Source organism: Manacus vitellinus, unplaced genomic scaffold (genome assembly GCF_001715985.3).
Source record: "Manacus vitellinus isolate BGI_N305 unplaced genomic scaffold, ASM171598v3 scaffold_9_pilon, whole genome shotgun sequence".
NCBI lineage: Eukaryota > Metazoa > Chordata > Aves > Passeriformes > Pipridae > Manacus > Manacus vitellinus.
In genome coordinates, this window is record NW_021940917.1 from 8,183,651 (window position 1) to 8,327,829 (window position 144,179).

The following is a 144,179-nucleotide window of genomic DNA, read 5'->3' on the forward strand; positions in this document are numbered from 1 at the left end:
GTTTCTGAAGACAAATGAACATACACAGGAGAAGACGCACACATCAAATGTGGCAGTTCATCACTCTAATTATGTCAGTAGGACTAATGTGCTTCAGCTTGCCAGTTGTATTTAGAACTAGCAACACACACTGCTTATTCTAAAAATGTGCACATCCTTTCCCTCTGAGCTGCAGGATATTAGAGCTCAAAATGTATGAAGAACAACAGACAACAGCAACAGAGAAATGAAGAGCATCTGGATAAGGCATGATTGCAAACTTCAGTAGCATCCAACCTGTTATTCTTATGCACTGAGCAGAGAAACTGCTGTGTTAGTGGTGGAAGGTAGGGTTGTTTTCTGTTTGACCAGGTGTCATAGTTTAATCCCAGCTAGCAACAAAGAATCATGAAACCACTCGCTCACTCTCCTCTGCAACAGTAGGAAGGAGAATCAAAGGAAAAAAGTAAACCTCAGGGGTTGAGATACGAATAGTTTAAAAATTGAAACAAAACAAAGTTTAATAATACTACTAATAACACTAATAATAGAACCAGCAATAATTATAATACTATTAATTATAATAATAAGAGAAATAATAATTTTAATGAAAAGGAGAGAATAAAACCCAAGAGAAATGAGTGATGAACAATACAATTGTTCATCACCTGCTGACTGAAGCCCAGCCCAAACAGTAATTGGTCCCCTTCTGCATAACTCCCCACAGTTTATATATGGACATGATGTTCTATGGTATGGAATACCCCTTTAGCCATTTCAGGTCATCTGGCCTGCTCATGGTTCCCTCTGGCTTCGTTTGCACCTGCTTACTGGCAGAGCATGAGATACTGAAAAGTCATTGACTTGAAGTAAGCACTGCTCAGCAGCAGCCAAAAACAGCCCTGTGCTATCAATATTATTCTGATATTAAATCCAAAATGCAGCACTGTACCAGCCACTAAGAACAAAATTAACTCTTATCCTAGCTGCAAACAGGATAGTATCCATTCCAGATTCCCTATCATTTACTTCATCGCACACTTCCCAATGACCCATCATTTTTCCTGTCTTTTGATAAATATACACACAGATACAACTTCCTTAGTCTATGCATCTTCCCTATAAAAGTCCAATTAATTCGTTTAGACCATGACCTTGGGCTCAATCTGTCCACACCCATCTGGATTAGTACAGGGTTGTGTTTCCACTCTGGGGTATTTGATTCCACGTGTACAGGAGCCCCACCAACTGAAAGCAAACTGTGGCCTGCATTCTGCTGCCAAAGAGATGGAGAAAAATATGTCATGATATCAGTTGTGGTGTACCACTGGGCTGCCTTTAACTTGGCTTCATATAAGAATTCTAGCATATCCACTACGGCACTAGTCAGTGGTAGTATGACTTCATTCACAAAATCACAGAATAGGGAAGGTTGGAAGTGACCAGAGTGGATCATCTGGTCCAACCTACCCGCTCAAGCAGGGCCATCCCTGAGCAAGATGTGCCCAGAGGGTTCTTGAATATCTCCAGTGAGGAAGAACCCATTACTTCTCCGGGAGATCTGTTCCAGTATGTGGTCAACCATATAGTATGAATTCTTCCTCATATTCAGGTAGGATTTCCTTTGCATTGGTTTCTGACTGTTACCTCTCATCCTATCACTTGACACCACTGAGAAGAGCCTGGCTCCATCCTCTTGACACCCTCCCTTCAGATGCTTACAGACATTGATGAGGTCTGGTCTCAATCATCTCTTCTCAAGGCTGAAAAGGCCCAGCTCTCTCATCCTTTCCTTGTAAGAGGGATGCTCCAGTCTCTTAATCACCTTCATAGCCCTCCACTGGACCCATTCACCCACTCAAGAGCTCCATGTCTCTCTTGTTAGTGGTAGAAGGTAGCTCAGAACTAGACACAGTACTCCAGGCGAGATTTTCACCAGGGCTAAGTACTCTACTCAGGATCACCTTCCTTGGCCTGCTGGCAATGATCTTCCTATTGCTCCCTAGGATACCATTTTCCTCCTTGGCCACATGGACCCACTGCTGGCTCACAGACAGCTTGTTGTCCACCAGGACCAAGAGGTCCTTCTCCAGAGAGCTGCCTTCCAGCAGGTCAGCCCCCAGCCTGTGCTGGTGGAGGACCTGCATTTGCCTTTGTTGAACTTCAGACTCTTTGCTTCTGCCCATCTCTCCAGCCTGTCCAGGTTCTTCTAAAGGGCTGCACAGCCTTCTGGGGTATTGGCCACTCCTCCCAGCTTTGAATCATCATCAAACTTGCTGAGGGAGGCATCTGCCCCTCCATCCAGGTCATTGATGGATAAGTTAAACTGGGCCCTGTATTGAACCTTGTGGGACACCACTAGTGACAGGCCTCCAATTACACCTTGTGCCACTGATTACAGCCCTCTGGGATCTGCCATTCAGACAGTTCTCAGTCCAGCTCACTGTCCACTCATCCAGTCCTCACTTCCTGAGCTTGTCCATGAAGCTGTTGTTGGAGACAGTGTTGAAAGCTTTGCTGAAATTGAGATAGACAATATCTACTGCTCTCCCCTCATCCATCCGGGTAGTTGTTTCATTGTAGAAGGCAACTGGGTTGGTCAAGGATGATTTCCATCCACTGAATCCATGCTGGCTACTCCTGATCACCTTCTTGTCATGCATGTAGAGAGATGGCCTCCAGAATGAGGCACTTCATCACCTTTCCAGGACTGAGGTGAGGCTGACTGGCCAGTAGTTCCCTGGATCCTTCTTGCACTTTTTTAAGACCAGGGTGACATTTACTTTCTTTCAGTCCTCAAGTACCTTTCCTGATTTCCATGACCTTTCAAAGATGATGATGATTTAGCAATCTAATTATATTGTCTGCCAGCTGTCTCAGCACTCACAGATGTATCCTGTCAAGGCCCATGGATTTGTGGATGTCAAGTTTGCCTAGGTGTTCTCTAACTCAATTCTCCTTGACCAAGGGAAAGTCCCTTCCAACATTCCTTTACCCTGGTCCCCTCAACATTCCTTTACTGCAGGTCCCCTCAATCAGAGATCCCTGAGGGCTGGTATTGTCAGTGAAGACCAATGCAGAGAAGGTGCACAGTAACTCTGCCTTCTCTGCATCCTCTCTTACCAGGGTCCCCTCTTCACTTAGTAACAGGTCCACACTATTCCCAGTTTTTCTTTTGTTGTTGATGTATTTGAAGATGCTCTTCTTGTTGTCCTTCACATCCTTGGCTAGATTTAATTCCAGATGGGCCCTGGCCTTCCTTGTCTCGTTTCTACTAACTCTGTCAATCTCTCTACGTTCATTCCAAGTGGTCTGACTTTGCTTCCATCTCCTGTGTGTTTTCTACTTACACTTGAGTAATGACAGGAGTCCTTTATTCATCCACACAGGTCTCCTGCCCCTTTGCCTGATTTGCTCATCAGGTTGCCTCATTCTTCACCCTGGAGGAAGTGATCCTTGAATCCTTGGAACCCCCTTCCCTGTCTGGGCCATGATAATCTGCTGTTAGTCTCCATTCTCTGTTAGACTTTCACACTTGCCTTATGAGACTTGGAAAGAGTGATCAGGTCCAGCTATTCATTCCTTGGCTCTCCAGTTAGTGAATCACCAAATGGGAAGGAATTATGGAGTCTTGGTTGGAGTGATACTGGCACTGGTGCACCATTGTTGTAGCAATTGGTACTTGCTGTTCTTCAGCCTTCAGCAACCACAAAACTGAAGCCCTCTGATAGACTAGGCAAGGTAGACAGCTCCTTAACATTCTCCATCTCCAAGGCAGCTATACCAAAGACCCACTGTTATCCTTTCAGGTCCTTGAAATATCCTCTCCTGATAGTCTATACCAAGGATGCCTCTGGGCCAGTCATAATGAGGTGCTTTTTCCACTTGTTTCCAGTCAGGCTGACTTCAGCCTCCAGTACTGTCAGGCCTTGGGATCCATCTGTCACTCCAGAATAGCTTGATGGCATTAGGGTACACTGTGCACTGGGATCTACTAGAGGCTTGTTACCCCTGTGGAGCTGATGTGCCAGGCCATCAGATCCACACAGTCTAGTAAAAACACAGTGCTCCTCTCCTTCACCTGGCTGTGGGCAGGCCCCTCTAGTCCTGGTCGTAGGATTCTTTACTCACTTCTGGTGAAAATGAATTAGAATTCCTTTCCATAGGATCTGGAGTAAGATCAGCCCTTCAACTCTGCCTGGGGAGCTATCTGGATACACTGGAGGGTGGATAGCAACCTCACTGGAAGAACCTGCACTTGTGATTTTTTTCCCTTGCAATTCGGGTACCCATGCCTCTAGGATTGTGGTAGATTTTCCCTCCCACTTACCCATGTCCTCTCTGTACATACAAGGTACCCCATGGTGTGTACTTTCTATATCCTCTCTCTTGAGCAAAAGAAGGTTTACTGTTAATTGCTGAGATACTGGTCCACACATGGCTCATGTGCATTGGACTTTTTCTGGATCTGTAGGTAATCACATGGGTTTTGGGAGCTAATAAGTCATCTCTAGCATGGTTAATTCCCTCAGGTACTGGATACCTCTCTCCATTGTGGTCCACTTGCCTGGGTGTTGTATAACACCTTCCTTGTAGGGATGCCTTTCCTTTACATTCAACAGGAGTCACTCCAGAGAGTGTGAGGACTTGTGTCCTTTTTACAATTGCCTTGTCAATGCACCTTTCCCTAAAAAGCGATCCAGCTGCTTGACTTTCCTAGCCTCTTATTCCAGGCTACTGGCCCCCTTATGCCAGCATCAGGGCAGCCTGGCTTACCAACAACGTGCTTATACAGCTCACTCAGGGATAGGGATCAAGAGAATACCTCTTGTTCTGCCTCTTCCTTCTGTCCTTGTGATGTCCCTGTTTTGTCCTCCTTTAGTAAACAAGCTGCCTTTCCTGTCCATTTCTTCATAAGTAAAGGGGCAACTGATACAGTTCTGGGTTTGTTCTCAGATTCAGCTTCATCACCCATCACTGGGGTATGAGAAGCTCTAGTACCTGTTGCTGGGGTTTGAGTACACATTACTTGTCATGAGGGTTTGAGTAGAAGCAGTGTCTGTTGTTGGAATTTGAGCAGCCACAGTGCTTCTCCCAGGGTTTGGATTAGCCACAAATAGTTTCTTCCCCTAAACAAGATCTGAACCATATCCATGCTTCCTAGAAATAGCACCATGCTGGTTTGAAAGGTGGGTATCACCATCTCAAGTAGATTTAATAGTAATAAAATGATGGGTGAAATTCTGCATCAATAAATGCAAACTACCTTGGGTGGGAAGAAGGGAGACTCCTGATGATACACATATGCAATTATGGGCTTTAACTTAGCCATTATATCTCAGGATGAAGCTGAGAGCATTTGGGGCAGTTCTATGTTAACATAAGATTACTACTTAACAGGTGTAAAAAAGACAAATAGGACAGTAAGAAATGTTAGGGGAGAAATCAAGAACAGAGTAGGAAATAGGACTCTGCTACATATAGATCTTCTGTGCAGCTTCATCTAATTAAAAATCCTCATACAATCTAATTGCAAAAAAAAAAAAAAAAAACAAAACAGAAAAGGAGATCTGCTTTTCAGAGGGCTGTTGCAGAATTTGAAGGGGTACAGCAAAGGGGGTGTGGCTGAACAGTGTTGCTGGCTCTTGGAGGAAGATAAATAGATTAGGATTCCTTGAGCCTAGAGCATAAATGGCTGCTGGAAAAAAAGGGTACATGAATGACAACAAGAAGGATTAACAGGTAGTTAACTGATTTGATGAGCATACAATGTGGAAGACATCTTGTGAAATTTGAAAGTAATAGCTAAGAAAAGAAAATCAAGTTCTTGTCTTCCGGAACAGAATTAAGGTGCAGGCTATTAAGGTCATAGACTCTCATGACTGTAAAAACAGGAAAATACCAAAGGGAAAAAAAAGACACATTGAAACACACTTCTGATCACATGTCAATATGAACTATTTGTATGAAATTTGTATGAGTTATGTTAGCCAAACACTAGCATAACTCAAACTCTGAAGTACAGCACTACCTAGAAGGGAAAGAAAAAGAGGTTGTATTTTTTGTATCCACCTCATAACTTAGCTGAGGTTCCAGAGGGCACCTCTCTTGTTTGTGATGGGCTCCAAGAAAAGTCTCTTTTAATAAGCAAGATGTGTATTACCAGCTAAGCTGGCAATAGCAGCTGTTCCCAAGCCCCAAAGTGTTTTCGCTTCACATAGTCAGTTGCTCTTATACAATTTGTCTTGTTTCAAGCTGTTCACACAACACAGGGAATGCACCACTTCTCACTCACATTTCTCATCTTCATTGCAGATGGGTTTGCATTGCCTCTATCAGCACAAGAACATTATCAGTCGAGTTGATTCTTGCTCTGAATGTCTGTTATAGATGACTTTCCCTCCACAATTTAACTGACACTTTATTTTTGTTACCATTGCAGTTGACATGAGGGAAAAAAGAAAAAGAAAATTATAATCACAATCAGGAGAGAAGGAGCTGTAGTAACCAGAGTGACTGTGCTTTGCATTTGGTGTGAATATTCACTATTTTACAGTCCTCTCACAAATTTAGTATGATGCTGCAGCAGTTGCAAACTGAGATGTATCTGATTTATACTGTTTTCTGAATTTTATACCAGTAATAGATGCAGTCTCTTTGAAGTCCCTGCTTAGATTAAGGAATGTATTAAAGCAAATACTATTCTTTCATCTACCCTTATGAGAAAGATAACAATGGTGAAAAGATGTCTTCCTTTTATTTATCACTACTGTGGGATGGGAGGTTCCTCAACTGATGAAAGAAAGAGTCATGATGTCAGTTGGCTTACTTAGAAAAGAGAAAGACACAAAGCAGAATTTATATCAGCCTCACCTCTTGCCTTCCACTCATTTGTCACATAAAAAGAAAAACTCCTGGGAGCAGGATTTGCAAATAGCATGGAACTAGTTGGGAGAGCTGTAAATAGTCATGCTTCTTTCTTTGCTGAGTCACAAAGAGCTGGGTAATGGACTACTGCTTCTGGGATTATGTGTCACATGCAGTACAAAAGGACAGGCCACGACAACCACCTGCACCATTCAGGTGTGGAGTTACTTACAGTGCCCATTTCCATCTAACATATTATCAGGACGAGCCTGCAGATTGTAGAGCATGTTGGAGTTCTCAACTGCTCTACAGTACTGGTCTCAGTTGGGGCAGTTCACTGCATACCTTTACAGAAAGTTGTTAATGTAATTTTTAAATTCATTAAGCACAAATACATCTGAGATTTTGTGATTGCAGATAAGTTGCCTGGAGATGATTATGTCTGCATAAAGATGCTGTCAACAAAACCTTATGTTGACTTAATTTTTCTGCACACATCCGTTCTAGTCTCCCAGTCCACTGGGATACGGTCTTACAAATTTCATCCTTAATTACATTTAACACTGTGTGTTTCTGCCAAAAGGCACCAGATACCAGGTAAATCTCCAGTAACACAGATCCTCTTGAAGAAAAGTCAACCGAAGTTTCAGCCTCCAACATTCCCACAAAGCAAGAGGAGCTAGAAGGTTGCAGAGACCTTGTTCTGGGCAGGCTGCAAGCTTCAGAGTATCCAAATCTCAATAACTGCCTCTGTCCCCAGAGAAACAGCAAATTTGGAGACAATCTGGATCATCATGTGGATTTTCAAGAATTTAGGTTTTGGCCTTTAAACAGACACCATCTTAGACATAACTGAGCTGGCACAGTGCTATCATTCTTTTAAAAATGAAGAGCAGCTAATGAGTACTGAGGCTTGACCGGCTTCACAGTCAGGCTGATGGATCATTAGTCTTCTGGGTTTTGCAAAGTCTATTTCTGCAGTCTAGCTTATAGTTTAAGAGTCTAAGGACCAATAGGCCTCTGGAGGCTATTGGAAAGTGAACAAATTCACTTTGCTACCTGGAAGAAAGTATTAATCTCCCACCACTGAAGGTTGAAAGAGAGGACAGCAAGAACATGAAGAGCATAAGGAGGTAAAGATGGGGGCCAGGTAAAGGGATGGAAACTAATCTCAACAGGGTAAAACTGGTCTGAAAAACAATGGGGTTATCCTCAGCAGCAGTGTGAAAGCCCTGGTGGCTTTCATGGGGTATGCAAAAGGGAGATGCACTGGAAGGACCAACCTTTGGCAATTTGCACTTTTAGGAAGCTCTGACACCAACTGCTCAGAGTGGGAGGTTGCCCAAGACAATGGGACCTATGCTAAGAGAAAGACACCTCTAACTGACTTTGGATATCTTTTTGGCCATCTTCACTAGCACATGTTGAAGTGTGCTTCGGAGTGATTGAGTGGTGGCAAAAGAAGGTGGTAGGGCTGAGGACCATAAGAGGTAGAAAATGGCAGTAGCCAATTTGTACAAATGTTTGCTGTCTGTTTTTATTGGATACGTATTATTTCACCTAAAAGCTCCAAATCTTAGCACAAAATACAATTGCAGGCAGTTTGCAGTCAGAGAGGATTATTAGATACACCTATTTTTAGGTGGGCCTGGATTCCTGGTATCTCAGCAACTAATTTTCAGAGCTATGAAAGACTTCATTTTAATTTCTGGTGTAACTTCAGCAGTAGTAGCAAAGACCATCTGAAATCTCAATTTCAGATGCAGAAAAGTTTCTCCAAGTTACAGTATGATGTCCCAGTTCAGGTTATACATATATTGGCATACACATACAAGGAAAACTTAGGCTTGTTGGGCCCTAAATTCAACGCAGACTGTCAGTGTAGGATAAAATAGCAAGACCTGATGAATGTCTAAGCCACTATCTATCTCAGGAACATCAGAAGTGGTTCAGCCCTTATACTGAGGAAAAATGACCGAGCACTGAGGAAATACCTACCCTTGTACTCTTATCTTGACTATTTATTGTGTCCCCATATATCTCATCTCCAACTATCTTTTCTGTGTCTTTCAAAGCTCAGTATTTTTAAGTCCTCTACTTTTCGCTACCATTTGGGTTCTTGGCCAACATTTTTTGCCCATAGCAGTATATTGTTTCTTCTGATAGGAGATATGGAAATGAAAGTGACATTGCTCTGGAGGAATCAGACCACAAGAGTATTAAATGAAACAAAATCTAACCACATACACTTTAGTAAGAGAAAGCAGAACATTCCAAAGTTCAAATAGAAACAGATTACAATAACCTAATTACATTTTAAGTACTAATACACTAGAGAGTAATATACTTAATTGGAAATGTAAATTGAAAACTTATATCTTTATATATATACACATATAAAGATATGGTTAGCTATACTAAGTCTTCTCCCCATGCAGGAGAAGGGAATTTTGCCATACACTTTTTCTCCTCAGTTTCTCAAGTGATTTTGCTTAAGCCATGGAATGGAATTTCAGGGTGACTTTTTGTGGTCCATGGCACCGAACAATTGAACTCAATTCCACATTGCAATCAGGAAAACAGCATCACCGACAGAGGTGAAATGAACATGTAAGAGATTTTGAAATTATTACAATTCACATTTCCAGTCTCTCCTCGAGGCTGGGAGAGCTGGATTCAGGATAAACCCATACATATTCTTGGCAGGGGATACCTGGAATTCCTTATTAAAAATTATCCTATAGCTGTTTTTTCTTTCATGGAAAACAGCATCTGACAGCTATGACACTCAACAAGAGTGTGCCACCATTGGAGTAGAGTATGGGAATGGGAATGAAGAGATTTCTGTCTTCTCCAGACAGATATGCTCTATTAGCACAGTCAGCACAAGTGTTCTGTTGTGTTTCATTTAACCTCTCCATAAAAGAGGAAATTGCAGGCACAGCTTGCTGCATGGTCAAGCTAATCTGCTTAATATTGTAAAGCTGAGAGGGCAGAAGGCAATATCAAACAGGGGGTTATATATCATGTCAGCTAATTCAGTACTTCTCCTCCAATAAATCTGTCTTACTAAATGAATTTCTGTGCTTAAGCAATGTTGGTACCGTTTTGAAATTCTCCGGGAATATGTAATATATTTATACAGAAATCAAGTCTTAGCATTGCATTACTGCCAAAAGGAAACAAAATAAGCATTTATTGCAGAAAAATTATGTAAAAAAAAAAGAATAAATCAAAATAACAGCTGTGTGCAAACAAGGACTTTAAACAACATAAGTATCACTTCTTTCAGTGAAGTATTTGGAGCAGTGTAACCTTGAATGTAAATTTGTGCATAGTAAGAGAAGTGATTTTGACAGTGGTGTTTGTATTCTATGCTATTACCTTTTTAAAACATGAATGTCTTGCATTTACCATTTATCTGGTATAAAAGTAACTATTACAGGAGAAAAGTCGGGGTTTGATTCTCTTCACCCTCAAACAGAAAGGAAATAGAGTGCTTGAGCACAAGTGCAGTTTTTACAGGGAAGAAAAGGTGGAGGAGAAAGAAACGAGAGAAAAAAAAAAAAAAAAAAGAGAAAGAAACTCCCTGTTCTCCTTTTGACGTACTGCACCTACTGGTGCACCGTATGACCCCATCGACAGCTTGGCTCTGCAAAGAGGACGAAGATAGCTGTCCTCATTTCTGGAATGGCCCCTTCTCACACTGTGTTGCGGCATCTTTCAGCCGCCACACTGGCCTGTGGTCTCCTGATGGTCCGAGTACCACTCCCACTGCTTATGTGAAAAGCAACTAAGAAAAGCAATTCATTGCTCTGAATTCACGTTGCTGCCCTCACTCCAGGTGGAAAATTTTCAAGGGTGTGTAGTCAGGAGGATGATGTACCAGAGCCCTGACTGGCACGAGAGAGTGTTGCAGTTGCAAGGCAGCACAGAGAAGCATAAAACCTGCAGAAACCAGGCTCTGCTCAAACCTCAGCTGACCCCATTTCCCTGCCCCATCACCCAAAACTGCTCTGCAGTTTGGGCTACGCTGCTGCTCCATGAGGGAGACGAACAAAGTCAGGGTGCATTTTTCCCTCCTGCCCCACACATTCAAGCCCCAGTGTTAACACATAAGGGTTGTGCTCATATTCAACCACCTCTCCTGTGGTCAGGTGACAACAGCCCCCACAAAGTGTGCCTGAGCTGCAGCAAGAAGCAGCGCACCAATGCTGCACTCAAGCTCTGGGAAACCTCATCCCTTTGTGGCTGTTCCAACAGTGCACTGAGCTGCCAAAATCAGTTGGACTGGAAGAAAAGCTTCTCCACCACCACTACCACTACTCTTTTTCCTACCTCAATCATATTTGTGCCACAGACTTAATTTCCTTCTAGAGGGAAGGATGCTGTGGCCATGACTAATGGCCTCTTCTCACAGGCTCATTGACTGACCTCTCACATCTCAGCCAGGCTCGTTTCAGATCAGGAACCTACTGGGGAGCCCCATCCCAACACAAGAAGGACGGATGTTATTGATAAGACTGCAGGACTTCCTGGGATTTCACAATTCACACTTGGGCTGTAAGAGCTGAAACCTTGCAGCAATAAACTCAGCAAAGTATTCTCGTCACCACTGCAGAGACACGTGCAAACTGCATAGAGGATATGCACAACATGGAGTCAGGATTTCATTTATTTCTTTTTAAGCACTCTAGCATCAAATCTTCCATCAAGAAAATACTTTGGGCACACAGTGTATATTAGGATGTCCAGGGTACTAAGTCAGGTGAAACAGGTTAATCATGATTTTCATTAGTCTTTTACTGTTAGGATAAGTTAAATAATCAAATCTGTGTTTTTCTTCTTGCTTGGGAAAAAAAAATCCCAAGTAACTCAGGAGTGAAAGTTCACGTAAATCTTTTAGATGCCATACATATTTTCCTACTAAAAAGAAAATTATAAAATTACATTTTTTTTCCTTGAGAAGATAGTGCCAAGAACACAGTTATCATTAAAAACACGAGCAGCAGCAGACTGGGGATCTCCCTAGTCAGCATCATGTGTCTTCCAGGAGAGAGGAAAACTCCCTGTAAGGCAGACAGGGAGTTTGAATTATTAAAGCTGAAGGAATAATCTACTCAGACTGATCAGAGCAGGGCTCTCTTGAGAGCTGGTGGGGTTTTTCCGTTGGCAGGCAGACTATGTTGTACGTGAGCTGCATTCAAAGCAGTCACCGATGCATTTCCATACTGCTTTCTCAAGTAGAATTTCTACTGCTGCAAGAAATTTAAGAAAAAAAATCCCCATCACTCCACCACCTCACCCACACATATCCTAAACACCCCTGTAGTTAGAGATGATCAAAAATCAAATGAGAAACTAAGATTGGATTCTCTAGAAAATAAAAGGTAATTCATCACTTCACTGATTCCACAGGAAGAATTTGGGGGTCTTTTTAAAATTGTAAATAGTTGCACCTACAAGTGCATAATGCAGTAAAATGAAAATCAATGGGCACAGGGTTTCCCAGGCAACCTCTCATCAAATGTCTGTTTCTTGGTAATACTGTTCTCTGCACTATAAAACCTTGAACAGCCTCATCAGCCACAGACTGAAAGAAGGGGGGGAGGCAGAGGGAATCACCCAAACAAGAGGCTCATGAATATATGAATGCTTATATGATTTTTTTATTCCTATGAATAATTTTTGAGCTATCTGTGTGCAAATGCTGGTCATAAAGCAATGCATTTAAGCATGAAGGGAGTTTATTATCCTAAATAATAAAGAAAAAGTATTTTCAGTCTCCTACGCAAAACATATCTTATATTTAAAAAAATATTCCCTGACATCCCTGTGAAATATTTCTGGCTTCTTTCATAATTCAGCTCTGTCACTCACATTTATTATGACTTGTAACTCCTGAGGATTCAGAAGAAATGCCAATTACACTGCAGACATATATAATAATCACTTAAATTGGAATCTGCCTCAAAGAGCCAGGCATCAGGAAAAGCAATCTGATGTCCTGCCATTCTCTTCTCTACATGTCAGTTGCTTTGTTTATAAATTCTCCAAGAGAAGGGGCACAGGGAGATGCTGGGACTGTGCTCTTACCTTCCAGCTTTGCATGGTGTTATCACAGGGGACAAGAAGTCCCAGTGAAGCTGAAAGCTTATGAAAGCTTATGCTTTGGGGAAATACTTATGGGCCACAAAGGTACCTACCCGCACTGAGAAAACAATTAAAAAGCCTCCAGTTACTAAATCCAAAAGCTTTTCAGGTTACAAGAATGCTGCTAGCCATAAGCTTCCCATCCTCACTGCCAAAAAACCTGCATAAAAATTCTCCTATGAATTCCTGCAGTAGCCACATCTCGATCCCACCTTCCCCTCCAACTCAGTTCTCTGTCCCTGCCCTTTCTCTTTCATGCTCTTTTCTGTCTATTTGCCTCCATGAAAATCTGATGTTTGAGTCAGTCCTTCCAAGGTGGGAAAAAGGCATGTGCCAGTAACCTAATATCCACGCAGTTCCTAAGATCACACTCGTATTTTGGGAGCCATCTTTCACCTCCCATCCTGCTGCACCAGCTACAGTAGTTCCACAGCTACAATGACAAGGCAAACCATATTGTCTTTTGGTCCCTTCATGTTCCCTTGTGACGATTATGAAAATCTGCCCCATGTCCTGGCACACGCACACAGAAGGAAGCAAGTACTCGGTTTTGTTTTATTTCCTCCTCATATGGAAAAAAACACTGCAGTCTGTTGTTGTGGGCACACAGCTTTGTGGGTTCCTCCCGAATGTGATTTAGACTGGAGATATGAGAAAACACATGGTTGGGATCCTTCAGATCACTAGTAATTAGCACAGAAGTGAGGGAAGAAATGTATGCCAATACAATGAGAAGGTCAAAAGCTGACTCTGCACTTGAATACTAAACATACAAGCACGGTTCCATTACATTTCTCTATTTTTAATGCCATCTTGATTCCAAATTTTACTATTAAGTCACAAGATTAATGCACTGGACACAAAGGAAATGTGACACCAGCTTTGGTAACAGCAGTATCTCATAAACAGCAAGTGAAGCAGAACACACACCCCTGATAGTTTACAGTTTACTGAGATGAAGCTTTTGAGACTTCCAAAGTAAAACCCAGTAAGAGTTATTAAATATTGCAAAAGGAGATTGACTTTATTTGGTCTCCATACCAAACACTATGATGCAGCTTAGTCCAATTGTTTATTTTTGTTGGCTATAAGTACACATCAGAACACACAAACAAAGAATATTCTGCAAATACATTGAAGCAGACAACAAAAAAATCTGTTAGGTCACATCTACTAGAGGTGGGACTAGGGAGGGATTCATAGAAATTTTTCTGGAACATTTAATACACTTTGGAAGACAGTTAGGGAATCCAGACCCTGATCGCTTTTTCTTTTTTTTTTAGCAGAGCAGCACCTCTGGACAGCAGAGCATCCTGAAAGAACTGCTTCACTATTGCCTAGTCTGGGAAGGGCTGGCCACCAGCTCCCTATGGAGGTAAACACAGGATGAAAGAGAGATGGTGTACGGTCAATACGGGTTTAATCACTGCAGCATCACAGGCACAACTTCTAATTGCAAAACATCACCTTCACAGGACTAATTCAGTGTGGAAAGAAGTCTCATCAGCATCAGTCATGTGCAACTATCAGGAAGCAAAAGCCCTACAGGACTATCTCCCATGACGTGGCTATGGAGGGCCAAGACAATAGTCATTTTTCAATTTTATAACAATATACACAAAATATTTAACACTTCTCTCTGTTCCAGACCTCCAACAAAACTTATTCTACAGTAAGTAGAGACTTGGGACACTTTACTTAAAAAACCAATTTGCTCCAGTTGAACATTTTCCTCCACAATACTTGTCATGAAGGCTGTCCATAGTTCTCCTGGCTAAAAGCCCTTCACTATCACCTACCTTCACTGTTACCTACTGGCCAATGGGTAATACAGAACTTAAACTTGCAGCTAAAGGAATAAAACTAGAAGCCTTTTTCCTCAATAAATTGAGGGGAAAAAAACATGAGATGTAGCCCATGATCTTGCCAATATTTCTCTACCATTGTAAAATGCTTTATTAGCTTATTAAAAAAAACTTACAAAACACTATCTCATTACAGATAAGTAATCTTTACTCTTCTCCATGTATGTTTTCTGCATATCCATAACCCTTAAAACTCCACTATTAATTACCTTGATTAGATGTGCAAACTATAGCAGGCTATTGAGAACTTCAAGGAAGTAGCAAGTAGCTCACAGGCACAGCACTAGTTTCTCATGTGCAGAACCCTTTGCCTTTGTATCACTAGTTCAAAGCTCTGCAGTATCAAAGGCCAGAGGGGTACAACCATCTGACAGCACTAACAAAATGGCATGAAATTAAGAGTTGTATCCATCCTGGACCCAAAGAAAGTGCCCTTCTCAAAGGCAAAATCCAGCCACTGTAAACTGTTAGTACAAGGTTTCTGTTCCCAGTGAGCGAAGAGCCTATGCTACCTTCTCATTGTATTTGTGGGTTTTGACAAGATAAAGGATTTGATGCTGGTTTCACTATCCTGCTGCAGAAGGTGAGCTCTGCTGTAGGCACTGGTCTGCTTGTGCAACCAGGCATTCCAGGGGACCACCCTGCAGCCACAAGCTCCCCACGGTGGCTTCACTGGGATTGGCACTACCAGAATGGCTTCACTGCACAGACATTACTAGGGGCTTTCATGAATGAAAAGCTTCCAAACTAGAAAAAGTAAGTAAAATAACTGTTATGCTTACCCCACTGTTCCCACAGGAGGAGAAAAAGAGCTTTATGACTGATTTTTTGGCAGCAGTTTTACCCAGTGTAGCCTAAAGAGACAGCCAAAAGCAGTTACCTGCACATAAGCCTGGCATTACAGTGCTGTCTATGGCTGTTTTCAATCCTGAAGTGAATGTCCAAAATCTCCTCTCATTCAAAAATAGGATCAGTTAAATTTTGATAACATGAATGCCATTTTGAATGCATTACCAACAGAGTTAACAGGATTCGTCATTTTATTACTTTTGAATAAAACCCAAACAATATGGTTATTATTGAGACCTACCATGCTAGGATATGAGAGAAGCAGAGCTACTTTACTGAGGATACAAGCAGGAGCCTCAAAGCTTAAATTGCATAATGAAAATAAAATAAATAAAGGAAAAAATAAATAAATAAATAAATAAACAAATAAATAAAAAAGTGTGGCATAATTAAATAAATAGAAAATTAGCTTTCTGTCAAGGGTAAACAAAATTAACCTAAAACATTATCATGATTACAGATGATCTGCATCTATTTCAGATGTGGAATCTGCAGGGTTACTAAGTTGCAGCATTAAAAATCTGTAAAACTAAAATGTTATTACAGAATTCAGACAGTTGCAGAGGAAGTGCAATTTTTATATATAAAAATGAATCCTGTTATTTCAACGAAATCCTAATGTTTGATATGGAAAGCATAGCTGAAATCCTATTTTTTCAGAAAATGTATGATATTTTCCTTATGAATGAGGAGGTTTCAAATGTTTTCCAATGGACTTTATGCCAGCAGCCTGTGGACTTAAAATGTTTACTTGCAAGAGGAATGCATAAAAAGTACTCTTTCACTTTCTTATTAATATGATTTCTGGTTAAATAAAAAAATGTGCTGGATAACCACAAACTCCTTCTAAAAGCTCCTCTCACCACCAACATTAGGGACTTATCCGCTGGACCTGATAAATAATCCAGGTAAGCTAAGAGACAAGCTTCCACCTCTCATTTGATACAACTCTATACTTGGCTGTAAAATGAGAGCATGTAAATAAAAAGTAGCATAATAAACACAGGCATATTTATAGTTGACCCATAATCTCATTCCACAGTGTCCTGCCAGTTCTCCAGTTTCTTAAAGTTTCAATATTATAGTGATGGGATGCGTTTGCCTCTCTTGTAGCCCTCTTGTCTTCCAGTTATGATTAGTAATAGAATCTTGGTATTTTCCACTCTGAAAAAATCTTCCCTTTTCAGCCTGATTCGACACAGCATAAGCCAGAGAGAAAAGCCTTCAGATGGGGCAGGAAGAGCTGCAGAGCTTCTCACAGGGTGCATCTTTCCTGCTGGGAAAAAAGCAAACTAAAATGGAGTAGTTTGATTTTTGCCCAAAAGCCACCTCCATATCAGAGGGTGTCATTAGTACCCTCAGCCATGCTGGAGTAGTCAGGACATTTAAAAAGGATGAATGTAGAACTTATTGGTCAGATGAAATTTGAAGTTTCTCGCAGTGTTTTGATTGTTGCCAGTAAGTAAGCAAGAAGCTTCTCTATAAGGCCTGGTCTGCAGAAAAGAAAGTTAATGAGCCCTCACAGGACAGATACAGCTTACCCAGCAAGGCTGCTTGTGCTGACACAGCTTATTACTACTGCCACAAACGAAATAAACTGTATTGACTTGTTTGTCAAAATGAGTTGTGTTTGCACGAGGCATTTACTCTGCTGGTGTAAAAATGCTGATTATTTTATTTTTTACCCCACAACCCTCACAAACATCACTAGACTTGAAAAAACTCTTTGCATGGACCTGTCCCAATGTCTTTCCCTCTCCCTTCTCTATTGTCTGCATTTCAAAACTGACTCCATTGTTTGTGAGGTTAATGGACAGCCACATGTCTGCATCAGTCTTTGAACATTTATTATTCACTGTCCTTAATAAGGCCTTCTTAGAAAGCATTTTTTAGGTGCAGAGAAGACAGAAGTGAGTTATTTTTTGGTTTTATTTAGTGAGACCCCAGAAACTAGTTTTAGAATGCAATTGTCAGGAACCAGATCTGGGGGGAAAATTTTGGTGTACCATTTGGCACACACACAATTCCCAAAAGACATGTAGGAACTTCTAGACAGGTTGCTGTGAACTCAGGAGAATATTTCAAAATCATAAAGAGAGGATTCTTCTGAAAGTCCAAGTCCTCTGCACACCATTCCCTGTGATATAAACAACTATCCTGTTATTTAATGGAGGAGACCATCCTGGGTTTGGGAAACACTTCTGTACCTCCTTATAGATCAAGAAAGCATAAGAGAGAGAAAATACATTTATCAAAACAGAAATTTAGCATAACTACATGTCAACCTCAGCACTTTATTTAATCCCTTCCGTATATTGACTGCAAGTGTATTTTTAGATACCAGCTTTGACAATGCAGTATCAGGTGCCAACAACCTTCCCAAGGTCTTTACAGCAGTAGTGTTAACTGACTGGTGATGGAAGATGTAATTAGTCACATACAAGGTCCATTATTCAAGTTAAGGTCCATAGCAAATAATTTGTTAGATTAAAATAAATCAACCAGAAAGAGGATTTTTTTCCAAACTTGCAACTTCTGCAAAACTGTAAAGAAAAATGTACAATAATTAAAAACCAGTAATCTCTGTGTTCTCAGGCCTTTTTTGTCTTTTATTCATGATTCTGTAGTTCCCCCATTTTAAGCTTTTCTTGGCAGAACATCACCACCTAGTGATTGCATGTGCTCACAGGAGCTTCCAGAAATTACATTAGAACTTGAAAACAGAAGGCTGATGGAAAGAAAAAGAGAAAATTTAAGTGGGGAACAATACTTTTTGTTATTTACGTTGGAAACACTTCCTAAGGAAGCTGAAAAGAACTTTCTAATGAAATGCAAGAAGGTTTTTACAGACTGATTAGCTGGTCAATAATTAAGTACAAGGATCGCTTTAGGTAAGGAAAGTTAGGCTTTCAGCCTGCACTATCTCAGATCAATTTATTTCAGCAATATCAGATATAACTGGAATTAAATCAATGAGTAAAATATTACGAAAAAGAAAATTTAGACATTGTCAGAAAACTTTCCCAGTAGTGAGACTTATTCACTGGAATTAGAGTGTCTTGATTCCATGTCATATTTTAAAACTAGGCTGGTACATATCAGAATTCAATTGAATATTTACCACAACTGCAAATAGTCCAATGGATATTTTCTTTCTCAGATATTTTTTTGGCTCTGAGATACGTAAGAATCAAGATATAGATCTCATTTTTAGATAAGGTAGATAAGGTTCTCCCCAGAAAAAACCTTATTATTGCAACTATTACGGAGTGTTTCTTTCTGTGAGACCACACCACCAATCCAGTTATATCCTGTTCACCTTCAGAGTAATTTTACAAGATAGAAATACAAAATAAAGACTAATTCAGTACATATTTTCTAAATACATTAAAAAAAAAAACAAACAGATTTTTGAAGATGTGTTCAGAGACCTGTAAAATTAAATGTCATTGCTATCTTGTGCTGAATGTAAGCAGAAGATAAAAAAATAATACACATTTAAAAGCCAGACAAATTAGGTTAGTTCCAAAATAATTTCTCCAAAGTGGACATACCTGAACTTTTCAGCTTGCTCAGACACTGAACATAGCTATAACTAATACTGAATAGCCTCACAAGTCTCTGCCAAAAGCAAGGGTGCAGCCAGAAAATTAAATTACCTTTCTGTCAGTTTAACCAAGGAATAATGACCTTGACAGCAAGGCTCTTTAAGGGAAGTTCACTTCAGCATATTGGTAAAGTGCTTTGCCTCTTAAAATGCTTGCTAAAGCTTATTCTCCCCAATTTTTTTCATCATTTAGAAGTACATTGGAAGGCTCATATTTATGGCTTTCCTGCCAATAAAGTTCAGATTCTGGCCCCATTCTGGAGCTTTGTGACTATTTTTTTCCTGCAGTTGCCATGGGGAATCCTGTCAGGGGGAATTTTACCTACATCACTGTGACTAAAAATAATGGCAGTAGAAAATAACAAAAAACCCAAAGTAGGGTAAGAAATAAAGGTGCCATTTGAAGGCTTCATGAAGAAATTGGCATTGCAAAACCCAAGTACAGACCTTTTTTTGCTATAGATGTCAATAAGAATAGGGTCAAATTTAGGTTATGATACCCAGCTTTATCCTTATTTTTCCTAATTTGTTAAACATGAAATTTGTTCAAATTAATCTCTTTTTTTCCTATGGATTGCAAGATGCCCTGGGTTACACAAAAATTCTGGTGTCCACTTTTTCTTTTTTCTCCAAATATGCCTTTTTGGCATCTCAACTCATAGAGTAAAGCTGTAGTTCTCAAAAATTTCTGACCCCAAATTTATGTTGACTAAATACAAACTTACTTTGCCACACTTCTTCTTGCTCCAAAAATACTGAGTTTACTCTTAGACATAAGTATTCTGCTTACCTACAGTCAAAATAAATTCTTAAAATAAATGTAGCTATTTTCTTCTCAATTACAATACTGTAGTTGTATTAATACTTAAAAAGTTCAGCAGAAATCCCTTTATGAGAGTCCTTGACTATCTGTAAACCATAACTGAGGAGGATGGCAAAGTGACAGAGGCAAGAAATTAATGATCTGCCATAAGAGACATCCTGTAGGTCCCTTTTTGTAGGTCCCTGCAAGCCTGGTCAGGAACTGTCTGAGCAATTACTGCATCTGCAGAAGGGCAGACCTGCCTCCCATCGTGTGTGCTGCTGCCCACTGCATACCACAGGCTGAAGGGGCAGGGCGGAAAGGGACTTTTGTTCTTGTGTAATCTTTAGCCTTCGACCGGAGAAAATCTGCAAATTGACTCCAACTTACAAACCAGAGCCTTTATGGAAAATTACTAGACTCTGAAGGAAACACAGCTACTGTCTCAAACAGCATGATAAGCCTTTGGTATAAGGTAGGTTTATGAACGTCTTCTGTTCAAGGTCAGATTTAACGGTCTATGTTGTACAGGAGGTCGAGCTGTGTGATTTAAAACAGCCGATTCTGTCTTTAAAAGTTGCATAAAGTCTGGGAACATCCTGGGCAGAAAAAAACAGCAGTATCCCACAGGAAAAAGCAGAGAAAAAACAGCCCTTTGAAGAATCAGGTCTTATTTGAGCCTCAGCTGAAATCCAGAGAAAGAAGAAGGATCAAGTAAAGGCAGTAATGCAAGACTTCCTCTCCTTTGCCAACATCAGTGGTTTTTTACTAATCTTAAACATTTTATCTACCCACCTTGTTCAAGATGTGCAAAATCAGAAATTACTTAATTGCTTTTGAAGTCTTTGGATTAATATAAGAGCATACAATCCATGTCAGAGGCAGAACAAATGAAACAGAAGCTTCTGGCAAGGATAAAAAAAGCAAATATTTTATTTGCAAATAAAAAATCATGTACAAGGCTTATAACCTGTCCCCATTTCACCTGAGAGAGAGTTTGTTTTCGTCTTAGTAGCTTGTACAGTGCTGTGTTTTGGACTTAGTATGAGAATAACATTTATAACACATTGATGTTTTGGCTGCTGCTGAGCAGTTTTTACCCTGAGTGAAGAACTGTTCAGTGTCTCATGCTCTGCTAGTGAGCAGGTGCACAAGAAGCTGGGAGGGACCGTGGCCAGGACAGATGACCTGAAGTGGTCAAAGGGATATTCCACAGCATAGAACATCCAGTATATAAACTGGGGACAGATTTTACCTTTATTTGATCCTCCTCTCCATCTCATCAGGTCAGGGAGTGAGCAAGCAGCTGTGTGGTACTTGTTTGCAGATGGGGTTTGTGCTGGTTTAAAGGTGCCAGCAGGGAAATGAACTCAACTCAAAAGAGAGATTATAAATCAGAATAACAATTTAATAAAATAATACAGTAAGTACGATTATACAGACAAACAATTGGTTTTAACCCACAAAACCCAAATGTATAACCCAGCACCCTGGGGCATGAACAGAGTGGTGTTCTTTGGCCCCTCTGAGTCCAAAGTAAAAGGAGAGGGAAAAACCTGTTGGTGAGAGTGCTGTTGCAGTCTGGTCAAGAGTGGTGGTTGCAGTCCAGTCGAGAGTGGTGATTGCAGTCTGGTTGAGAGTGGTGGTCTGCAGTCTCCCTCTGGATCCCACGAGTGGTTAAAAAAGTCCCAAGACTCCAAGATTATATATCCTCCAGTTCAGGCAGGAATGCTCAGTACCTCCCTCAGGGCCGGGGGTTCCTTAATGGGCATGAGGACAAAAACACCCTTCTATCTCACAGGCCTCTTAACACCTAGTTTGTAGCCTGATGAGTCAGGCTGCTCTGGGCAGAGGGTGCAAATAGTCTCTTGACAACAGTTTCTGGGAAATGGCATGGAAGGCTATAGAACACACAGTTTTGGGTTACACCCATCCAGTGATGAACTGGGCCCAGCTGTTCTAACTAGGACAGGGTTAAATCATGATATAACTAAACAACAAAAATATGTGGAAAACACAAAATAACCCTGGCAATAAACAACCAGGACCTAATTATGTTGACTAACTGCTAGATTCCACTCCCCAGATGTATCTGGCATATGCACTGTTTTCTACACCTGGCTCAATCCTGATGAACTTTAGGTAGATATTCCCTGAGCTTTCACCAAGCTTCTCTAGGAAAATCTATTCATTTTTCCTGCCCCAATAGGCCTCTTCTCACATGACACTTCAGTTAGGCCTGGGATTGACACCAAAGGCTAGACAGCTGATTTGTCCCTCTGATTTTGGCACCTCCAGAAGCAGTGCATCAGTAAGATTCACCCCTATCTGTATTTGGTGGTAATTACTTGCAATCTAGCCAAACAGGACTCTGCAGAGTAAGAAAGAGGCCCAGCTGCAGCAGGATTCACGGACTACTGGTAAGTAAAAGGAAAGACAGAGGCATGTATTTTAACAAACACAGCAAGCAGGAAGCACTGTGAGAATCTGCACCTCTCCAGCCTGGAGCTGGAGCTTAGCACCATGCTGCACTTGTCTTCACCTGATATAAACCAAGGGGGTCCTTTTGGTGGTGCTCCAAATTCAGAGATACTATTTTGTTCTGCCTCTGCTACTCAGCACCTTCTCTCCATCAGTAAATGCAAACCAAACCCAAACTTTTATGGCCCCCTTAAGCAGTAAATATGTACATCCTGGTTGCCCCACAGGCCACTGGGAGCACTCCAGGAGACTGCAGAACAATTTGCTGCAGAGCCATCTCAGGCAAGATCAATACAAAAGCTTTTATCTATTGTTTCATTACACAATGCTTCATACAGCTTCCAGTTTGACAGCACAAAGACAATCAAAAAAAAAAAAAAAAAGCTGGAAGATAGAGAAAGGCACCAAGTATACAAAATACAGAGCTAATGCCAAGCAGAGAATACGTAGTGCAATGGGAACACTGAGAGGCTGAACACTTAGTAGAAATTTTCTCTCTCACTTCAATATGTCAGTCAGTTTCAAGTCTAGCGAGAAAAAGACTCTTTCCAGCTTCTATTCTTCCAAAGAAACAAATTTATTTCTTAGGGTCCTTACAATCAGGATTCCTCTGCCATGTTAATGAGCATGAATGACCACTTTGATCATGCAGAGAAAAAGGTTGGGTTGCGGTCAGAGGGAACATGACTAGTACCTTAGTTTTTCACAAACTACACGTTCAACACATGTTCAGTCTCCTAATTTAAAGTATATAAACAACATTTTTGTAAAAAGGATACTGATTCCTTCCTCCAGTTTGAATAATACAGCTGATGCAGCAAAACTGTAGGGAAAAGAGTTACCATCCTCAGTCACTGCTTCAGGGGAAAGATCATCCTCACCACATTCCTGCTGTCAAATCTAGATAAAAAACACAAGTTATCCAAAATAAGAAGGAGATGGAGACATATTGTAGTAACATTCATACAAATGACAGTGACAGCACAGACATTTTTTCAAAATAAATGCCAAAAAACTTTCTCTATGTAATAAGCTGCTGCTTCTCTCCCATCCCAACATAGGGAATGAAAAGGCTTCTGAAATGCTAGTTAGAAACAGCTGCATTGCCTTCCCTCCATCCAAATAGTTAGCACGTTTTTTCTTAATTACTGTTCTGCAGATGTCACTTTGTGGTTTTCCCTAACTATAGGGATCATTATTCAACTTTCCTTTTAAAAAAGAGCAGAGGACAACTTTGAAGAGTCAAATTGCCTCTGCTCTCTGAGATGACAGGGTGAGAGTTGGTGTCATTTTGAGTATTCATCAAAAGCCAAAGTGATTGTGTTATAGGTGAAGTGGCAAAATGAGTGATGGAGGTCAAGGCTTATGAGTATTCAGAAGCAGTGGAGGAAGAGGGCAAATCAGGAGTGCTCAACACAGATGTTCAGCTGTCATTTCCCTTCATCGTGTACTAGTCATTTTCTTCAACTGCAGAGAAAGGCTTGAATATTAGAAACTATCTCCTTTGTGAACACATCCACATCAGAAGTCTGGCAACAGAGAAAAGCTGAACCTTCCTGAGCTTTCACCACTGATGGGAATGTTCTAGAGCTGAAAAATAGAACTTCCAATAATTTCACAAGGTGCACAGCCATCATGTGTACTTTACAGCTCATATTAAATATAGTTGAAGTGTGAGACAAAATCATGAAGAAGTTATGAGCAGTCCTGGCAAAACGACAGCAGTAGAGAACCAACTTATCTTCATTTGTGCACAAAGTTTAGAAATATTTCTTATGATAAGTGTCAGAAAATTGGTTCAGTTGATTTCCTGGGGTTTTGTTCTAATAAATTAATCACAAATATCTTTCCCACTCTTGTTTATGCTAAAAACAATTTCAAATTTTGTATACTTAGCATTTATTGAAAAGTTGAGAGCAGAAAATTGGGAGAGGAATAGCATAAGGCACCTAACCTGACTAATTTTTTATTTTCCTACAGACATTTTGTACACACCCAATTATTTTTATTTTTTTTTTAGCCTGCTATCTTGACATTTTCTATGAAGTAAATGTGTTCTTTTTCCTTTTTTGGATCTGGTGGCTCTTTTGTTCATTTCTCATTTACACCAGATACTCCCCATTTTTTACTTCTAGCATTCTCAACAACTAACTCTCCTTTAGTAAGAGAAAGTGGCTATTTTGTCACACTTGACAGTGTTAGGTTAACAGTTGCATTCAATGAACTTAAAAGTCTTTTCCAACCTAAACAACTCCATGATTCTATAAAAAACTGACAGAAAATGTCCCCAATGAGAGAGACAGTTTTCCTACAGCTCATTTTGAAAGAAAACTGTTGCAGTGGAGCTAAGAACTGATTTTGATTTTCCATCTGTCTGCTGCCTCAACTAGAGTGTTCATTTGAGCAGAACCTGCAGGGCACAGCTTCTTAGGAAAGCCTGTTTAAGAAAGGATTGCATCTTGATTGGCAGAGACAAGTAGTAACATGCCAAGAATTTGACTGTTATCTGAATACAGGGTTCTTGTAGGTTATCTTGACCATTTATATATATAAATTAAACAGCATGCTGAACTAGGAATAAATCCATCCCAAGGGACAAAAGGAGACAAGGATGGATTTTAAACAACATTACTTGGTGCAAATGAGTATTCAGTTCTGGATTTAAGATGAAAACATATATAAATTTTTTTAACTTTTTTTTTTTATGTTTAAAGATTCCTTTCCTTTAAAATTTTTAGATATAATTTTCCTCTCCTTGTCTCTGATCCAGTGAGCCATTAATATCCCTGGTAGCCTTTTTAGTGACTACACCAAGTCCTGCAATAGCCTGTTTTAAATTTAACAAGTTTCTAATGATGCTGTGCCAGAGTTTAGGTCCAAAAGAAAACATCCAGTGGCATTGATCTGGAGTCTTTAAAGTTGTGCACTTAACTTTTTTTTGTTGTTATTTTAACATTACTGCAAACACTACCAGTACACGCTATTGCAAAGTCTCAAGCAAGAACAAGACTATTTAACTTTCTCATCTCTTCTTTGGCTGTTTATAGCAGCTACTGAAAGCAGGAATGCTCCTTTGCAATGCACACAGAACTGATCATTTCTCTTCTTGAAAACCTAATTACTAACTCTTTATAGAACTAGCACGAAAAAGACAACAGAGAAAATTATAGAATATCTCGAATTGGAAGGGACCCATAAAGTGTCATCAAGTCCAAGACCCTGCTCCTTCCTGGACTACCAAAAAGTAAACTATATGAATAAAAGCATCCTTCAAATCTGGCAGATTTGGTCCTGTGATCACTTTCTTGGGTAGCCTGTTCCAGTGACTGACCACCCTCTCAGTGAAGAACCTTTTCCTAATGTCCAATATGAACCTCCCCTGACACAGTTTCATTCCATTTCCTCATGTCCTATCACTGGTCACCAGAGACAGGAGATCAGCCTCTGCTGTCCCCCTTGAGGAAGTTGTAGACTGTGATGGGGTCATCTCTCAGCCTTTTCTTCATCAAGCTGAACAAGCCAAATGACCTCAGCTGCTCCTCTTGCCTCTGAGGTCTTTCACCATCTTAGTCACCCTCCTCTGGACATACTCCAACATTTTGATGTCCTCCTTATATTGAGGTACCCAAAATTGCACACAGGACTTGAGGTGAGGCCACATCAACACAGAGCAGAGGGACAATCCCCTCCCTCAACCAGCTGGCACCCTCCAGGACACTGTTGGCCCTCCTGGCTCCCAAGGCACTGCTGACTGATATTCCACTTGCCATTGAGCTGGATCCCCAGGTCCCTTTCCGCAGCACTGCTCTCCAGCATCTCATTCCCCAGTCTGTCTGTACATCTGGGGTTGCCCCACCCCAGGTGCAGAATCCAGTACTTGCTCTTATTGAATTTTATATGGTTGGTTACTGCCCAGCTCTCTATTCTATCCAGATCTCTGTGCAAGGCCTCTCTACCACTGAGGGAGTCCACACCTCCTCCTAGTCTAGTATCATTAGCAAACTTACTTAATGTACTTTCAATTCTTGCATCTGGATTTATAAAAATGCTCAAGTAATACTTGCTCTAAAACTGAACCCTGTGGAAATCCATTGATGATTAGCCACCAGCTTGATACCACCCCATTTACTATAAGCCCAACACATCAGCCAGTTGCTCACCCAATATATTATGGGCTTGTCTAGCTGTGTGCTGCACAGGTTATCCAGAAGGACATTCTGAGAAGTTAGTGAGAGATGCCTCTGCCTGAATTAAGGTCCAAATGAGCCCATATGCTAAAGTCTATAATACAGATTTTTATTTAACAGTGAATGTGAGATAGAGAGATAGAAAGAAATAGAAAAGGTGAAGAGAAGGGAGAGAAGGAGACAAAGAGGTCAAGCAGACCACCCATGGATCCAGCACCAGCCCATTGGTCTTTCTTCACCATGGGCTTCTTGGTGATGGGGGTCCTGGGAGTCGTTCTTCCACAGGTACCACCTTTATACAGTCCAAGTTCCAGGTATCCATGGAATGGTTGCAGATGCTGTTCCCATAATTTGGGGTGGCGTGTGTATGAGCAGTTGCTTCCTTTACAGTTTGCCACAGTGGGAATTTTTTTCCGGATGCATTAACCAGGATGTACAAATCAGATCTTGCCTCTGCCAGGTCTGGAATTAGCACCTTCCTGTTGCAAATTCCTCCTTTCCGTGCTTATCTTAAGTTCCTGCTGTGGTGTCTTATCTATGTCAAGTTCCTTCTGGTGGAGAGTGTTTGAGACAGGCAACTGTGCTCTTTAAGTCCTTACAGAAAGTATCAGAAACTTTACTGAAACCAAAAAACCTCACATCTATTGGCTTCCTTTGGTCAACTAGATGTATGACCTTGTTATAAAAGGAAAATTAAAGTTGGACCTTCCCCTCATGAACCCTGGCTGTGGCCAATGACTTGCATTGTCTCTTAAGTGTTTTTCAGTACCTCCAGGAATAACCTTCTCAAAATTTTACCAGGCACTGAGGTGAAACTTACAGGCCCGTAATTAGCAGAATCTTTCTTGTTATCCTTCTTTAAAACTGGGACAATATTTGATAGTTTCCAGTTAGCCGGGACTCCCAAGACCATTGAAAAATAATTGAAAGAGAACGCACAGTAGCTTTGTCCAGCTCTTTCAGTACTGGGGATGAATCCAATTGGGTGCCACAGATTTATGCATGTCCAGCTGGTGCAGCAAGGTTTAAACAAGCTCAGGGTTGGCTGCGAGTTTATCATCCACCCAGTCAAGGTCTTCCAACACCAGGCTCCGGAGCTCCCAGGGCCCAGCACCAGTGTTGAAAACCTCAGTGAAAAAGGCATTAAATGTTTCCATTTTGTCTACCTCCCTATTTGTGAGATGTCTGACCTTGTCAAGCAACAAACTAATGCTAACTCTGATCCTCTTTTTGCTGTTAACATCTTTAAAAACCTTATTATCATCCTTCTCAGTGCTGGCCAGTTTGAATTCTTACCAAGCTTTGATTGCAAAAATTTTCTCCCAACAGTGGTGAACAGCATCTGTATAGTACTCTCATGTTACCCAGCCTTGTTTCCAATGCCCATACACTGTCCTTTTCCACCTAAATTCTAGCAGAAAATCCCTGCTCAGCTCAGCTCAGCTGGCCTGCCTCACTTTCTTGACTTCAGACACACTGGAACTGCTGTCTCCTGCACTCTTAAGAGATGACTCTTAAGGTTACAACTGAAACAGAGTAAACCAAAATTGCTTTAGGACAACAGAAATAGCAAGAAGCAGAGATCAGTGTTACAGAGAAGCCTACTGGTATCTGCACTTCAGCTAGGCAAGGACTTATATTTTTCAAGTGCTGAGGGACCAAGAGGTAATAAATAGACTAAGCTAAAGAATAGAGAAGGTGTAACAAAAAGAAGGGTAACAGAGCTGGTCAAGTCTGAGGCACCAGGGCTGGAAGCTGGATCCTGAGCCCTGTCCTGAGCTGACCTTTTTACTTAGAAAAACTATCCTCATGTTCATCATTTCTTGCAGGTAATTAGTAATGTTTACACAAGAAAATTACTATTTAAAGCCTTTAATAAGTAACATATTATTGCTTGTCTAATAACGTCTGCTTTCCATAGAGAAGAAAAAAAATTAACAAGTATTTCTGAAGACATATCTTCTAATATCTACCTACACTCTAGCACTTCTCATCATCCTCCTTTTTGAAGAAATAAAAACTCATGGGTATGTCAGACAAAAAAGCAGCAGGTTAATAATACAAATTCCTTACCATAATTCACTACTTTTCCTGAGGAGAGGCCACTTTATTTGCAACTGCTAATAAAACTAGGTTTCATTTTAAACAGTCCTCAGGTGACTAGAGCTCATGTGCTAGTCAACTGCACCACCTAGCTTCACTCTGAAGGATCTTCAGAGCCCTATTTTTTCTGACACCATTGTCTGTATTCCTTCAAAGCAAATGCTTCTTCCTGTACCACCCCTGCTCATCTGTTGTCTCACCACAGAGAATACAAACAATTCAACAGCTCTGACATGTTCAGAGTTCAGGAAACCCCTCACCTAATGAATTTTTTTAAAAGGTAGTACTGGTGTTCACAGGAGTGTAACAGAGCTACCTTCTCCTTCCATTCTTCCACCTTATACCAACTGGTATGACCTTTCTACCCATGGATAATTCCTATAACTCTTGTGTCCACATTTACCAAAGCTGGACAGCACCTGTTGTTGGTTTGATTTGTTACTGAGTGGAGCAACATCTATTAAAACAAACCTTAGGAGAACAGGGCTCTGCCACTTACTGATGATGTGCCTGGGAAGCTAATATTTCCCCTTTTCAGCAATATTTCCTTTCTAGGAGTGTTAAAACAGAGTGCCTGTTCAATCGAAATTGTCCTGACTTTTAAATGGGAACTGGCACATTCCCATTAGGTTTCAAGTCTGACAAAAGCATGTTTTCTGCAGTTTTTAAAATTGAGTACTGGGAGACAACACAGCAAATTCTGTCTACTTCACCTAGGAAACACAGCATGGTGCGGTTTTTTAATCACTTTCTGATCTCATCCAGCTTCAATGCTCTAAATAGAAACAAAAGCAGAACTAGGCAGCTAAACCTTACCTCAACTTCAGACTAAGGAGCACTATGACTACGACTACTGTAGTCCTCTGATGTCCAAGATGGCCATGGAACTTTGCAACATATTTTCTCAGTGCCTCTGAAGACAGAAGACCAGCAAAATTCACACATGAAACCTACACCACATACATATTAACAGTTCCAGTCAACCAGGTAAACCAGAAAAATTCAACCAGGTGATCAAGAAAATAAGCTAAAGCATCAGTCCATGGGTCTCTCGGAAGCTTCACAGCCTGTTTGTGAGGTGTCCTGTGGCCCTTTTCTCTTTTCTCTTCCTCCTAGATTGGTACTTCTGCTCCACTTCCTAGGCCTGTCCTAGAATAAAAAGCAGATCCCATTTTCATAAAAAAGCTATGAATAGAGCACAGCAGTTCTCTTACAGCAATGAAATCTTACTTTGTACTTTGGTTTAGGGCATGTTGGAACTTAGCAGTGGATAAGCTGTTGAAAGTAGCAGCCATTGAAATGCTGAAATTGTCGAGTTGCAAGACAGATTTCTTCATTACTAACTGCACTTAAACTAATACAAGAAGCATGAGTATGAAAAGAGATGCTTAATCTGAAAAGACCCATCAAAACAATCAAATAAAGGAAGTTTTGTGCTCTTAACTAGACACACTATAAGCTAAAATTCACAGAAAGCTTGTCGGTGCACAGAGAGTCAGTTCCTATTTCCACACAGCTTGCTTTTAAAACAGATTATCAATATGGTTTACAAGAGCAGAAGTTATTAAATCTATTTTACATGTGTCATACAATTTCATCCACAGTTTCTGCCCAGTGTCCAGAACATCCTCATATAGTAGCAACTTTGGCAATTGTGTTTTGTTCCGTTTCTTAATCTTATTTGACTGCTGCTAGGCTTCACCAGACATTCCATATGGATAGAACAAAGTGGTATATTATTTAAGAGCCTCGAGCTACAACCTTTGCTCATATATCAACAGTACCAAATGTAATATGACCACTCACACAGGCAAACTTACAAGATCAGCTTGTGAATCTCAGAGCTATGCACTATACAACACAAGGCAAAAAATAATGATTTCACATCCCCAAGGTATGAAATTAGCATTAAAACTCCTTCTGGGTTTGACACAAATAAAATACAACCTTTCTGAATTGCCTGATTTAATTATGGGCATACTTTTTAATATCTTAAGGACTCTTAATTTTTATTCTCTACTGGGGCTATTCTCTCAGTCTACTTTCATGATTTGTCTTTAAACCCAGATTTACACTTTTGATCTAGGCAACACCCTTTCAACATCTGTCAAAAGAATCAAAACAACAAATAAAGCTTTTAATCCAGAGCAGCATCACCTACTTTCTGGCCTGTGGTACCTGTTAGAAGATGCAACAGAGACAGCTGAGAGATGGTTGAAAGCAACATAGCACGATCCACAGGAAAGGTAACAGTGCAGCTAAGTGCTAGAAGAAAGATGTAGAGCAACAGGAGACAAACTACTAATGTTTAAAATTTTGTATTATTTGAAAGTAGCTAAGTGCTTGCTTGACAGAAGTAGCTAGAATTGTTAAGCCACAAGTTGAACTTTATCTAAACTATATATGTTGAGTATGTCTAAGTCAAAGACGGATGATAGTGAAACCTGGAGCTAACAATATGAACATTAACAACAGTTAGAATAGACATGGTTATCCCCCAAATATTAGTTAAAAATTAATAGCTGGACCGGACAACCCAGAGATCATGGTCTGTGAACTGCAACAACCAGATTGTACCATGGACTACAGAACTGACCCCTACCCAAACCAACCTAAGAGGATGTGAAGGGGACCACATAGCAACCACTTGGTAACAAAACAGTGAAGCAACAAAGAGCAAAAACACCACAGACCCTAATAATGGTGTTTGTCTGGACTGTCACATGAGGGATGGGGAGTTTAGACTGTAAGTGCATAATTGCCCAGGGATTCCTTTTTATGGGGTCTCTCTTTTAAGGCACCAAGATCAAGCTACTAGGTATCATAATTGATCTGTGCCAATACATCTAACAGATGGAGATGAGAGCCTAGTGACAAAAATTTCTTTTAACAGCTAATGTCATTCAGATAGTGACTGAATACATCCAGAAAGTGGTTGCTCTGGGACAATCACTTCAGCTCCACATGAGAAAAAAAAAGGGGGAAAAATTAGTAATTGCAGAAACCAGTCTAATTCACTTTAAAGACAAAGCACCTCGGGGTAATTATGGACTGATCCAATCAGCTCAGAGAAATCTGCCAGTTATGAGCTGTGATTTCATTTTGACAGAAACTGCAAAAAATTTCACAGTAGAAATTAAACCCACAAGGACCAGAGGAAATGTCTTTACAGCTGTTGGAATGATGGAGCAAAAATTATACCAGTTCAATAGTGGCAAAAAAAATTAAAAAAGCAAATATTCGAATAAGTAGTTGTAACAAATAACCAATACAAATGTAAGATTTTTATAAAAGTAAAATATTTAACAAAAAAAAACCCTTAAAAAATACTTAACAAACTTACTTTTGTTCCTAGCAAAAGGAACCAAATTCTGTCTGTGGCAAAACAGCTTGCTGCTTTTACCTATTTTCAGAAATCTGTTCCTGAGAAGGCAGCACACCTCAGCGTTTTCTCATGAGCCACTGGCAAAGATCTTACCTGCTGCATTGAGGAACATGACAAGAATTGCCCTGAATCAATACTGCTAAGTTTTCATGTATGAAAAAAATTTGCAAACCTGTGGCTGTCCTCCATTTATGTTTCCTTTCTCCTCACTCCAGTGTTTATGGGCAATGGTCTAGCTTGCAAGAACTTCATTTACTTTAAAGCAGAGTAAATCACTCCTGGCTTACAACCTCCAAGATGGCATTTTTACTGTTGCACAGAAGAGGGTGATGGGCTATTTCTCCCATTTGTCATCATAGATAAAAGTTGTCTTTTCAGATACAGAGGGCCACCTCTGGGGCCTTCATCCTGCTTTAGTTTTCACTTCACTGAGTTTAATCACACTCAGTCATGATCAGCCAGATGAGGTGTCCCCTAAAAATCCCAGTACAGAGGTGCAGCCCTGAAGCTCTTCCACAGAGGGATGATACTGTTGGTAACATCAGACACATGGTTACCAAGATCTGTCTCTTCGGGTACCCAGGTGATACAAAGTGAAAACAGAGAATGTCAATACTCAAGGTCAGGAAACCAGAAGATGCTTCATGGCTGTAGGGAGTGGTTTTCCAAAACATTCAAAGCTGTGGTCTTACAGACACAACATGAAACCAGAGCAGAGGATTCTGCAGAAAGAACTATCGGGAAATCATTGCTCCATAGTGAAATAACTGTACAGACATTTTGCAACAATTTAACTGAAGTGATGGCTAGCCATAAAGATGTCCTTATTTCTACTAGATGAGACCTACTAATTTGTATGGATGACAATGCAGAAAATAAAGGAGTCTCCCTGAGAAAGCAAGGTCGCCATAACACTAATCATCTAATGAGAGAGATCAGAGGGAAGTTTCTTGAAGCTTTTTCTTTCAAATCATTTAAAAGCAAGCAGAATTATGTCCTTACAGATGAGCATTTAAATGCTTCAGCAGCATCAAGAAAAGTCCATTAGATCTGTTCTCCAGACACTAACTTTTGTAAGAGATGGGCCCATGTGAGGTTGGCTGCTGTGCCTGTAAGGCCAGTGCCTATTGAAATGGGCTCCAAGTGGACCAGGACCTTTTTTGATTAGCGGGCACTTATGAAACATGTGGGACAATGTCCACACAATGTTCCTCTGCCAATAGGTGCTACTTCTAAAGCATGACTGATGACCACCCTGGCCAAACTCAACCCAAATCTGTGGGACTGGCCCAGGGGTCCTCAATCATTTTGGGGTACTTCTCTGAACATGTCCTAGTGCTGCCTGGAAGAGAGTATCTGCACTTCCTGTTGGAAACTGCAGTTGGATCCCAGACTCCAAAGTGAGACTCCAGGCTTTCCAGTCTGAAACTCAGATGGTGTCCTCCACCTGCTGTGTAACATATTTGCCAGCCAGCTTAAATAGTTTACAGTAACAGATTTGTGACAGCACCTGCTTAGTTCGGCTACATCAGATGCTTGTGAAAGAGTGTATAGTGGCATCTGTCAAGCATCACATTCTGTTTTAACAATTGGTTAAAACAGTCCCTGTCTTCTGGGACTCTATATAAAGAGATTTCCTTTTCCACAGCCTCCAGACAATGATCAAATGTTTCACAGGCAGATACTGTTACCTGGAGGATCACGCATTGCTCCCCACATTAGTCTGATGGCTTTTAACACAGACAGGGGCTAAAGCCTTCTCCTCTATCACAGCCCCAGGGTCTTGCTGGGTAAGGGATGGATCTTTTTGTAGGTAGTAAACTGCATTGCTTCAAATCCTGCTCAGTACCTCTAAAAGATATAAGGGGAACTCTCCTTTGTGTTTCCATCCATCTGATTTGCTCTAATCAAAGTAGAATCTGACATGCATGGGCATGGCAAAGTCCTGAAGTAATCAACTGAGGCACCTGCTACAGGGTCAGGGCTGCCCATGATGCAGTGTATCACATCCGACTTCTAACACCAGAGCGTAAGGGCTTAAGGCAGCTGTGCCAGGTTATAGAATATGGTTACAAACACCAGACCAACAGCTTCAGGGACAAACAGTCCATCTCCAAATTACAGTACAGGCAAAAATACAGATCAGTAGTACAAGTACCTGGGTTGTAACAAGAGCAAGTCAAATAATCCTCCAAGACTGGGTGAGACAAAACATCTGGGCATGCCAAAAATTACATGACTGTGGCTGTGACTCAGGCGGCAGGGCACAATCTCTTCTCCAAACAAGAGACCTACACCAGACAATGCCCTTGAGGAATGCAAAGTCCTTGGCTGGACTGTTCTTATCATCAAGCTGCAGAAGCCCTCTTCAGGCTCCTTAACCAAACACTACGCTTGCCCCTGCTCTCCTTCTGTGCCAGTTCTGTCCTTGCAGTGCATGGGGACCCATAATCCTACACAGGGCAACACACCCCAGATTTCTTTATGGGCACAGGTCTGCAAGTACTGTATAAGGTAATACGAGCCTCACAGCTCCCTTGTGTGCACCATCTCCAGAAACACTGCATTAGGCATTACAGCATTACATAGACCCTGCTAGTCTTGGCACTAAACCTACTAAAACCGACAGTTTACATATGGAAGTCATTACACAGAATGCAAGAACAAATATACAGGGTATATTTGGGAGAACATCCTGTGAGAAACTAAGTAGCAGATCAGGAGCAGAAAAAGCTCTTAACCTGAGAATGACCACAAACATATAGTGCTGACAATAAGCAGACTGAATTTATACCAGCCTTATAGTACAGGACGTTAAAGACTACGGAGAAGGGAAATAAAGCAAAACAACAGTAGTATGGAAGAAAGAAAAGAATTTGAAAGACAAGGTATAGAAAGGAAGCATGAACTACACTGAAAGATGACAGAAGTGGTACTGCTAATTATTTTTTATTTTTTATAAAAGAAGTAAAAGTCTTCTAATAATGCCCAAGTTAGTGAACTATTAGAGTGCCATTTGGCAACAGGCCTCTGAAAGACTGTTCCAGCTTATCCAAGTGTGAGTACTTCTTAAAGGTAAAAAATATTTGAAACTGGAAACACTACTGGACCAACCCACACTCAAAAGTCTCATGAATTTAAATTAAAAAGTAATATTCTCCAGCTGTCTAAGTGTTTGTATGAATATATCCTGCTCTCTTGCACTGTCATACAGAAATTTGCACTGCCATACAAACACTTATGGAATCCTCTATTCTATTTGGAGCCATTTATTCTCAATTTATTTCTTTTACGCAAACTGCAAGATTGGTTAATTAACATTACACTGGTTTCTTTCACACACTTTACTGGATTTTACTGGAGAAGTCTTTAAATGTAAACTGTGTGTTTAAACAGTCTGCTGCGCTACTTTAAACCCAAGAATAACTTACAGGTGTTGCATTGTTTCAAAATCAGTTGAACTTTACCATGTTTTTAAATATCTACTGGATGCTACTGTAGAAAAATAATTCAGTCAAAAACAGATTGGTGGATAATATTATTGACACTTGTTAAGACTAGGAAACACTGAAACCAACATAATTCCCTCTTATTTTTCCACTCCTAGCTGCACAGTATGACTAGCAGCTTCAGGAATCTGTTGCGCCGCCTTCTTCCTCATCTTTATATTGTAGACACGCTGCTGGTTCTTGTGGTTAGAGCTGATGTTCCAACAACCACAGCTAAAAGAAACCAAAAGGAAGAGAATTAGTCCCAAGTGCAACTGCTCTTCCACAACCCACAAGCAAAAGGCAGTACTGTAACAATACACTGTATGTAGAAATCTTTTCCTCTATCATAAAACCAGAAAACAATGCATACCTCCATCACATTATCTGACATGCTTAATCAGTTGAGTTTTTTCCTGCTGAAGGAATATGGTCCCAAAGCTGCAGCAACTGCTCTCCAACTTGTGGTTCCAGCTCCTAGAAATGATCAAGAAATTAGAGAACTTATTAGCACTGTACTACTGACACAGAAGAACTATTAATTACAAAATTCTTAGAAGAGGTTGCCAGTGAACGCTTTCAACCTTTCTGAAAAAGGTCGTTCCTTTTGCCCTTGAGTCATACATTAGAATTCCACACACAGGAAGGGCTCAGCAGGAGATTAAAAACTTCCATAAGCAACCCTAGCCTACAGGCTGTTGGGGTTTTTTTCCTTCACTGCAACATGTCAGTTCTCATGAAGAGAATTCCCAATGAACACATCACCACCATATACAAGAACAGATCCACCACAGAATTCATACCTTCCACATGTCACTTTCTCATTAACTAAAGATTATCATTCTCTACATCTTTTAAGTTTAATTCAATCAAGTGTGGTGGAGAACATGGAAAGGCAGGTCACAGGTCATACAGTGGCTCTTGGTGGAATCATACAAACCAATATAAACCACTTGTTTTTAGGATCATTGAGATTCTTTAGGTCTTACTGTCAACTACAGCATGTGCTACATTCCTGTCCTTGTTCTTGCAGCATGCTCCTTTCCTCATTCTTACAACTGGAGAGGTTTTGGGGAAGCAGTGAGAAGACAATACAGGAAGTTTAGCTCTACAATGTTGTACAAATGATATGTTTTGGGAGGGGACTGAGGAGAACACAGAAACTGCCAGAGAACTCTTGTGCCAATTCTTTTCCATCTTTTTGTAGTTGAATTTAGATTTAACAAAGTGGAGAACAGTCCTAAGCTTTATTCCATCTCAAATATCAAGATTCTCTTCAGGTTTTACAGAAAACTCAAAGCTCTAATTATGAACAGTTATTTGGGTGTAACAGACTATTTCAGGGAACACATCTGAACCAAATATGGAACAAACCTCTGAAATTAAAAAAACCCTCAAACATTCATTTGTTGATGTATCCAGACTTAAATTATCTATTTTTTAAAATACAAATTAAGTAATAAACTTCTTTTATTTTATCCAGTGTTTCCACTAGTTCAACAGTAATTCTCCATTAGCAAAAGGCACAGTGCAGATCAATGAACTCTGATTCAGATTAACAGATATATGAGGACAGTTGAGATGAATGTCAAGGCTGAACAAGTTAATAAACAATACACAATTCTACCAAGTAAAGACTTCAGAAGAGAATAACATTACCTGGCCATCTCTGCTTATTTGTACTTTCTTATTGTCATTCCAAGGGTTGACCAAATGGTGTGCAAACTGAAAAGGAATGCTTTCTTTTTGGATCCACTCCACCTTAAATACACCTCCAAAACCAGGAGATCCCCAGTCTTGACTTTTCTCACACCCTATTGCTGAATCCATTCTAGCAAAACCCTGGAACAAAAATTTAAATATGTAAGAACAGACATAATGAGAGCATATCTATTTATGCTGGAATTAAATAAATGAGTGGACTTCTAAAATGTTTACATCAAGAAAGTCAGAAGTATCATTTGGCTTTTTCCACCTAAAATATATCTTCTAGAGTTTGACCACAAAGAACGTCTCTGAATTCATCTCTCACAATTACCACTGGAGGTTTTTTAAGCTTTGTAACAGAGGCTGAAAAGGTGTTGTAAAAACATCTGAAGTGCAAGGAATCAAGATGAATGTTCTACTACAGAACAGTCCATTAGCTACTCCTTGTTACTTGTAGATACTTCTAGAGCAAATCTATTCCTTCCTTCCCTTGTTCCCTCTCTGTTAACAAACTTTCATATAGAATTAGAAGAGTGCAGCTATTCTTCAAAGACAGAAGTCAAAGTTGCTTTTAGTTCCTCCTTCAGTTAAGTGGAAAGAAGTTCCAACAAGACAAATATTCAGAAAGAAAATGAAAGAAACCACAAATCCAAGGCTGCATCTAACTTATTTAAGGACACCCCTTAAAAACACCCCCCAAACAAATGAAAAATAAACCAAGGCCACATACAATGTATCATCCCTTTAGGCAAATTTACGCCAGTTATGATACAAGAGTCCAAGAGATGCAGTGCACTATGTAAGTTACCAGCACATACTGCTGCCGTAAGACATGCAGTCCTAGATTGCTCAAGCCAGACTTCAATGAAAATTAGCAAAAGGAACAGAGGAAAAATAAAGGCAGAAAGAAAAGAGACACCTGGGATAACAGAATATTATTAGAGAAGTTAATCTCACATTCTCATAAAGGTCTACTACATTGTGAAAACTGGAAGGGTAAGGCACTATCAACCACCCACATCCTGACTTCGATGTGTCTTTCCTTCCCGGCTTCCTTGTCTAAGAGCACCAACATAACTGCCTATTTTCAGCATCAACCGGCATGCTGAAAATTACTTTTCAATATTACACTGCATTTGCCAAATCACTGTATGTGTATCTCACTGCAATCCTCCAGCAGTATTGCCAAGATAGCTGTATTTGGGTTGGTTCATTAGATTTTAAATTCAGCTGACTTCTATAAATAGTTTATATGTAAAGAGGTAAATTGAACTTTCTTCACCTGGAACAATTGAGTTTAGCTGACTCTCCAACACAGCTAACCTGCAATTTCGCATTACCAGGTCAAATGTAACTTTAAACTAGGCACAAATCTGTCAACGAATTGTTGACAAATACCTCACTAAATATGAAGTCAAGACACAGCTCTGGAAGAATCATGGCCATGCTTCCCAGTTTCCTAACTTTTAGAAACCACAATTCAGGCAAAACAGTTTTTATTAAAATCTGTAATAAAGCCATCTATGAGTTTGCTGACTTTAGAAAGCTGTGATTTGTAACTGCTTGTTCACTTATAATATTTATTTTGGTATGCAGAGAAAAGAGCAGCAATCACTTGCTTTCTGTGGATTTTTTTATTTACTTATTTCATTGTAGTTGTGTGAAAGCATTTATATAGGGTATAAACCCTATTCTGATTCATTATGTTTGGATGCAATTTAGTCTTAGCCTTTGAGGGACAAACTGAGTTAATTAAAACAGTCTATTTTAGAGAAGAATGAAGTACTCTTTTCTCAACAACCAGAGACATCAGCATCCTACTCTACTTATCAGGTCAGGAGTCATAAGGAAAGCCCTCCATACTACACATAGGCATTTGCTGCACCCTTTTAAAACATTAACCACAGCCAATATTCAGTATTAGCTACGAACTCACCTGAAAGTGTCCAGACCCTTGAACAGAAAATATTAAGTAAACCACGCTGCTCTCCCAAAAGGCTCCATTCAGTTTTCGCTCATTACTTGGTGTAGTGGACCATATACCCTTCTGCTGAGAAATATCAATGTTCTGCAAGTTGCTACTTTTCATTATAAAGTACCGAACTGGGACATTTTGTCTTGGTGAAGGAGATTTGGAACACTAGAAAAATTAAATTAATAAACACAATAAAATAAACCACGCTTTAGTTTTAAAGTTTTACACACACAAAGACAGAAATCCCTTCACTGCGCTCCTCCTCTCCTCTTCCAGATTATACAAGAAACACAGAATCTATCAGCTGTTCCTGTCTGAATTGATTTTCACATCTATTTTACATTTCTAAGCACTTTTCAACATAGTAATTCATTCATGAGGGGCAGGAAGCAAGTACAGTAGAATAGGCCTGAATAGTTTAGTAATTACAATTCTTTGAAGGTCTGATGGACCTGAAGTTCCACACAAAATTAATCATACTGTACTGTAGCCTGCAGCACTCTACTCGTATTCCATCTTTAGGAAACATGAAGTTTTCTCTCTTTAACACTGGCTGAATCTAAAAACTGAAAGACTTAAGAGGTATTACTAAATTTTCCAATGAGTCCATGATGAAAAGAGCAATGGGTTGTCCCCTCAGTGATCTGTTTAGTATTACTGCAGTTTACTATTCAAGTATATAGAGAGAACTATGACAATAACCTAATTAAAAATGTGTGCTTTGTTAAAATAATCATAAAAAACCCCCAAATGCCCAAGCAGCTGTAATAAGGCAGATAACACAAAACTTACAGAATCAGTACCAATGTATGCTATTACAGAAACAGAGGAAGGCAGAAACCAAAGGGTTCAGAAGTGCATGTGCCGTACACACCTTCACTGTTTAGTATACCAAGTTTAAAAAAAAAAATCTGATTTTTTTCAACTTTGGATAGCTTTACCTCAAAAGTCTGCAGAGAATAATATTTTTACTGTATTAAACTAGCGCAACAAGGATATTTAGACTTGATTTTAAGTTCCAGGAAGAAATATTATGCACTTGTTAACAATGAAAATCTAAGTTTGGTTCTTAATTTACCGATACAATACTTGATAGGTGCTGAAAGATACGAGCAAGAAGTTCTATTCATTTTGAAGAGCAGGGTAATATGGTTATGAGAACTTTACCTTTCCAGATATTGGAGAACAAGGACTAGCACAAGGGCTAGGATAGCTACTGCTGTCTGCAGACTTCACTGATGATCGATCTGACCTGTCATCTGAAGTTTGTTTGGAGTGTAAAATATTTTTTCGTTTGTACTTCTTTGCCTGGTGAAGTGCAGGAGGTGCAGATTTCATTAAAACTCTAAAAAGCAAAGGTAGATACAGAACATACCACAACTTTTACAAGCAGCCACAGAATAATTTTTATCTATATATCAGCCTATTGCATGACTATATATATTACAGTAATTAAAAGACATATTAAACACTAACTAAAAAAATATAATTATCATGCATTGATTTTTGAATGTTACAGTTAAACCTCTCCTGCTATTTCTCAAAGAGCACAACTCATGGTCAATATTCCTGACTGCTCTCTTAACCAGCAGGCATACATATGAAATACTTCTCCATGAAATCACAACTACAACACAGCATAAGACAGTATCAAAGCTTTCAGCTGTATTTATACTGTTTCTTCCTTCTCAATACTAGCAGAAATTCAAGCCATGCTTTTAGAGGCAAATAAATTACAGTCTCTAGATCATCTCAACAGCTTACTTTTCAGCACTAGAGGAGTCAGAGAATTCAGTTTCTGCTGCGCTTTTTCTGCTGTTGCCTGACCTCCGTGTAGATGCTAAAGGAAGTTCTTCAGAAGCCACAGGTCTTGGTCTCTGACCAATTCCTGACGGTTGCTGCAAACCTGCAGACTGTTCTTCAGCAGTTAAAACAGCTACAATTGTTCTTACAGTTGCTTCATCAGCCTGAGACCACGACTTTGAAGGAGCTCTCATATGACGCAGAAATAAGCTATGCCACTTCTGTCTAAGTTGCAACAGCAAATCAGCAGCCTGTAAGGAATTTAAATTCTGTTAAAGACTAACTAAAATTAGATGAAATAGGAAAAGGGTACCCTAAGTGTTTCCTATCAGGCAGCAGCTGGCATTCTGTCAGACTGAGAAGCAAGACTAAGGTCCCAGAGAGGGGGAAAAACCCCCACATTTAAACTAAGCTGTTACCTTTTCTTTCGCCAGGTGTACGATAATTTTTAAAACATTTCACATAGCTCTGCACATAATTTAAAATTGTGTTGTAAACACACTGCATTTTTTATTTTTCACTTTAAAAATTAATCTTTTTTTTTTAAAAAAACCCCAATATTTTCATGTCTTATGCCTTTTCTATCAGTCAGTCTGTATTCCTGCACTCTTCAGTCATACCTTATGGAAAAGAGCTCTGAGTTACTCTACCTCCTACCACAGGCACTTCTCAGTGACCTGAAAACTTCTATCTTCAAAGGCTGAGGTTTTTTGATTCTTTTTCTACAATCTCACAACAATTTTCTTTCAGCAATTCCAGTTTCAGGTGCTCCGTTTTGATCCAACTTTAGTCATCCTCTGAGAAGGAAATATACAATATGCTATTGGGACTGTTCTTCCAACTCCCGCTCAGATTTTGGCTAACCCAGCTTATACTAAGGTCTGATGTGTGCTGGGAGCACCACACAGGCAATACAGAGCAGAAAGGGCCATTATACAGCCACTACCACCTGCAGCTTGCTCATCCCTGTAGCCATTATCTTTTGTCTGGCATCTTCTTTAGAATCTGCTAACTTATGGAAATGGACCAAACTGCCAAGCTGGAAAGTATAACACATCAGCTTACCCAAAGCACTTTTGAAGCAGATCTAACAGCAGCTGGACTGCTGAGTCTTTCCTGCTTCCCAGTGTGATACAGGGGACACCCACATCATGACAGAGGAAGAAGGATGAGCACTCTCATTGCTGGCTAGGTAACTAATAATTTTTATTCTTTTTTGCTCATAGGTGCAAGAATTGAGAGTTATGGGTTGTAAGTTAGGAAACCTTACAACTTGGATGTTGAATACATGAATTCACAGAATAGACTAGTCTGGGCAAAAGGGGGTTGAGCCTCTGTTGATCTATTTCTTAACCAACTTATGAAATAAAGGCTAACTCACAGAGTACATTGTCATGTAAATTCAAGAGACTCAAAGGGACCATTCTTACAGAAAATTCTTTTTTACTCAGATGTTTCACAAATCTTTTTAGGATGATTTAACATAAATATCCTTCTATGTGTAACCAACATGGAAATGACACATTACTTACTTCAGGGTCCAGTCTGAGATGGAGCCATTCATCTAGCTTCAGTAGTGATAAATTAGCAGTTGTTTTGTCCTCCATCTCACTGTCACTGCTTTCATTAGATACCCCACCCCCTGAATTAAATACAAAAGATGCATTAACACCTCTATATTATTTACATTTACATACAGAAATTTGAACACTACCGTATTAGCAGCAACAATTTTCTTCCTAAATTTTATTTTTAAATGTAAATATTTGTAAACACACTTTTTAAATTCTGCAAATACACCTCAGTGGAAGTCTTTGCTTCAGTCAGCAGAACAGAAGCAGCCAGACCTGCCGAGGGCCCAAGTCAGTAAACACCTGTATTGATGTGACAGGACTCACTCATGTACCTTCATCAATATCAACAAGCCACTATCAAACTTTTGCCTGAAGTTGTTCATAAAACCAACACACTGCTCTATGCTTTATTTCCTAGTAAAACAGCATATTTAAAGACCCATTAGGGAAAAAAAATTACATATGCACATGGCTATTTTGGATTCCTTTTTTTTTTTTCCAAAGTGCAATTCAATCATCATTAACACTATTTTAAGAGTAACAGTTTAAGAGCAAGACAAGAAAGCTTCAAAAATATCTTGGACTCTTACTTTGATTCAAACTAGTATTTCTATAGAACTGACAGCAGGATACTGACAGCTTCTGACAGAACTGACAGCTTCTACTCCTACAGCATTCCACTTAAACATGAAAAAAGAAAATTTTGATACATTCTTTATTGCTTCTAGTTAATAGTATGGCTAACTGTCATTAAAAGTTATCAGTAGAAAATATTCTTTAAAATGCATGTGTCAGCTGGAAGCAATATGACTATTTGCCATATTGACTGTAGCTAAATTATTGTTTGAATAATTTGGTTCAAAAAATCAAATAAACTAGGCTGAAGAAAAAAAGACATACATACTACACTTCTCAGCATTAGTACTGTCATTAGACATTTTGTTTGCATTTTTTATTTCTTTACAAACTATACTGTAACTTCTGAGACTATAGAACTAAGTGTAATTTATAGATATGAATGTACAAGGATTCATAAAGCAGAGACATTTATTACAGAGACTACAAACTATTCTTGAAGAGCTACAGGAACCATAGCTCTGTTGTTTTAAGAATTAGCCAATATATGAGGAAAATATACATGAAAAATAAGCCTTCCACACCACCTACTAGTATATCCCATACTCCAAATCCAGGTTCCGGTATACCTCGAAAGGATGAAGATGTCTGCAAAGCATTACTTGGTAATCTAGCTGGTCCACAGAAGAGTGCCACAGTGACAGGTGTTACCACAGAACAGCACCTGATGTTCGCTATCCTGTGAGCTCTCGTCATTTCGTCATATATAAGCCAGTCTGTTGGGAGTGCCTGAACAGCTGCAGTTTGGCCATTTGCTGGGGGAATCTGTGCAAGAGCAAATAAGGCTAGGCTATTTCATCCTCTGTTTAATTAATAAATTTTAACGTAATGCTTATTTTATATATGTAGAATAAATGCATATTTATATACACACACAAATAAAAAAAGCACAAGGAAATTCAACCAGACTACCGAACTATCTTAAACACTTTGAAACAAAATATTTTGCTATAAAAAAGCATCTCAAAAAAAAAAGAAAAGGTTTTCAGAGTAGAACTTTTTCCTGCTGTTATGAGCACACACTGTTACATCTTGAAAACACTTTTATAACTTGCTTTTTCTTTTTAACATTTTGTTGTGTTCCATTTGGAAGAACTAACTGAAATATTGGAAAAATCAACCAACTCCACTTCTTCATTCTATAGGCTGCCAGAAAACAGTATTTTCTAAAAAGTTAAGTGATTTTACCTTTTTATACTGAGTTTGACTAAGCACAGAGGTAGGATGCAATCGCACTTTCTTCTCCTTTGGTCCAGTCAAAACCAGGCTTTCTCTGTCTACATGCACAAGATTGGGATACATCCCAGCCACTAGGGCAGCTTTAACTACAGCCCAGTTTTCAGAGTTAGTATTAACATCTCTGATATCAGCTCCTCCTCTGGTTCTAACAAAACCTGAAGAAAGAAGACATAAAAATTGTGTTATACTTGCTTGTACTTAAGATCTATTTCTTTGCTTCTCAAAAGGAATTGGAAAAAAAAAGTGAAATAAACTACAAATTAGTTGTATTTTTCATGACTACTAACCTTAACCAAGAAGAAACCATTACACTGAAATCCTCCCTGGGAAGAGTTTTTATACTTGCATACAATATAATTACTGCTTATAATACTAACACCAAGACATTCCTATTGTGGTTTAAAGTTAGTTTACTCGTAGCATATCAGAACTTAATTGTGCAGGTTTAAGTCTAATTGTAACTTCCTGATAGCTTAGCATGAGGGGGCCCTGCTCAAAATCTGGTGTAGGTGAACTTTAAATGAACTCTGTTGGCATGAACAACTAAGCAGGGGAGGAAAGAAGAGATACTTTCAGATAAGGGTTGAGACCCTAGAGGGGCCCAAGGTTGGCCCAGGCTGGAAGATAAGAGCAGTTAATGGCCTGATGATGTGGACATGGAGAAAGAAACCAATGAGGTGTTAGAAGATCCCAGACCATAAATTGGACCAAGAGGAGTGTGTGAGGCACATGCAGGGCACGTGAAGATTATATGCACAGACTGTAAGGGTATAAAGGCCCAGTGATTTCTTTGTTCAGGGTCCCTCTCTGGGGTCATCCAGCTAGAGCTGAAATTAACTGACTCTGCCTCAGAACCTGGGGTCTGAACTGTTTTTTAACAAATTCCTATGGAAACAATTTACTAGAACAGAAAAATCCAAGGAAACATATCTCACACTGAAAGCCAGTGGCATGCTGAACAACCAGGGTGCTTTCAGCTAGATCAGCTGTTCCCCAGCCACACTTTCTCACTCTAGCACCTCCACCATGCCCAGCATGGATGCATACTGTTTCAAATTAAGGAAGGAAAAATCACACAAGTGAACACTATTTTTGTTACAATTTGTATAAACTTGACTCTAAAACTACATTACAACTTTTTCCAAGCTATTACCTGAGGCCCTAAGCTGGCCAAGCAACTGCGTTCTCATTCCTACAATGATTTCCATTGTGGCTTGAGACAGGAAGTTCTTTTCACAGAAGGCTCTCTCCCAGCCATCACTGCGTGCTTTCTGCCACGCCTGTAAAAGATAATTTTTGAACATTTGCCTATTAATTTGATTATGTAAAATTAAAAAAATGCATTTAAAAAAAAAAGAATACATTTACATCAATAAAATGAGGGTACAAACCACTTTGAAAGAAAGAAAATGTAGCAAACCAGATTTTTTTTTTTCTGGTTAAATACTATATTCTCTTTACCCATTCCCTAACCTAATGACCAATATGTTATTATTATATTATTATAAAGGTTATTATGTTAAGATCATTATTTTAAGTTATCCGTGTAGCAGGATATAAAGGGGCACCCTGCTGTAACATTCAGAATTTAACCCAGTTAGCAAATATCACCAAAAGACGAGACAAAAAGTGTTCTGTCACTAAATTATGAGTCCAATATACAGTAAAGCCACTAGGCAAAAATAAAAAATTTCTTGTCTAAGGACTTAATCATAGTCTACCATTCTATATCCAACTTGATTGGTACATCATTTACTTCGATGTGTGATTACTGAAATGAGGCAATACCTGGAAAGCCCTGAGAAGCACCATATGGTCACTAAATGTTCCTGCAGTAAAACGTTTCCTGCAGAGCATGGCTGCACGCTTCTGAGAGGCCAGTGCAGGAAGGACAAAGGGGTCTCGGTAGGCAAGAGCACAGGCAATGGTAAGAACAGGATCCAGGCACTTCAAAGCTACGGCACACAACACCATTTTACCAAGGTGTGGCTCTACCGGCAGTTCAGTGAGATGATAACCAAGTTCAGTGAGATCTTCCCAAGGGTCCATGGCATCTATAGCCTGATTAAAAAAAAATAAAAAATGAGGGCGAGGGGAAAAGGGCAAAGTGAACAAAAGCAGAAAGGATACGAATATTGGACATTACCCAGACTTGCTCCCAAACACTAAAAAGGCAAGTCAAACTAATAACTAATAGTTCAAGACCAGATCTTAAAGCACACTCTTCCCTTAACATGGAAAAATACATCCACACACGTAAAATGAAAACAGACAACAAACAGAAATTCAAAGCATCTTCAAGTAACTGAACAATAGTCTCTGTATAAATAAAAGTCAGTAAGATACATTACCACAAATGATAGTAAGATATGTTACACCACAAATACAGATCATACACAATTCCCACTTAAATCTATTCCTCTACTGACCTTGAGCATTTGCAGAGCATTTCTCACAATTAAAGCTGGTGGAGGATCAGGAGCTTTCATAAGAAAGTCAACAACTGAACAATTAATTGGAGCCAGAAGTTTTGTGTGCAAACAAAGCTCCTGTAAGTTAAAAAGCAGAAAAATATTGTTAAAGTTTGGGAAAACCAAAACAAATACATGCTTTTTTGCAATTAATAGCATGGTTTGATGATAATACGTTTTTTAAAAGTCACAATTTTTAACTGAACATGCACCTGAAGTGGCATTCTTAGAAGTTCTGGAGTCTGAAATTCCAACATATTCTGAAATCGGAGCCTGCTGAAGAGACGAAAACAGACTCCAGGTTGACAGCGACCAGCCCTGGAAAATAAAATACGGGAGGGTGTGAAATCAGAATTTCTTTTCTAAAAAAAAAAACCCAATCGACCAAAAAAAACCAACCCACACAAACTTAGGATGCAAATGTAGAAGAATGTCTGACAGAAAGATAATTTTGTGGTTAAGAGCAAGTCCCACACAAAAAGTTAACAGTTTTCCAGCACATTAATTATTTTTGGTAGTATGGAAATTTATTATTAGACTTTTAACCCTACACTGAAAAATCTGGAAAAACAAAAGGGCTATCTAAATAAAGGGATGGGGATGTTTTGCCAATTCAAGATCAATCTAAATCTCATCCATCCTTTGCCATAAGGAAAGTAAGTTGTAAACTTCATTTCTTCCTCTTCACAGCCCCCTAATATTTAGATGGTACTCTAGGAGCAAAAGATAAAATGAAGACCAAATAGCTTGTGAGTGAAGGGACAGAGACAGCAAATGCTCACATTCACACTCAAATCCCTGTAGGTTAATGCCAATATCACATCACAAAATATGGGTATCTGTTGCTACATATGTAACTTCTCAGCCTTCACCCACAGTGTTGGAAAGAACATGTTCGAGGCCTCCAAAGTCATGAATAGTTTGGAGACAGTGAATAAGGAATTACTGCTCAATGTTTCTTCTAACAAAGATGCCAGGACATCAACTAAAAACTAGCAGTAGGCAGTCCTTTGCCCACAGATAAGCTGTGAAACACCTTATTGGACACTGTGGCTGCTGCTGCTACATGGGAGAAAGAGGAAGAAGAATAAGTTCATGGGGGAACAACAACCTAGATCCAATACAAGTTCTGGGATATTCTCGAGTGTCACTCTTCTACAACTTAGGAAATGCAGAGCATGAGCATTGGCCATTGTCCAACATCGTACTGGACTAGGTTAGAAACATTACCCAGTGTGGCTGCTATTATGTTTGTACTTTATTCTTACCAGCCAGGACATCAGATATATGCAAAATAAAAGTCAGTATAAAGCATTTATTACCTGCCTTTTCTCTGGATAGCACTGGCTTTTGAAATCCACACCATCTTTAGCATTGTAACACAACTTAGTGCATCAAAAGACTTCTATAAAAGCAAAGCAGGGAACATAAAACCAAGATTTAATGAGTACTTGAAATAAAAGTTAGTAATGATTTATCAACAGAAGTTCTTTAAAAAAATTAAAAAATAACTATTAAAACATCAGCAGTTTCTGGCACAAAGGTATGTTCTGAATATTTAGTTTCAAAATTTTTTTTTACCTCCTTCACAGTATCTTTGTGCTACAGAGTTTTCTAAATGGAAGTTTTCTAGTCAATAGGTAATTGTAAGTCAATAAAAGACATGGATTGCATTTTAAGTTATCAGAAACCAAGAAAAAATATGTTATTACAGTGATTAATGTTTTTCTCTTTGTCCCACTTGGAAATTACATCCTTATTTTCTTACATTAGATGCAAAATTACAGAAAAATTGTGTTACTGCGAGAACTTCAGAAATTTTCATATCCCCTATGAAATGTAATTTTAAAAGCAATACAGGAGGTCTTAAACTACCTCATTATGATATCTCACTTTTCCTTACAAGTGATTTAGGAATGGGCATTCAATACATCAAACAATGCTTAAAAGCTTAATGGATTAGATTTGGACAAAGGGAACTTCTGGTGTTCTGTAAGTCTCAGGAAGATGCCAGTCTCAACTGATGGACTTGTTTTTTAAAAAAAAATCAAACAGAAATACTGTTTAAAAAAAAGATATATCACCATAACAACTTACAATAATTTTTACAGGGCTTTTTAAACAGTTACTATTTACAGTATTTGTCATAAAACAAATAAACATCAAAACTTCTCAGTTACCTTTGTTGCTTGACATGCACTAGCTCGAAGCCTACTATAAAAAAAACAGTTCTCCAAAGTTTACTTCCCAAAGAAATTTTAGGCCGATCATACCTCTTTCACCTTCCCTGAGTCAATAACAAATACAACATCATTGACTGTTATGCTGGTTTCTGCAATGTTTGTAGAAAGAATCTGCAATTATAACAAGAAACAACCAAAACTATAGTTAAAAGCAAACACAAAATAGATCAATATAATACCTGAGGAAGTCCTCTGACACTTACTATTTTGCGGACACCAGAAGGTGGACTTTTAAGCACTTTCTTCTGATCCAAAGTCTGCATATTTGAATGAAGCATGAAAACCTGGTACCTAATCCAAGACAAAGAGGACATTTTAAATATCTTTAAAGAAGAAATATAAACCTCAATCACAGAGACTAGGGGCTTTACCTGTGAGCGTTATCAGCAAATCTCCTGTCATCATAAAGAATACGGTCCCTCAGGCTCACTATCTCATCGTATCCAGGAAGAAATATTAAAATTGCTCCTAAAAAAGAAGTAGGTTTACAGAGTTAAACAGAAAGTTCACTTTCAGTATATGCCAGTACTAGCACTTGGAAGGTTTTACCTATTTGGTATTTCTGAAAAAAAGGTAGGATTTATCAAAAGCTGAATCCACAGTAACTTACTGGGACTGTGTGTGTAATACTTACCAGCCTCACAACTATGACAGATGTTATAAAGTAAGTGCATAATCAGGTCCAGATCCACTTTTTCATCATCAGAACTGTGATGATAAGCTGTCAATAGCTCTCTGTCCTCTGCACTAAGGTCACTACCACTTGTTTGGACCAGGGAACTTTCATCCAAATTTCCAAATCCTGCTGAAGCACTAAAACAGATACACAGACCAGAGTCGAGGCTGTTTGCTTTAGGTTTGCATTCAACCACAAAATCAAAATTAGATCAAGACCAGCAAGACTACTTCTTTTGAAGTTAAATTTTGAAATGTAGCAGAACAGCTCCTCCAAAATAATATTACTGTTCACTGATGTGTTAACCCAGCAAGCATGCAACTTGATTTTTAGCATTTACCGTCATTTTTTTACGCTTCATTGAAACAAAACCACAAGCAAAGATGTCAGAACTCAAGGTAGAAAGACACCACTTATTGATCTGTTAAAAATACTTAAAAGAAGCATATTTTCCAAACATTTTCTCCCCATAAGCAGGTACTACCTTGACAGAAACTACACTAAGAGGAGTTCTAATAAGAGGTCTCTACAAAATGGTAAAAAAACTATGATAACTGTAAGTTTATCAAAAAACAACTCTTGAATGGCCTAGTGTACATGTTATTCCTATAAAGTTTCTTTAACATGGCTATTTGTACCAACAATGTATAGATAAAAATATACAACAGATTTGTTTTCAAAATAAGCATCTGAAATTAAAATGGTACATGGAAGAATCAGGATCTCTGGCTATTTATTTATTACAATCACATCCTGCCTAGATATATAATCGTGATAGGAACGTCCTCATCAAAATGATAAAAGCTAATAATATAAAAGAAGTCCTATGTGGGGAATCTTGGCTGGACCGAGACCCCTGATACAGAGCGAAAAGCTGACTGAGAATGGAGGTCTTGGTCCTGACAACATGTTGATGCACTCTGAGGAGAAAAACATCAGGAGAAAGCTGTCCCGTGAGAACAAGGACACTGTCCCATGAGAACAAGGACTTATTTTGAACAGAGTGGCTGAGAAAAATATAAACATTAAAGGAAAACAAGAACAGATGTGCAAAGATGTTGTGAGAAAGCAGAACTAGGAAAGTCCACCTATTAGCTGTAAGAATTGACCTATCTGTGTAATATACGTATGCCTAAAGAGCTGTATTTAAAGAGCTGTAAAATGCAGCTCCAGGTTGCTGTTGCTTCCTTTTCTTTCCAAGAAACTGTCTTGCTGGATATTTCGTGTCGCGGTCCGTTCCAACAGCGACATGTGGTGACCCCGACGTGGTACTGCATCTACGTGGATACTGTACGGCAGAGAAAGCCATACGGGTGGCGCGGAAGTTGCCGTGGGAACGGAGCTCGGTGAAGCATGAGAGCAACGGAGAAGTTGCCTAGTCTGGCCTTAGACGCAGACACCTGGACAGGTGAGCCACCAAGGAACAAGGGGACAACCCTTAGCAAAAGAGGAATCTAGTGTTGTATCTATGTGGAAGTCTATCAAAGGAGAAGAAGTTAAAAGAACTGGCTTTGCGAAAGATGTTGCTTTGGTGCAAGAGCCAGGGATATGAAGCGGACACTGTTACTGCTTTTACTGTCTCTACTTGAAAAAAAATTAGTGAAAAACAATTTGGCGATTGTTATATGAAACAGTAAAAGATATTAAAGCAGACTGGAAGGCTGTGAGTGAAGTGCCTTTTGCCCACATCCCTGCACGCTCCCCACCCTGCCCTCCTGCGCCTCCTCAATGCAAGTGCAGCTGGTGCTTGGAAGGCAGGTGAAGCTCTTGAGAACTTTCTTCTAGTCACTATGGGGGCAGACCATAAGTGCAAACGAAAGGCATGTGTTTATCATCTGGAAAGTTCTGTTTTGGCCGCTGCGGCTGATGGTTTTGTCTGGAAGGACATAAGAATGCTATTAGATGCCATCATACAGAGAAATCATTCCAAAGAGGAGTCGGGCGGAGCCGAGAAGCGGGACCAGGGGTCATGGAGCGGGGTCGGGGGCAGCCGAGCAGCCCCGCCAAGATGAACGCAGTACTAGCAACTCAGCAGTACATGTCCAAGACGATCGGGGACAGCGGCTATGGCGTGGAAGTGCTGCTGATGGACCAGGAGACGACCTTACGAACGCTGTGACTGGTTTCCACCTTAAGAAGCTTCCTGCTTCTCGTCTGAGCGGTGCCGCGGAGCTGCGCAGCCATGTTGGGTCTGCCCGCTCCAAGTGCCTGCAGAATGGCGCCGGGCTGGGTCCCGGCAGGCAGCGATGGCAGCGCCCATGGCTCTGGGTGCCAGTGCAGCGGGCAGCGGCGGCAGCGGCTCCATGCGTGATCCGGTGCCGTGCCCGGCCCCAGCCGGCGCACTGCCGAGATCGTTGTGGCTGTGGCGGCCCCGATCGGAGCGGTGTGCCCACACGTGTGCGCCGGCAGCTCCCCAGGCAGCAGAGGGTGGGAGGCATTTTATCCCCACACTGCTGACAGCCGTGGTCTCAAGCGGTGTGACGGGGTGGCCGTCCCCCTTCTTCGCTGATTCTATCCTCACAGAGAGTGTTTCCCCTGCTAACCCTCCTCTCCCTGGAGCGGCGGGTTGATGGCGGTAGCAACGGCTTCGGAGGGTGCAGTCAGGGGAGGGGGGGCCATCTGTCTTTTCTCCTGGTTACACCAACCCCCTCCCCCCCTCTGAAACGTGTGTATTTGCAGCTGTTTCTCCCCCTCCTATGTTTTGTCTTTTCTTAGCAGACTACATGACTAGGTTGCTAGCTCCTTCTGTTGATTTTCTCCAGGTGAACCAGGCCTCTCCTCCCCCTCCTTCGTCCTCTGGCAGTGGGGGGGGGGGAACGAGTGTTCAAGAGAAAGGGGTGACACGGTGGGGGGGGCAAAAGATAGAAAAAGGGGAAAAAGGGAAAGACAACTTAAAACTGACAATGCCCCAACTTATAAATCAAATAAGATTGCACTGTTTTTACAGTAATAGGTGTTATGCATGTTACGGGCATCCCTCATTCTCCCACAAACTAAAATATTGTTGAGCATGATCATGGCACTCTCAAACGTTTTCTTCAAAAAGAGAAAGAGAGACTGACGAAAAAATCCCCTGAAGCAAGATTAAGAACAAGGCAACATACGTGCTTAGCTTTTTGCATATTGCAGAAGGTTGTCACCGAGGCCAAGGTGCAGGTAGAAAATTTGCAGACCGGATAATGAGACAAAGGGGGTAGTCCTGCCCCCTGCAGAAGTAGTTCTATTGCCCTATGACAGAGTATCATTGCTCTATAAGAAAGGTTGAAGATTTCCAAGATAATATCTCGTCTTTTCTTGTTATATTTGTCTTTTGCATGAAGAGTTATGCAGGATTTGCAGATTGCTGTTGGCAGCTATGCCATAAATTCCCTTTGAATTATGAAACTGATAAGAAGTGCACAGCCAATGACTACTTGAAATGTGTGTGTGAGTGACGAGTGTCTGAGGTGGCCACCTACAGTGTGACTGGAAAAAGACTGTGTGAAAGAGAAAAGCTACGTGAATGTGTAGACTTAAAAATACTTTCCGTCGGTGTCGAGATTTTAAGAAGATGTTAAGACTGAGGTTAAATAAGAGATTCTTACAAAAAATTGGTATTTTTCAGTCTTGTATGAAATTTGTGGAGGTTGAATCTTAGGTGGAGCCTTTCCACTCACTGGTGTTGTTCCTTTTTCATGTGTCATGCTGCCCATGGGTGGGCTGTGCAGGAGGCCATGAGTTTTGGAGCAAGTAGAAACCATAGGCCAGCAAGCATCACTGCGGGCTGCAGAGTTGGCAGAGCCCAAAGCGAGGTACACAACCATACGTCAAGGTACCCGGGAACCATTCTTGCAATTCGTAAAAAAGCTGCAAGAAGCTGTAGAGAAACAGGTTTTTGACACTCAATTACAGAAGCTACTGGTTACACAACTAGCCAAAGACAATGCCAATACAGGCTGTCAAAAAGTAATAGAGGTACTGCCGGGAGAACCTACCCTTGATGCAATAATACAAGCTTGTGCCAAGGTGGGACCCTTAGACCATCAAATAACTGCATTTGCATCTGCTATGGCAGTAGTGAGAGTCATTTGAGCTTTTCCGTGTTTTCCGAGGTTTGAATCAGGGGTTGTCGATGTTGCTGCCTTGCCTGGTTAGCCTGTTGCAGGGGGGCCCTGCAGACTATCAAGGCCATCCTGCGTGCCTTCTCCAGGGCATCTGCAGCGTTGTGGATGGTGTGTCTCCAGGTCTCCTGGCTGGAGGCCAGAGCAGACCAGTCATGTTGATCAGTGTGGCCAGAGCTGAAGTGTTGTTTTAAAGAGTCCTTATTGCTCACATAATCTGACTAGTAGATGTTTAGGATTATACGAAGACAACATGAGTTAAGTCTCTTGTTATTCGGTTGTTCTAATAATACACTTGCAGGACCTTTTGTTCATGTTGCAGGCATTGATGCTAATTATACAAGGTAGATCTGTGCTATAGTTTTCACACCTCATCCACCACTGATAATTTCTAAAAGGGACACAAATAGCTCAACTTATACCTTCTGTGAGTTATGTTCCTCAAGCAGAGTTTCGTGAGTGTCGGGATGAGGAATTTGGTTCTACTGATGCACCACAAGTCTTTTGGTCACTGCTGATTTCTGCGTAGCATCCACAACTGACCCATACTCTCTGCGACACTCAAAGCTTGCTGTCAGTTGTCCAGGCGAACAAACTTCTGTAGTCACGCCAGGGGTTGTGAGACTAGGAGGTACTGCTCAGAGTTTTTGGTTTTTTTAGACCATACAGTGCTCATTACTGATCCTGAAGGTCAAATTGCTGCTGTCAGGCCATATGTCACTGTGGCATTTTTAACCCTGTGAGAACGAGATGCTCTATCTCAGCGGGGAGTAACGATTGTTAACTAAGCTCACTATATTGCAAGGTGTGACACAACTCACCATTGCTTTAAATTACCTTACAATTATCCTGTGTGAGTTAAGCAGAGGCTCCTACCTACAGAACAGCTGTTGGCTCTGCAACAGCTTGTTAAAGAGCAGCTTGATGCTAATCACATTGAACCATCTCAGAATCCTTTGACTACCCCTGTCTTTGTGAGGAAAAAAAAATCTGTGAAATGAAGACTGCTGCATGATCTCAGAAAAATTAATGCAATCATAGTTACCGTGTGAGCATTACAGCTTGGTTTACTGCTTCCTTAAGAATAACTCATTGTTATTATTAATTTGACAGGTTGTTTTTTCACAATCCAGTTGGACCCCAGTGATAGAGAAAATATTTGCATTTTCAGTTCCATCTATTAGTCGTGCAGAACCCTACAAGCGTTATCCATAGAAAACCCTCTCCCAAGGAATGAAAAACTCTTCTATAATTTGTCAGTGGTTTATGATTCCAACATTATCTCCTGTACTAATGCAATTTTCTCACTGTCTTTTACTGTCATTATATAGATGATATTTCTGCTGGCTGTGGCCACTAAGGATCAGCTGGGTGTGTGTTGGACGCTGAAACCAGAAAGCATCTACAATTCTTTGGCCTAATAGTTGCTCCTGACACGGTGCAGTGACAGGAATCCCAGAAATATTTAGGGTTCAAGTACACAGAAAGCAGTCATTCCTCAACCAGTTCAATTGGATATTAATGTTAAAACTCTTACTGACATACAGTAGCTATTAAGGTCTTTAGATTAAATTAAATCATACTTGAAATTGCCAAACACCCAGCTGGCACCTCTATTTGACCTGCTCAATTCTCAGGAACCGAGGGAACTGACTGAGAGAACTGACTAACAGAGCAGTTTGAACCATCCAGCAAGTAGAGTAAGCTTTACATTCTAAATTTGTTTCACGAATTGATCATCGTCAAATTGTCTAATTTTTCATTTTTGCATATCACAGTGTTCCTTTTAGAGTATTAGTACAGTGATCTGACCATTAATCTAATCCACGGCACATTGTGGAGTGGCTATTTTTGCCTTGTTGGGCTCAAAAACTGCTTCTGGATTGTTTGAGCTCATAGCTCAAATCATCATTAAGGCTAAAGAAAGGTGTGTACTGAGAGTACACACAGAGTGTACTGGTACAAATCCAGCTCGCATTGCTGTACCTGTACAATCTCATTACTTTGAGTGATGTCTGAAAAACATATATGAAGTACAAGCTGCTTCAGCTAGGTTCCACGACCAAACCTCCATGGTTTGTAGGTATGGGATATGGAGGAAAAGGTCAAGTAATTGGAGCAGACGGAACGTTCTTTAACACTTGCAGTTTAACAGCATGGGTATCGGTATCCTTGAAGCAGTGTCTGTACTGATGATGTCCAGTGGATTTGTCTACCAATAATGACAAAGTTGTTGCTTCTGTTTGTCTTAGTTAAAACATCTTTCTGTGGAAAAAAATGACCCTAGTTACCTGTTCAACACTTGAGTCTCAAGGCTTGTATTACTTCTTTGTAATTCTGTATCTTAAGCCATAACTGGTGTTAAAAGGTCGCAAAAAGGTAAATTCCCAAATGCTTTTTCTCATACTAATGACCTTGCAGAATGAAATGTGAATCTTTTTCCTTAAGAAACAAAAAGCCCCTAGATGGTCTTACAGTCTTTACGGACAACTTGAGGAAGACAGGTAAAGCTGCGGTAGTGTGGAAACAGAATTTGGATGGCAGCATCAACTTATTCATTAAGCAAGTTCTCCTCAAATTGTGGAACATCGAGCTGTAACTCTTGCTTTTCAGTTATTTCCTTATCAGCCTTTAAATGTTATTACTGATTCTGTATATGTTGTTAATTTGTTACAGCGACTTGATCAGGCGGTGTTGTATTGTCCATTTCCAGGTCTTATTTTTCAAGCGTTGTTTGTACTCTAAACAACTCCTTTGCAGAGGCTTGTTCCAGCAGGTTTGCTATGCTTCGATCCAGCGCAGCTTCATAGTTTTTCACCTCTTTTAGAATTTCGGGAAAAACACGCTGTGCTTGGCCAAAAGCCTCCTCCAAACTGATGATCTTGTGGTCCCTGTGGAAGCTGAGGACAGAGCACAGCATGCAGAAGGCTTCAGACGTTGATTTGGCTTGATTCATTCTATTGCTCGCTCGGTTGTTGCCTCTTATCCAGATTGTCGTAGTGCCTGTACCCCTGTCTATTTCAGTACCAACCCTCAAGGTCCTACAGCTTTACAGATTTGGCAATCGGATGACACTCATGTCAATGAAATTGGTAATCTGGAGCATGTCCGTGTGTCCATTGACATGTCTTCCCATGTGGTGGTTACTAATGCACATACTAAACAAAAAGGTCATGGTGTCATTGAATACTTCCATCGTGCTTTTGCTGCATTTTTGAGCGCCCACTTAGGTGCGGACAAACAATGAGCTGCCTTGTGTCTGTAAATCTCTCCAAGTTTTCTTTGCCTTGTGGAAGGTCACTCATGTTACGACTATTTCACATTCCCCTACAGGACAGGCTATCGTGGAGAAGATGTATGGTGCCCTGAAGCAATTGCTTCAAATAACGGACAGGAGGAATTGTGGAGAATCTCGGCTGGACCGAGACCCCTGATACAGAACGAAAAGCTGACTGAAAATGGAAGCCTTGGTCCTGACAACATGTTGATGCACTCTGAGAAGAGGAGAAAAACATCAGGAGAAAGCTGTCCCGTGAGAACAAGGACTTATTTTGAAGAGAGTGGCTGAGAAAAATATAAACATTAAAGGAAAACAAGAACAGATGTGCAAAGATGTTGTGAGAAAGCAGAACTAGGAAAGTCCACCTATTAGCTGTCGGAATTATGGTTTGTGTATTCGAATTGACCTACCTGTGTAATATACGTATGCCTAAAGAGCTGTATTTAAAGAGCTGTAAACTGCAGCTCCAGGCTGCTGCTGCTTCCTTTTCTTTCCAAGAAACTGTCTTGCTGGATATTTTGTGTCGCGGTCTGTTCCAACAGCGACAGTCCTACATCTCTATAACTATATTTATCCTAGGAGTTGTGCAAACATAATCACTATGACACTTTTTTAAAAAAAAAACAAACAAGTTTTAGAAACATTCCTATTCCCAAATAAATCTTGCTATTTAGGTCAAATTTTAAGGCATAAAAAGTTAAAAACTGTTCTGATTAAAAGGTAAAACACAAATTTCCCTTACCACGTTACACAACTTTTTCTGCAAAGCACTTATAGTTTACCTGTAGGATTCCAACAGGTCAACAACCTCTGTCTGTCCAAAGCGCTTAGCCCAGTCTACAGCCATCCTGAAAGATTTATATAAAAATCTTAATTAAATTTTCACTCCAAAAGAAAGATGCATAGCCTAAAATAAAGATTTTGTAATTAGGAATTCAATCTAGAATTTACAAAATACAATGTGATGAATAGAAGTTAGAAACTCTTTAGACTGTCAAAACCTATTACTGCTTACAGTAGTCAGATAACTTAGCAATTAGTTTAAATATTATAGAAATTTCTCTCTATATATTTGTATATAATGACAATATACAAATTGATTTGTATATTGACAAATAAATCCGTATTTTGGTTTGTCTGTTTGTTTTTACCAGCCATTAGATGATCTGCAGTGGATACTTGCTCCCATACTGATCAGCTGTTCTACTTGATTCAAAAAGCCTCTCCCGGCAGCAATCATTAGTGCAGTCGCACTGGTTTCACTGTGTCTATAATCAACTGAGAAGTACAAAATAAATAAATAAATAAATCAGCAAACACAATAAAAACATTCTTATTTTTTCATCTAAATGTAGTATGAGTATGACTTATAAGACTTTTAAAAACCAGGCCAGAGAGATTTTTTGTCCTCCGTTCATCTCATCACTCAGTTCACATGAATTTAACACTACTTCAGATACACGGCTTAACATCTGTTAATATTCCAAAACAAGTACAACAAGTAAGGAAATAATTCATTAATTCTGCTAATTCTATTCACTTTTTCAATAGGCATCAGAATTCAAAGCTAACAACATTTGAAACTAGAGATGGAATAGCTACAGAAATTCAAGTCGTTTTGTTATTGGTTTTTTCTTATGTAATAAGATGAGAAACTTACCGCTGAGATTTTCATTTAAAATGAGGTGGAACACTTGAGCAAAGGAATCAATATCTTTATGCAACCAGATGTCAGAAAGACAAGAATCCATTTCTTTTATTAGCCACGGTTCAAGGCAATTCACATCTTTTTCAGTCTGAAGAGAAAATACAGTATTTAAAGATTAATGTCTTCCAAGAGTTGTCTTTATTCTCATACATTGCACACAAAAAAACTGAACAGTTAGTTTTCCAAATAACAATCAGAAACTCAGCATTCAGTACCGGTTAAAGCATTTATTGTACCACATGCAAGTATTTTAAGCAATGGAAGTTCAGCCATTTAATCTGAAGAAAAGTTATGTACAATCAATGTAATTGAAAAGCACACTTCAGTACTTTATGATAAACAAACAAAAAAAAAAATCTTTAAAATACGTTACTATCCTTCCAGAAATTCTACAGGAGTAATCTCTTTAGAGAATAGTTTTTAATGCAGACTTAAACACACCTCCCAACAAAAGGAAAAGCTTACCAGTTGATTAAATACTGTATCACCGCCATCACCCAACAGATTATACTCTTCCGTTGCCCTTGGGACAGATTTTTGTCTCTGAGGTTCTAGTGTGCTATTATTTTCTTGAGCAGAACACCATTCAGTAAGAGAGCTTTGCTGCTTCTCTTCTAGAATGCATAAAGTATTTCCACAGGAAGTGTTACAGTCATCTTAATAATCTATTATTTTCAGTTACAAAAAATAGTCATAACAAATCACAAAGTTTAACCTATTTGATCTATTATTTAATCTAGAACACTGTTACCAGTCCAATACAAATTCCATGATTAAGAGCACCTAAAGTGCACCATTGCAAACATCTGCTATACAGCAAGGTAAAAAATACCACCTGGGTGCTTAATGCCCTAAGCCTCCAGTATTCCAGCTTGCTGCATTCAAAAAAGCTTCCTAAGTAACTATCTTCTAACACAGTTCTCAGTGCAGATCTTTCTTCAGGAGTGAAATGTCAAAGAGAAGTGATACAATTCCTGCATATTACAACTAATTTTTGTGTACAAGTAGAAGAAAACAGTAGAAGACACCAGTGACTTAACTCAGCTTTTTCTATCCACAGTGATTAGAGCCGAACTCCATGATAAACGTGTAGTTAGGATTGTATGTTACAGCTTTGAGGTTTATCTTTTTTTTTTTTTTTTCCATTTTAAATACTCAGTAGGATCATTACTTTCAGCTGCCAGGAAAACTTTTCAAATAATATATCTACCTAACCAACTGAAAAAACCCCTCTCTTTAGTTCAAGTGTGTTACTGCTTCTGGGCTATATAAGTTAAATACACCTAAGTGTGAAGAATGCAGTGAAAAATATTAATAACAGAAACCACTTCCATGCAAAATGTACAAAATCCTGCCTTCTCTAATGGCTGCACTTTAATTTGGCTGTACTTTAATTTGCACCCTAAAGTGAGCATATAGTATCTTGTGGTTCTATAGTTTTCAAGTGGGCAAAGGCCACAGTTACATGTAATTCTACTCCATAATAACTACCAAAAAAATTAACATTTATCAACTGAAAGTGATAAGAAGTGCAATCACTGAAAGAAAGTGAAATTTTTTTTTTAAATTACTGTCCTAGTTAGAACAGCTGGCCCCAGTTCATCACTGGATGGGTGTAACCCAAAACTGTGTGTTCTATAGCCTTCCATGCCATTTCCCAGAAACTGTTGTCAAGAGACTATTTGCACCCTCTGCCCAGAGCAGCCTGACTCATCAGGCTACAAACTAGGTGTTAAGAGGCCTGTGAGATAGAAGGGTGTTTTTGTCCTAACACCCATTAAGGAACCCCCCGCCCTGAGGGAGGTACTGAGCATTCCTGCCTGAACTGGAGAATATATAATCTTGGAGTCTTGGGACTTTTTTAACCACTCGTGGGATCCAGAGGGAGACTGCAGATCACCGCTCTCAACCAGACTGCAACCACCACTCTCGACTGGACTGCAACAGCACTCTCACCAACAGGTTTTCCCCCTTTTCCTTTACTTTGGACTCAGGGGGCCCAAAGAGCACCACTCTGTTCATGCCCCAGGGTGCTGGGTTATACATTTGGGTTTCGTGGGTTAAAACCAATTGTTTGTCTGTATAATCGTACTTATTTTATTAAATTGTTATTCTGACTTATAATCTCTCTTTTGAGTTGAGTTCATTTTCCCCTGCTGGTTTAGCTTTAAAAAACCACAATCACAAACTACATCAACATTGTAAACACAGAGTTTCACAATACTTGCTGTCATCTAACTTGCTGTCATCTCATTTAATATTCTGACTAAAATTTTAATTTTCAATCAATCAATGAGACTCATCACCAGCCTTTTAGAATAAGAAGTCCACCAACCTTGCTGCTTCTCTTTTTTGTACTTTATCATCTCTTTGTTTGTATACCCAGTAGTTCGTAAAATGTCCTCCAAAAACATTTCTTTAACTTCAAAAGGTCTTCCTTGGACTGAAAGTATAAAAAATTCATGAAAGATTAGATATTCCCTAGCTTTAATTATCATATTAATTTTTTAAAATCATTTTTACAGACAAAAAAAAGTGAATTAAATATAATTAAGGCCTGATTTAAGGAATTATTACTTTCCTTGAAAAGTCTTGTAAGAGTCTCTTCATTTAAGTCTATTTTCATTAAATGATTGGGCCACAAAAAAAAACCAAACCACAATTCAAAAGGGAAATGCCAGTTGCATAGCTTGTTTCTCATTAATTCTTCTAAGTGTTGCAGTAAGAGATGTAAGACTGACAGTTATTTACTGCAATTTTATCAAATGAGAAAAAGAAAACAGACATTTTTGTTTAGGGGTATTAGTATTCAACTACCTTCTTTCATAAGAAGTATATGAGGAGACAGACTCCTCTCAATGTCCTTAATTAGAGCAGCCAAATTTGGGTCTCTTTAACAAATACTTCCCAACAAATGAGACATTCCAATGGTTTTTATCTCCTAAGAATTTACTCTGATTTCTCTTTTAACATCACTGTTTTCTAGACCTTACTTGACCTTATTTATGGACATAAAATTCTGGTTTTATACAGGAAAAATTAATATCTCTACATTTTAAATTTCTGGTCCCTTAGCAGACATTTCCCACAGCTGAGTTTGTATCACCTAGGACTTTTCTATCCTTCAGAAAGAACAAGCTACAACTCACATATTTTTAGAAGCTGTTATGGAGGAAGTCTTCTAACATCAATCACAAACTCTACTACAGAACCCACAACTACAGCATGTTGGATTCTGTGGTCAGGATTTTGCCAGCTATACTGTTGAAAGAGAATCAAACCTTTTACATTACATTAACAAAGTATCTAAGCTCTATTGTTTTAATTTCTAAATTATCAAAAATGAAAAAAGCGCCTTTTCAATTGTGATTAGCCTGTGAAGTCCACTATCTGATAACAGTATAACCACTGCAGTAAAATGAAGACACCAGTCAAAATTTCCAAAATAAACCTACTGAGCTAAAAGCATAGGAAGCTGCCATAAGAGTAAACTGGAAAGCCACACACCAATTACAATGAGGTTTCTGCTCTCAGAAAAAAAAATTACCAAACACTAAAATCTGTGTCATTTCCAGATTCCTGCCTCCAACAAGCTGCAAGCTTCATTTTACTAGGTAGAATTTCCAAACTGAGAACTAAACACTTCTTTATGTAAATAAGAAAAATTAACTTTTTCTCAGGAATATCCACTAAAATTATCCAGTGATTTTTAGAGAAGACTCTAAATAAAGCAAGGCATTGTGTGATTAAAACACAAAATCCTCATTTGCCTATGACTGTATTTCTGAAAAGAGCAGGTACAGTTATCTGTCTTTTATCCAGTAACCAGTAGCAATCTCTGTTGAGGCCTGAAGAACTAAAATCTACTGGTATGTATTAATAGACACATAGACAATACTCTTACATATCCTAGGGTCTATATTGCCACGGACATTAGCACTTTGAGAACCTTTTCCTCCCTTCTTAACTGAACATGGAGGGGGCCAGGACAATCCCGAATTTACAGAACCTCCAGTGATAAAAACACTTCCCTCTGTAGTAGGTGCAAATAGTTACGAAACAACAAACATGAGTAAACAAAGAAAAAGCACTGCTGTAACTCTCAGTGTATTCATCACACGGCTTTTGTCAGAATGGTATGGTACAGTTCGATAAGATCTATGAGTTTCAGGGTAGATATTCTCACTTATCTGAGAATAAGTGTTCACATAAATACTTACTGTGTATTACTGGACAACATCCAAAATACCTAATAAAGAGATTTGCATCTAGAGCTGCACTAGAAATAATGAGTTTTAAATTAGGCTGGGTTTGCAACACATCTCTCAGTTTTATTAACAAGAAGTCACTGAACCTATCCCTCTCATGTACTTCATCCTATAACGAAAAAGAAAGAAAAACAAAAATAACAGATGAACATCACAGATACAAGATTACAACTTTTCACAAATACAAACTTTTTAGAAAATTAAAATATGTAATTTGGTGGTACATTACATCAAAATGTGGCAGTCTAGTAAGGATCCGTAAGTAAGGATTTTTTTAGAAACTATCCAAAAGTAAAAAAATACTCCGAAAGGTTTTATAAAGATACCAGAGCAGACTGCAGTGTAATGTAAAAACCACATAGATCTTGATTTCAGAGATCAAAGTGAATGTCTGAAACTTCTCTAATTCTTGTGCTTGAATCTCACTCCCAAGATAATACTGGAAACCACAAATCCTACAAATCTTATTTTAACAATAAAAGCTCAGTAAATCTTTAAAGTTAAGTGAGATGCTAACCAAACAAAAACAACTTAAATATTCAGTAAATTAATGTAGAAAACTAGGATGTCACCTTGCAATTAACAAGTAATACATACTGCTCCCCCTCACATGAAATACAATAAAGTCCTTACCACAATAACATGTGTCACATTAGATAGGGTGCTGTCTCCTGCCATGAGCGTGCGAAGCAGGATGCCATTAGTGCAAAATGTCACCAGTGTCTTTGGAGAAACCCTATTGAACAGTTCATAAAGATACTTCAGTTTTTTGCACCACTTAAATGCTACTAGCTTTCCACTATTTATTGAAAATTAAAGGATTGAACTGCTGTTTACCAGAAGTGGAATCACAGTTCTCTCACCAAAGAGTTCATGCATACTCGTTGTTTATAAACTATGCCTGTTCCCAAAGAGTTCTTAAGGACTCCTAGTGCTCATGCTCCAAAACTTCAGACAAGGGATTAATTGACACGGTGAGATTTAATCTTCCTCTAAATTAATAAGCAAGTGAAACAGAACCTTGAGAACCCCTACATGCTGTTTAATTTACTGGAAAATTCAGTGTGGACTGCTTTGGAAAAACAGGTTTCAATTCTTCAGCATATGCTTGGATATAGTCTTGATATTTGCCTACATGTGGTGGGTTGACCTTGGCTGGATTCCAGGTGCCCACCCAGGCTGCTCTATCACTCTCCTCCTCAGCTGGACAGGGCAGAGTATACAACAAAAGGCTCATAGATCAAGATAAGGACAGGGAGAGATCACTCACAATTATCATCACAGGCAAAACAGACTTGACTTGGGGAACTTAGTTTACTACCAATTAAATCCATGTGGGAAAATAAGAAATAGAACCAAGTCTTACAACATCTTTCCTCACCCCTCCTTTCTTCCCAGGTTTAAATTCCTACTTTCTCTACCTCCTACCCCTCAGCAGTGCAGGGGGACAAGGACTCACTGGGAGGATTCCTCACAGTCTTCACAAACTACTCCAGCATGGCGTCCCTCCCATGGGGTGGTGTCCTTCAGGAACAGACTGCTCCTGCATGGGACCCCGACGGGTTCACAAGTCCAGCCAGCAAACAAGCCCCAATGCAGACTGCCCTCTCCATGGGGCCACAGGTTCTGTCAGGAGCCTGCTCCAGCACAGCCCTCCCACAGGGTCACAGGGTCCTTCAGGCAACCACCTTCTCTGGTATGGGGTCCCCCACAGGCTACAAGGGAATTTCTCCTCTGGTGCCTGAAGCACCTGCTCCCCTTCCTTCTGCATTGACCTTGGCATCTGCAGACTTGTCTGTCTCACAATAATCACAACCCTCTCTTTGCACTGCTGTTACTGCTGTGCAGATTTGTTTCCCCCCTTCTTATATATGTTATCCCAGAGGCACAACCACTCAGCCTTAGCCAGTGGCTCCTCTTAGAGCCAGCTGGCACCAGCTCTATCAGATGTGGGAAGCTTCTTCTCACAGAAGCCACCCCTAGAGCCCATTCACTACCAAAACCTTGCCACACAAACCCAACACACTATAACTGACCGAGTCACAAAGAAGTCAGCTGAACTTTTTCAAATGCTTTCATTTTTCAGGAATTTAAAAATCTTAAAAGTACTACTACCTCTTGCAGAGTTAGCTGTGCAAGTGAAAACTGCAATTGTCACTACTTTCTCCAGTACTGCCACTTAAGTAGTGAAAACTTCCAGAAAAGAAGGAAGATATAAGCTCACTAGTTATTATATGTATATTTCTTCCCAAGTTTGGAATTCATCCCTCACTTCAAAAATCCTTTTACATATTAAATTCAAGGAACTCATACAAGATAGAAATGCTTTACTTTATCCATCTCTACTCCTTTCTTCTTCACTAGCCTTCTACAAATCAAGAATTCTGTGTTACTATAAACACTTCCACCCAATACCTTTTTTGGCAGGTGGAAACATTGTCATCTCTCCCTTTTGCTTTTTCTCCAGTGAACTTCTTGATTCGTCTTAAGCAGAGTTTTCTGCACCAGTTCCAGTAATTCTTCCATCTGACCTACACTTTATTCTTCTTCAGCAAGCATAATTCTTCCACACATTAGTCATCACCTTATTTGCAATTCATCTTTACTAGCTCTTTTAATCTCTTAATAGCCTTATGAGCTTTTGTATGATATTCAAATTCTTCTTTAACTTGGCTTTGCTGTTTAAGTGCATTCATTAGCTATGTATCTTTATCCATACAAGCAACACAACCAGCTATACTTTTTGCCATCTTCTTCTCACTCATATGCCATCTAATGTCCATTCCTGAAAATCTCACTATATACACAATTCAAAAACTTTGTCAACCACACACAATCTTCAGATTTACATCCATTTCTGCTCTGCTTTAGGATCAAATTCTTCATGTCATCTAAAAATCTCTACTTTCATACCATTTAATGTTTGAAATAAAAAAGCTGAAACAGAGTAAATTTAACCCAAAATAAATTGGTAAATAATGCTCAACTTCATAATTCACTTTCCAATTTTGCTGTTGACCCTTTAACGTGCCCTATCAAGTCTCACCATGTAGCATTTGTTACAACATGCTGGTCTTCCTACCTATCTTCAAAGTTTGCAGAACTTTTGGATTGACAAATGTCAAAAGTAGGGAATAAAAAACAAAAGGGGGCAAGTGTAGACTTAATTTGAATATATGACAAGGATTTTCACACACATCCTCCCTAGAAGACATCAGGAGAAATCACTTGCAGTTCCATTCTATAAAACAACTTACTACATGAAGCTCTAAAATATCAGAAGAAAACTGTCCTTTTCACTCTTAAATATTCATTACCCAAAATAATATATCCTACCTATACTTTACCCATGGGGATTTTACTAGGCTGTATCCCGAATACACTGTAGTTTAAATCTACACAAGACTAAAGACACCAACACAAGATCAACTGACTTTAAAAAATATCATTATTACCTGCTTTCTAATCGGATCTGATAACCAATGGTCTGGCCAATCTTTTCTCTTCTTTCTGCTGCCACTCTTTCAGCCACAGCAAGTGCTGCCAAACGTCTTGGCTGAGTGCAAAATATACGACAGGGAGTTCCAGTTTTATAACAGTCATCAAGAATAAACTGAGGGATCTGTAAAGAAGTGGTTCAAATTTACGTTTTAGTTTGATAAAGTCATAGTTTTTTTACCACGGTGAGACAACTTAACTGCATCTTAATATTACATAGGTTGCAAAAGGCCTCACAAAAGGATTATCACTGCAAAAGTACTTGAAGTGGCAGAAAGGCCAAAAAAATAAATTTTTGCTGTTAAGTCTAATCTGTTTTAAAAAAACAAAACAAAAAACACAAGCAAACAAACAAAACTGAAAATCACAAAAACACCCTGAAGCTTCTCTCTCCTGTCTCTCAGAAATATATAAAAAAAGCTGTGCAGGTAATCTTTCATTTTAATGTGATAATATTCTACTCTAGATACTTAGAACGGAACTAGCTTTGAAAGGAAAAAGGTTGTACAAAATCATAGCTACCTTCCCTTCGATATTCTGTGATTATTTTAATAAAAAATTCATATCTATGAGAAAATTGTGCAGAACCATTTATGGTGTTAGTATGTAACTGTTGGCTTAGTATTTAAAAAGTAGGAAAGTTAACTGAAACACAAGACTTTCAACCTTACAGGAAAACAAAAGCCTTAAAACTAGAGTAAAGAAATCCCTTATTACAGAAACATTAAAAATCTAGCATTACATTTTAATAAATACTGTTATCTTTTTTTATTTCATTAAAGAAACATACTTGAGTAGTTTTTCCTGATCCTGTTTCTCCTACAATCAAAACAACTTTATTGTCCTTTATTATTTTGACAATTTCTTCCTGTTTTTCAAAAACTGGTAGTGATTGCCTGAAGGAATCAAAGTCAGATTCTCCTCTTTTCACTGGAACCTGGGGTATACCATCATTGAGTCGTCCACTTGTCTTAATCACTTCTCTGCTTTCTGTGAAGAGAAGTCAAAAAATTACAAAGGAAAATCATTAAAACACTGCTTAAAAACTGTACTTGAAAATTAACATTCCTAACTACAGGTATGCATCCCTGTAGATAAAGTGACAAACCCATCACATATTCAAAAATCATATTTGCAATAACACATCCTGTAATGGTACTTAAAATAAATATTTTTCAAAGGAATTTTTACTTTCATACATATTTTGAACAAAACCGGACTATTCCAATACATTTCTGAAAGTCAAAAATGAAGAGCTAAAAGAAAAATAGAAACTAAACCACATTGCCTTGGCCTTTGTAGCTGCTTACACATTCATATCTGTACAGCTTGCCATGAAATATCCACCATACAGTTAAACATTTAAATTATTCCAAAGTGACAAGCATGTCTTCTAACAAAAGGATAACTTTACTGTGAATCACATGCCTTCCTTCACATCCTCACTGGTCTTTTAAGACCTCCTTTCTGTCAGTCTTACATAACCTAATACTCCAGTCCATAAGATTTGTGTTAACACATACCAGTTGAACCATGCTGTATCTAGAGCCCTGGACCCACACAGCAGTGTGATGTACTAGAAAGCAAGGCATAAACAGCCAAAAAACCCCTGCAAGTCTACTGAGGAGGCTACTTCAAATTCAGTACTGTAAATGCTATTCTATAATTCTGTAATAATTATTTTCCAGAAGAATTAGAAGCTCACTGTAAACTCAATTATACATATTTAGTGTGATTAACAGATTAATTTATTAAATTACAAGCATTCTCTTACCAAGACAGAAATGGACTAACAGATTAAAAGAGCCAAGGACCATTCTGGAGAAGTAAAGAAAGATAAATTTTACACTATTCATTAATTTATGCCTTACATTCCTAAGGAATTGCTTTTCAGTACTTTTATTATAGTTTCACTCTGTTCATTAAACAATTCTATTAAACAAATTAAACAACTGAAAAGGAAAACTAGCAAAGGAAGCACTTAAAGCATGAACATCATGAATCAGAAATAACTGATGAAACAAGCCATACTGGTATGTTTTCTGTTCACCACACTCACTTGTGTGTAGAAATACACCATATCTCTTACAGTGTTATAGAAACAATGTTATTAAAAGCATTGTTTAAAAAACTCCAATATTATAAGTTATATACATATATGATATCCAGCAAACTCTTATATACCCTAGAAATCAAGAAGTTTAGGTAATACCCTCTTAGAGACCAAATCTATCTTAGAAGATGACAAAACAAGACACAAAGTTCTTATTTTATCAAGAACACAGATTTCAAAAGGTAGAAAAACCAGTCTCATCTTCTCATAAGGATGTTCTTACACAGAGTCACACTAACACTTGCTATTTCAATCTCACCTCATGGAACTTGCAGGAACCCACATTTCAGAAACGTACTTCTAAAAAATTTGGCTGGAACTGGCTCAAAGATTCAAAACTAACTCGACACAAGGGAGACACTGCAACGTGAGTGACATGACTGCCTGAGCTCCTCAAGACACCAGTTTTAAAAGACCCTATAATTAAAAGTCAAGAAAATTAACGGGTTTGTTTGGAGGGAACGGTGTCAGGTAGGGCAGGAGAGGAAACAGAATACAGAGGGGTGTGTTTTGTGGTTGGATTGTACATTGTTTTGACAAGTAGTGTTGATTGACAAGTCCATATCAGAAGACATACTGAACATACCAGATTCAACAGCACATGCATTCCCTCGCTCTGTCTTCGGCAGAAGTTCTGTTCGTTCTTTATTTGTGACAGGGAAATTCCGAATTAAAGTACAAACAGCATGTTTTGTAACAGGAGTCAAGGCACAAGTCATTACTGCACGTTTTAGTTCTGATCCATCCTTCTTCCTTACAGTTAGGTATCGATTTGCCCCTTTTCTGGGGAAAACAAAAAAGGCATTTTAGGAATAAGCAAACTAGTTACCCAAATGTAACAATCTTTGATCATAATTTTTTCAAGATACCTGTCAAATTTTTTTCAAATATAATGTTATAACCAGAAACTTCCAAATTATGCCCAAAGTAGCATAACACACACCAAAGTAATAGCAACATCCCCAATATCCACTACCAAATGCACACTGTTCACATGAGATAGTGCAGCAGACACTGTAGACTTCAGATCACTATGCTCAGCACAACCTTACAATTAGGCCTCTGTAATGTGACATTCTTCTGCTGTCTTTGGTTAAAGGTCCATTACTGCATTTGCCTCCCAAAATACAGGCAGCTCTATCAATCAATACTGAGAGTTACTACACAAAACTAATTTCTAGACTAACTTAAGAGATCTAGAGGTTAAAAATCAACAAAGAGGCAAAGCAGGCAAACAAGTTGCCTGCTAGTGACATTCCAAGCCTTAACAAAATCCAGTAAAACAAATTAAGATTCCCATTATGTTCATTATCAAAAATTTTCTATTTAGAAATAGTGCCATAACATTTAATTGTATCACTGCATTTGTCCTCAGACTGAACCCGGACACAGAAATGTAAAGAGTAGTTGTAAACACATTTGAAGCGGAACCACCTTGTGCCTGGGCTACAATGACATAATAACCCTTTGAAAATGACTTCTCACGGTAAGAACAGAAGGTCACACCAAGAGCCCAGTGCCTCGTTCCTGTCAGAAATAGAAGAGTGGTGCAGGTACCCAGGTGCTGGCCCAGGCAGTCTCTGTGAGGAGAGGCACAGCCACTCTGGCAGACTCAGTTTCTGTCTTCTTTACATCCTCACTTTAAGTACTTATACACACTGATGCATTTTAAGTATTTATACACACTGATGAGATCCCCCTGAGCCTTGTCTTCTCCAGGATCAACAGTCTCTCTCACCCCTTCCTAAAAGGGGAGATGCTCCAGTTCTTTCATCACATTGTTGGTTCTTCATGGAACTCTCCCCCATCTAGGTCTCTGTCCTCCTGGTGATCCCAGTACTGGACACAGCACTCCAGGTGTAGCCTAATCAGTGCTGAGTAGTGGGCAAGGATGACCTCCCTCCACCTGCTGGCAACACTCCAACCCTCTTCTGCACTTCCCAATAGAGGCACTCTTTTGGACCTGCTGCTCGAAGTTACATTTCATCTGTCAAGGTGTGAGATTCTATGCAAAGCCTTTGAACATACAGGAGTTCATGAAAAAAACCAAAAGGAAGAACACATCTTGGAGAGAAGTCTTTTTTATGGACATGGAATCCACAGGAGCAAGGTACCTCAAACTAGTATGTCACAAGGTTTTTTTAAGCAGACATCAGGTGCTAAATTTTATGTCTACGTTATAAAGGTTTTATTTTTTCTAGTACTATTCCCTGGAACAGTTCAAGATATCCTAGAAGTACAGATCGTTTTCATGCTAGCAATGAAATTCCATAAATTCGCACCAAAAAGAGAAAATAATACATAAAAATCAGAGTCCAACTTACCCTTTACTTTTAGATATCAGTCCAAGAGACTGACAGAGCCGGTGAACAAACGCTCTTTCAGTACTAGTGAAAGAAGAGGGAAATTCCATTTCTAGAAAGATAATTAAAAAAAAAGTAAAAGCGCAGGAGGCAGTATCCTTGACACATTACCTCGATCCTACGAGGGTTTATCAATCCCCGAACCCACCACGCTTCCCGAGCACACCGGGACTGGCTGCCCCTGCACGCCCGTGAGGGTCAGGGCCCGGCGGGTCAGGGCCCGGCAGACGTCGCTCCCGGGGAGGGGCCCGCGGGCTCCAGTGTCCGCCGGCCCCGCTGCGGCCTCGCCACTCCCCGGGGCCGGGCCGCCGCACACACCTGTGTCCTCTCCGTACGAACCGCTCCAAGAGCGAGTTCACCCCCAATCTCCACGCTCCTCTCCACGCGACATCCCTCAGACCTTTCCGCTCGGAACCGGCCGCCGCCCGCGGTGCCCGACCCGCCCGCCCCTTGCCGAGCTTTTGCCCCCTTTTGGGCGGGGAGCCGTTTTTGGGGGGGCCCCCTGGGGGGGGCCCGACATGGCTCCGCGGCGGCGGGCTCCGCGCGGCGGGGGCTCCGCGGCGGGGGGGGCTCCGCGGCGTCCGGGGGCTCCGCGCGGGCGGGCTCCCGGCGGCGGGCTCCGCGCGGCGGCGCGGGCTCCGCGCACCGCCGCTGAGCGCAGCGCCGCCGGAGCAGCAGCGGCCGCCCGGGCCGCGCGGGTGCCGCACGCGCTGCTCACTGCGCCCGGCAGGGAGCGAGGCGCGAGCCGCCTCCCTCGCTGGCAGCGGGCGGTGCCGAGACCCGGCCGTGCTGTCTGCGGAGGGCGGAGCCGCATGATAAAGGGAAGGAAATGGCCGTGGTTGTTTTTTTTAACCCCATGTTAAAAGTGTGTATCGTTGGAGTGGTGGTAGGCAATAGTATCGCAGTCGGCCGTAACTAAAGAAGTAGCACTGATACCTGTCAGGTCAGGAATTATGCGATTTAATTGAATGACGGTATATGTAGGGTAACATCATCGCAGTCCTCAGCGTTGTTGTTTTGAATGTTTTACAGAATCACATAGTCATTAAGATTTTCCTTCTCTTTCTCCCCGTTCTGTCTTTATTTATTCCTCTCTTGTTTTGTCGTGACAAGGCGCAGCTATCATATTCTACCCCTTGCTCTTGTACCAAAGTCTGTGTTGAGGACTAGGAGCTTGTTGAAGTTAGTTGTAAAAGTTGAGAGCTTGTTAACCAACACTTCTATGATTATAGAGTGGTCTAGTTGCCAGAATTAAGGCAATTGTATAATAAAAGGATAGGAGTTCCCTGACACATGGACTGGTATCTTTGTTCAGCCCGATGAGAATTTACAACGAACATCACATCCCCAGCCAAATGGGTTGCAGTGTGGTCGGACAGGGAAGTTTTCTTAAGAGTTTGGCAATCCAAATGGGACCCTAGCCCACCACTGTCAGAGCCCTTTTCCAAACATCCAAACTAGCAAAAAGGGAACACCCAAACTGTGTGAGTTCACCTGGGACCTTTGGAGCAGGGAGGATTCAAAGGATGAGTGTTAAAATTCTCAGAGCATATTCAATATAAATCATAAGAATCTCAAATTATTACTATTAAATTTCTCAGATTATTTTAGTCTCTCTGTTGCTGCAGCATATTTTACATAGTTGGTGAAATTACTGTAGTGGGTCAAGTATGGGTGAGCAGCTTGATCAGTGAAAGGCACACATAAAAGGGAGTTTTTAGGGTCTCTCCCAAGTCGCACAAGGGACTGAGGTAGCTCGTAAGGCGTGCAGAGGACTGGGGTCCCCTGTAAAACATGCAGGGAGCTTGGAGTCGCTCATAAGGCATGCAGGGGATCATAAGGCGTGCAAGGGGACTTGAAGTTTAGAGTCTGCTGTTGAACATGGGTCAGTCAGTCCTAAGCACCAGGAAAGCGCTGTTCCGAATGGATGGTTCATGATCTCCGATTGGAGTGGGGAGATTGGTTCAGATCCCCAGATCTGGAGTGGCAGAGATGGGTGGTGCGTGGCACCTAGTCTGCTGATGTAACCCATCCCAGAGAAACCATCATGAGCTCTGGGCAGAACTCCACCGGTGCACAGTAGGCTCTCACCAGCCCGTGGCCATCCGGGGGAGGGGGACATTCTGCAGCAGGCTGTACCCGTATCCACAGCAGGTCTCCAAGGGGAACAGCCCATCTCTCAGCATTGCATTGCAAACACTGGGGGATGATCTGAGGGATTAACTGAACCTCAGGATAGCAAGAAAAGATTGATAGGAGAGTTGCTTAAGCATTTAGAAAGATATAGATGTGCTATATCATGATAGACAGTGTTTTAGTGTGTGGTGATTCCTTCAACACACTCTAAGTTTTCTTTGCAACTAATAGGCAATTGGTGAACAGATGGATCACGTCCCTAGAAAGCACAAACACCCACTGAAAGAATTGTTCACTCTGGGTTGCTGCTGTGTGCACATGGAATCTCTTCAAAAAGAGGGAACCAGGAAGATCTGCATGTAGAGGCACACCATGTGCTTTTTGTAACTACTTGAATTGATTGTTTTGGTGTAAATTGGAAATACCATGCCTGGAGGAGGTTCTCTAGAAGACATATGTCAGCTGAAACACTGCTTTATTTTTTGTATATATATGAGATTCTTGTGGACTACTACTTGCTTGTAATGATGGTAATTTTGTGTATATTTTAAAAAAATTATAAAAGCACATTTTTCTACGTATACATTTATTTCGGTATCAGCTCTTGTACAATCGGTCCATGTAGGTGATTTCTCATTAGCAAATTGTGATGAGAATGCTTGTATACTAGATGTATTGCACTAGCAAAAAGGGAACAGCATGCATCTCCATCCAAACTTCAGCTGTGTCAAAAGGAAAGATAAATATTTGGCTGTATTTTGGGGAAGGGGCAATGAGTGATAGATCCAGAAAAAATAGAGGCCATAATTAAACTCCCACATCTGGTTTTCTTGGAGCTATGGGATTCCCAGTTAGGAGAAATGGCTAAGTCTCTGACTGAGGCAACTGAGAACTAGGAGCCAGAAAATAGCTAGTGGAGAGGTAGTGTAGAAATTCGGACCTGATGAGAGATCTCTTGCAACCAGATCCAGTTGCAGCAGGGGCACCAAGTCAATTGAACCAGACAGGGGTGCTCATTTTACAGCAAATATAATCAATCAACTGAATATGTCATTAAGAGATCAGTTGGTTTGAAGATGGTGCTAATAACACCAAGTTTGCAGGTTGGATCCCCATATGGGTCATTCATTTAAGAGTTGAACTTGAGGACCTTGTAGGTCCCTTCCAACTCAACATGTTCTGTGTGTGAACTTATATCCCAGTTAAGACCAGCTTGTTGGATGGAGATGAATACTTGTCCCAGTAACAGACTTCTGAGAATCCTGTGTGATTTTATACTGATAATCATTTCTGCCCTTAATTGTGTTAAGTTTGTTACTTGTTATAATGTTGATGTTAGGGCAGTGGTTAAGTGCCTTGAAACTTTCCTTTTGTCCCTTTCAATGTATTACCTGGTATGCTCAATTAAAACAAAGTTAGGACTGTTGAGGAGTACATTCAGTGCAGATAGGTCAGTGTGCAGCTGCAGTGCAAGCTGCAAAGTGGGCTCTGGATGGCAGGAGCCTGAGATAAAAGGTCCTGAACTAGTGCCGATATTTGCATAAAAGAACTTTCCTTAAAAGACATAAAGAAAAATGGTCTTAGAGAAGAGTTGTCCTGTGGGTCGGGAGAGGCCAGAAGCCACCTAGTATTTCCTGCACACTCAGGTGGCCCCAGCAGACAGAGCTCCCAGGATTAGCTCTGCAGAGACCTCCAGCAGTGTGGCTGACCACTGTAGCAGACAGAAGGCCAGCCATTGTCCAAGAGAGAGGGCCGCCTCCTCCACGCCATGCAGAGCTGGTTTTGCGGCAGCCTGAATCTGAAGGAAGGATGTCTCTCTACAGCTCTTAGAAAGTGCAGGGTTTGAGTTGCGAGGTTTGAGATGGAGATGCTAAAGTTATTTGTCGTGCCTTGACGTGCTGAAACAGAGAGGAACAGAGCCAAGGTTTAGGGACCTCAGGAACCCCTCTTGCCAGGGTCACCCCACCCAGCCCTTCCCATGGTCAGAAGGGAGCAGGAACTAAGAGGGTAAGCCCTAAACTGTTTGCCATGAATACCACACAAGCTCCTAAAGTCTCTCTCTGCTCTGCCCACACTGCCCTTTGTCTGGGCAGGGAGCAGAACCCTCTCCAGCTGTCCAGGATCCTTCCTCCTTTCATGCCAGTCCCTGCTGACAGCCTGCTGCCCTCATTCACCCTCACAGGTGACCTGGAGCAATTCTTCCTGCCCCCTCATGTGCCCTAGGAACACACAGCCTATCATGGCCTCAGCAGCACAGCTCCCCGACACCAGCTCTGCCAGCCCAGCTGCACGTAATCCTCCCCTTGGCAGGACTGAGCCACGTATAAAGCACAAGGGCAAGGGTAGGAGAGAGTGGCAGAGAGTCCTGAGACATAGTCAGGGTACCACAGCCACTGGGCTGGGTCCTGCTGCCAGTGCACCAGCTAGAGCTGAGGCCAAGCTGCAGTGGGGTGGCAAGGGACTCTGGGGGTTGTGGCTCACCAGTGAGCCTGATGGCTGCCTCCCGTATGGACTTCTGTGGGCTATGCAGGTATGACACGGACTGGCGCAGGTACTCGTCTGCTCTGCTTCTGTCCTCTGCCAGCTAGAGAGAGCAGAAGGGGACACAGGGAAGGGTTGGCACTGATTCTTTCCCTTGGCTGAGCAGCTCCTGCACCCAGGACTGACATTCCCTGCTTGGACACTCAGGAGACACAGCCAGCAGCTGGCTGGTGCCAAGGTTTGGAGGGAGCAGAGGGCTGAGTGCTCCCCAGGGAGCCCCAGTATCACTCTGATGCCAAAGCACAGCTGGGTCAGGACTCTGTCAGCACCCTGGCTCAGGGAGAGAGAAGAGCCTGGAGAAGAGCTTGCTGGGCCACACACCCGAGGAGAGTAGTGTGTGGGGTGCAGGCTGGTGGTGATGTGTGCAGGAGTGGACAGGGGCCACAGCTGGTACCCTCACACACTGAGTATCGGGAGCAAAGAGCTTGTTCAGGCTGGGTCTGGGGCTTCAAGGCCATCCTTACCAGGCACTCGCCGAACCTCCACATCTCTTCTGTCTTCAGCAACTCCTCAAGATTCCACTTCTTCAGGAACTTTGTTGCTTGAAGCAGGGTTTCCCAAGAGGCCTGCAGAGTCGGAGAGACTGGGAGATGGCACAGCAGCCCAGAACACAGGACCTGCATCCCTGTGGTCAAGGCCAAGAGGAGGCAGGAGCAACTGCAGAATGCAAGGTGTTAGGGCAGGAGGCAGTTGAGCCCCCTTCACAGGGGACAGCAGGAGCTCAGAATCCTCACCTGCACCACACACTGGTTCTCATCATACATGTGAAAGAAGAGCGGTAACAGGCTCTGGTGCACATTCTTCTCCAGGAGTTTTTTTTCCTCTTCTGGTAACAACTCCATTAGCACTTGAAAGAGGTGAATGGAGAGGAGCTGCACATCACTAGTGTCCTAGTGGAAATGAAGAGGGCAAGACCTCAACACCAGCTTCTCCAGGCCCACCTGGGCATGGGCCTGAAATTCCGCAGGGTATAAAGTTTCCTGGCAGCACCCAGTGCCCCTGGCAGGAGGCACAGAGCCTTACATTATCAAATAGAGGCAGGAGTGCCTCAGCCAGCTGCACAGCAATGGAACTGACAATTGACACATCTGCATCCCGGAGCACCTCGCTGAGCACAGAAAGGGTCATGCCCACCAGCTCTCCATCCTTATCCTTCAGTACCTCTGTGAAGCTTTCAGTCAGGGCCACGATTGAGTTGGCCTGCATGGAGCACAATGCAATGTTCTGAAGCAATCAAAGGCTGCATTGCCAAAACCACTCCAGCAGTTCAACCCCACACTACTGCCTCAGAACAAAGAAGCCAGAGGCCTGTTCTGAAGGACTCTGGTGGCTGAATGGGGAGTCAGGAATGCTGGCAGCAGGTGACACAGCTCCTGAAGCCCAGACAAGTCCAAACTACTGTGTTACCCAACCCCACATGGCCAGCACAGCTTCAGCCAGCTGCCTGCTTCTTACCATAGAGGGTCTCTTGCAGAGCAATAGGAGGCATCTGAGCAGCAGGAGACGCATCTCTCTGCAATCTCTCCTGAGGTAGATTGGGACAAGCTGCAGGATACGTTCATCCCATTTATCTAAGTTTAGGCAAGGCAGGAGCTGAAATGACAGAGCAGTGAGAGCAGTCATACCTGTAACCCCCACAGCGGGGGGCCAAGAGCACACAGCAGAGCCCACCCTCTGCCTCAGCTCCACAAACTGCAATTCCCCCCACAGCTGTGTGTTGAACAGGGCAGAGTGGAGGGAGGCAGCTCAGCGAGGCAGCACTTGCCATCAGGCTCACCTCAACAAAGAATGCCATGGCAGAGACTTCCCAGCGAGCCTCCTCTCTGCGGAGCAGCCTGAACAGGTAGCGTGCAATCCGGTAACACAAGCACTGTGAGACCCTGAGCATTGCTCTGGAGGAGGAAAAAAGGCATCATTGACCCTGAGCAGGGTGGGCAAACCTCTCCAGAGACTGAATTACCAAAGCCTGATCCTTCTCCACCACCTCTCCAAAGGAGAAAGGCAGTACCCAACACCAGCAGGGACTGTTGAGGATGACCAGACTGAAAAAACACCTTTCTACGCACAGGGGATATGAGCAACCAGGCTGTGGATGGCCATCAATGGTTGGCCCCAAATCTCTCTGGCCCTGACAGGCTATCCTCAGTGAGGTTCCCTGCAGACAGACCTCCTGTTCTGTGCCATCAGCCCAGGACTCACGGGAGGCCATACTGGCACTTTGGGTTGTGGCTGCTCCAGAGCACCCAGCTCTCCCAGGCTTTTCCACTCTGCAGGGCCATGCCTCAGTGACAAGTCCCTCCACCCACGACCACAGGGATTATGTCGGGGACACCTCATCTCCTGGGGAGAAATGACAGGGGAGCAGGGAGAAGGGAGGTCTCACCTGGCCAGCAGACCCACTGCATACTGGTGATTGTCAATGTTGAGGAATGTGTCCCAGCCACACTCATGTTCAACTTCAGACACCACATCCTCATACTCAAGATGGCAGAGCAGTGATTTCATGGTCTGCACTATGAATCTGCGTACAGAGCAAAGCCCAGGTCATGCCAGGATTCCTGAGCCCAGCTCCAAGGGCATGGGAGGGGCGGGAGGACTGTGATGGAACACCTGTTGGGGTTGGTGGGAAGGCAGTGCTCCTGCTGGCATCTCCTCCAGAAGGTATTGACTTCTACTGGCATCTGTGCTGTGCTGGAGAAGATTTGGAATAGCAGAGCCACAAAGAGGCAGGGTAAATACATCATCAGTGCCTCTGGATGGTTGGGCAGATGGGTGATCTCCCAGAGCGCTCTGGTTGCCTGTAAAAGAACAAAACACCCAAAGACTGCACTCAGCACTGAGACATCCCCATGGCAGGGCCCAAGTGTGGGAGGGTGAGGTTCAGGCATTGCCCTGGTCCAGGGGAGATGCAGGGGGAGCATCTGACATGGCTGCCTCTGAACCTGCCCTTAACCAAGATTTCCAGCCCATCACATGAGGTGGGGAGATCACTGGTGCAGGAGGAAGGATAGAGAGATGCCAGAGAGGTAGCTCCTGAGGATGTGCTACGGTCTAGTCCAGCAACTCACAGCCAGGGAAAAGATGTCTGAGTCGTCCTTGTCAGAGGTGGATGTGCTGTGCAGCGGCCAGTCCTCCAGCACGCACAGCAGCTCCGGCAGCACCTTCTCCGCAGCTCTGGTTGAGGAGACGATTGCCTTCCACATGGTCACAGCAGCTCTGCAGGCCCAGAATTCTGTGTCAGTGGGGTCTTGGCCACAACACCATGGCCTGGGCAGCCATAGAGGCCCTGGCTGGCCACCAGCCCTGCCTCTGTCCACTGAGCAGCACTCAGTGAGCCTGCCTCTGCAGGTAGCAGGCAGACAAGTAATGGTGCCCTGGAGGGCACAATTGACATGGCACAACAGGGAAACAGAGGGGTCATGGGTCTGATGAGCTCTAATCAGTTGTGAGTCCTCAGCACTCAAAGCAGATAAACCTCATACCTGTCACATGATGGGGCGCAGCGCAGAATAGTCACCACCACATCATGAGACTGTGCAAGGCTCATCTCCTGAAGGCTCTTGTCCAGTCTGTGCTCAGCAGACACATCCATTATGAATGTGAGCCATTGATACATGTCCCTCACAATGCTTGGCACCTGGAGGAGACATAGCAGGGAACTGGATTGCTGATAGAGCATGGCATTTCCCCAGCTTCCCACGAGAAATGTTTCCTTTTCTACAACACTGTGCTGGCCTTAAAAGGGATTCTGAGTCCCCAGGATGAGTCTGGGGCTTTGAATCTATCCTCACCAGGCACTTGTCAACACTCCATGTCTTTTCCAACAGTTGCTCGAGCTTCCTCTCCTGCAGGAACATGTTGGCTTGAAGCAGAGTTTCCCAAAAAGCCTATAGAGCAGCAGATACCGGGAGATGGAACCACTGATGAGGTCACAGGACCTGCATCCCTTATACCTTGACAAGGCTCCTGGCCTTTCCTGGCCCTTAGTGGGAATATGCAGCATCTGGGAAACTTGTCCATCAGTGGGTTTGGTGCCTGGGTAAAGTGATGGGTCAACCCCCATCTCAGGCATCTGGTGCTGCCAGGACAGGAGAACAGAGGTTCCCAGAACTGCTGCTTTGTAGCTAAGAGCAGGAAGAGACGGGAGCACAGGAGGCAGTTGAGTCACCTCCAACATGGACACCAACATTTCAGAAGTCCTCACCTGTGCCACACACTGGTTCTCATCATGCAAGTGGCGGAACAGTAGGAACAGGCTCTGGCGCACACTCTTCTCCAGGAGCTTTTTTCCGTCTTCCTCTACCAACTCCATTAGCACTTGAAAGAGGTGAATGGAGAGGAGCTGCACATGGCTAATGTCCTAGTGGAAATGAAGAGGGCAAGACCTCAGCACCAGCTTCTCCAGGCCCACCTGGGCATGGGCCTGAAATTCTGCAGGGTATAAAGTTTCCTAGCAGCACCCAGTGCCCCTGGCAGGAGGCACAGAGCCTTACGTTCTCAAATAGTGGCAGGAGTGCCTCAGCCAGCTGCACAGCAGTGGAACTGACAATTGACACATCTGCGTCCCGGAGCACCTCGCTGAGCACAGAAAGGGTCATGCCCACCAGCTCTCTGTCCTTATCCTTCAGTACCTCTGTGAGGCTTTCAGTCAAGGCCCGGATAGTGTTGGCCTGCGTGGAGCACAATGCAATGTTCTGAAGCAATCAAAGGCTGCATTGCCAAAACCACTCCAGCAGTTCAACCCCACACTACTGCCTCAGAACAAAGAAGCCAGAGGCCAGTTCTGAAGGACTCCGGTGGCTGAATGGGGAGTCAGGAATGCTGGCAGCAGGTGACACAGCTCCTGAAGCCCAGACAAGTCCAAACTACTGTGTTACCCAGCCCCACATGGCCAGCACAGCTTCAGCCAGCTGCCTGCTTCTTACCATAGAGGGTCTCTTGCAGAGCAGTAGGAGGCATCTGAGCAGCAGGAGACGCATCTCTCTGCAATCTCTCCTGAGGTAGATTGGGAAAAGTTGCAGGATACGTTCATCCCATTCCTTTATGTTAAGGCAAGGCAGGAGCTGAAACATACAGAGCAGTGACTGTGGTCATATGTGGTGTTCGTGGCATAATATGATGCTGAAATACAGGCAGAAAGTTATTTGCTTCTTCTCCTTCCATCATGTCCAGGCACTGCATGTAGATAAGCAAAAGAATCTTGAAAATGTGAAGCTGAAGTTGGAAGCAGGGTTGACTCTAGCAGCAGGGGGCCAAGAGCACACAGCAGAGCCCACCCTCTGCCCCAGCTCCACAAACTGCAATTCCCCCCACAGCTGTGTGTTGAACAGGGCAGAGTGGAGGGAGGCAGCTCAGCGAGGCAGCACTTGCCATCAGGCTCACCTCAACAAAGAATGCCATGGCAGAGACTTCCCAGCGAGCCTCCTCTCTGCGGAGCAGCCTGAACAGGTAGCGTGCAATCCGGTAACACAAGCACTGTGAGACCCTGAGCATTGCTCTGGAGGAGGAAAAAAGGCATCGTTGACCCTGAGCAGGGTGGGCAAACCTCTCCAGAGACTGAATTACCAAAGCCTGATCCTTCTCCACCACCTCTCCAAAGGAGAAAGGCAGTACCCAACACCAGCAGGGACTGTTGAGGATGACCAGACTGAAAAAACACCTTTCTACGCACAGGGGATATGAGCAACCAGGCTGTGGATGGCCATCAATGGTTGGCCCCAAATCTCTCTGGCCCTGACAGGCTATCCTCAGTGAGGTTCCCTGCAGACAGACCTCCTGTTCTGTGCCATCAGCCCAGGACTCACGGGAGGCCATACTGGCACTTTGGGTTGTGGCTGCTCCAGAGCACCCAGCTCTCCCAGGCTTTTCCACTCTGCAGGGCCATGCCTCAGTGACAAGTCCCTCCACCCACGACCACAGGGATTATGTCGGGGACACCTCATCTCCTGGGGAGAAATGACAGGGGAGCAGGGAGAAGGGAGGTCTCACCTGGCCAGCAGACCCACTGCATACTGGTGATTGTCAATGTTGAGGAATGTGTCCCAGCCACACTCATGTTCAACTTCAGACACCACATCCTCATACTCAAGATGGCAGAGCAGTGATTTCATGGTCTGCACTATGAATCTGCGTACAGAGCAAAGCCCAGGTCATGCCAGGATTCCTGAGCCCAGCTCCAAGGGCATGGGAGGGGCGGGAGGACTGTGATGGAACACCTGTTGGGGTTGGTGGGAAGGCAGTGCTCCTGCTGGCATCTCCTCCAGAAGGTATTGACTTCTACTGGCATCTGTGCTGTGCTGGAGAAGATTTGGAATAGCAGAGCCACAAAGAGGCGGGGGAAGTACATCATCAGTGCCTCTGGATGGTGGGGCAGATGGGTGATCTCCCACAGTGCTATAGTTGCCTGCAAAAAACAAAACACCCAAAGACTGCACTCAGCACTGAGACATCCCCATGGCAGGGCCCAAGTGTGGGAGGGTGAGGTTCAGGCATTGCCCTGGTCCAGGGGAGATGCAGGGGGAGCATCTGACATGGCTGCCTCTGAACCTGCCCTTAACCAAGATTTCCAGCCCATCACATGAGGTGGGGAGATCACTGGTGCAGGAGGAAGGATAGAGAGATGCCAGAGAGGTAGCCCCTGAGGATGTGCTACGGTCTAGTCCAGCAACTCACAGCCAGGGAAAAGATGTCTGAGTCGTCCTTGTCAGAGGTGGATGTGCTGTGCAGCGGCCAGTCCTCCAGCACGCACAGCAGCTCCGGCAGCACCTTCTCCGCAGCTCTGGTTGAGGAGACGATTGCCTTCCACATGGTCACAGCAGCTCTGCAGGCCCAGAATTCTGTGTCAGTGGGGTCTTGGCCACAACACCATGGCCTGGGCAGCCATAGAGGCCCTGGCTGGCCACCAGCCCTGCCTCTGTCCACTGCCCCTCACCAGCAGCACTCAGTGAGCCTGCCTCTGCAGGTAGCAGGTAGACAAGTAATGGTGCATTGATGGACACAAAGGGAGTGTGGCAATGGGCTCTGTGGCTGGCATAGCACAGCTAGCACACAGAGGGGTCAGAGGCACCTGAAAATCTCTATCTGTCTGGCAGCCCACATGAGATTGGCTCTGTAGGCTGGTGGGCTCTAATGGCTTGTGAGTCCTGAGCCCTCAGAGAAGGTGGGCTCCGTACCTGTCACACGATGGGGCGCAGCGCAGAAGGGTCACCACCACATCATGGGGCTCTGCAACTGTCATCTCCTGAAGGGTCTTCTTCAACCTGTCTTCTTGAGACATATATGTGTTCTTCATAAGCTGTTGGTGAATTTCCCTCACAATGGTTGGCACCTGGAGGAGACACAGCAGAGAACTGGAGTGTTGATAGAGTGAGGCATTTCAACAGCTTCCCATGAGAAATGCTTCCTTTTCTACCCTATTTTGCTGATCTGAAAGTCTGTTGGATGGCCAGCAGACCCAGCTTGAGAGGGTTCACATTTCATGGGGGACTCCAGCCCTGGCCACAAGTTACTTACTTTATTCAAATGGGAGCTGCCACTTCCCATGATAATATCCACTATGGCAGCACAATCCTCTGCTTTGCAGGAGCTGGAGGTTGCCGTGCCCTCAAGGACCATGCCTTCATGATTAGTGGTCTTATGGAAGTCTGAAAACATCTAAGGGCAGGGAAGAGAAGGATGTCACATCCAGTGCTCTGACAGCTGTCATCCACTAAGCAGAAACAGCAGCCCCATCCCAGGCATGGAAGTCTGTGGATACCTGTGTGCATCTGTAGAAGAGTCCATGGGTGTGCTCCTCCTCTGGCAGTTCCCCAAGTGGATCTGGCAAAACCCAAGAACAGTCAGGGCTTAGGGACTGCAGGAGAGGCTGGAGAACACAGTCAAGCCTTCCACTCCCCAGGTACGGACAGTCCTGGGACAGGGAATAGTGGGGGCACCAACTCCTGTCTCTTCTGGCAGCAGCTTGGGGCTGAGGGTGCCTGGTGGATGGAGTTGGATGCTGGGGGAATCAGCTCCATTCCCACTGCTCCTTGCTCCCTGGGGATGTCCATGGGGGATAGGATTGAGCTGCAGCCCTAGCCCTATGGCCCAGCTCAGCCACTTACCTGTCTGCAGTGGCTGGACTGTTTCCACTTCTTCAGGCTGTTGTGCTTGGGCAGCCCCTCGGCCTTTCTCCTCCTCCTCCTCCCCTCCCCGCCCAACCCAGGCCAGCCAGGGCATACTGGGCAATTTTTCTGCCATCCCATTGAATTTTGCATCAGAAAAGCATGAAGTGGTTGTACAGAGGCTCCTTGCAGCACCCCTTTGTCCTATCCTGTCTTGTTTTGTCTGCCAGCGTTATGTGGGGTGGCTGTGTCAATGCCAGAGACAGGTCACAAAGGTAGTGGCTCACAGAGGGCTCTGTGACATGTGCCGACAATCAGCAGTGCCTATTGTGGTAGGCAGTTGCCATGAATATATGTTTATTGATGGAGAGATCATGTTCATACAGAAGATGTCTGAACTATGGGCATGTGTTGCCTTGAGGATGGCTCCAGACGTGTTCTTTACCTGGATTCTCTGTCAGATCTTCTCTCAAACCCCTATGTCTTCATCCTCCAAGGTTCTCATGCTTGTCCCAATGGGTCAGACGGCAACCTCCCCACAGGCCTCTTGTAATACAGTGCAAATAGACAGGGAGACAAAACATACCACATCAAAGTCACCTCATTTGTAGCACAAAAAAGCACAACCCAGAAGGTCTTTCCCTCCTCAGCAGGGCATCAACACCAATGACAATGCTGAAAGTGGGGATACTGGGTGCTTCTGCCATACTCTACCCCAGCACCACCATCATGATCCAACCAGTGTCTTTGGAGTGACACTGTGGACACCTCTTGCCTTCAAAGTTAATAGGACACACAATATTATTGAGTTGCAATGCCTACTGTGGATTATCATTCTTCAAGTACCATTAGCAATGAACAATCAATCAACAATGAGAATAAATAAGCATGCAGTAGTAACCAACATCATAGGAACAATTAACAGTAGCAATGGACAAACAGGGACATATTAGCATTCTATGAGGATATCTAACGTTGACAGGAGGCAGATGGGGAATGTCAATTATATAGGTCAGTTTTGGGAGCATGTCAGTGTCACAGGTGGGGTTTAAGGGAGTATATTTTACTGTGGAGACTGATTTTATTATAGTGATCTTAATGCAATGGACAGTAGTCCAAATTACAATAATCACAATTGTAATCATTATCAAAGTCTGAAAGAGGCTAGGTAGCCACCCTGACATGGAAAACCCAAATGCATTTAAAATTCTCCCTAGCCAGTTAGTTACCAGTGCAGCAGCAATGTCCCAGAGGTGCAAAACGCTGTCACTTCGTTGGTGTGGGATACTGGAATTTCAGGGAAATCGAAAGCAGTAGAACCAGTAAGAATACAGTTGAAACTTGCTGCCAGACCAGTAAGGCAGAAACAATATCCTTTGAAGTTAGACACTAGGCAAGGGTTAGAAGAATTAATTGCTAAATTTTTGCAACAAGGGAACATGAGACAGAATATAATTCTCCTATCCTACTGCTAAAGAAGCCACATACCAATGAATACTAGCTAGTGCAAGATCTCAGAGCTATTAATAAAATAGTGCAAGACATATACCCAGTAGTAGCAAATCCTTATGAACTTTTAACACAATTAAAGGATCTGATGAGCAGTTCAGTGTTTTGGATCTTATGGATGCTTTCTTCTGCATACCGCTTGAAACTGTAAGTCAACCATTGTTTGCCTTTGAACGGGAAAGCCCAATGGCCTGTAAAACCCAATTACTGTGAACTGTTCTCCCAAAATGGTTAAAAATAGCTCCACTTTGTTTGGGAACCAATTGGCAAATGAATTGGAAATATGGAAAAAGGGGAATGAAGAAATCACTTTGCTGCAGTATTAGATGATATTTTAATTGCTACAGAAACTCAAACTGGATGCATTAAAACGACTGTAAGTTTACTAAACTTTTTGGGACAAGCTGGTTACAGGGTAACCAGCAAGAAGGTCCAGATTGCCAAAAAGCATGTGACATATCTGGGATTCACCATTTCCTAGGTACAGCAAAGCCTCAGACCAAAAAGGAAGGAGCTTTTTTAGCATATTCCTGAAAAGGCTGGCAGCCCACAGCTTGGACAGGAGCACTCTGTGCTGGGTTAGGAACTGGCTGGAGGGCCGGGCCCAGAGAGTGGTGGTGAATGGTGCTACATCCAGTTGGCACCAGTCACTAGTGGTGTCCCCCAGGGATCAGTGTTGGGCCCAGTCCTGTTTAGTATCTTTATTGATGATATAGGTGAGGGGATTGAGCGTACCATTAGCAAATTTGCAGATTGTCCAAGTTGGCAGGGAGTGTTGATCTGCTGGAGGGCAGGAGGGCTCTTCAGACAAGCTGGAGAGATGGTCTGAATCCAACGGGATGAGGTTTAACAAAGCCACGTGCCAGGTCCTGCACTTTGGCCACAACAACCCTATGCAGCGCTACAGGCTGGGCACAGAGTGGCTGGAGAGCAGCCAGGGACCTGGGAGTTTGGATTGACAGGAAGCTGAACATGAGCCAGCAGTGTGCCCAGGTGGCCAGAAGGCCAGTGGCATCCTGGCCTGGATCAGGAACGGTGTAGCCAGCAGGTCCAAGGAAGTGATTCTTCCCCTGTACTCAGGGCTGGTGAGGCCACACCTGGAGTACTGTGTCCAGTTCTGGGCCCCTCAGTTCAGGAAGGATGTGGAGGTGCTGGAGCAGGTCCAGAGAAGAGCAACAGGCTGGTGAAGGGACTCGAGCACAAGTCCTATGAGGAGAGGTTGAAGGAGCTGGGGCTGTTCAGCCTGGAGAAGAGGAGGCTCACGGGAGACCTCATCACTCTCTACAACTATCAGAAAGGAGGTTGTAACCAGGTGGGGGTTGGTCTCTTCTCCCAGGCAACCAGAAGTAGGACAAGAAGGCATGATCTTAAGCGGTGCCAGGGGAAGTTTAGGTTAGATATTAGGAAGAAATTCTTTATAGAGAGTGTAATCAGACACTGGAATGGGCTGCCCAGGGAGGTGGTGGATTCCCTGTCCCTGGAGGTTTTTAAGATGGGACCAGATGTGGCACTCAGTGCCATGGTCTGGTAACCACGGTGGTGTTGGATCAAGGGTTGGACTTGATGATCTCGGGGGTCTTTTCCAACCCAGTTGATTCTATGATTCTATGAATTTGCCAAACTCTGGAGCCATGGTCTGTACGTGAGTTAAGAACATTTCTAGGAATAGTAGGTTGGTGTCAGCTATGGATTCCTAATATGGACTGTTGGTAAGACCTTTATATGAGGCCCTGAGAAACTCTAAGGAGATACTACAGTGGAGTTCAGAATACCAGACGGCTTTCAGAAACTTAAGTACAGTTCTAATATCAGCCTCTGTGTTGGAATTACCTGATTTGACCAAACCTTTTGAACTGTTTGTACATGAACACTCACACCTTGCATTAGGTGTGCTAACTCATAGGCTGGGGGCATGGAAAAGGGCCATGGGATATTTTTCCAAAGAACTGGACAATGTAAATAAGAGACTTATAACTGCCTATGAGTTGTAGCAGCAACTGTCCTTTTAATACAAGAAGACTGGCAATTGACCATGGGCCAGAAAATTGCTGTTTATGTTCCACACATGGTTATCTCTGTTCTAGAACAAAAGGAGGGGTCACTGGTTATCTCCAAATAAGATGCATAAATATCAAGTCATCCTGTTGGAACAGGATGATGTAGAACTGAAAATGACTACTGCCCAACTATATTCCTTGAATCTGTACCAGAATGCTAAGACTTACAAAATTACTGTCTTCTAACTATCAAGCAGGTTTACTCCAGCAGATAAGATTTAAGGGATACTTCAGTAGAAGATCCGGGCTGGGAACTATTGACAGATGGGAGCAGTTTTGTGTGCAAAGGAAAGCAGAAATCTGTGTATGACCCAAACAGAAATAACTGAAGATAACTTGTTACCTGTTAACATCTCTGCACAAAAAGCTGAGCTCATCGCTCTGCAGTGAGCCCTAGAATTGTCTGCAGGTAAGAATGTCAGCATATGGACTGATTCTAGATATGCATTAGGAGTATGGAGCTATCTAGAAAGAAAGGGCTCCTTTCAGCACAAGGATCCCCTGTCAAATTTGGAGATGTTATTAGGAAATGACTAGAAAATATTCAGTTACCAACTGAAGTGGTTTTCATGCATTGTAAAGCTCATCAATTTGAAAATGCAACAACTAATGTAGGAAATTGACTAGCAGATAGAACTTGTAGAGACATGGCAGACAAAAGCATCCTAATAGTTGCTCCATCAAAATGCATGAACTTTTCAAATGTAACCCCAGAGTACCAAGGTCAAGATGAAAAGTTAGCTGAAATTTTGGAAGACCATCTAAATTCTGAAGGATGGTGGGTAACAGCAGAAGAATAAGTCATAGTACCTCAAGCAGTGATGAGACAAGTAGCAGAAGATAAACACAGAGAAGTGTTGATGAAGAGGTACGGACACATTGTTCACATACAATCTCTATACTCCAACAAATCTCCATTTAAGTTTTGAACAATTTAAATTGCATTTCCTTAACATTTTTTATTGTACCAATAACATATCAATAAACACAATTACATATAACAATACTACTACCATTAACAAACTTAATAACCTATTAATTTCAAGATTTGTGCTCTTAAATTTTGCTTAAAAGTGCTTCTAAATATAAGATTTATTCTTAAAAGTTTTTATTCAGTCTAAAACACTGCTGTAAATGGAACTCCCTTCAATTTTGGGTTATGTGTCTTCTGTTTTTATTTAAAGGTGTTTGTGTATTTGTTATCAAAACACATTAATCATCACACATTCACACCCATACACACATACAAACTCTCACAGTGGCCACTGTCAAACATACCTTCACACAAACATACTTTTGAGTTCCATATCGCTGTGTTTTATAAGCTAAAAGATTAAAATAATTCTCTAGTACCTTATAATGTTAAAGGTTCTTAACCAAACAGATAAAATTTCTTTTACTAATACATAGTGAATAATCTAAAATGCACACAACACACTTTCTTAAACTCTAAACATCTATAATTATGTGCTTCTTAACTCCTAGACTTATGTGCCTTAAAAATATTGAAAAAATTGTGCTCATAATACTAAAAATTGTGCTTTTGTAATACTGAAAAAACTGCGCTCAAAAAACTGTGTTCTAATAAGACTAAAAATACTGTGCTCTTTTGTTAATTCATTGTTACCTGCAACAGCAACAACATCAGCCTTATTCTAAAGTACCCGCTTCTTTCCAAGGCTTCATCCATGTGCAGATAGCCAAAGAACACCTGTGTGCAAAAAAACTTAAACACATGAAACACCTTTTACAAGTTAAGAGAGGGGGACCTGACATCCTTCTCTCCCCGTTTCTGCTTTGCAAAAGTGTTTTAAAAATTCTTAAATCACTAATCTCTTTACTAAATACTCTTGTGCTAGTAATTCTAGACCTATAACAGTTTTATTCTACAACAAACTACACTGTATACTAATTCTATTTTCTAATAATTCTGAAAAAAATTCTAAGAATGTTACTGGTCTGTTCTAAACTCCAGCATTATTTTCTTCTTTGTCATCATCAGAACTTGTATCTGATTCTGAAGAAGTATCAGTATCTTCAAACATAAAAGGTCTTCTTGCTGCACTTATTGCATCAGCCAAACAGAATGCTCGATCATCTTTTCCATAGCTTCTAAACATTTCCTTGTGCTAGCACCCTTATGTGATGTGCTTAATATTCGCTTTGTTTTGTCATTGGCATTGTCATAAGCTAACAAGTCTATGAACTTTGCCTTCATGTCACTATCCATGTCTGGATCTGAGTTTATAGCTTGACGCAAACGATTCACAAATTGATCATGTGGTTCATTAGGTCCCTGTTTGATCTCAGTATATGAGGGTCCTGTCCTTACATCCCTCACTGCAAGCAATGATTTATAAGCTAAGCTTTGACTAGTTTGTAGCACCTCATTTGGAAACTGTGTTTGCAAATTTACACTGTCATACTGACCAGAGCCCATGAGCATATCAGTAGTAACACCAAAGAGAGGGTGTCCTTTCTGCTTAGGTTGTGCAATAGTTGCTGCACAACTGGCACTCCATTCATTGAAAAATTGCACCTGCTGAGAAGGAAAAAGCAACACAATTATAATTATATGAATATCATATGGTGTTAACAAATGAGCAGCAAAGAGATATCGCATTACTAATCATGTATAATCACTCTTTAAACCATGTTGTGTAACAGTTATTTTAGCTTCTTTTAGAGTCTTGCAGTCTAAAGCTTCCCAGCATTTATTCTCTATCAAAGCTGAAACATTAGAGGAGTCTGTATTCAGCTGAACAAGCTGTCTCTCCACTAATTTAGACTCAAGCTCTTGAAAGCGAAGCAATAAAGTGTTTCTGTGGTCTTTTATTGCAAGCATAGTAGTTTTCTCACTTCCATTGTCCAAGCTCTTGTCATCAGAAGACAAGCTTGAGGATGGAAATGATGAAAATAGCTCTTTTGTGTTACCACGATTAAGTTTTTCTTCCTTCTCTTGCAGCAGTACTGATGCAGGCACAGCACTGAGAGCAAAGGCTGATTCAGCTGTAAGTGCCGGTCTCGGTGGAGAAACTATGATCGCTTTGGCAGCAGCTCCGGTCCCCGTCTGAACGGTGGTGGCTTCTGTTGGGACGGCAGCTCCCACTGAGATGGCAGCAGTTTCTGCCAAGGCAGCAGTCCTTGCTGAAATAGCTCCAGTTGCTACAGCAACACTTGCAGGGGTAGCTCTGGTTACAGCAGCCGTGGTTTCCATGGGCAGACTTCTGTGTTCTGATGCGACTGCTCTTGATGCCGTATATCCAGGCGACATGGTGGTTCTAGGGGATAGCGATGTAGCGACATCTAGTGACCTGGAGGCTCCTAGCAGCTCCGTTCCAGGCAGTGCTTGAGCAATGACAACTCCCGGCTCTGCGACCAGCACAGGCATGGAGAAAGGTGGCAGTGCAGGCTGGGCAGGCGCAGAGAAGGGTGGTGGCGCTGGCATGGCGCCAGCATTGTCCTCTGCTGCTCCCGCTTTTGTCACAGTCTCTGCATTGACTGCTGGCACAAGCATGCTGCTAAACTGAGTCAGTCCCGCTGCTTTTAAGGTTTTTTGCATTCGAGACTTTGCAGCCGCAGGCACTAGGACCTCCCCAAAGGCAGACTGATCGGCACGGAGACACGCCGCAGTCCCGCTGTCTCCCGACAAAGTTGCCTGAGCAGCTATAGTGCTTAACTGTTGCAGTAATTCAATGACAAAACGCCAGACTTTAAGGTATTTTCTATACTTTTTAACATTTTTTGACCCTTTTTCCATTTCTTCCCATAACTGTTCCTTTATAGCATTCCATGTGGATACCTCAAAGGCAGTTTGAGCTGTGGGGCTTAGTTTCTTCACTCTAGCCCATTCTAGTAACCTTTTAAGGGCTTTTTCGTCATAATTAGAATCTCTCTCAGAGATAATTAAATGAAGGAGCTTTTGCACCGCCTCTTCTTCTTTTGAAAGAGCAGACCCCATTTCTCCTCCCTCAGTCGACTCACCTGATCAGGGCAAGATTTCTCTGTGTACTGCACGCAGGTTTTTTTCGTGGCGCCGGGGGGAATGCCACCTCTAACGACTGCTTCTCTCAGCTCCTTCTGTTCGCCTTACATCCCACAGAACTCGACGAACCAGGACTCCCTGTTCGGGCGCCAGTTATTGATGAAGAGGTACGGACAGATCACTCACAGACCAGTATGGTCGGCAAAATGTTGGCTTTATTAGAAGAAAGACACCTTATATACTGCTTATGACACTCAGACATGTGTTTCTTGTACACAGAACACTGGATACATAAGGAAAACATACTTTGTTGTATGGTGCTAATTGGATCACAGCAGGTGGCCATAGGAGATGAGAAAACTTGTTCACCTGCCAAAAACTCCTCCTTGACCTTGGCAAAAAGCCTTTTTTGTTCTAACTTCAGCTCCTGTAGCCATATTTAACTACACAGTTAGTTTTACTGTCCACACCCAATTATGCCAAGGCAATGCTCACAGAAATGCAATAGAAATTGTTCACATACAATCTCTATACTCCAACAGAGAAGCACACTGGGGAGCAGAAGCTATTATAGATAACTTGAAGCATCAAGCAATCAATGTAAAAAATGGCTGGAGTCATCAAAAGTGTAGTCAGTAAGTGTAAAATACGTTTGCAAAGCAATCCACAGTCCTACAAAAGCCCTCCTTTAGGGACTACAGAGAGAGGAAATGGTCCTGGAGATTACTGGTAAATAGATTTTTCTGAGTTGCTGTGACAAGAAGGATATTGATACCTATTCGTTTTAGTCGATGTGTTTTCTAGATGGCCTGAGCTTTTCCTTGTTGTACCAACAAAGCAAGGGAAGTTACTAAAGTATTGTTAAAGGAAGTAATACTGCGATTTGAAATTCCATTGGGAATGTTCTCAGATAGGGGACCTCAATTTGTAGCAGAAATTGTGCAAAAATTGTCCAAAACATAGGAATCAAAAAGAATTTACATACACCTTGGAGACCACAATCTAGTGGGAAAGCTGAGAGAATGAACCAAAGCCTAAAAAGGCAGATAAACAAAATCTGTCAAGAAATCTCACTTAAACAGCCACAGGTTCTTCCCTTGGCATTGTTGAGAACCAGAATCCAGCCAAGCTGCAAGGAAAAGGTAAGCCCATATTGAATCTGGTAAGGGAGACCATATCAAACTGTAACTATTCCTAGAGAGAGCCACATGATAGGTAATCAAAATTTAAGAGAATATGTAATTTCCTTGGGAAAAACTTTCATCACTGCATAAGTTCATTTTAGCCACACCAGTAATCTTGGATGTTCAAGTAAATCCTCATCAGATGGGAGACTGGGTGTACATGCGGTCATGGAGTGAAGAACCTCTCAAGTAGAAGTGGAAAGGACCATTTCAAGTTCTTTTGACTGCCTACATAGGCATGAAAACAACAGGCAGGGATTCCTGGATTCACATGAATTAAGCCAACCTTGGACACAGAAGGATTGCACTGGACAGTACAGAAAACAGCAAATCCGCTGCAGATAAAGCTCTGCAATAAGAGATGTTAAATGGTGTATCTTTTTGTTTCAGAGCAGTGTTTCCAGTATTGCAGCACAGTCATTTGTGCCTGGAGTAGTCAACCACCCTAGCAAGGCCTTGCAGCTAACAATTGTAGTGGCAAGTACAGCTTCGAGTCCCTGAAGGGTAAGAGGGCAAGAAGGGAAAGAGAATTATGTCCTTTTCCCTAAGGACCACTCTAATATGACAAAAATAGGACAAATACTACCTGACCCTTGGAAGAAAAATTCACACTTAAAACTAATGCAAGCTAATAACAAAAAGCAGTTACTGCTGGATTTCTTCCCAATTTCCCGTTCATTAAGATGAAAGTATTCAGATGATGGGAGTTCCAATACAAAGTGTATTCTCCAGTGCTCTTCCTCTAACTGGAGTGATGCTCCTTTTGGAGAGAAAAGCAGTCCAATCCTTCATAGATCCACAAATTCTGTCAGTTGAAATAGCAGTTATTAAGACCTCTGGTGTTCAATGACACTTTTATAACGAGACACAAATGAAATTTAAATCTAATAGTTTAGAGGTCCTCTGGATTCCATAAGTTTGTGAGAGGACTTCTACCATGGTTAGGAGTACCTGAATTGGAGAAAGCTACAGTGAACATATCGAGAGTTATTGAACAAACAGAAAACCAAACAAATGATCCAATTTATTTGCTACAAGAAATTACCAGCCTTTCAGACTTAGAGGATTCAGATTGATTTGGAGGACATTCGAAAGAACACCAGAATCTTTCAGGAAATACAAGAAAATCAAGGGGAAAATCTGTTGGATAATGTCATGGATCCCAAATTCAAGTGCAATCACAAGAAAACTTATTGGCATAATTATCTTAGTTTTGGTATTAATTGTTGGTTTATGGATTTTATTCCAAATTAGCAAAATGGGATGTAACAGAATGTGCAGATCTAATGAAAACTATCTTATCTAAAACTAAAATAGGTCTCAAAAGGATGGCTGGCTACTCTGTATAATGGAATTTTTTTATAAACTTAAGTTTGTTCACATAGTGTTAAGGATCTTCATTAGTACTGTTAAGGTACTGGATACTTTCAATACGATAAGTTAAGTTAGTCTTAAAAAAGATTGGATTCCATGTTTTCAGATATGAAGTACTCTGATAAAAATAATAAGCTTGATCTAATATGTTTTATTTACAGTTTAGTAGTTTAATACCAATTATTATATTTTAATCTCTTAAATTTTCCAATGAAATTATATAACTTTTTAATTGTTTTAATTATTGGTTTTAATTAACTTTTAATTAATTGTTTAAATTAATCATAGCCAGTATATTAGTCACAAACAGTGTGTTATTCTTAAATTAGTCTTAGCCAGCAGTTAGCAAAGTTTGTCATAAGCTGCTTTTCTGTGAACAGAGCTTGGGAAAACTACTGAAACTTTAAGTTTTGCTAAGCTAACCTTAATATGCTTCAGTGAACAAATCCTGGGAGAGATGTATTGCTGAAATTGGACACAAGAAGTGCAGAATTTAGGTACCACAAGGACATTTTGCAGAAACAAGAAGATAAAGAAGAGGCCAAAAAAGACCATTCAGTATGTGACTCCTTATCTGGTAAAAAGAGTGAAAAATGTGAACTAATTACCATGAGTAGTGAGAAATCAATAACCAATACAGGATAGAATACTAATTATTAAAGAGAATTTTGTAATTTAGAACCAATGAACCAATTTGTTTGCTAAAAATATCTAAATACGTGGAAAGGTTGTGTGTGTGAGCGTGTGGGAGCCGGACTTTATTCGCTACACACACCCTGGCAAGCATAATGTAAAGCAAGACTCACTAACACTTAAAAGACAGTGCTGGAGGATTTCATTTATCCCACCTATTTAGGTGACAGAGCCAAAAAAACCCATCTGTGGTGTATAAATATAATATGTAAATAAATTATACGGACCCAGCAAGCTGATTGGGGATTCTGAGCCAAATCCTCTTTATTCAAATGAGAAAACACCTTATATATGCACCTCAAAGCCACTTGTGACTCCCCTGACCAATCACCAGGGGTACCTCATTACCCATGTGCATGGGAGTACATTTGGACTTCATTTCCCTGGATGCCTCATCCAGAATCCTTCCTGAAATCCAGTCCCTACACCCACCAGCTGTTCTAGATGTCTTCTGATGTTGACTGCTAGCTTGGTCTCAAGACTAGACAAACAGCAAAAACCCAGCTCTTTCTTCATTTTATTTTTTAATTGAGAAAGGAAATCAAAGGAGAGTTTTCCAGTCCCTTGCTGGTAATGCTCAGGAATGTAATTTTACGTAGGAGAAAAAACTGGCTTGAAAGACGCGGAAGGGGGAAGGATGCTTTCAAACTTTGCAAGGCTTCTGGTTTTCTGTTTTCCTCACCCTGCCTTCCTGAGGTCTGCCCACCACCTCATCTCTTTGGTCTCTGCCTCGTAACTCCCCTATTAAATGGCACTTGCCCATTTGGGCCCACTGGTTTCCTCCTACCACCACCTTCAAAGTCGTCCCACATTGGGTTTTAACTTTCTTTTCTTCCTCTCTGTATGTCCACTCTATAGTCAGTTCTCTGTGCCTCACAGATGTGCCCAGGGAAGTTCCTGCAGGTGAGTCACAGAACCCAAAGGGCTTCTTTGTGATGCCAGAGCTCTGCAGCAGCAGGGTGACATAGGTTTGTTAGTAACCTTGGCTTTCCCCACTGAGGTGTCCTTCTTCCTTCATCGAGCCCTGTAAGTCACTGATCAATGTTAGCCGTGCAGTAAATTGTGGCGGAGGAAGAATCAGAGTGGGAGAAATACCAGGCGTGGAGAAAAATAAATGAAAACTAAATGGACATTCTCATGCGGGACTGGACACTCACCGGACGGACAGTTTTTCCCCAGTTTCACCCCAGTTTATTGGTATATTGTTGTGAATTTCTATGTACCCCAGTTTATTGTGGAAAATTTTATATCCTCCATATTGTCCCCTTCTTCCCTCACATTTTCCTGCCTAAACTTGTTTATTCCCTATCCTCCCCTGCTTTCCCGCTCCTCCGCACCTGATTGGCTACAGTTTGCTGCAGTGCGGAGAGAGCTCCCATTGGCCCATCCCCTTAGTTACACAGGAGTTCCACCCACCTTTTCCCTGCCTCCCAATCACTACCTTCCCTGAGCTGCCCATCTTTTGCTCCTCCCTAGTTCTGGATCCTCCCCTCAGACTACCCTATTTAAGTCGCTGTTACCCTTAATAAAGCGGCATTGCTGCACGAGACCTCAACTGTGTCAAGACCCTGAATGCAGTGCCCAGTCCCATTTCCCTTTACCCCCGCGGACCGTGGCAAGTGGCGCCCAACGTGGGGCACAGTTGAGGGCTCTTATATTAAGGGAATTCCTGTGCCTTCACGTGGGCTCAGGCGACACTAGGAGAGGCAATCGTCCCGCCGGCCCTCTGCAGCAGTATGGATGACTGTGGGCTTGGAAGGAGCCACACGGGTTGCATGCTGGACAGGTGAGCTGTCGCAGACATTCCTCACCCTACCCCAACACCCACCACCTAAGCCTATAGAAAAAGGGAAGGAGTTACATCGAGAGACTGCGTCGAGACCCGATTAACACCGCAATGGGGCTCACACTCTCCACTTCCCAAAAGTTTGTTTATCGGTGCCTGAAAGACTTTGTCATCAAGTACAGTCACCCATTCGACAAAAAATCAGCAAAAACACTTGCCAGGTGGCTTGACCGCCAAGGTTACAGACTCACAGACGACACCAATCTGGAGAAGTGGCAAGCCTTAGGCTACAGCCTCTGGCGTGACAGTGATAAAGGGGACCGCTTGGCAAAAGAGGCGCTTATTGCGTGGAGGCTTGTTCTGATGGTGCTATAGCACCAGGTGATGAGCAAGAATATCAGCCTCCACAAGACAAGCACTGCACACACGGACAAAGACCCAGAATACACGGACACTCACGATGGCAGGAGGGAGACAGAGCTTGACAAACAAGATGGCGGGGGAAAGGAAGAGGAGTCATCGTGGCGAAAGCAAAATGGCGTCAAGGAGGAGGGACCCCAGGACCGCGCGAGGAAAAAGCAGGAAGGGGAACCGCGGGAAAGATCAGCGCGGGAAAGAAGGAGGTGGGCCCCTGTAGCTCCACCCTCTGGAGAAGTTCCACCGCGCGAGAAGTTCCTCCCCTGGTACACCCATAAGCATGCCCACTTCCGCCAGCCCCGCCTCTTCTCCAGAGGTGTCATCCTCCCAGGCCGGAAGAACAGCAGTGGGTGGGACCAGGGCGAAAGTCAAAGCGTCTTTCTGCCAAGATGGCCGCGCCCATAGGCCACTTAACACCGAAGCCTACCCATCTACCGCAACCCTGGATTGGACTGTGATCTGGCGCAGCACTCCCCTGAATGGCAACCTAAGATTCCAGACATCTGGAGAGCCTTCAGGGAGGAGGCCACCAGTGCAAAGGACACCGAGTTTTTAAAAGCGTTTCCGGTGTACTACAACGAAGGAAAGGCCTCCGAATGGAGGCCAATATCCTATCCTATGTTGAAGGATATCAAAAAAGCAATCGTCGAATATGGATTAGGGGCTCCTTTCACCATTGGTTTATTTGAGTCCTTTTTTAAAGCGTATACACTAATCCCTTATGATATTCGGGCTGTAATCGGAGGACTATTCACCACCGTACAGTCCTCCGTGTTTGAGGCTGAATGGAAGAAGTTAATTGCGGCATTTGTAAATGATAAGATGGAAAGGAGGGGAATCCCTGTTAGGCAAGCAATAGACATGTTATATGGAGAGGGGAACTATTCGAGGAGAGGGGATCAAGCTAGAATTGACCCTAAATTGTTAGATGTCACTAAGGAATTGGCGTTAGAGGCCATAAAAAGAGTGGCGGATGCGTATGTGCAGACACCCTCTTTTACTTTGATTAATCAAGGCCCAAAAGAACCTTTTGTTGAATTCATCTCGGTTTAAGGAAGCAATAAGTAGGCAGGTCCATCAGAAAGAGACCCAAGAAATTCTGTTTAGCAAATTGGTTATCGAAAAGGCCAATGAGGACTGCCAAAGAGCTTTAAAGATGTTGAAAAATCCCACTCTACTCAAAATGATTGATGCATGCAAAAATATCAGTTCCAACTCCCATAAAGCACGCCTATTGGCTGCCACGTTTACAGGCCCCCAACATTGTTTTGGATGTGGTGAGAAGAGTCACTTTAGGAAACATTGCCCAAAATTGGCTTCCGAGCTTAATTCCCCCAAGACTCTGTGTCGCAGGTGTGGGAAGGGACGCCATTGGTCGTCTAGTTGTCGATCAGTGACGAATATTAATGGTGAACCCCTTCCCCCTAGGAGATCCCCAAAGCTACAAAAAAGGGTCACGTTTCAATCATTACCAGATCTGAGACCTTGCTCCTGCGAGCCGTCAGGAAACGGGGAGCAGAGCACTTGGGGGAGCACGATGACAAAAGTAGCCTCCCACCTGCGCTCCATCCCACACACGACAGCTACCCTGTAACCCGGCAACCCCTGGCGGACCCCATCCCAACCCAAAATCAATGCACTCCCCTTAATTGGATTATCCTTTCGGTTGTACACCCTTCCACACATTTAATTTCTTACAAGCAGTTGGCTGGAGTCAGGCCATCTGCCCCAGTGGACTCTGATAAGACATACCTAATCACATCTCATCTTTCGGCAGTGGAGAAGGGCTTAATTGTAGTACCCACACTTTTGACGGGGCTGACAAATTCAAACATCGCAATTTGTCTAATTGTGCATCTCCCCCCTGTGCAGCTGGAGGACCGCTTCCCCATGGCGAAGATGGTCTCCACCAATGACTTGCTTTGCGTGTTGTCATCAGATGAGGAGCAGAGAGAGAGGATGCAGAGGGAAGCCCTCTGGACCACCACCGTGAAAACCTCTCGCCCTCTCCTAACTTGTCTTGTTTACTTTTCCCAGCCCAGGGTTCCGCAGCAAGTCAAGGTGGAAGGACTTCTCGACACAGGGGCGGATGTCACCATCATAACCTCCTGGTCATCCGGCTGGCCAGCGCAGACAGCTTACGTCAAAGTTAGCGGGGTAGGGGGATCACAATACCCCATCAGAAGCAAAGTGGTACTTACAGTATATGGGCCAGAGGGCAGACCAGCATCGATCCAACCGTACGTATTAAATATACCAGTTACACTATGGGGACGGGACGCTATGGAGCAATGGGAGCTCACATTGAGGACCCTGTCCCATGAGGAAAATTTTTAGGAGGGGTCACTGAGCAATTGCAGCTCCCCAAACTGAGCTGGAAGATGGAAACGCCAGTTTGGGTAGATCAGTGGCCCCTGCCAAAACAAAAGCTGCAAATTTTAAATGAATTAGTGAATCAAGAATTGACGAAAGGGCACCTGGAGTCTTCCACCAATCCCTGGAACACTCCAGTGTTTGTTATCCAAAAATCCTCATGCTCCTGGAGATTTCTTCAGGACCTGCAAAAAGTGAATGAGGTCCTAGAACCAATGGGAGCCCTCCAGCAGGGAATGCCATCACCATCTATGCTCCTGCTGAACGGCCCCTAGTGGTTATCGATATAAAGGACTGTTTCTTTCACATATATCTCAATCTGGCTGATTCGGCTAAATTTGCTTTTTCTGTCCCTGCCATCAACGCCTGTGAACCTCACCACAGGTTCCAGTGGAAGGTGCTTCCTCAGGGGATGAAAAATTCCCCAACACTGTGCCAGATGTTCGTGGCTAAAGTGTTGGAACCAATTAGGCAGAAATTTCGGCAGTCAATCATCTTCCATTATATGGATGATGTATTGATCTCCGCCAAAACACAATTGGCTGTAGAAAAGACGCTAAATTCAACAATTTCAGTGCTAAGTGATAAAGGATTGGAAATCTCCCCTGAAAAAGTGCAGAGGGAAGCACCCTGGAGGTATCTTGGGCTCCAGATCACTACGAAAACCATCAGGCCGCAGTCCATGTCAATTGACAAGCGAGTCCAAACTTTAAATGACCTCCAGAAGCTACTGGGAGCTATCAATTGGATTAGACCTGTGCTGGGGATCACAACCGGTGATCTGCACCCACTTTTTGAGCTGCTTAAAGGCAATGCTGACCTGTCCTCTCCCAGAACTTTAACACCAGAAGCTGAGGATGCACTCACCACTGTCGAAAGAAAAATATCAGAGAGGCAATCATTTAGGAGGATGGAGGGACTGCCATCCTCTCTCATAGTCATTCGAGAACATCGACAACCATTGGCCCTCCTGGGTCAATTCACGGACACATACAGGGACTTCTGTTTATGGGAGTGGATATTCCTCCCTCATCAATTTGGCAAAACCATCACCACAGCAGCGGAGATGATTGGCAAAGTAGTATTCAAAGGTCGCACCAGGTGTTTAGAGTTTAGTGGAGAGGAGCCAGATTTTATCTACCTCCCACTAACCTCTGAACATCTGGAACAACTGTTGCAAAGCTCTATTGATTTCCAGATTGCCATCAAAGGGTACCCGGGAGAAATTAGGCTACACCTCCCAGCATGCCCGTTCATTCAAAGACTCATCCAAATTCCTCTGAAATTAAAAATTGTTCAATCCGATTTTCCAATTAAAGATGCAAAAACTGTCTTTATCGATGGGCCTGGGAGAACTGGTAATGTGGTGATAGTTTGGCAACAAAACGATGATTGGCATCAAGACGTTCACAAGGTTCGAGGTTCTCCCCAGATAGCAGTGCTTTCAGCAGTTGTCCTATGCTCCTCCCTAGCCCAAACTCCACCCCTAAACCTACCCTTTATAAGTTACTGTTCCCCTAATAAAGTTTGGCATTGCTTCACGAGACTCTCTGCTGTGTCCCGAACCCTTCTTGCGGTGCCGCGTCCCCATTCCTTTTCCCCGCGGGTCGTGGCAAGTGGCGCCCAACGTGGGGCACAGTAGAGGTCTCCTGTATCAGGAGAACTCCTGTGTTGCCAGTTGGGCTCAAGCATCTCCAGGAGGGGAGATCGCTCTGCCGGCCCTCCTCTGCAAAGCTGACGGCTGTGGACATCTCGAGTCGCACGGATCGCACGCCTAGAAAGGTGAGCTGCAGGGGACATTCCCAACACCCTCACCCAACACCTCACCCCCATAATCAAAAACTGAAAAGGGAGGAGTAACATCTGGAAGTGTTGAGGAACCCAATTAACAGCATGGGGCTCACACTTTCCACCTCCCAGAAATTTGTTTATCGCTGCCTCAAGGACTTTGTGATAGAGCACAGTCACCTGCTGGATAAAAAATCAGCGAAAGCCCTCGCCAGATGGCTTGACCGTCATGGTCACCAGGTTAATGACAGCACCACATTTGATAAGTGGCAAGCCATCGGATTCCAACTATGGCGAGAGAGCAGCAAGGGTGACCGGCTTGCTAAGGAGGTGCTCATAGCCTGGAGGCTTGTTCTGATGGTGCTTCAGCACCAAATGATGAACAAGAACATCAGCAATAACATCAAAGGCGCTGAATCCTCCAAGTTAATAGAAGAGAACAAACCACATACGGATAAGGACACTAAGTACACGGACACAGACACTTTTCACTCGGATAAGGACACCTCAAGCTCTCATCATAATGGCGGGAGGGAAAAGAAGGACATTAACTCCAGCACACAAGATGGTGGGTGGGAGACAGACAGCGAGTCCCAAGATGGCGGGAGGGCGTGAAGAAAAGGATCGCGTCGACTTCGAGATGGCATCGAGGAGGGGGGGCCCCGGGTTTCGCGGGAAAAATCGACGCGGGAAAAGCGGAGGCGGGCTCTTGTAGCTCCACCCACAGCGCCGCCTCCGCCCCCATATACGCGCACGCGGAGCCCCTCCCCAGACATGCCTTCCTCCACACCCACTTCTGCCACTCCAGTCTCCTCCCCGGAACCTTCTCCCTCCCGGAAACCACGGGGTGCAGTGGGCGGGGCAAGGGCGAAGGCCCGGGTCAACATCCGCCAAGACGGCCGCGCCCATAAGGCCCAGGCCACTGAGGCCTACTCCGCCCGCCGGCACCCTCATTCTGATTATCACTGGGCACCGTACTCCCCGGAAGAGCCATCTGACGCTCCGGACATCTGGAGGGCCTTCCGGGAAGAGGCGGCATCCGCCAAAGACGCAGAGTTCTTACGGGCTTTTCCTGTATATTATGAAGAGGGCAAACCACCAGAATGGCGTCCAATCTCGTGCCCTATGTTAAAAGACATTAAGAAAGCTATCGTGGAGTACGGGTTGGGTGCCCCCTTTACCCTCGGATTGCTCGAATCCTTTTTCCTGGCATACACACTAATCCCATTTGACATACGGGGTGTGATGGGAGGGTTGTTAACGACCGTGCAGGCCTCAGTTTTTGAGGCGGAGTGGAAAAAGCGAATAGTGACCTGGGTGAACGACCGAATGGAGAGGCGAGGTATCCCCCCACGGCAAGCCATAGACATGCTTTATGGGGAGGAAGATTACGCTCGTAGAGGGGATCAAGCGAGATTAGACCCTAAATTGTTAGATAAATCTAAAGAATTGGCATTAGACGCCCTAAAGAAGGTGGCCAACGCTTATGTGCCGACCCCCTCCTTTACAATGATTAATCAGGGAGTAAAAGAACCATTCACAGAATTCATTACTCGGCTGAAAGAGGCAGGTTCCTCAAAAAGAATGCCAGGAAATTTTATTCCAGAAATTGGTTATCGAAAAGGCTAATGAGGACTGCCAAAAAGCGCTTAAGCTTTTAAAAGATCCCACTTTACTAGACATGATAGAAGCGTGCAAAAATATAGGATCTAACTCCCATAAAGCACGTCTAATGGCTGCCGCATTTTCTGGTCCCAATCATTGTTTCAAGTGCGGGGAGAAGGGGCACTTTAAGAAACATTGCCCAAGGTTATCTCAATCTACCCCTGATTTACCCAATACTTTATGTCACAGGTGCGGGAAGGGACGGCACTGGACTTCCAGTTGCCGATCCCTCACCAACATCAACGGTGAGCCTCTCCCTCCGCGCCGTTCACCTAGGTTGCGAAAGCGGGTGACCTTCTCGTCGCTGCCAGACCTTCGGTCATGTGAGTGTGGGCCGTCGGGAAACGGGGAGCTGAGCGCTCGGGGGAGCGCGATGACACAAGTTGCCCCCCACGTGCGCTCGATTCTGCGCCAGCCATCGTGCCCAGCTACCCCGTGATTCGGCAGCCGCTCCCTGACCCGGTCCCAGTGGCGAGTCAGTGTTTTCCACTCCCCTGGGTCATCTTATCGGTCGTACACCCCTCCCTTCACCTCAGTTCATATGAACAACTTGCCAGGGTCGAACCATCAAAAACGGTTGACCCTGATGCTACCTACTTGGTCACTTCGCATTTTTCAGCAGTGGATAAGGGAATTATGGTGGTACCTACTCTCCTGACTGGGCTTACAAGTACTAACATCGCTGTCTGTTATATGTTCACACCCCCCCTGTGCAGCTGGAGGACCGCTTTCCCGTGGCCAAGATGATCTCTATGGATGACTTGCTGCGCGTGCTGTCTTTCGACGAGGAGCAGAGGATGAAAGACAACAAGGAAGTCCTATGGTCCACTACCGTTGAGTCCTCTCGCCCTCTATTAACTTGTTTAATCTATTATTCACAGCCGAGACACCCGCAGTGAGTCAAGGTAGAAGGTATCTTGGACACGGGAGCGGATGTGACTATCATCGCCTCCAAGAACTGGCCACACGGGTGGCCCGCACAAACAGCTTATGTGCAAGTTAGCGGCGTGGGGGGGACACAATACCCGATCAGGAGCAAAGAGGTACTCACTGTTTATGGGCCGGAGGGCAGACCAGCATCCCTCCAACCTTACATTTTGAATATACCAATCACACTGTGGGGACGGGACGCGATGGAGCAGTGGGAGCTCTCTTTGAGAACCCTGTCTCCTGAAGAAAATTTTTAGGAGGGGTCACTGAAGTGAAGCAGCTCCCCAAACTGAGCTGGAAAACTGATGTACCAGTTTGGGTTGATCAGTGGCCCCTACCTCGTAAAAAGCTGCAGATTCTAAACGACTTAGTGAATCAGGAATTGGCCAAAGGACACCTGGAGTCTTCCACCAGTCCCTGGAACACTCCAGTGTTTGTCATACAAAAATCCTCAGGTTCCTGGAGATTTCTCCAGGACCTGCGAAAAGTTAACGAGGTCCTGGAACCAATGGGAGCCTTCCAGCAGGGAATGCCGTCACCATCTATGCTCCCTGCTGAATGGCCCCTAGTGGTCATTGATATCAAGGACTGTTTTTTCCAAATATATCTAAATCCGGCTGATTCGGTCCGATTTGCATTTTCTGTCCCTGCCATCAACGCTTGCGAACCCCACCGCAGGTTCCAGTGGAAGGTGCTTCCCCAGGGGATCAAAAATTCCCCAACACTCTGCCAGATGTATGTGGCAGAGGCGTTGCGTCCAATTCGGCAAAAATACCCGCAATCAATCATCTTCCATTACATGGATGATGTGTTGATTTGCGCCAAATCCCAATTGGCGGTAGACGAAACATTAAATTCAACTATTACAACTCTAAAAAATAAAGGATTGGAAATATCCCCTGAAAAGGTTCAAAGAGAAACACCTTGGAGGTATCTTGGACTCAAAATTACCGAGAGAACCATCCGGCCTCAAGCCATCAAAATTGACAAACGAGTCCAGACATTGAATGACCTCCAAAAACTACTCAGTGCGATCAATTGGATCCGAGCTGTGCTGGGGATCACAACCGGTGATTTGCACCCACTGTTCGAGCTGCTCCGCAGAGATGCTGACCTGTCCTCCCCTCGTCATTTAACACCAGATGCAATAAAAACCTTATCCACTGTTGAAAAGAAGGTATCTGAAAGACAATCATGCAGGAGGATGGAGGGACTGCCATCCTCCTTGGTAATCGTTAGAGAAGAAAGACAACCCCTCAGCCTTCTAGGACAGTTTACTGGTGATAAAAAGGACTTCCGTCTGTGGGAGTGGATATTCCTCCCGCACCAATTCGGCAAGACGATCACCACCGTCTCAGAAATGATTGGTAAGATAATATTTAAAGGCCGCACTAGGTGTTTAGAACTCAGCGGTGAGGAGCCGAATTTTATCTACCTCCCACTGACTTCTGAACACCTAGAACGACTGCTGCAAACTTCCATCGACTTTCAAATTGCCATCGGGGGTTACCCGGGAGAAATTCGGCTACACCTCCCAGCATGCCCTTTTATTCAGAGGTTAATCAAAATTCCGTTAAAGCTAAAAATTGTTCAATCAGATCTACCTATAAAAGATGCTAAAACCATATTCACCGATGGCTCTGGGAGAACTGGCAATGCGGTTGTAATTTGGCGAGAAAAAGACAATTGGCAATACGACATACATAAAGTACAAGGTTCTCCCCAAATTGTGGAACTTTTGGCAGTTGTGCGAGCTTTCCAAATTTTTAGTGGTGAGCCAATAAATATAGTCTCAGATTCAGCCTATGTTGTTGGTGTGGTCAAACACATTGAGAATTCGTATCTAAAAGACGTGTCCAATCGGAACTTATTTGAACTGCTGACTAAATTGTTATTTTTAATCCAAAAGAGACAATTTGGCTTCTTCATTGTCCACACCAGGTCACATACCGCTCTACCAGGTCCTGTGGCGGAGGGAAACCAACTTGCCGACCATCTGGCAGGTATGGTGGTTACTCCCAATCTATACCAACAAGCAAAAACTTCTCACGAGTTTTTCCACCAGAATGCACGGTCGCTGAAAAAACAATTTGGCCTCAAATTGTCACAAGCGAGGGAAATTTTGAAAACGTGCCCTGATTGTCAGATTGTCACGCCAGTCGCCCCGGAGGGAACCAATCCGAGGGGACTTTCAGCGTTAGAAATCTGGCAATCAGATGTTACGCACATCCCTGAATTCGGTAAAATAAAGTATGTGCACGTGTCTATTGACACCTTTTCGAAAATGATCGTGGCCACCGCGCATGTTGGTGAGAAAAGCCGTGATGTAAAAAGACACTTTCTGTCCGCATTCGCGAGGATGGGTGTCCCGAAGCAAATAAAAACAGACAACGGGCCCTCCTACGTGTCTGCGGACACGAAACGGTTCTTTGAACAGTGGGGAGTACACCATACCACCGGGATCCCTCATAATCCCACGGGACAGGGTATAGTGGAACGTGCCCACCAAAATATTAAAAATTTGTTGAAAAAACAAAAAAGGGGGAGTATTGGCCTGTCCCCCCAAGAGAAATTATACAAAATTATGTATGTTTTAAATTTTTTGAATATGCTGGAGGAACAAGACACTCACACAGACAGAAGTCCAGCAGATCGCCATTTCGGACTAAGTTCCGCCGCGACAACCTCTCAGAAAGGTAAAATAATATACCAGGGCCCACTAACGGAAACGTGGACGGGCCCTTTCCCCTTGATCACCTGGGGGAAGGGCTATGCATGTATTTCATGTCCTGACGGGCCAAAGTGGGTCCCAGCCAGAAGAGTGAAAATCCACCACGACTGAGCTGTGCAAGAACCATCATGTATCCACTTCGTTTCATCGTGATCTTCGGCGTTGTCGTCCTCGGACTCGTCCCTCCCTGCGACGCGGCACCTCTGCGGGAGTGGATGAGTCAACCCGGAGAGAACTTATGGGTAACGCTGGCCAAGGCTACAGGCATGGACACCTTGTGCCTGGCCTTGGCCAGTGCAGGGAGTCCATTCCGCACGTGTCTCGTGGGGATTCCCATCACCCCCATGGAATGGAACTCCTTCGTGTCTCAAACGCATAATAAAGGAGCCATCCCACTCAACTCTCCAAATCTTGCCCAAACAATCGCAGTGCTCAATTTCGTTGATATCCCCTTCCAAGAAATTGATTTATTAGGTTCGCTCCCCACTGTTGCTTGTGTTATTTTCCACCGGTATACGCAACCCATTTTGTTTACACCCCATAATGTCACTGCGAACAAGCCACTTTACCGCGGGACCTCTTCGCCGTGGTGCAATAATTCGATTGCAACCACTATCCCTACGGAACACATCCCTAGAAATATGAAACTTCCAAAGGGATATTTCCTATTGTGCGGGGATCAGGCGTGGCCAGGTATTAGAGCCTACCCTGAGGGAGGACCGTGCACAATAGGAAAACTAGCTTTATTTAACCCGGTGAAGTTCCAATTGGCCGATGAGTTTATTTTCTCAAAAGTTGAAGCTAAAAGGTCCCTGCGTGTAAAGCGGAACTGGAGATTCCCCCCAGAATTACCCAAACTTCGACCTGGATTGAAAAGCACACCCCCACAGATCAGGCCCCAAAATTCTCTCCCTGCACCGCATGTGAATGTGGGAAAGCCTCAGTATTGGCCCACACCTCTACCCTTCCCGGAGGATTGTGATTCCAACATTCATATCTGGTCAAGGGTCAAAAACTTTTGGGCGTCCTTCCCTATCCGTGGGATAGGAACTGCGCATGCCCTCTCTTTCTTGACGCACTTAGGTTGCTGGTTAACTAAGGAAGCGAATGCCACCACTTGAGCGATTGAGGGCCTGCTGGAGGACACCCAAAAGCTAAAAGAGGTTAGTTTACAAAATCGAGTGGCCATTGATTTCCTTCTCGTGGCACACGGCCACGGGTGCCAAGAATTTGAAGGAATGTGTTGAATGAATTTCTCCGACCATGCCGAGTCGATTCATCAAAGCATTAACCAGCTAAAAGGTCTGGTCGGAGAAATTCGCCAGGAGAAAAGTGAAGGCCTCGATAACCTCTTTGATTGGTTTCGGTTACCAAATTTTCCAAATTGGTCCAAGAAACTCATTATGTTGTGTGTTTTATCCCTTTTTGGTTTGGTTTCTGTTTGTACCATTTTACCGTGTCTGATTTTATGTTTACGTAAGTTGCTGCTGAGTTCTATAGAAGCAAACATCGCTCGTGTTCCTGAAAACAAAGAAGGGGGAGATGTTGGAGAGCGCAGAGCTGAGTGGGAAGAGTTTCAAGCCTGGCGTAAAATCTATAGCCCTGAATGAGACATTTTACACTGGAAAAGACACTACTTCACTGGACTTTGCTTTATTATACCGGACTTGACACTGCCCTGGATTGGACAGTTTATCCCCAGTTATCCCCAGTTGTCCCCGGTTTATTATTGTGTTGTTATATGGTTGTGTGTACCCCCAGTTGTTGTTTTTAAAATTTTACCCTCCATATTGTCTCCCTCTTCCCCTCACAGTTCTCCCACCTCAACCCTGTTTTCCCGCTCCTCTGCCTGCCATTGGTTAATGTTTGGTGCAGTGCAGAGGCAGCTACCATTGGTCCACTTCCCCAGTTACACCTAAACTCCTCCCCTCCTTACCCAGTTACCCAATCACATTCATCCCTGAGTTGCCAGTCTTATGCTCCTCCCTAGCCCAAACTCCGCCCTTAAGCCTATCCTATATAAGTTACTGTTTCCCTAATAAAGTTTGGCATTGCTTCACGAGACTCTCTACTGTGTCAAGACCCTGATTTGCAGTGCCCGATCCCATTCCTTTCCCCGCCGGTCGTGGCAGCTTAACCAGTGGGGTCTGGGTGCTCAGGTGCGGCTATGGAAGAAAGAGGGAGAGTCTCATGTTTCCTTCTTCTTCAGGCTCAAGACCTGATAGCCAGAGAAAGGACATCAAAGCTGCAGAACCCCTGGCTACACTCCTCTCTCCTGCATGACTTCCTGAACTGCTGCCTGCAGAGGGATGAGGAGAGGCAAGCGTCTGCCCAGGAACTTCTGCAGGTAAAGAGGGAAGCGGCTGCAGGTGGAACAGCTGTCCCATCTCAGGCATGGCTTCTCAGCTAAACTCCAAGGCATCAGATGGGCCCCCCTCCTGGTAATCTCCACGCCTGGTACTTTTCCAATGAAAACTAAGTAGGATCCTACACTGCTTGGGGTTGCAAGGCACCTGTGAAGGTCATCAAGTCCAACTGCCCTGCCCTGGGCGGGGACACCTTCAAGGAGGTCAGGTTGCTCCCAGTTCCTTCTGGCCTGACCTCAAATGTTTCCAGGGCTGGGGCACTTCCCAACTCTCTGGGCAACCTGTGCCAGTGTTTCACCGCTCTCCCCGTAAACAGTTTCTTCCCTAGACCAAGTTTGAGTTGACTTTCTTTTAGTTTCAATCCAGTTCCCCTATTGCAACCGGCCTGGTGAACAACTGTGTCCCCATGCTTCTTCTAAGCCCCCTTGAAGTGTGGAAAGGTGGCAAGAAGGTCTCCTCGGGGCCTGCTCTTCTCCAGGCTGAACAAGCCCAATTCTCTCAGCCTTTCCTCAGAGAGCTTCCACCTTCTGATCATTCCTGTGGCCCACTTTTGCACTTTGATGCTGCATTCAGTTTGACCTGGTAGCAAAAGAACTGAAGTAGGACGATGCCAGGCCTGAAATGGTGCTGGAGTAACCCAACGGAAGCAGTCCCAGCCAAGCAGTCTGAGATTTGGCTGTGTTTGAGGTGGTGGAGGATCCTGAGCAATGGCTTATGCCTCTCCTCTCTTTGGGCGACTAAACTAGCCCATGCCTGGAGAAAAGAGGAACCTAAGGGAGTCTCCTGAAAGGAGCAAAGCCCTGGGACAGCAAGCAGCATTCCCAGAGTGCTGTCAGGGCAAAGCTCCCAGGAAGCAGAAGACACCCTGAGGAATGGATTTGTGGATTATGGGCCAGCTTTGCCTGGGATAGCAAGGTCCTGGACATGAAGACAGAGATGCAGATGGTCCCCTCCATCCTATTTCTGCATCTTTCTGGCAAGCAGAGGAGTCCTGCTTGAGCCTGTGAGGAAGAGAGTTTGGAAAGTAATGCTTCCTCTCTTTTTTTTTTTCCCTTTGGGCAGCATCCATTCCTACAATCAGCTGAGTCTCTCTCCAGGCTGGTTCCTGTGATCATTGCAGCAAAGCAGTCGAGGGAGTACAGGAGATAACAAGACCATTTCCAGACGGCTTTCTTGAGTGGGACTCAGAATAAAAACTCTGTAAGACCTCAATTCTGCTGGAAGATTCCCTGCCTTGTCACCCTGTGAAGAAACTCTACATTTGCTTCCCAATTGTCCATTGTTTCTTACAGATGGAAAGTCCCAATTCTGCGGTTTTTGGTATGGTCTGGAATTGGGAGAGTCTCCTTCCTTGATCAACTCCACAGTGAACTGAACGGAACAGAACTGAACTGAAGGAAAGGAGGGAGGGAGAGAGGGCTGGGGGAGGGACAAAAGGGAGGTGAGGGGAGGGAGAGAGGGAGAGAAGCAGGAAGGAAAGAAGGCCAGAAGACAGAAAGGCAGGAAGGCAGGAAGGAAGGCAGGAAGGCAGGAAGGAAGGCAGGAAGGCAGGAAGGAAGGCAGGAAGGCAGGCAGGAAGGAAGGAAGGCAGGAAGGCAGGAAGGAAGGGCTAGAGGCATTGCTCCTGTGAGTTGAGTCACTGAAGTGAAAAGGTAAAAGTTGTAATTCTGGCTCATTCCCAGTAGACGGCTCCCAAAGCATGGAGGGGACAGCAATGCTGAATGGCCCTTAGAGACATAGTTCAGTGGTGGACTTGGCAGTGTTTTGTTAGACTCAATGATCTTAAAGATCTTGTCCTCCCTGCACAATTCTGTAACCCTGCAGAAACCTTCAAGTGGTGGCAGAAACCCTCTCCTGATGCCAAACCCTGTAGGAGCCCTGACTAGGCTTGTCAGGGACATACAGGTCTGGCCGGCTTCTTGGCCACATCAGCAAATAAGTGGACAATGGGAGAAGGGTGTTTCTTTTTCTTCTTCCTCATCTATCTGATGGGGATACTTCTTTAAAAGAAGCTTCATCGGCCCATCGACTGCAATTTGCCAAGTCCATGGAGAATTCTTCCAAGGAGGGCTCCGCCCTCTCCATCTCTTGAAAGGGCTGTGTGGAGACCTTCCAGTCCAAGACAATTTCTGCTCAGGTGCCTTTTCAATTAACTTCAATTCTCTTCCTCACAGGAACACAGTGCTTGGTCATCCGCCAGACAACCTCTGCTTTGGAAACTCTTCAATACTAGATGTCAAGACAAAAGAAAAAAAAGAAGATAGTGGAATGGCTTGTAATAAATAGTTGTTGGTTCATCTGCACTTCCCGGCATCAAAGTCTGTAGTGTCAGTCCCTGGGATCTGAGTAGCTCCAGTGCTTGCCACTGGAACTTGAGTAGCTGCACTGCTTATTGCAGGGAGTGAAGCAATGGAGTTTGAGTGGCCCCCCCAGTAAATGCAGTGCCTGGTGCAGGGACAGAAGTGGTTGCAGTGCCTGTGGCTGGAGATTGAGTGACTGCAGTGCTTGTTGTGGGGACTGAAGTAGCCCCCATGCTTGTCAGCAGAATTTGTGCAGCTGCAGTCACTCTCCTTTTCCTTCGAGCTGCAGTGCTTGTCCATGGGTTGGGGTGACCACCAATCATGCCTAAACAAGATCTCAGCCACAGGCAAGCCCATGCTGATTCCCAGCAAAAGGGCCAGGCTGGCTGCAAGGGTAATTCAAAGGACATTCAAAATCTTCAAAATTCTCAAATATCTCTGCAGTCAGCCTAGAGGGTGAGGAGGAACACCAAAGTGATTGGGAGAGATTTAAAGCCTGGAGGGACTTGTATGAAGCCTGAAGGAGCTACTAATTCACAGACTTTCTTGTTATTCCCCAGTTTTATACCACATTCAATGTACCCCCACATATGTTTCTACGTTAATCCTCTTGGTTTGTATTGTTCAGGGCTTGTCTGAACTTGGCCTCACATTTGTCCCGCCAAAAGTTGTTTACTCCCTTACTCTCCCCTGGTTTCCCTCTCATCTCTCACTGATTGGCTGATAGGTGCTGCAGTGCAGAGTGAGCTCCCATTGGTCCCTTTCCCCTGGATACTCCTAAATTCCTCCCACCTTCTCCGTGTTCCCCAATCCTGTATTCCCCTGAGATGTCAATCTCACGCTCCGCCCCAGTTATCAAACCTCCCCTTATCCAAACCCCATATAAGTCCTTGTTCCCCTCAATAAACTGGCCATTGCACCCTGACCTTCTACTGTGTCAGAACCCTTTGTGCAGTGTCGCGTCCCTATTCCTTTTTCCCACGGGCCGTGGAAAGAGGGCTTCCAAAGAATGAGAGATGGAGGGAAGCAGGGAGGCCATTGGCCTGCTTGACCACAAGGACACATTGCTGGCTCATAAACACCTTGTCCACCAGGATCCTCACATCCTAGAATCACAGAATCACAGAATCACAGAATCATAGAATCATAGAATCATAGAATGAACTGGGTTGGAAAGGATCTCTGACATCATCAAGTCCAACCCTTAATCCAACACCGCTGTGGTTACTAGACCATGGCACTAAGTGCCACATCCAGTCTCATCTTAAAAACCTCCAGGGACGGGGAATCCACCACTTCCCTGGGCAGCCCATTCCAATGCCTGATTACTCTCTCTGTAAAGAATTTCTTCCTAATATCTAACCTAAACCTCCCCTGGCACAGCTTAAGACCATGCCCTCTTGTCTTACCGACAGCTGCCTGGGAGAAGAGACCAACCCCCACCTGGCTACAACCTCCTGTCAGGAAGTTGTAGAGAGTGATGAGGTCTCCCCAAGGCTAAACAACCCCAGCTTCCTCAGCCTCTCCTCATAGGACTTGTGCTAAGTCCCTTCACCAGCCTTGTTGCTCTTCTCTGGACTTGCTCCAGCACCTCAATATCCTTCCTGAACTGAGAGGCCCAGAACTGGACACTGCTGAGGAACACAAATTGGAATGGGAACACTTCCAGGCATGGGGGGACGTTTACGGGGCCTGAAGACATCACATTTTATGGACTTGCATGTTTATACTCAGTTCTGAACACTGTTTAATGTATTTCCCCCATTTCGCTGTATTAATCCCATTTGTTTGTATAGCCCAGGACTTGCCTGGGCTTGCACAGGTTATTTTCCCGCCAAAAGTTGTTTACTCCCTTGCTCTCTCTAGCCTCTCCTCATACTGCAGGAACCAAGGCTAACACCACCTGTCCTCCTGTCCCATTAACTAATTGACCCAGCACCTTGAAATTCTTTTTAATCACCTTGGTACTTCTGTTAATGTCATCGCTGCCAGCCTGGACTACCAACAGTGGATAATAATCTGAGGGACAAATTAGCTCAGAGAGTCTCCTACTAATATCCCTCACTCGTGCCCCAGGAAGGCAGCAGACCTCCCTGTGGGATGGGTCCAGTCGACATATAGGGCCTTCAGTTACCCTCAGAACAGACTCACCAACTACAGCTACCTCTCTTTTTTTCTTTATAGCTGTGGTTGTAATCCCTCAGGTAGATGGGGTGCAACCAGGAGACCCTCCAGACAGATCTTCCTCCTGACTGTCCTCTATCTGATTCTCTGGGTCCAGGGCCTCATACCTGTTCTTTAAGGGCACCCGGGGAGGTGATGGGGGTCAGGAGGGGATTCTTTTACCTCTCCGGTCACGGACCTGTTTTCATTCCCCCCCATCTACTTGGTTTGCTCCAACTGCCTGATGGCAGGAGGGGCAGGGCTTCGCCATCTCCTGCTGGACTTCTTTTGGGGTCAAAAGGGTGTGACTCCACCAGTCAATTTCCCTTTCACTTTCCCTAATGCTTCTTAGCCTCCCTACCTCTTCCTTGAGCTCTGTCACCAGGCAGAGCAAATCATTCATTCACCTGTTCACATTGTACACAGATGTCACTCACACTGTCCTCAGGCACTAACACGAGGCTCAAACACTCTGCACAGCCAGAGACCTGAACAGCTGCATCCAACTTGGTGTCCTTCTTGGGGGGGTCCGTCTGTGTTAACACACCTCTTGTGATAACAGCAGCAATGGTTTTCACTTTTTTGGAAACGATGGCTGGCTTTAGTCGAGTTGCAGGGCAGAGGGAAAAAAAAAGCTCACCCGAAAGACCTGGGAGGTGGCTGTGCCCTTCCTGTTTGCCCTGCCTGAGTGAACTCCTTCTCCCATGAGCTGCTTTCCAACAGGCCATCCCTCAGCCTGTGCTGGTATGTGAGGTTATTCTTCCCCAGGTGAGGACCCTGCATTTGCCTCAGTTGAACTTCCCATGGTTCCTCCCCAGCCTGTCGAGCTCCTTCTGAAGGGCTGCACAACTCTCTGGGTATCGCCCACTCCTCCCAGCTTTGTGTCCCCAGCGGACTTGCTGAGCAGGCATCTCTCCCTCCATCTCCTAAACCAGTACTGCAGAAAACATGAGAATGAAAACCTTAGCCCAGGCTCCATGGAGGATAAACATCCCCCCACAGAACACAGACAGTAAGAGTGGTAGTATGGATCGAGTACCTGAGCACATGTGCAGGAACACTGAGAGCAAATGAAACAGCATAATGGCCAGCATCTATGCAACTAATAGAATAAGTGCTTGTAACAAATTTGTTTTAACACACTATGGTCCAATCTCAACCCTTCTCAAGCCCATTTTCTCAACCCTTCGAACCCCACGTTGGGTGCCAAGAAGGACTATCATGGTTTATCCCCAACTGGCAAACAAGTACCATGCAGCTGCTCACTCACTCTCTCCTCCCCAAATTCCCCCTGTCTGGTGAGGAGGAGAACTGGAAATTAAAAAATAAACCTCGCGGGTTGAGGTAAGAACAATTTTAGAACTGAAACCAAAACCAATAAAAACAGCAAAAGTATTTTGAGTGGGAGTGTGACAGAGACCAAGAAAAGCTCAGGCACCTGGTGTGATTCTTGGCATAGTCCTTTCCAGGGCCAGGAGCTGGACTTTGATGATTCTTGTGGGTCCGTTCCATATGGATATTCTATATAGGATATTCCATACTTCCTTTTTTCCCCTCCCTTTGCCTTTGCCTTTGTTTTTAAATTTGCCTTTGTCTGACATATCCCTTAGTCAAGGTCTCACACCTCAAGCTATGCTTGCAGGGCATATTTCCTTCCTGCTGGCAAGGGCTAAATTAATGCAGATAATTATGTAAATAATAATGCCGGTAATAAGGTATTGCATTCTTATAATGTTTATCATTGCAGATTAATGAGGGATAATTTAATGCAGAAATGTCCGAAATTTTGGGATGGGTTCTAGATTTTGATTTTAGTCATTCAATAATCAATAATCATTCAATAATCATACTTGTCAGCAGTGTAAAAACACACCATTTACAGCATTATCCAGAATACTGCTTTCTTAAAATATGGGTAGACCATATGTTGAATACCATAACACCCAAACCCAAAGAAAACAGGCAAAGAAACTGCAAAGATGTCTTGTTTTTCCCTGGGATGCTGAGCAGAAAAATCTCAAATTCAGAGGGGTTCAAGTTCCACCACTTTGTGGACCAGACTTTTATTCTTAATACCATTTTATTTTCATGTCTGAAAATAAATAATATATTTTAAAACTAGTGAGCAAAGAGATTCACATCAGCTTCTGCCTCGTGCCAGCAGCAATACAGGTTAAGCCTGTGCAACAGGGTCCTGACTCTTCTTGCCTCCACAGAAGTGGAATTTCTTTGGCTCTAGTGCAGGGGGCGTGTTTTAGGCATGCTGGAAGGGGCATCCTGGGAAATGAAGTCCCAAATGTACTCCTGCACACATGGGCATTGGGATACCCCATGGTGATTGGTTAAGAGAATCACGTGTGTTTTTAAAGTGCATATAAAAGATGCTGTTTGCTTCCAATAAACAGATTTGGTTGTTTGAACCCTCAACCAACCAGGTCGTGTCAGTTTATTATTTATTATATTAATAAATGCCACATCCCGGCACAAAGCAAGCAATAGAGTCATCCAGAAGCAATTTTCAAAAGAATATCCACCCGTGAGGAATGACTCTTTTCAAATGACATTGAGCAGGAGTAACAAGGGTACATATTTCAGCCAACACTGTGTTTTTCTCAAACGAAATTAGGATAGCAGTTGCTAGGTTTTTCTTCTGCCTATCTTGTCTCTCTAAGCTAAAATTTGCTGAGCAGCCATTCAAAATCTCAGCAAATATGTGAAACACATATTCAATTGTTTTAAGAAAAAAAAAATACATTAAGATGAATATTTAAGTACATGCAGAAATGTATTAAATACTTCTAGTTTTTACTGAAGAAGTCACTCCTACTTTTAACATTTGCATAAATTTATTCTGTCTGGATGTAGGCAAGAATTGCTAATCACAATTCAGGCTTTATTGAATTTATACTTTCAAAAAAAATTAAAACTATGTATCATTTAATTGACTTACTAGAAACACACAGAAGAGTTCCAGCAGTTAAAGGAAGTTTTCTACTACCTGAAGAAATAGTGTTTCCTTTTTTAAAGCTTCTGGAGCCAAAAGTTCATTCCATTCTTTCTCCTGAGATGGCATTACATCAGTAGAGACACTGTCTCTTACCTCTCCCAAGTAAAATACAAACTCTATATCAAACATTCTGCATGAAAACATCCAGGAAAATTCTGATATGCATTTAGCAATTTAATTCAGCATGTTTAGATGCAACATTTTTCAAGGTTTCGTTTAACAGGTACTTTGAAGCCTGCCAGACTCAGCTGTTGTCCATGTGAGGAAAATGTATCAAAGCTGCTTTTCCCCAAACTCTCATTGCTCTGCATTAAGTGAAATCAGCCTCCTCTGGGCACTGCTGGAGCGAAGTCCCTGTGCACCAGAGTGACCTTTGCTTACTCCCATGCTGTATGTGTGCATAGGGCATGTGACTTTGGGGTGACAGATCCTTTTCACAAAAGTTCTTGAGCCTTCAAATTTTTTTTCTAATTGGCAGGAAAGGAAGCAGATTTTGTATATTTTGCCATTTAGTCTGATTCCATTAAAAAAAAAAAAGTCAGTTTTCAATTCAGATCCATTTAGCTTATGTGCTTGCTGAAAAACTTGGTCAAAGTTAGTAAATTTCCATAAAACTTTTCTTCTTTGAGAAAAAACAGACTGATGTATAAGCCTTTCACATTACACTCAGATGCCTTAGAGCTGGCAGCATTTAATGCCAGTGGCAGGAATGAGCAATCCCCCAGATTGCAACTGCTCTGTGAGGATGAATAAAGATAAGAGATTGGTCAGAGGCTGGAGCTCTTAGCCAAGAGTAATTAACATTTTGACCTGTCTCCAGAAATGGACAGTGTAGGTAGTGAACATGCTATTAAAAGAGTAATTAGCAGAAGGGATGCGCCAGTCTTTTCTGCTGCAAGGCCCAGGTAGAACGAGCCTGAGTAGTTCAGACTGGATTCAGACAAGGACATGGACTACCATGGTGACCCCTCCAAGCCAAAGCAGGTGGAAGTCAGAGAAGGTGCTGCAATCAACCTCTGCCAGGCAGTACTGCAGCTTCCCTGACACCACCCATCTCTCAGCAGTTTCCCAACAGAAGGTCCAGAAAGGGCTTTAGACTCTGATTCTGGATATATTTCCTTCCCACCTAGGATTATTTTAGAGGAGCTTCCTTTTGTTTCACAGCCAGACATCTCAGACTTGAGACCTTGCTGGGGATGGAAGGAAATGCCATCTGCTGGACTTGGTTTCCTTACAAAGCAGAAAGTACATGTATGTTGATGTGTTCCAGGGTAAAACTGATCCTTTCAGGTAAATTTTGTGCCATCTCCTCTGCAGATTGTTTTTGCACATCTGGGAAAAGAGTGGTTTGTTTTTTGGTGGTTTTTTGTTGTTGTTGTTGTTTCATTTTCCATCCATCTGGTTGAGCAAGGAAAGAGAACCAGAGAAACTATTTACTGCTTTGAGATGCTTTACTTGTAACCATGGAATTCAAACCAAGCTTTACAGCCACCCACAAGCCTGCTGGACAAACTCCACAATACAGAAAAAATGACACCCCTTTGGGGTTTTGCCCTGTCCTTAGAAGGCTCCAGGTAGGTGACAGCAGAAGATGGGAAATTTCCATCTTACTTCCTAGGCTAATTCCAACATCTTCAAAGTAAAAAATAACTGTCTCTGAATTTCATAGTCCTTCTGTGATGTTTACTATTGTTGCTATTTATCTGGGGTACACCGTGGCAATGATGGGAGTTAGAGAGGAGATTTTCAAGTGTAAAGACCCAGATGTAAGGCTTTGGGAGCCAGTGCTGAAATGAGAACTTTTGCCATTTGGTCTAATGTCAGTGATGAATGCTACCAAAAATCTCACTTGAAAAGTCTCCTATCAAATTCTGCACGCATTTATCTCCAGCGACTGCAGTCAGAGTAAGTGCTGGACACTAGAGAGGACAAAAGCTTGGAAAGCTGATCTTCGTGTAGCTGCCTTAGCCTTCCAGTGTCCTACATGTTTATCATCCTGTTACAAGACTGCTTCCCAAAATGTGCAGAGCATTAAGTCAGGGAACAAAAACAGCCATGAGAATGAGCTAATAAAAATATAGGAGCTCTTGTAGCTCAGAAAATGTGTGAGACATTAAGCTTTAGATACTTAGGGCTTGTATTGAAATCACTCCCAGTCCCACGTGGAAACTACTTGCATGTAATTTCCAGGTCTACATCTGACCAACCAAGAAAAACAGATGCTGGACTGTTGAGTGATAGCTCTACAAGGTTCAGATGCAGTGAGATGGTGCAGAGGGAACTAAAGGTAGCTCTCAAAAGTAACTTAGAGGTATAAGGTTGTGTGATGTTTATATTTCCACCTTACTTTCACCTTACAACTGTGTATTTGTGTGTGGCTTTGGGGCAGCTATTGCTGCAGGTATAGTTTGTTTTACAGAAGGCTATCCTGCAAAAGCAGAACTGTAACTGCACTTTTCCCTGAGATTCTTGGTAATTTTGGTCATTGGCTTGAACAGGTTTTTGTTTAATGGAATGACTGAGAATGGCTTGGGTTTGGGGTTTTTTTCCCCAAAAAGTATCTTTGTTTGCATGTAAGTAAGGGTATTCATGCCACCCAGCCAAGAGTGCTCTTCAGTTACTTTTCCAAATTATTTTTTTAAATTTTTCAGTGAGGACAAACAATGGAATTCCCTCTCCAAGAGGACAATTAACAATCACACAAGGTAAACAGTGTGCATGTAAATGACTCAATCATTTCAGTGGAAACTGTATAAGAATGGTCAAAGGATGCAAACCAGTCAAAGGCTTCAATTGGTTCACAAGCTGCACATGTGCTTAATGATAGAATTAAAACAACTTAGAGCTCTTCACAAGACACTTCAGAAACAGAAAAACATGGATTACTCATGTCTCACATCCATAATGGATAACTCTGCTATCAGCCATTGCAAAACTTTTATGTGGTCTTCCTATGCTAGTTTCTACACACTAGATCTGAAATTCAGACCATATGTTAAGATACTGTCAGAATACCCCAGGCTTAACTTATATATAGTTTCAGAAACAGGTAGGAAAATGGGACGAGTGAGCATAAATTGCCCTTGATTTTAATGCAACTCCATAGGAAACCCAATGTGTGCTTTTCCCTGACTGAACTATTTTCAGTGAATTGTCTTTCAGTAAATCTTTGATAATTTCTAATGGACACAGTACATTGAGTAGCTGCCCAAAAATGAACACTGCAGTTCCACTTTGTTGCATTTCCTGAGACTTACATAGCAATCCACTTCAAATAATGATTTTTTATCTTTAGTCTTCTTGGATCCTCACATATCCATGTAAATTCTAACTCTGAAGTGGTGTTGTATGTCAGAATAATAATTTAGTTCACTGCAAACATGGCCTTGCCATATGGTAGACACTGCAAACTCTAAACCTTCAGGGTTTTCAATCTTTATGAGCAACATTGTTTGTACATCCATCACTGTCCTCATGACCATCTCGAGCTAGATTTTTTTACCCCCAAGATAGGCTGAGGCTCTTGTCCTTTTGGCTGTTTGCTATGCGTGAACTGAACTGAGCCGAACCAAGCTAAGAGAGCTGAAGAAAGCAACACACAGCACAAGGCCTGGATGATTTGGAAGCACAGCATACAAAGGGTGGGAGGTAACAGTAGAATGGCGGGAGTGCATCCCCCCACCCCTGTGCCAAAAGGACATTGTGATGTTCACGTTACAGGAAGGTTGCCCGGGGAGCATCCTGGGAAATGAAGTCCCCTTGGTACTCCAGCACACAGGAGCAGGGGAGTACTCTGTTGTGATTGCTTGGTAGAATCACCTGTTGTGACGTTCACTTTCAGAGTGCGTATAAAAGTTATTGTTTGTCTCGAATAAACCGATTCGGTTGCTGACCCCTCAAAGAAGCAGGTCTGTTCTCATTTATTATATTAATAAACCGCCACAGGACATGACTGTATTTCTGCTGCTCCCTTCTCTATGCTCTGTGGGAGTCCTTCAGCAAAACTTTGGATGTTTTCCTTGCAAACCGGAGCAAACCAGAAACAGGGTAAAGCAATTAGATGATGTCCAAAACCAGAAGAAGCCCCACCAAACTGCTCGTCTTGGCAAAAAAGGAATAAGCAGTAATGAGTAGAAAGCTTGATACATATACAGCAAAGAACTGAACACCTGTACTAGTTCTTAACAGAAGTAGTAACTTCTTTACAGCATCTCTGTGGTGGCATAACCCTGCAGGGCAAGTCTTGCCACCTTTCACACAGGAGCAGGCTGGTGAAGCTGTGCCAGTAAAAGCTAGTAGGATGTCATTGACTGGCTGGCTACTGTGCTGTTCTCTTATTGAAGAAAAGCTGGCAGGTATACTGAAGCTTAATTACACATGTGCTCAGAGTCCTGTATTTAATCTGCATTCCTGTTCCATCACCTCCAAAAAATTTTCCTCTTCTTGCCCCCTAATGACTCATAGAATGACCCATAGTGTCCTTATACACAGTGCTAAAATCACTTTTACCCCTAATGCCTTTTTTTATGAAGGAAGAGTCTATAATGGCATTTCTCAATACATGTAGTTGTGCATATTTTATTTGTGTGTGTGTGTACTCTCCTGTCATGCAATAGCTAACAAATCTGAAGTATAAAAAAGGCAGTCCTGAGTGCTGGTAGAAGAGAAGTCTCCCTCCAAACAAGCATATAATAATCTACTGGGAATTGTTCACCCTCATGCATAGAACACAGAAGTTTCCCCCCAGAAATGAGGAGAAAAATGTGTCCTGGAAGCAAGATCCTGAGAAAAAAGGGTTGAGACATGCAGTTATATGCAGATCTAAGGTGCTCCATGATAGCTACAACAAAGGCAAGAAATTCACCTTTCTGAAGAGGCAAAAAATTCTCCTCATTTTATCAGCTGCACAACCATTCTTTATCAAAATCAAAAGGTAAAAAGAGGGCCTGGTTACCCCAAGATCTGAGAGTCAAATTTAGTTCTCTGTTACAAATTTCTTATAGGGGTTGGGATTAATTACTGTGCCTCAGGGTCCCATGGCCTTACAAGAGAAGCAATAGTGCTAGTGTATAATTATGATTCAATATTCTCATCATCATTATCATCCTTGTTATATTATGTGTATATTAACGATGTAGGTATCTGAAGAACCAGGCAGTGTTTGTAATTCGTGAGCTATAGATTCCATACCAGGTTTGAAGGAACTATCTTAATGCTGTAGTAATAATATAAATGCTACTTTTAACAAACATGGGGAATGAGGATTGAGTATTTTAGTGATTAACTCTGTGAACTTACTGAGACTGCATCAATGGAAAAACTCTTCTGTTTAAAATGTGGTGTAAAGTACATTGAACTTTGAAGGACAAAGATGTTTTGTCATTTTCTTTTTAGAACAAAATTAGTCTCACATATATATATATAAAAGTCTAAAAATCAGCTCCATTACTGTAAGATATTCACTCAAATACTTTTTTATGGAATGTCATTACCTTAGTAAAGCATACAAGACCATATTAATTAAAAGTCAACCAATAAATAACCCAATTTTAAATCATCCTGCAACCACTGTTGTACAATGCTAGCAGGATTTTTTTTTACTCCCATTCTGCCACTTTTTTTCTGCCACTTGTTTTAGGACTCTGCTATAGCAGGATGTTGAGGGCAGCTTCTAGGATTTCTCCACTGGGCATGCCCATGCACAAAGAGAAAGCTATGGTTTTATTTGTATTATTCAAGGTCCAGTTTAGGCCACTCCTTTGCCAAAAATATCTGGTTACAACATCACTGACAGCTCCAAATATGTGCCTATTCATTGATACCTACAGGAAATTGTTTACACCCACTCCTGGAGATGTGCCTGGGCTCAAACTGTGTGCAAATGCAGTATACTGGTGAATACACTGAGGTAGTTCCAGCATGGGCATATAGGAAGTACGTATCAGTCACTGTTCTGAGGAAGGTGAGGAATGCAGAAGACCTTATGTGTGGACTGCTTAAAAACATGCAGCCCAACTACCTTTGTTGTGGGACAAAGCAAAAATGGGAGTGGAGGAGTGGCAGAAACTTTTGACCCTTCATTTCTTTTATTCCAGTCTCAAGGAAACGTCTCCAGAAAAACTACATTTGTTTAAACACAGTGACAAGTGGAACAGTTGAACCACTGGGAGACAGACATGGTTGAAGAAATCTTATGGCCTTTGGCCTGGAGGAACAGTCTTCTTGACCATATGGCTCTTTTGTGGCCTTAAAACCAATGTATTTGCACACACTAGCAATACTTTACAGAATCCTGCTACACGGGCCAGAAGCAGTGCCTGCACTAGATCTCCTCATGACATAACCTAAAAACTAAGCTGATAGCTAAAATCCATCATAGTCTCTGGTGAGATGTGAAATACCAGACTGCAGGCACTCAGCCCGTGAGCACAGTAGTTCCTGCCTTGTCGAGGAAACAAGATCATGAAAGCCCAGCAACACCTACCGACCAGAAGCTAGAATTACACAAATCTGCAAACAACATGTCAAGATTTTAATAGTGAGCTTAACTAATCATGGAAGTATAGCTTAGCTGGAGGTAAAGTCAGGATGAATCTGTTACAACACATCTGCACAGGAAGAGCTTAAGTGGTGAGTGTGAGCATGTTCTTAAAATGCAGGCTGTAGCTGAAACAGAAGTGATGGCTGTGATGTAACAATTGAGATTATAGGGAGTACACTGTACAGAGGTAAATTAAAAAGACATATATGTGGGGTTTTTCTGGGACATTTTCTATTAGTTGAAGTGTCTGAGAGCCAAATGTCCTCTAACTCAGCCACGATTACCAAGCCTGATGCAGGCTCTGCTAACTGAAGATGTGTGGCAGTGTCACAGAGGTGCACAGATCAACATTAAAGACCTTTCTGGTATAAAAATCTGTTTAATCTATCTGTGCATCTAACCCCAGCTAATGAACAGGTCTGACCATACACTTTCAAACACGTGAGTAGAGCCCTGCAGCTGTGGGCTAACTGCTTGAAAAAGTTCTTTATTTTCAGAAAAAAATACGACAGGGAGATGTAGGACAAAATAATAACAACAAAAAAGAAGAATATATGAAAGAATTTTTTTTCTTCTGTTACAGAGTGGTAAGTTGTTGAAATTAACAGAAATTTGTCCTAAGGAAGAACCTGTCCAGAGTAGGTGAGGTAGTCACCTCTAATATGAGACTTTACGTGGCAACTATCATAACAAAAGTAGGCTGGTGAATCGGAGGGGAGAGGTTGTATATCCTCTGTTCACACACTGGCCACTTTCCATGGAAATGGTGTGTCCAGCTCTTGCAGCCACAGTTCTAGTAGATGTCAAAAACTGGGCTACAGATCAGAGAAGAGCTGAAAGAAGAGAGATTTGAAAGACACATCAGTGAAAGACTTGGGGAAGTAAATCTACTTATGCAGAAAATAGGTCGATCAGCAAGAGGTTAATAAGTAAGTGCAGCATCTTAACAAAAACTCTTATGAATTCTGAAAGCTGTAAAAGAGAAGTCTAAATAGAAGAAGTTTTATATTGATTCATTGATAGATAATGGATAGAATTGACCTGAAAAAGAGAAATGACTGCAAGATTATTTGTAGATTTTAAGCACCAATACAGAAAAATCTAACCTAGAGGCAAATTCGCAGGATTTTTTTTACTATAGGCTGATATTCTTGCCAGAATCTAACAATGGAGATTAAAAAGGAAGCAAATTTGTCTACAATTTAAAAGTCTCTAAAGAGCACAGAGGTGTTGCCAGGCAAAACAGTGGTAGGAGACATCAGACATACTGAGAGGCACAGGCAGTGGCATTCCAGCTCCAAGGCTGCACCGAAACAGACACTGACATACCTGTTAATGGTCTGACTCCCCATAGAACAGCTTGCAGCAAAAGGACTGAAACAGAAGGAAAGCCAAATGGTTTGTTCTTTTTCTCCAGTCTTTTACTAATTCAGTGGATGAATATAAGCAAAATAATAGGCTTGGGATTTGTCTTTGCACAGTTCGTATCATGACTGCTGACATTAGCAGAACTTGAACTCCTTCAAGTTTGGGGTTTTTTTGCAGAAACTCAAGAAACAGCCTGAGAATGACCATTTACTCATATAGGATGGGCTTGTGAGGGAACTGTGTTTCTGCATCCAGAAAAAAATAAACCACAATTAAACAAAACCCGACCAACAACAACAAACCAAACCAACCAAATAAAAAAATGTAGCCCATAATAATTTCAACCTGTAAGGAAGAAAACTCCTTTCTGCATACATTTTTTAGATGTCTGATAACCAATGTGGGACACAAGAGCTCAGTAAAAAGTGAAATTAAAAGCACGCTTCATGAATGAGATAAGCTCGTGACTTGCAGGTTTTGTTGTTCCAGTGAGTGCATCAAAGTCAAACTGTGCACTAGTTGGGATCAGTAAGGAGCTGTGGTGAGACAGTGAGCTGTAGCAAATGCAACTGGTGCAAAATTTTGAAGGCTAGTGGACAAGCAGCTCATTTTGACAAGGCCATAAAATGCAAACGTACAAGCCTGCTGTTGAATGGTCTTTTTTTTTAAATGATTTTCTGGTGATTCAGAAGAAGCAGTATTTAAACAGACTGTGCAGTATGTAAGAGAGGCATCACTGCACCATGAGCAAAGGACTATACCTAGTCTCATTTTTCGAAAATGAGTCTACAGAGATAGTCTTCCATTATTATTGTTAGTAATGATTTCTGCATCAACTGTACTTACTGGTCCTGTGGAATTGACTTCATTCTAATTCTGACACTTCTGGTAGTCAAAGCTTGCCACTTTTCTTCTGGTAGACTGAAAATCAAAGATGTTTCTCAAGAAAATATGTTGTAACAGATGTTCCTTTTTTAATGTGCCTTAAATTTTTCTACAAGGTTTTTTAGACCAAAAGGTCTGCTTAATTAATTTTCAACAATATTTGTGCTCAATTTTCTCTTTTAAAAAGATACAAAATCCATTTACCTTAATTTTAATTTTGATTTTTCAAAACTAAGGACATTTCTACTTCTCTATCATTTTGCACTTTGAAGAAACAAAGAGAAAACAAGAACATTAATTTCCCCCAAAAGCCTCTTATTCTTCTGGTCCTCCTCTTCTGTGGGAAGAAGTAAATAGAGGCAGGAACACGGAAGAAAGCACAGTAAAAAGAAAGCATTTAACAAAAATTGTTTAAAGTCCTCATTTTTGAGCATAAGCCCCCCCATTCTTTACTTTTGAAATTGAAGTATATTTTAAAAAGACAAAATAAATGTTTTCATTCTTTCCTGATATAAAATCAAAATTTGAAAGAATCTGGAGTGTTACTGGAAAGAATTCTGGTAAAAAGTATATACCAGTTCTGCTCTCTGGCAGTGGCAACAGCAGCGTTAATACCTCTGAAGGCCAATTATACTTCTGCAAACCTATTATCTCCATGTCTCGCCATCCTGACACATATGACCCTGGTTCCTTCAGTCATTTTTCACAGATGTCCTTAACAGCCACTTACTTTTCTGGCTGGGGACCACAGCTCTTTTTTCTTAGCACTGCTGGTCCTGTTCTATCAACAGAAATTGTTTTTTAACTCAGCCATTTGCACTGACAGATAGACTGAGTAAGAACGATATTTCAGCGTTTTACTGAGAGCAATATTTGTGATACGTGCAGTTTTTTCTTCACCTTTCTTCAGGTTTTTCTCCTCTGTCTCCCTTGGTCCCACCCTTGGAGAGAGAGAACTTGCTATGACTGCCTATGAGACACAGAAATCTCCATTTAGTCTTCTGTGGGGGAGTGAGTATAATGGTATTTGCTCTAATTTGTTTTTCTGCAGCTGCCTGAGCGCATCTGTATGGTATGATCTGGCTTTCATAAAAAACACAGTTTAGAAAACCTTAATATTTTTTATAAGATGTTCAATGTTCAAATCATATATTATGTCAACAGTTTCAGTAAAAATAAATCTCTCTGATAAAAAGCCATTTTGGTGTTTCCTCAGGGCTAAGCACTTTCCCATGCTCGCCCAGACCAAACAAGAAGGATGCTTTAGGTCTGCACCTCCTGATAGTGCACTGGAGGATATTTATCCCATGCTTGCCTCCTTGAAGTCAATAGGAATACAGATGTCAATAGGACTACCGATGTCAATAGGACCTCACTCTAAGCAATCTAGCAATCTGCATCACAACCTGATGTTGGGGAAGAAATGGTGCTGTGCCAACAGTCTCTCACATTACACTCCTGTGTGGCCTGCAGTGGACTTTGGGCACCACCAACCCAAAGGCAGAGGACACTCCCTTATGGGTTCTCCACCAGCTCTGGCTCAGCTTGTTCAAATGAAAAGCCCACCTCTGCTGTGACCTTGGCAGAAACAACTTTGGGGTGGGGGCAAAGGTTATGTGGTGTCTTGAAAACTCATGACTCAGCAAGCTTTTAAACATGGAAGTGGCTTTTGTTGCTAACCAGGGACATGCTTTTCAGCAGTCTGATAGTTCCTGCATGTTATTGCTTTTTAATGCTCCTTCTCTGACCACTCTGGCCCCACCAGTAGAAAAAGCAGTGGCCTCACATCCAGAGAAGAGATGGGCATGGGGCTGCGGAGCCTCCAAAGGTGGTAAAAAGTTCCCTTCTCCCTGTGCAGCCAGCTCATCCAGAGGCAAATAGGTTAGTCCACATCCCTGTGCTGGATCAGTCCCTTGTCAAGGTCCAAATGTCATGTTCAGGACAAATCCATCTGCTGCTGCTGTTTTCATAACAAGTTTTTAGAATTTAGAATATTTTCCCCATGCCTTCCTTGTTGATTTTATTTCCATTATCATATTCTACTTTTAAAATATGAATTTGATATTGAATATTGAAAATATCAAAACAGGATCATACTGTGAGACTCCCTAGAACATACTCCTTTACAAAACTGGAATTGTTTGACACTTATTTTTATTCTTACCGTGAAATGTGTTGCCTGAGGCTTTGTGTATGGCACTGCATCCATATCCATTGCAAGACAGAAAACAAATGATTTCCACTTTTCTCAGAGGGGATGGGAAATTTTTGAAGCAGGTCCAATTCTGTTTTCCTTTCCTCTCTTTTCCTTCCAAAAATGCACAAATAACTACCAAAATATGTGTCAAGTCTGCATAATTTCACCAGGTGTACTGTGTGTGAATGGTTAATCACACACAGAATTTCCTTTGTATTACTAAAATTACTGTCAGAATTTACTTTGTACAAACATGGAGCTGGAGTCTTTGAGTTTGCTTCTGCCCTGATCAATGCAGAGGAGCTGCCAGAGCCAGAAGAGTCTGGAAAATCCTGTGGAAAGTAGTACAGGACCAGTTTTTGCAATTCTCAACTCATCACAGGCACATTATTTCGCCAACTTGCATTAATACCTGTCATTGTCATATTCAGCACTGTTAAAATCAATTTCAATCTAAAATGTTTTACTTCTATGGTAACTTCTAGAAAGTGTCTTCTTAATGGCCTGATAATTTCAGTGGAAAGACTTGCAATGACTTTGTCTTTGCCTATAAATCTTTGGCTCCATCTCAGAATGCAGCCTCCTAAAATGGATGGAAAAGGCCAGATGTTTCACTCCAAGATTTTGCTATTACTTTTTTCCTCTCTGTCTGTGTCCATACCTTTTCTGTCATTAGGTGGATATAGGTTTAAATGCACAATGTAAGAGTGCTGGAGTTCCACATACTGGGGGCTTTTAAGAGCAGGTTAGGCATGAGAATTCAAGTCAGGAATGTTTTCAGTTTATTTCACTGACTCTGCCTTGCAGCAGGGGAATAGACCTGCTAACTTCCAAGATCCCTTTTGTGAGCCTCTCCAAAGCATAAATGCTGTACTTCTGTGTTGCATTTCTCCATCTGAATTCATATATTTTCTCCCTGAGGACAACTGTGTGTGCAATCAGCCACAGCCTCCTTCAGGAAGGTCTGCATGTTTAGTCTCCAGACTATCATGAAAGAAAACATCATTAAGCAAAGTAGGCATTTGACACTGTCTTCTGTCATGCAGAAAAGAAATTATCCCCTTGGCCTTGCTGAAGCCACTGATCTTTGGTCTTTGATGTCATCCACTGCATGCAGCCTTCTGTCTGCTGCTAAGTCGACAGAAAGTGATGTGGGAAGAGGGATGTGCTTGTGCCTTACAGTCCTCAGGTGATAAAACAGGTATTTGTTTCCCCAACTCCTGCCACGACTGGGGTTGTATTCTCATTATATGTGCCTGGTTAAGGACTCCAGTTTTCAGCAATGCAGCATCACTGTCAAATGGAAAGAAAGAAAAAAGCAGTGACTGTCCACATGGCCAACAGTATGGGGTATCTGGTTTGGGACTTTTAACACAAATCCTACCTAGAAAAACTGAGGCACAGAGCAGTGAAGTGGCTCATGAAAATACATCAGGCAGGCTATTAATGGACCACCTCAGAAATCATGAATCAGTTTGCTTGTGGGGACTCCAAACACCTCCTTTCTCCTGATCTCTGCCTTTAGACATGTGGATTATCATCTCTAGCCCCATGTCCTCCAGATGGTCAGACCCAAATTTAAAAGGTTCCAAATTACAAGTGGAGCCCACTGAGGCTCTCCCTCTTGCCCTAAATAAGGCACATGGAGCAGTTTGCAGACATCTAGCAATGTGCTGCAAGCTGATGTTCATGGAGCAATGCTTGAGCCTTTGTTTCCTCTTTCCTGCCAGAGAAGGGGTACAAAATGCCTTCCCTCAGTCCCAAATTTAGTTGAAAAATCTTTCCTACTCACTTCATCTTAAGCTGCACTGGTCTGAGTTTCTGGAAGCCATGGGCCTGCTTCTTTTTGTGAAGTAGGGTGAAATGGCAAAGGGCTGACACCCCACTGACTCCACTTATTTCCCTTAGTAACCGCTGGTGATGACAGCCAAGGGCTGGTAAAGCAGCTGGATGTTCAACTTTTCAAAGAAATCTCACAGCTCTAGCATGTTTACTCTTTTTTCCTTCACGTCATATCCACCCCTGCTCTTACGCAACATTTGTTGACTCATCTCCTCACTGGGTGCGAGCTGTGCTGTGCCCTCTGCTCACCCTGCTCCTGCCTCTCCTCTTCCCGCAGCCTATTTCAGTGGCATGGCAACAGGCATTTTTGGTAAAGGCTCAACCAACTGAGAGATAAGGCACATTATTGAGATTCTGCACAACCCTCACAGCAATTTTGTTGCTGGTGCCTTACCATGAATCCTTTCAGAGGCAGAGACAGCGAGTGCAGGCAGGGTGGTGTGGGGGAAAGAGAGCAAATGGACACAGATGCCTAAGGGCAGGAAGGCAGGTTGCACTAGAGCAGGAGGAAGCAGTCGTCCATCTCACTCTGCTTCCCAGTGCTGCCAGCCCCTTCATCTCTGGACGGTATGCTGCTGCTCAGCCGCTCCTGCAAGACTTGGTGTCTTCGAAGAGACCACCTTGATCCCCCCTTTTTCAGATGAAGATGCCCAAACACTCTGATTGCAATATAATATCTTCTTTAGTGTTGAGTTAGAAAGCAATTCAATTGGATCCTCAGACAGGGAATCGGTTGTCCTTGCTTCTAAGCACCTGTGGTTGCACTCATTAGCTTTGATTAATGATGTGATTACTGTCCATACCAAAGAGTCATAGAGTCATAAAATCCTTGGCCAGCTACCCATCTCACCCTTCCAACCTTTCCAAAGACTAGCCCAGGACTTCTTGCAGCACAAAACCCCTAGAGGTATGTCATGCATTCAAGTCAGCTCTGAAATGCGTGGGAAACAGCCAAAGGTTGTTTGATATGCAGGTAGGAGAAATCATTATGAAAACAAACAAACAGAGCTATGATGGGAAATTTCTGTAAATTAATTACAGATTACAAGGTATCAGTTATTATTTAAATAAACAGAAACAAATATGTATGCATACTTTTCTGTAAACAATACATATAAACATGCATATGTACGTATCTGTTCCTTTATCATGGATTTCATTTGCGTACTTTCTGGCTGTCATCCCTCCAGCTGTGTTTGAAAGAAAAAAAGAAAACAGTAGGAATGTGTGGCACAGTGGTTTGAAAATTGATTTTTGAAGCACTTTGAAAAGAGCAAAGGAAGGAGAAAATAAGAACAGAGTTCATCATGGCTCAGCAGAAGGAGTCACAGAGTGCCAGAGGCTTTGACAGACCATGCTTGTGCCCTGGTTCTGGTATCTTCCCATGAGCTCTGAAAAGCTGCTGAGAGGTCAAGGTTTGGATATCTTTAGAAGGATGGTCTTATTTGCTGTCTTCTCTGATTGCTTACATTTAAAATCTCTAACTTTTCCATCATGCTAGCATGTTGACAGTCATTCAGAAATGGTGAAAAAAATAAAATCACAAGCACTGTTAAAAAAGGCAGTTGCTTAAGTACAACTGCACATGATCAACCGATGTGCAGTGCTCCAGACTGAAAGAAATGTGCACTGGTTTTGCCCTCCATGCTCCCCACATAGACAGGACTATGTAAGGGAACATTTTCGGCCAGGATATCTTGAAAGAGGTGGGGAGGTGACAACTGAAGGTGTCTATTCATGCCATCAGGGAACAGCATGTATCAGTGTCAGAGGAGCTGAGGCAGTCCATCATATCTATTTCTGCTAACCTTGGAAGACTGTCTAGCTGGACTTATTCAGTCTTTCTGAGTAGCTGGGCAAATCTCTTTGTCTTAAGTCTTCTGGATGAGGAAGGTGATTTTTATGGGTTTTAGAGTGTTTAATCAGGTGGAGAAACACCCTTACTTTTTCCCTCAAGGGAATTACCGCAAAAAGAATGTTAAATATGTGGACTGTAACAAAGTAATGTTAATCACATAACTAATGACAGTTATTATGAGGATTAAATAATAATTTTCTGTAAATTGGCTATAGATACTAATTATTGTTAATCAGCATCATTCTTAATACCGTAGTTCTTGCAGGCTTTGTACTTTGAAAAGATGTATTTAGCATTGCTTTGAGAAGTATTCACTCACATGAATATTTTAGTATAGTTTCTTTTTGGTTTAGGGACGTATTGTCTTTACATGTAAATGCCTGAATGTTTGAGCACCATTTACAACCTCCTTGATAGCAGGGCTCGTTAACACCGGGCCAAATTTCTGTTCAAATCTTGTTCAAACTTTGTCTTTTCATGATGATAAAAGGGACAGGAGTTCATTTATTGGAGTTTCTGCCCCAATATTTGTCTTTAAACCAAGACACAGGTGATACCAGAAGTTGCACTGGTAAAAAGGCTCTACCTTTGTGATAATCCACAAATTAAAATAATAAATTTGCCCTCAACAAACATTGCAGGACCTGGAAGAAATCCCCTCCCTGGCAGTCGCATGACTATGGATGTTCTCTATTCCCTCTGCTACCATCTCTCTTCTTCAGCATGTTTCCATGGCAATCGACCCACCAGGCTTCATCCAGTGTTGCCAGGACCTACTTGCTCTGCTTTAGTCCTATGGCACTAGCTAGACGCTCTTTGCCCCAGAGACATCCACCCTCTCCTGTGCTTTTTTGTGCGGAGCAGGAGCAGGTGGTGTGAGGCTGGGCTAGGCAGGCAGACAGGTGTCACATCCCTGGGACCACACGCAGGTAGCTTTGTACTGATGGAGGGTTGTTTCAGAGACATGTTCCCATGCACCACTGAGCTCCCCTCGCATCCTGAGGTTGCCTGCGTCATGTTTCCCACTGCAAACCACTGGGATTAGAGGCTTTGGGGTGCAAATCAGGAATGGCAACAAGTCACTTCGGTAGGATGAGAGTGAGGGAAAAAGTCTGATGGGAGTAGAACATGGGACTAAAATGCTTAATGCATCAGGCTACCTGCCATATAATGAAGACTCTAGCCTAGGAAAAGGAAGGAGCTGTAAAAAGAGACAGTACCAAACCCCAACCAGATCTTTTCTGAGCACCCCTGCACGAGGTGGAGGAGACGAGCATGTGAGCACCAGAGGAATTAATTTGCAGGCAAGGGGATGAGCTGTACATTTCCCAAGTGGGTAGTCAAACTGGAGCACCACTCCATCAGCAAGCACTGGGAGCACACAGAGGAGTTGCACTGCTTTGGGTCCTGCAGCAGGTCAGTGTTCATACAGCACAAACCTGGCCCAACAGCACTGCCTTTATTCACATCAGCATAGAAAACAAGGAGGAAATATGGCTTAAAGGGGAAAGCACTGTGCAGGTGAGTGCAGTGTCTCTTCTGCTGCTGGCCCCTGTGCAAGTTGCACAGACTGCCGGTGATCCAGTATCCATTTCCAGGACAAGTATGAGAGCACATCATTATTTCCCAGGAACACTGTGAGAGGAAAATGCATCTTGTAATCTTGAAGATTCATCCCTGCAGTAACAAGATTTTTTCATATACAAACCTTTCCATATGGAGCCCTAGTGAAATATTTGCAGTTTGTGAATGTAGAGAGAAACTTTATTTTCAGGGCTGGGAGGCCTGCTTTTGCTGCTGGCTGCTGTGACAGTCTCTGGAAATGTGGTGAGGCAGAGCAGCACGTGGAGGAGAGGAAAAGGTGTCTGTAGCACAGCACAGCCAGGCTACAGAAGTCACTTCCACTGGGTGTCACTGTGCCCACAGGTTTAGCAAAATTGAAATATCTAGGCTTGTGGAGAACCATGGTCTTGCTAGCTTCTGTTTTAGAAGTCAAGCCCTTAGGGGCTTGCCTGTGGAAAATTATCCCATACTTGACTTCTGTATTCCCGCCACTTGTATGTAGGGCTGTGGCCAGTAGCAGGATGATGAAGCACTGTTCTTGAACCTGGTGTATGCTTCACATGGCTCTCTGTTGTTCTGTAGCCTTTTTAAAGAACACTGTCAGGTTCAGGGAGTTCTTACACATGCTCTGTCTTCCTGGTCCTAAGAGAGGGACAAAATCCATGGCTTTGTAATGAGGAGAAGATTCAGTGCCCCTGCCATTTGCCATCTTCTTGAAGAGCTGACTTTGGCAAGGTGCCAGGATCCTGAAAGTTGCTGGAGTGTTGTCTGAGACTGATTAAACCTCTTAAATCCATGAAGGAGAAAAGCAATGAAACTGTGATCCAAATTGAGGGAGGGCATGAGACAGAGGCATTGGACTAGCAGTAGAGCCAAGGCAAGACAGCTTTCTTTCAGTGCTGGGATTAAATGTGCAGCTAGGCTGTTGTACTAGTGAAAAATGCCAGTTTTGCAAGCAGTTTACTCATCCTTCTTTCCTTTCTTGGTGGATCCATCTGTGGCTTCTGCATTGCCACTTACCTGTGGGAACCACTCGTATACAACATAATCCACTTATTTCACCTGCACCAGTAGCTGCCATGAGGGTCCTGCTCAGACATCACCCATGACACACCTTTCTGTTCACAGTATGTCACCCTCCCTCCCACATCTTCTCTTCCTCTTTAAAACTGCTGAGCATGTCCTAGCACCTCCCTTCCATGCCAGGGGTTAGGCCCAGTCCTTGTCAGAGAGCAGCTTGATATGTAAGGACTAAGTTACCCTGATGTCCCCCCTCCTTTTTTTCATCACTGATGTAGCATGCTCTATTTTCACGCAGAAATTCTCGTTCTAACACCAAACACCAACAGCACTGCTAAAATTTTAACATACCACATGTGTTTTAGTGGGCATTAACTGTGTCACAGCTAGTTCCCAGCTGCACAGCAGATCTCAAAGGGGGTTTGCATGCTACAAATTCCTTTTCCCCCAGAAATAAAGAGAAGATTTTCGGTGTCAAATCTCCACATGCCAAGGAGGCTTGCTGCAGTTTTTGTGAGATGAGGTGAGAGGAAGGCTTGGTCTGAGCACCCAGCTGAGACAGCAGTCAGTGCGTTGAGAGATGGTGTACAGAAATTTTTGCTTCTCAGTTCAATGTTCCAGCTAAGCCTTGCTCCTTTTTCAGCCCTCTGTGTACCAACAAACAGCACCTCAAGCACGACTGCAGCCCCCCAGCATCACTGCCTGGCCTGTTTCAGGACGTGCAGCCCTGCAGGTAAGGCAGCCACGTTCTCCTTCCCACCACCCACATCACCTATGAGCTGGAGTGAGGAGCCGAGGTGGGAGAGGAATGCTGTGGCTTAAAAGTGGCTGGGGAAGAACAGAAAAAGGCCAGTGAAAGACAGCAGCAATTTCAATGAAATTATGTTATGAGCATTCAGAGTCAGTACTTAAGTAATGATAAGACTGCACACAATGCTGTAAATCTCTCCTTGAGCGTAAGCATATGGAAAGTATTGTGGGATAAATTAACTTCATAAATTATGGTTTCTCTGTTTTCACTCAGTCCTCCCTTTTTTTGATGAATAATACTTTTCTTCTACCTCATTTCATGGACTTTCTAAGCCTTGCCATACAGGACACATGGCAGTAATGAATCTCAAAGGACTCAAATTCTTCTGCGAAAGGACTTCTGGGCTTCCCAGGTACCATCAAGAAGAGAAAGAAAACAAAGAGCTGTGCTCCTGCAAAAACAAATGACCATGTTGTAAGTGAAATAGCATCTGCTAATGCCTTCTCAGTGCTTTGCTCCTGGGTCAGGGTGAGTGAGGCAAGGAGCTGGATGTGTGTATGGTGCTCCCGGGGGAGACCTTGGCACTGGATGAAGAGTCCAGCCATGGGCTTGAAAGGGTCATGCGCTTTTCTCATTTGAGATAAGGTGCTGCTCTGAAGCACTTTGCCTTCAGGCTGTCACAAGGTCTCCTGTTCCCATTTTGCTGCTGCACCATACACAGCTTTGCTCCTCCATCTTTCTGTTCCCACTGTCAAGATGATCATTGTGCCCACCCTTGGCAGCAGTTTTGAGTCTTCTGAAGGGCACTGTCCTTATCTGCTTTGACAAGGAGCCTTTACTGTGATTTGTGCTGTACCAGGGCTTACAGTCACTCAAAGTTTCCCATCTAGAACTGATCAGAAAGTAGATTTATAGTCCCACTTTTATTTTGAAGGAGGCAAAAAAGGGCAAGAGTATTTTGTTTTACTTAAATGATGTCCCACGGGAGATTTGCTCAGCTTTGATCTTCTCTCTTTTCTCTTTTCTCCCTTTTGTCCTTTTTCTCTTTTTTTCTTATTTTTTGCTTCTCTATTAAATAAGGTAAATATCACTTTGAATAATACAATAAAATTCTCCATAAGAAATAACCTTGACTTTGGATACAGGGAGTATACAGGCATATTTGATGTACCATGCAAGTGGTGAGGAATATATTCTTGTGTTGATGAAGTGCTGCCCCTCAGAAAAAAAAAAAAGTTTTTTCAGGCATCTCTGCTCAAACCCTTTCTAGCAGATTCTTAGGGAATCAAGGTTAGCCCCAGCTTGTGTAGGAGCTGCCTTGAAGTTGAGCTGTGGCAGAATATGAGGGGAATGTTGAGTCTACCTTGGTTCAGTGAAACCACTTTTCTTTCTGACCAAGATGAAGGCTCAGCCCTTCTCCTGTCAGAGACAGAGGACAGAAATGGATGGGGAGGGAGAGGGGAGATGGAGTGTGGGATTTTCCCACTGCAGTCCCAGGAGAAGCTTATTTTTGTTTCCAGGATAAGTTATAGACAGAATCTGTCTGAAAACTGGAATAAATTTTTGAGGTTTCCCCTCTTGATAGTTTCACATTTTCCATGCAAAGAGACCAGGTTGGGATATTTTCTTTTGGAGATTTGTGGGTCTTTGAAGTGTCTTTTTAAGTTTAAAATAGATATAAGGCAGAAAGAAAAAGAGGCAATTTATTCTATTTCCCTTTATATGATGAATAGTACAGATCCCTTTCAATAACTAATTGCAGCATCAGTGGTGTTCTTGACCAGTTCTGCCACATAAGGGTATTGTCTATTAGCTTTCAATACCATGTGATTATGCATTCTCAAGTATATTTCTGATTCGTTTTTGGCATTCTAAATGAGCCTTTTGCTTAGGATATGGATAATAACAGTGGGCAGAGAGGTTGCTTCAGGAACATGGGGTTTTCTGAGTGTTACGTATGATTTAACAGCACTGTACCTAGCACACTTATTGCTCCTATCAAGTGGCATTATTTTCACAGCATCACTAAATTATCTGTAGTAGCTGAAATGAGAGTCAGTTATTTTTCTTTCAGTTATGCCTGATTTTAATTTAGTTTATTGATCAGGCTCCAGAGCTTCAAATAGCTGCCCTGCAAGTTAGAAATGTGTCATGCAAAATTATTTCTTTTGGCCTCAAATTTTATGCACTCAAGGTCTAGAAACATCTGATCATTCATTTTTCACCTGTAGGGTCTGAACAGGCTATTTAAATTCAACAAGACATTTCTACTTTATGTAGAAACCTTTGCCACTTCTGCTGTCACGGACACACACAACTTTTCACCAGAAAGCTTGATAACATAAAGGTTTTCTCTTACACCTGAAAATGTTCATTTTAAGTATCCATCTCTCACTGCATTAAGCTTCAGCTATCTACTATATATGAACTCGAGAGTTCCCTTGGGATATGTTTCTTCTAGCGTCTTACCCAGGATGCCTGATACTGGGACTGACCTTTTAAACTACATGGCAAATTGTACCTTCAGCCCTTTTCCTAATACAGCTATGAGAAAGGGTTGAGGAAGGGCCTGGGTTTGTGTTCTTTCTTCACTTAAGTGGCAGTCTGTTGAAAGCATAAGGGCAAAAACTAAGCAATGCAGAGTAAAGGGTTTTAATCATAATTTTTAACTCTTTCCTTCATATATATTGCTCTCTACTTCCAGTATAACAAAGAACATTTGGGGCAAAAGAAGAGTTTAACATTGTAAATGCACTTTCTTCAAGTAAGCTGTAACATCTCATTAACAAACATATCTGAGGTTTCTAGGAATCTTTCCACAAAACCTTAGATAATTCCTGCTTAACAGCATCTAAGAAAAAGAAATAATAAAATAAGAAAAAACTTTAAAAACTATAAAATTTTTTTAGGCTTATAGAAAGGAAAATAGATTAATCTTAAAAAATTTAGGGAAAAAATGCTACAAAACCTTGGCACCTCCAGTTGACATAAGGGCCTTCAATCTGTTGAAAAAGAATTTTTCTTAATTGTCTTATATAGATAAGCTTTACCCCTCCTCTCATGTTGCATGCACATATTTGTTGGCACCAGAATATTCTATTGTCTCCTTTAAGAGAGAAGAAAAACACAGTACAAATTCATGGTTATGTCACTTTATACTGATGACACATGGACCTTTAAATGTATGACAGTCAGAAGAATTTGGCAGACTATTTGAAGACAAAAAGAGAAGGAGGTCAGGGTTAATTTAAACACAGAATTTTAGCTTCTAACCGCATTTGATCTTATCTTGAAAGAAATTATTAATGTATTATTGCATGGAAATGGAAAGAGCTGGAAAAACCTTTAAAGTCATCTGACACAGCATTGAATTTCCAGCATATTTTTGAAAGTCTGTCTTGGGAAAAAAAAGTGAACAGCTACAATTTCAGCCCTACATTTCAGAGGAAAAAATATTTGTACAGAGGTTTGTTGCTGATGAATGAGGACTATCTCAGAAATAAGTTTACTGTGTATAGATGCCTTGCATACGGTATAGTGAAAGGCATATTCTTCAGTAAATACAGCAAAACAAGCTTTGAATTTGCAGTGGGATTTTGATGAGACAGCCAAGGCTAGTTTTGTTACACATTGACTGTGATTTTGCATCTTGCACACTTTATCCTCCCTCTTTAGAGGACACTAGTTTTCATTTTCATATAGTTATTATTCATCCAGCATTGTTCAGAGCCTGGTGTGTGTTAAAAGCAGATACACAGTTGTTGTGGAAACAGGTTTCTAGGTTCCACTGGACTTTCTAACTCTCCTCTGCTGAAGACTGAGGGTCTGTGCTCTTTGCTGGTCTAACAGTGGTTGTCAATACCTAAATCTTGTAAAAGTGTGAGGTCTCCTATTTCCTAGTCTCACACAAAAGGTGGTCAATCACTGACAAGTTATCTTTTAACTGATTGTTGCTCCTCAGAATTAAATATGACAGAAGTACATGGGCCATCTAGTGTTTCTGGAGGAGTAGGAGCAGATATTTGTATGGAAAAGCATGCATATGCCCTCTTCTCACCTTTTCTAATGCAAAATACAGAACAGTTTTACAGTATTTGAGCATTTCTGCTGAAATTTGTACCTGGCCATCCATTTTCACTTTCACCCTCTCCATTTGCAGCAGTATGGTCCCTCTTGTGTGCAGGAGGGTACGGGAAAGGTTTTCCCAGTTTTCCCCAGTTCACCCTCATTACTCTGCATGGAGGTGTCAAAATACCACATAGCCATATGCCAGAGAGCCACTGAAGGCTCAGTCAATGTTTCTGATCATTTTGCTCATTAATACACAGAAATTTAAACAGGTAAGTTGCTTGACTTAATTTGCTGACAGTTTAGCCTAGACTTATGTAAGACCATTAAGACCTTAACAGTTGTGTGCATGGAATTAAGCACACACTCAGTAATGTCAAAGTTGTTACTTACACCTTTGTCTGCAAACGTGGATTAAACTATACAACTTTTTGGTTCTCTCTGAATTTTCTTCTGATTGTGACATTTCTGCTCTGTACAGTCCTAAATATCTTCCAATCTTATGTTTAAAGCTATATGCCTGCTGTATGTCAAAGTGCCTCTGATGTCTTCTTAATTGAGTAGTTTCTTTTATATTATTTCTTGACTAAAAAGTGATTTATTGCTAGATTAGAGACCTCTGCTGGGAAGAGGCCGCCTCATTATCACTGGCTTTGTGTTGTGTCTGTGGCATAGAGTACACCTGAGCTTCGCTCAAAAAGTCTACCAATTTTAGGTATGGTAGCACACAGTCAAACTCCATGTGTAAGTATGGAGGAATCAATAAGCTCTCTGGGTCTCAGAAGTGCCCTGTGTCTCTATAATCCTATCTTATTGAATGGGGTTTGCTACCCAAATTATGTCAAAGCAAAATCACATTATATCTGTACTGGTAGAAGGTTTTATGCATTGACCTCACCAATGGAAGGGAGAATTTTAGAGGATCTTTTGGTGTCTTTTCTGCTGATGGGGAGTGGGAGAAATAGTGGCAGAGGAAACTCGAGGAAGTCAAATTCAAGAAACCTCAAGAGAGAGAGGCTTTTAGTTTATCTCTTAATTGTTTACTGGATATATTAAAAACCCCACTCCCTATTCACTGGATATTTAACAAAAAAAAAAATTGCACCCCTATATCCTTTCTCATTCAAATGTCAGTGCTCAGAATAAATACACATAACATATCTTTTCATTAGCCTTCCAGTAAAATAAGACCAGGAATGTGATTACTTATATTTTGGAAGTGCTAAATAGGGGAAAAAGTCAAAGCAATGCTTTACGAATGTTCTAGCCTGATAAATAAAAAAGAAATTGTCCTTAAAGATCTCCTTGTACTTATTTATTAGTGATACAGATTACATGATACAATAGAAGCCAAGAAGCCTGTTTCAGCTTCTGCTTGAGTTAGTCACTTGTAGAGTTTTCAACTTTTTTCTCAGTTTTAATCTGATGCATTAACCTCATGTTCTTGTAGGTTGTTTCACATTCTGACTGCCTTTCAAATACAGGGTTTTTTGCAAACTACTTAGTATAATCAATGCCTGACTCTGGCCTTTCTCATTAGCCCAGGAAACGTGAAAGTTAGTAAAATGTACAAAGCATGCTCAGAGCATAATTAGCAAATATGGAGCAGGGCTTGGGGTTTTTTGTTTGAAAACATCAAGACCTGTAATCAAATCAAAACAGTGGCGGGGTTTTTTTATCCTTTTGATAATATTATAAATCATACACTGTGAGATTGTCGTGAGTTAGGATATATTTATTTTGGATCAAGTAAGCATCAGTCCAAGTAAGAAGTCTGCTTTGAATAAGCAGTATTTTTAACAAGAATGCATACTTACCAAATTGTAATTGTGCAAAATTTGTCTACACGTTAGAGTACATGGAGGTATGGCATTTGACATACTGAAGAGAAAAAAAGGTGAGTTTTTTAAATGTTAATTTGCATGATGAAAGAGACTTTGTGATGTAGACTTCATCCACATTGGCACAAATAGGTGGAATTTTGTACTGTGGACTGCTGAGAACCTGCATTTTAATACCTCAGACAATGAAAAATTTCTTCCTAAATGCAATAACATAGAAAGGAAATCCTCAGCAGTCAAAGATTTCATCTAATGAGGGCCTTACTAATGAGATACTTTTAATGTTTCATCTCCTAGAACCATATTGCAGTTTTTTAGACATCTGAATCTTTGGTCTGATATTGTAATAACCACCACACTCATCACGTTTTTTTCAAATACCATATCTCAGAATAACATCTAACACATTTCAATCAAGATGAATGCTTATGGAAAAATGTAATTGTTACTGACATTGTGTGGTGTACACAATAATTATTTCAGTTTCAATTTTTTTATGAAAGCACCAAAAGTCTTTCTTTTTTTTTTACCTTGAGTGGTCTAAAAACATCACAAGCATGAGTGTTATTTTTAAAATTAAAAATAATTATAAATTAGAAAGAAAAAGTGTTTAAATATTCCTGCTTAAAATTTACTTAATTTTTTAAAAAATATTAATGGAATAAGATATTGACATCATTTATTGTAAAAAAACGAACTACCTATCAAACTGGAGCAGTGTTTGTCTTGATATTTCAAGAGCACAATGTACAAATAATTAAAAAAACCCCAACCCATAAACATTTAAAGCAAAATTTTTATCTTGCAATATAATAATAGCAGATGCAATTCAGGTTAAATGTGGATTTGGGGCAATAGAACAAAATAAATTCAAGAAATTCGCTGTCTTTTTTGAGTATTACAGCTGGAGGAATGAAAGTTTTGCCTGCCACAATTTGCTTTACCTTCTTTTGCATTTCTCCCCCTGTCAGGTGGCCCATACTCCTACATATTCCCGTAAAACACTCCCAACTGTATAACCAGTGACTCCATTTACTGTCTGTCCTCTGGGACTAAGGAGACCTTGCCTAATTCAAAGGGGTCCTCAAATTACATCTGTAAGGAGAAAGCCTGGCAGTGTTGGAGAGGAGGGTGCATGGTAGTGACCCCTGTGGACAATTCTTGCCTTGCCTGCCTTTCACTTCATTTACAAAGTTAGTTTGCCTGAAATCAGGTCGCATACGCTGGAGCTGCTCTGTCACATAAAGGCTGTTTGGTGTCTTCTTAGGTAGATCTTACTCCATCTACCTATATTAAATACACATTTATTACAACTATTAATAGATGCATCAGCATTTCCTACAACTAAGAGTAAATGTCCTTCCTGATGGGTAAAGTTGTGAGTGACAGGCAGTAGCTCTGTGTTTATAGATTACTAGCAGGGAAGTGACTTCAACTTTCACTGCATTCATAGCAGGATGCCTGGAAACAGCCAGTGCTGTGCATCTCCCCTGCATTATGGAGTATTTCACCTCCCCCTGGCATGGATGGGAAGCAAGCTAAAGGAGTGGGATTGGGCTGGGAATGCAGCATCACAACTTCTTCTAGTTTATGGAATACAGAATCACAGAATCATAAAATCATTTAGGTTGCAAAAGATTTATAAGATCATTGAGTCCAACTGTAAACATATACATTTTCATTTCAACATTCTAATTATCCACCACTTTAACCTTGCTAAGACTTTGAGCATATAGTAGCATATAGTGTTGACACAGAGAGTGCCAGAACGAGTTATTTCTAATAGATCAACACTTTGCACATGTCCATACAGACGTAAGAAAGTGCAAGGTCAAAGAGCAAGCTTGGGATGTAAAATAGTCCATTTAACAGAGAAGCACATCTGCTGAAAGATCATGCCTTTATGAGGTGCATTTTGGTTAAGGTGATCAGGCAGAAAACTCAAAACCATGCTGCACATAAAGTCTGTATGACCTGTGCCACTGAGAGGAAGTGAAAATGAGCAACATTTGAGAGCTGATTTAGAGGGAGAGCATTCAAAAATTAATATTTAAATAGATAGATGCTCTTTAAGGAAATTTATTTAATATATTTAATAACTGTAATGCCAGCCACATAAGTATCTGTTCTGTGATGGATTATTTACTGTTTTATAAATGTCGTTTAAAGAAAAATTTTAAAATACAATTCTTTGCTTGACAATGTTCCACTAACTCTTTTAGCAACTTTGCAGACCATAGGGGCTAAAATATTTTTGAATGCACTTGCAGCAGGATTCCCCACTAGTGCCGAGTTTGAAACGGGATTCCACACTTCCCAGAAGACATCCTGTGCTTCAGATAGACATCTATATTATGGGATCAATAACACTTGAACTACCATTTCCCACAGAAGCAAAAGTAAAACCTAGGCTATACTTAACTAGATACCATGTGAGCAGTCACACTGGTAATGCTGGGGATAGCCCACAGTGCAGAGTTCATCATCCAGTTCACCAGGCTGCTGCCTTTTTGTGTCTCTGTCATGATACTTGATCTTTCCACAGCCAGAAATAAGTCTTTCCATCTAACCCTCCTAAATATCACTTCTGCCAGGAGTTCTGTACCTGTCTAATTTAACGATAATGGCCAATGAAGCTGACATTTTATAGTGATAACAACAGTGAGTAAACCTAACACTGTAATTTTTTTTCCCCAAAAGTAGTTTTCCAAAGCTTCTTTATTAAAAAAAGGGATTAATGACATTGGGTAATCCAATATTTTTCTGGTACACTGTTAATTTCCTTTACCCAGTTATGTCAATTAAATGCAAGCCATTAGTGCAACTGCTCATTGTGTTCTAGTTAGGAATGTACTGATTTATAATGAAGATTATTTTTTTCAGGATTAAATGTAGTTTGGGATATATGGTTAGGAATCTGGACACTACATAGATTTTTGTTTCACTTAGGCAACATAATCACTTTTTCTTCTCCCTGGCTGCTACAAATGTCTACAAATATACTATTAGATGATTAATTCCCATCACAATTCGACAGTTGGATCTGCATGGGATCTCTTCAGAGATACTTGAAGGTGAGGGTCAGGATCAGGCCTAGTTGTATTTCATTTTGAAAACAGCCCAGAGGATTCCTCTGAGGTTGTTCTCAGTGCATTTGAAATGGCTTGTTGTGAGAAACTCTTGCAACCCAGAGGTCTAGTTCATATGCAGAGCAACATGCTCCTCTAACTTGATGGTGTGTTGCTGCTCTGTGTGCATACAACATGATGCTGCATTACATAAAAAAGCCATAAATATGGGAAAGCAGTTCTGTGTAGGCACAAGCACCTATCTCAAACCATGGGATGAAGGGAAGCCCAGGGAGTCTTGGAGTGCCTGCATACACAGACACTGGCATTCTGTCTGGTTTCTGAGTGAGTCCATTTTCAAAGCAGAGCCAAGAGCTGTAATTTCCATTTAGCAGGTCACAGTTGCTTTCCAGAGTAATTTTCAGGTCTGTGAAACAGGCTTGAAGGTTTTATTTGAGCACACGTGACTTAGTTGGAATGTATTTCAAAAATACCTTCCAACAGCCAAAGCCACTAAAAACATTTGCAACAATCTGTAGTAAAATGTAGGTATGTATCTGAGAACAGTTTGAAGCTTAATTCCCTTCTCAATTAACTTGGGTCACAGGCTTTATAACTGGTTAGGAACAAGGAATGCGGTCTCCTGGACA

General features: G+C 42.3%; 3 protein-coding genes and 1 long non-coding RNA gene across 6 annotated transcripts; all 4 read right to left on the reverse strand.

Moving 5' to 3' along the window:
• Positions 1–35,017: 35,017 nt before the first annotated feature.
• LOC103757165 (3'-5' RNA helicase YTHDC2) lies at positions 35,018–71,774 on the reverse strand. Of its 3 annotated transcripts, none has more exons than XM_025896446.2 (30): positions 71,739–71,774; positions 71,382–71,472; positions 69,644–69,840; positions 67,735–67,934; positions 66,902–67,068; positions 64,080–64,182; positions 63,399–63,555; positions 61,514–61,621; positions 59,644–59,792; positions 59,131–59,266; positions 58,622–58,748; positions 58,253–58,318; positions 50,049–50,227; positions 49,786–49,882; positions 49,618–49,705; positions 49,445–49,525; positions 48,494–48,576; positions 47,384–47,489; positions 47,130–47,249; positions 46,489–46,761; positions 45,854–45,980; positions 44,650–44,855; positions 43,989–44,226; positions 42,784–42,893; positions 41,213–41,502; positions 40,616–40,793; positions 39,410–39,613; positions 37,426–37,608; positions 36,140–36,243; positions 35,018–36,000 (listed from the first exon to the last, which is right to left on the reverse strand). In XM_025896446.2, the coding sequence occupies exons 2-29, from the start codon at positions 71,468–71,470 to the stop codon at positions 36,163–36,165; spliced, it is 4,143 nt and encodes a 1,380-aa protein (XP_025752231.1). In that variant the 5' UTR covers positions 71,471–71,472; positions 71,739–71,774; the 3' UTR covers positions 35,018–36,000; positions 36,140–36,162. The 3 variants fall into 3 exon arrangements, with proteins under 3 accessions (XP_025752231.1, XP_025752232.1, XP_017941576.1); XM_025896447.2 differs by having other exon boundaries at positions 71,382–71,444; positions 71,739–71,756; XM_018086087.3 differs by having other exon boundaries at positions 35,020–36,000; positions 44,031–44,226.
• A 3,029-nt stretch (positions 71,775–74,803) lies between these two features.
• On the reverse strand, positions 74,804–78,866 carry LOC108641928 (maestro heat-like repeat-containing protein family member 7). Its single transcript, XM_018085849.2, has 9 exons — positions 78,708–78,866; positions 78,481–78,618; positions 77,875–77,989; positions 77,553–77,690; positions 77,121–77,297; positions 76,832–76,987; positions 76,562–76,663; positions 76,038–76,140; positions 74,804–75,454 (listed from the first exon to the last, which is right to left on the reverse strand). Exons 1-9 carry the CDS (start codon positions 78,839–78,841, stop codon positions 75,231–75,233), a joined length of 1,287 nt encoding a protein of 428 aa, XP_017941338.1. The 5' UTR covers positions 78,842–78,866; the 3' UTR covers positions 74,804–75,230.
• Positions 78,867–79,814: 948 nt separating this feature from the next.
• Positions 79,815–83,711, reverse strand: LOC108641929 (maestro heat-like repeat-containing protein family member 7). Its single transcript, XM_018085851.2, has 11 exons — positions 83,610–83,711; positions 83,270–83,424; positions 82,770–82,917; positions 82,313–82,500; positions 82,086–82,223; positions 81,480–81,594; positions 81,023–81,160; positions 80,591–80,767; positions 80,302–80,457; positions 79,889–79,984; positions 79,815–79,832 (listed from the first exon to the last, which is right to left on the reverse strand). Exons 1-11 carry the CDS (start codon positions 83,709–83,711, stop codon positions 79,815–79,817), a joined length of 1,431 nt encoding a protein of 476 aa, XP_017941340.2.
• Positions 83,712–83,736: 25 nt separating this feature from the next.
• LOC108641962 lies at positions 83,737–84,448 on the reverse strand. Its single transcript, XR_001922356.1, has 3 exons — positions 84,200–84,448; positions 83,854–83,915; positions 83,737–83,750 (listed from the first exon to the last, which is right to left on the reverse strand). It is a non-coding gene; the product is annotated as an uncharacterized LOC108641962 (long non-coding RNA).
• Between the last annotated feature and the right edge of the window lie 59,731 nt (positions 84,449–144,179).

Coding starts and splice junctions, on each gene's coding strand:
- LOC108641928 (XM_018085849.2), bottom strand. CDS start 78,841: ATGATGTATTTACCCTGCCTCTTTGTGGCTCTGCTATTCCAAATCTTC. Junction 78,619..78,707: donor CTTCCCACCAACCCCAACAG/GTGTTCCATCAC, acceptor CTCTGTACGCAG/ATTCATAGTGCAGACCATGA. Junction 76,988..77,120: donor TCCTGCCTCTATTTGATAAT/GTAAGGCTCTGT, acceptor CATTTCCACTAG/GACACTAGTGATGTGCAGCT.
- LOC103757165 (XM_025896446.2), bottom strand. CDS start 71,470: ATGGAATTTCCCTCTTCTTTCACTAGTACTGAAAGAGCGTTTGTTCAC. Junction 50,228..58,252: donor GACCTGTTGGAATCCTACAG/GTAAACTATAAG, acceptor TATCTGTTTTAG/TGCTTCAGCAGGATTTGGAA. Junction 49,526..49,617: donor CTTCTGGTGTCCGCAAAATA/GTAAGTGTCAGA, acceptor TTATAATTGCAG/ATTCTTTCTACAAACATTGC.
- LOC108641929 (XM_018085851.2), bottom strand. CDS start 83,711: ATGGTCCTTGAGGGCACGGCAACCTCCAGCTCCTGCAAAGCAGAGGAT. Junction 81,161..81,479: donor CCATGGCATTCTTTGTTGAG/GTGAGCCTGATG, acceptor TGTATGTTTCAG/CTCCTGCCTTGCCTTAACAT. Junction 79,985..80,301: donor AGAACCAGTGTGTGGCACAG/GTGAGGACTTCT, acceptor GCTGCTCTATAG/GCTTTTTGGGAAACTCTGCT.